The sequence below is a fragment of the Haliotis rufescens genome, unplaced genomic scaffold (genome assembly GCF_023055435.1).
Source record: "Haliotis rufescens isolate VD_foot unplaced genomic scaffold, xgHalRufe1.0.p SCAF_11, whole genome shotgun sequence".
Taxonomy (NCBI): Eukaryota; Metazoa; Mollusca; class Gastropoda; order Lepetellida; family Haliotidae; genus Haliotis; species Haliotis rufescens.
The window spans coordinates 17,836,133-17,943,331 of record NW_025963791.1 but is presented as its reverse complement, the minus strand read 5'-3'; the positions used below and the strand labels follow the sequence as shown (position 1 = coordinate 17,943,331).

Below are 107,199 nucleotides of genomic sequence, written 5' to 3'. Positions count from 1 at the left end.
TGTTGTAGTTTGACTGTTTTATGTCAACATAACGTTTTCACGAGCGCGATGACTGGTTATATTGTTCCATATGTAACAAATATCCGGCAATAGCGATCAGCTGTATCAAAGTTAGTGCTACGGTTGTTGTTATTATTATTATAAATATATATGGTGAATCTGCATTTAAAACAAACACAATATTGGGTTCCTAGTTTCAGGTGCAATTTTCCCAATCATAACATCAAATTCTTAACCGAATCACCGGTAGATTGTGAGCAACGTGTGTACACGTGATTGCTGTTTCCGGTGTCCCGGTATAAACTCTCCCCCGTACATATTCTCCCCCCGGAGATTTTATACCGGTACAGATTCTCCCCCGGATAATCTGTTCTGAAATAGAATCTCCCCCGGGCGGATATATTTCGCGCCCCCATCAGTATAGAGTCTCCCCCCTGATTATTCGGTTTGTTGCAATGTCTTTAAGTACTATATTCTTTAAATAGTTATCTTTAATGTAAGAAGGGTTACTTTAAAAAATATATTATGAAATATGGTCATAATGAATTGATATTTCAACATATTTTATTTGGTAACTGTACCTTCCATCCAAAAATAATAATAAGACATAATCATACCAAACACATTTGAATGAAATGACTTAATGTAACAAATACATGTACGGTTACTGTTGTAACTGAATTCAGAAATCTTATTAATCCTCGCAAACATTCGGTTTTTACACTAACTACGTAAAAACTGTCAACATATCCACGCGCGCCTCGAGGTCAGGCTGTCCGTTATACTCTGATTTAAGATCTAAAATATATTCCTTAATACAGGCTACGATTTAAAAATGGTATCAGTGTATAATATCAGTGGTGAGAATATCATGGTGCAACGCGGCTTCTGTTAAACATACAACATCATAACTATCTAATTCAGCACTGATTAATTCAACTTTGTCTTTAAGACTGCGTACGTTTATATGTATAATCTTTATAAGCAAAGTGACCCAAAATATAGAGAAATGTGTATCATCTTCCCGAAATGATAAGCATGTAGAATAGATTCAAAAACACCTGTATTGAACAACATCAACCGGCATCGTCAAAGCAAAGTGTACATGTAATCGTTACAATGGGGCTGGCGGTGAATATTAATGAAGAACACCTTGTTAAAAAGACACACCGAAGCTGATTTGCAAAACTGATCATGATGACCACAACATATTGCAAAATATCAAAATAGTAAAAATGAGACAAGTATAACCTCATACTGAAGAGAAAACAAGAACAACACAGAGAAGTAAAATAGCACGTCATATAGAAATGAGATAAAGTAATCTGAGAAGGGATTCATACGTTATATACAACTTAAAAAAAATTAAGGAAAGGTGGGACACCCCCCCCCCCCCCCCCCCCCCCCACACACACACACACACACACACACACACACACACAACCCCCCTCCCACACCCGAAAAAAAACAAACCTCAAAATCAAACAAAATAAAAAGAAACAAAACACACACACAACCCTACACACACACACACACACACACAAACACACACACACACACAACTAAATGTGTATTTAGATAAATATATAACCCAGAAAATAAAGGAGAGAAAAAAATATATAAAAACATACATAAACAAATAGACATTAAAACTGTTGAACTGCATGGCAAGTATATATAAAACGACCTGGGGAGGAAATATTCTGGGGGGAGATTTTATTTCGTAGGGAAGGGGAGAGTTTACTTCGAGAGGGGCGGAACTGTACCGGTATAAATTCGCCGGGGAGAGATTTTATTCTGGCGGCGAAGATATTTCGTGACCCCGGCTTAGTTCACGAGACAATACACACGTCGATCTTAATCTCTGCATATAAAACAATGCCTAGTAGAACTGGAAATACAATTTACATGGTAATTATCATGTCTATTAATATTTTATCTCAAACAAAAAAATGTAATGACCAAGTTTGTTATAATTATCACCTGTTCGTTTACCTGATTTTGCTGAAGGGATACGATGGAAAAATATTCTTCTCATAATACGCGATTTTCCCCCAAAAAATACTGAATACCCCAGATGGGGTGGGCATTATACAATAGACATACATATACACCGAGTAAAAGTATTATTTTATTGTTTATTGACCTGTTTAAACGAAGAAATGCTGTGGTGCATATCTAAAATGAAATACAAGATTAATCCATTAAATTCCATTCAGTACTCTAAGTGTACTCTTTAGTTTTGCCAGTACTCCTATATTGAAATAATACGGAGTAGTACTCCTAATGCTGAAAAATTCCCTGGAGCCCTGAGTGGTGTCAAGAATATGTCAGCTGTGTCCGCCAGCTCTTCGCTGTGTCCGCTGTATCGGCTGTAACCGGCATGTCTCGTCTGTCTCCGCAGTGTCCGCCTTGCTCGGATGTGTCCGCCACGTGTCTGCTGTGTCCGCCACGTGTCTGCTGTGTCCGCTGTATCGGCTGTAACCGGCATGTCTCGTCTGTCTCCGCAGTGTCCGCCTTGCTCGGATGTGTCCGCCACGTGTCCGCCACGTGTCTGCTGTGTCCGCTGTATCGGATGTAACCGGCATGTCTCGTCTGTCTCCGCAGTGTCCGCCACGTGTCTGCTGTGTCCGCCACGTGTCTGCTGTGTCCGCCACGTGTCTGTTGTGTCCGCCACGTGTCTGCTGTGTCCGCTGTATCGGCTGTAGCCGGCATGTCTCGTCTGTCTCCGCAGTGTCCGCCTTGCTCGGATGTGTCCGCTACTTGTCTGCTGTGTCCGCCACTTCTGTGTTGTGTGTACCAAACGGTCTGCATCTCTTGTGTATCAGCCAATTCCACGAGCAACTGAGTCCGCCTTCTCTTAGCTGTGTTCACCATGTGTCGGCGGTGTCTGAATTTCGTTAGTGTGTCTGACATCGCTCAGCTCATTCGTCCCACTCGCCCCTTTCCGTAACCTGCAAGAAGACTCGCCCCCCTATCGATGAATGGTATGTGCGAAAATACGACAAACCAATCAAAATGCGCGTATGATTTCAAGTTCTTCGTCAAAGAATCCCTCAGAAATAATTTTTGATTTAACATATGTCTTGCATCTAAAAATATACCCAAGACACAGTTAAATGTGTTCAATCATACTGTATAATTCCGCATGTCGCGATGTGCTTTTAATGCATTTGAAATATATATAATATATGGGGAAATAAATGTGAACCATGATGCAACGAGTTGACAATTGTTTTAGGTATTCCCGTCAGCGCTAAGACGGAACCCGGTCGCAAAAATGGCCATGAGAGGGGCACGAGTCGATTTTCGGCTTGTCCCGGAATAACACGAGTTGGTCATGAATGCGCTCTGCTGTGTCCACCATGTGCTCGCCACTTCCGGATCGCTCATTTGTTTCCACCACCTCATAGTTGTGTCCGCAGTTTCTCTGCTATGCCCGTCGTTCTGATGTATGTCCATCACCTCTCATCTATGGCCGCATTGAGTCATCTTCGTCCCTTATTCAAGGACCCCTAAAGGTCCGGGGTAGAATAGGTCTTCAGCAACCCATGCTTGTCGTAAGAGGCGACCAACAGGATCGGGTGGTCAGGCTCGCTGACTTGGTTGAAGCATGTCATCGATCCCAATTGCGTGGATCGATGCTCATGAGATCAGTCACTGGATTGTCTGGTCCAGACCCGATTATTTACAGACCGCAGTCGTATAGGTGGAATATTGCTGAGTGCGGCGTAAAACAACCAACCAAACCAAACCTTATCCTTGGATATCATCCGAAACGTCCACAGTTATCTGTAGGTATGTGAGCTGTCCTCGGCCGCGTCATACCAAACTACGTTAAAAGATGGTACCTGCATCTCTGCACGCCATATTTGAATAAGTTTTGAACTCCGTTCATCGAAGGACAAGCGAATCATGCTTGCTTCACCTTCCGCCTTCTTGGTACGTTTGTGCACACCACTTACGACCCCTAAATGTGGTTCCTGTCCAATTTCCATATGCTAAAAGTAGGTGGTTATTTCTTTGACAATGAAATAACACTACTCTCAAAGAACATTCTGGAACCTTGACAAGCCGCCGATTTGACATCACGGGGATATGGAACAAGTAATTTATATTCCCGAGGAGGTCTTTGCCGATGAGGCAATGATAATTTACGCTGTGGGTCAATGTCATCCAAGAATCGTGTATTCTAGGTCTATGAGACATGTTGCATGCATGCAGTCAGTAGGATGGGGTGGCAATCACATAGTGACCTCCATATAATCAAGTGAAGTGTGATCAAGAAAAGCATGCATGCCACATTTGTCTGCTATGCCCCCTCCTGCGCAATTTGAATGAATGAATGAAGATGTATGTTTGAACACTAACCCTTTTTGCTCACTTTGACAAAGTCATTGTGAACTACCGCCCTGGGTCTACGTCCGTCGTTCGTTTGTATGCACTGAACTAAAGGCAAACATGTCTTCACCACCATATAATTTTCATAATATTGATTTACATGTCCCTGTTTCCATTAAAGTATTTTAAGTATTGTTCTGTAACTAAATACAGAATAACAGCCGCTGCACACCATTGTCTGTAGGATATAGCTATCTCGTCAACGTCTACTCCATTCAAACCACAGGACACTGGAAATCATTTACGTTTTGTAAGTGCAAAATGGCCGCTATGGTTGTCTGAAGTAGGGTGAGTCAAATCAGTTAACATTGAAGATTTTTCCTCTTCATGTTCACTATACAGTGTACGTGTAAGGTTGTTCATACTTGCAAGATGTCCCGTGCATGTTGCGATGATCATTCTGGCAAATGATTGGGTGGAGTTTGAAGGTCAAGGTCACTGCTTTCAAATGTGGAACCAACTGCTTATTACCACCAATAACTTGTGATGTTTTAGGACATTCACCGAAATACACGAGCTCCTCGACAGGGTCCAGATCTGGAGTATTAAGAATTAAGAACAATCATACAAGCTTTTAATGTTGTCTTTTAATACAGAACCTTATCTTAGGCTCCCACGTTTCAAACGTTCTATTTAAACCAGCCTGGCGCTACACTGACCCAGGCAATGACTGCACAATGGCTGCCTCCACTAGACGAATAAACATGGCGGACACGACATGTATTTACTATAGAAAAACGCTAGAACGGGTGGTAAAGACTTTTTCTTAGCGTTTTAATGAACGCTCTTGAAATGTATAGGTCACGAGAATAACGTCCATTGTTACTTTTAGTTAAGGAAAACATTATTTAAGCTGTTTCGAGACTCGAAAGTGGTCGTCACATCGGTGAAATGTAAACAATGACACACACCCCATTTTCAACAGTGATATGTGCGTTAATAATTCGTGTCAGCTCACTTTTGTCACGAAATCGTATACATAATACATTGAATTAATCGACCACGTTAATGAAATAGCGTTATATCTTTATTTGAGCAAATTTGATGAAGCAAATGTAGCCGATTATGCCCCGTTTTCTTCCAATGTGAAGTGGTGGTTTTGACGGAATTATTGAACGCCCAGTATCCGTAATAATGGTGTTTAATGATAGGGTCTGTCTTTGGTTCTGATATTTGGCCTCTAGATTTTATTCACATGAAAAGCCGTTTATTTAGCATTTGTTTTCTTATTACACAATGAAATTAATTATAAATAGATCAATAATTTTGGAAACGTATTGGATTAATTTCAATCTAGTGTTTCTGAACTATGTGTGTCCTTGTTAAAATGTCGGGTCTGAATGGGATAATAATAAAGAATATGTTCATGATATTTAAATAATTTGGTACAGTGGCATACACATCCATGAGTATTCTATATGATGCAATATATCTACCGGAATCCATGTACTGTCATAAAGAATTGTGCATACGATTTTTATTGAAACATAATTATGATTATAATCATCAAGTTAGATGAAATATCTGGCTTGCCCTCATGTCGCCTACAATAATTCAAATGCTTAATTGCCTCACCCCTATTATATGAATGGGTATTGTCCATCTCTGGCTCAGACTACTGGTGTTTCCTACCACTGAGATGTTAGAAATCATGAGTGACTCTGACAGTTTGTTTATGGATGGTACTTTGTTTGTTTGTCCTAGCTTGTGGCTCCAAGTGTATATTATTCATTGTCTTGTAAATGGTTAAAATGTATCCTGTTGCCTTTTCGTTGCTTCCTAACAAGACCACACAGACATATGTTAGACTATTTAGGTTGTTGAAGGACACCGTAGGAACCAGAACTGGTACTGAACTTTCTCCAGAGGTGTTTCAGACTGATTACGAGTCAGCAGTCATAAGTGCCATTGCAGAGGTTTTTCCTGATAGTTATGTGAGGGGTTGTCTGTTTCACTATTCACAAGCTTTGTGGCGTCAGGTAGTTGAGAGATGTCTTGTACGAGAATACACGAACAATCTAGCAATTCAGTCCCATGTTCGACGTGCCGCAGCCCTGCCACTTCTCCCACTTGACCAGGTACAGAATGCATGGGTTGAGGTGATGGAGCAAGGACCTGATGATCAACAGATTGGTGATTTTAACGACTATGTCACCAGTACATGGGTAGATGACGACGCTAGATTCCCCTGCCATATTTGGAACCAGCACGACAACACCGGTCCCCGATCCAACAACCATCTGGAAGGGTTCCACTGTGGACTGAAAAAGAGAATGCCCCGATCTCACCCTAACATTTATCAGTTCTTGAAGGAGATCAAGAAGATTGAAAAGGCAGACAGACGCTCCAGGAAACAAATTGATCTTGGAGGATCATGCAGACCCCGAGCTCGTGTTGACAGACAAAGGGACGAAAGAATTGAAAGACTAAAGACACAGCTTCTTAGTGGAAGAAAAACTGTAATGCAATTTCTTGATGCCGTTGGATATGTACTAAAGCTAAAGTAATCATGAGTCACTATTATTATTACTGCATAATGTAAATATCAGCAATTAAACAATGTATGAAGCTTCAAGATTGTCTTGTCTGTTTAACCTTCTTTTGGGTCAGTTCATTATTTTAGAGGTAACACAGCACTTGACTTATGTGCAGTCAGCTGTAAATTTGTTTTGATAAGGGTGTAGGTGTATCTACAAATAAACTACTCCCTAAAAGAAGTTAAGTTACGTTATTGTTCAAGCAAAAAAAACACCAGTATGATCATGATGGTAATACATAACAATAAAAGTGTACAGAAATTGTAATATTTGAGGATGAAAGCTGGAGAAACGTGTACTTTCCACTATTTATTTGTGAACTGTTGAATTAAGGTTGACGATTACCCGGTACCAATGAAACATGTCTTGACTATGAGTACCATAGTTTTGGGGGCTTAAATCCAGTATCAATGCATATACTGAGGGCATTAAGAGCATGATATACATGTAGATCTGACACAAGTTATAAATCACATATATGTTATATGATGTCATCATTTATTCAGCCAGTGGATAAAATGATGTATTTGAATCTGTTTGCTTCACACTCATATGCTTTTAACAGTACTGCTTCCATACCTGGATCAACACACAATCAGTGATTTTGCTTTGAATTCAGGAGAATTTGTACTGAACATGTTGACCAATTTTGCATTGTAATTTACATACTAACAAGTTCCAAAACTGATTATGTTAATTTTTAATGTTGCTTTTATTTAAGGCATCATATTCATCAGTTTTGCATGTTTTTAGATTGTTCAAATTGTAATAAAAAAACACGATGGAATTTTCTCAGATGTCTGATTGTTGAAAACCCTTTGGACTTAATTTAGATTGGTCTGTAGATACATGTTAAATTACAATTATTTTTAATTTGCTTGAAAGTTATGGTTATTTGTTACTTGCATGTGTGTTCCTTAGAATGTATTATTTAAATTTTGATAATACATAATATGTATCATCATAACTTGGTGACAACCCCACCTCCCCCACCCCAAATATCATGTTTATGGCAATAGACAGATGGGAACATTATTAAATTTTAACAACTGCTTTGCTTTTTACCAAATATGTCTTTGATAAACTACAGCCCTTGAAAGTGTGTGTTTCACACATAGATTCTTATGGTTTTCTTGAAAAATCAAAATCAGTGGCCACTTTCAGGACAAACTGTGGGTGCCTGGATCTCAAACAAGGCAATGGTATCTAGTAGAATTTCATGACATAGTGATTTTCCATATCAACTAGAAAACCTGCCAATGGGGTAATTTATAAAAAAGTTTTCTACAACCTCATGCTGAAGTGCCTTCAGTTGATTAATTGCAACACCATGACTATTGTTTCATTTTTTATTTTTTTCATCCCATGAAAAAGAGAATACACATGGATGTGTATGCCACTGTACCAAATTAATTCGAAATAATGAACATATTCTTTATTTGAAGGCCATTCAAACACGACATTTTCACAAGCACACACATAGTTAAAAAAACTAGATTGGAATTAATTAATTATTTTTTCAAAAATTATTGGATCAATTTATAATTAATTTCATTGTGTAATAAGAAAACAAAAGCCAAAACAAAAGCCAAATAAATGGCTTTTTATGTGAACAAAATCCAGAGGCCAAATGTCAGAAGCAATGACAGGCCCTATCATTAAATACAATTATTACGGATCAAAAGCGTTTGTTTTTTCTATTTATTATACTGGGCGTTCAATAACTCCGCTAAACCCACACTTTTACAATGGGAGAAAACGGGCCAAACATTTGCGTAATCAGATTTGCTAATATAAAGATGCTATCGGTATTTCCTTGATGTGGTCGTTTAATTCCATATATTATGTATACGATTTCGTGACAAAAGTGAGCTGACACGACTTGTTTACGTACATATCACATATCACAAAGTCTCGAAACAGATTTAATAATGTTTTCCTTCACTAAAAGTAACTATGGACGTTATTCTCGTGACGTATACATTCCAAGATCGTTCATGAAAATGCTAAGAAAAAACATTAACCACCCGTTCTAGCGTTTTTCTATAGTTAATACATGTCGTGTCCGCCATGTTTGTTCGTCTAGTGGAGGCGGCCATTGTGCAGTCATTGCCTGGGTCAGTGTAGCGCCAGCGCAGCATACCCAGGGAACCAGGCTGTATTTAAACTTCTTTAAGGTGTGGTTCTTTTAGACTAGAAATGGAAACGGGAAGATAGTGTAATCCCCCCCAACACACACACTCAAATGAAAGCGTATGTAAAATTTGCTTAAATTTGTTTTAAAACATTTATTTTACAATGTCCAATTTATTATGATATCCGTTTAACTGAATTACAAAATATGTTTAATACTCTAGCATTTGTCAATAACACCCAATATGTTAAAATGAAACTATTACTATAAAAAACTGTTAGTTTAGGAATAGTGGGTAAAATGTGTTATATAAATTTTCTCTCGTAAATGCCCTAGAGTATTTTATATATCTTTCTCCGTAAAACTAAAAAATAATACATAAAATTTGACGACCGCATGGATAATATATTTGTATATACACATTTGTAAGTGTCTCATCAGCCTAATATGGTCCTGCAGAATTTATACCTGTACAAGTTATATTATTCGTGACACTGTAATACACAAGTCAGTGATTCATTCATTTATTCACTCATTCGTTCATTCAGTATATTGCAGATCCACAGACACTCGAGGACATTTTATGTCATAAATGGTTGGTTAACAACATAGACGAGACATTTTACCTGTCAGAATAATGAGGCCACTACGTTTCATAAGAAGGAAGAATACAAAGTATAACAAAATACTTACTTCTTAACGCCCTGGGTAATCCATTAGAAACACCACACGTAACATTTCCACGGGTGTCCTCCCAAAATAACCTCATGCCAATATCACTGCAGTCTAAAACGACAAAGGTAATGGCCAAGCGGACCGCTAATCCCCTGCCCGATCCGTTTATTCCTAAGTGGACTAGTGTGACAACATTAAATGCTAAAACACTGAATGATGAAATAGAAAGATGTTTTTTTATGTACACCTGTTCACGTGCATAACATGACTTAAATACGTGACATGAGTCAGATTCTTTTTATCAACAAATAACAACGCATACATGTTCAGGTCAGGTCAGGTCATTATTTAATCGTTCTAGAATTTATTTTTCAAATGATCATAGATCATAGATTGATGCACTATGGTTAGCAAGTCAACAGAGATTTAGTACAATATCCTACAGTCTCACGGAATGCCAACGGAGTCTTCTAGCTGAAGGAATGGAGTCTCTCCTGGTGGGACCAGTGAAGATCTTCAGCAACCCATGCTTGCCGTAACAGGCGACTAACGGGATCGGGTAGTCAGGCTTGCTGACTTGGTTGATGCATGTCATCGTATCCCAATTGCGTGAATCGATGCGCATGATGTCAATCACTGGATTGTCTTGTCCCATCTTCCCGAGGCAAGAGAGCTAACTGACTATAAAAGTCCACCCTTGCCGAACTAAGCTGGTATTATGGAGTTAGATTTTGGCTGAACGAACATGTCTATGCATAGTCCAATCAAAATCGCGCATGTGAAATCGAAATCCGGTTCGTAAACTGTCATGCAGATTTTGTTCGATTGCAGGATTTGCAAAGCTTGTGCACCGCCAACTCGGTGTCAATACATATTTTCCAAATCTTAATCAAGATGCTCACGTGATTTGATGCACTTCGCGATGTGATTTAAGATCCGTTTTATCACAGTATTGACCTTGATTATCGATCAGATCGTATTGACTGGGCGCCGCCATTTTGTTTGAAACAAATGCAAGTGATACGAGAGGTTTAATCTGATTGGTCCATAGGAAAGACTTAGAAGGGACATAACTCGTAACAGCCAGTGGTGGCACTACGATCGAGCCCAGGAATTCCAGCCTAGTTCGGTAAGGGTTAACTCTCTTGCCTCGGGAAGATGGTCTGGTCCAGGCTCGATTATTTACAGACCGCCGTCATGTAGCTGAAATATTGCTGAGTGCGGTGTTGAACAACAAACAAACAAACAAACGTCGCTTCATATAAGTGCAACAAGCTTGGACTCAAAGTTAAACCCCATTTCACCTCGCCTCACTTCACCTAAAAAGACCCTGTACATTTTCACCTGCACCAAGAAATGTGGTGAATTGTTCTTCTGGTGTTTTGAAACTGAACATTTTATCTACTAAATAATATTTTTTTCAGTTCAACAGTTTAATGCTTGATATTTGAATTTATATCCATTTCTGTAAGTGTGGACCTAATTATGCGACTTTTAGTTTTTAGTTGATCTACTACCCACGTCGGATCAGGTGGAGAATACTCGGATGACTGTTGCTTTTCAAAAGAGGGTGATGGCAGAGTCTATGAGCACATGTTTGTATCTCTCGACAGTACTTGATAATTAATATCATGGAATTCTGATTGTGGGATATGTCGCCCAACACTTTTTATCCATATGTACACTTTTCATACCATAATCCAATGTTTGACAACACTAATAAAATTCGGCACATCCTCACTTAGATGTTAATAAGGCAGGACCATTTAAAATATTGCTTGTATCTGGCCGCTGCCGCCACCACTGCGGGTTCTTTTTCAAACAACATGGTGCTTCGAGAATTCAGGGATATTGTATCATGTATGTCTACTTAACAGCCCTGAGAAATGTCTTTGGCATATTCATCAGTGTTATCAAGGGTGAGGGTCATTTTCATGATCATGGCCAGAAAAAAGTGTACCGCCTTATTCTAGAAGGATATGCTGTAGGTCAGTGCAACTTCATACGTGTCATCCTCAGGGCGGGAATGAGGTGGAAAGGTTGTGACCTACGTATAAGATCAAGGTCACAGTGAAGGTAAATTATGCTTGCCATTTGCACCAAACTCTATCTTCAGCTGATCGACCCACTGCCAGGACAAGTGGTAGACATGCGTGCACGTCGCTATATGAACGCGACGTTAAACCACATTTCACCTCATCTCACCTTCAGCTGATATGTCTTATGCAATGTTGTTGTGAAACTATTTGAATATTTATGAATGAGAATCTAATTTGGTAAAAGGTCACAGTGACCTACTTTCATTAAGGAGCATATGCTATATTTTTCGTTGTTACATTAAATTCCCCCAAGGGAAATACTTCTAACTGAAAATGAAGGTCACATTCGCTTTCAGTGGCATACATTCCAAATTGTGTTATGCCTACATTTACCCAACAGTGTCACTTTAATAGGATATTGTGCATCTTCCCGAGGCAAGTGAGTTAACTGACTATAAAAGTCCACCCTTGCCGAACTAGGCTGGTATTATGGAGTTACATTTTGGCTGGGCTAACGAGTCTATGTATAGTCCAATCAAAATCGCGCACCGAAATCGAAATCCGGTTCGTAAAGTGTCATGCAGATTTCGGTCGACTGCAGGATTTGCACAGCATGTGCACCGCTAACTCGTTGTCAACAGATATTTTCTATATGTTTTCATGCTTTTAATCAAGGTGCTCATGTGATTTGATGCGCTTCGCGATGTTAGACTCGTTTGATCACAATATAGATCTTGAATATCGATCAGATCGTCTTGACTGGGCGCCACCGTTTTGTTTGAATCAAATGCAAGTGATACGAAAGGTTGAATCTGATTGTTCAATAGGAGAAGCATAGAAAGGACATTACTCGTAACAGCCACTGGTGGCGCTACGATCGAACCCAGGAATTCCAGCCTAATTCGGTAAAGGATGGAAACTGGACTTTTAAAGTCAGTTAACTCTCTTGCCTCGGGAAGATGGATATTGTGGTACACATCAGTCTTATTGAAAGATTTTAAGCGACCTTCATCTCTGGTCACGTGAACGGTCTTTTTTAAGGCAACTGCTTCGTGTTCTGAACCAACCCTTGCTTTTGTGTAACATGTTTATTGGAACATGCATCCTAAAATTTCTCAAGTATGTGATTGGTTGTAAATGAGGTTCCAGGTCATTGAGGGACCGGAAGTGATGACCTCTTTATATATGAAGGAAGATAAAGGCATGGATATTCTGTTTTATGTTGTTTTGCATTAGACATGAGTTTTCCCCAACCAGAAGTGATATAATTTAATCAAAAGTGCAACTTGTTTTATTAAAAAGTTATACCGAGGAATTCCGTCCGTCCTTACTTGAACACAACAGCCTAGATCTTTTCAAACTTGGTGAACATGGTCTTTACCAATAGGAGAGGTGCAGTCCGAAGTTTTATTTCAAAATTTGGATTTTCTGAAAAAATGCAGCTAATTTTCATTTTAATACGTAGAATTGTTTTACATAAATATTTATGCGACCTATATTTGAAAAACTACTGCATGAATTCCTTTCAAATTTAGGGAACAGCTTCCATACTGATAGAAGGGGTGTTGTGCAAAGTTTTGTTTCATATGTACATTTTCTTAGAAAATATGAATTTGTACATGTCTTGAACTTAAAATTTTTTTTGTGGACTTTTTCCAACTTTCTTCATTAATAGGAGAGGTGCAGTGCAAAGTTTGGAATTCGGAGAAGATACTGCCTTTGTCTTGTCAAGTGTTCCGCATCCAGTGCATCGCATTTGGTAAACCAACACTAACACCTGGACCCATTCACAAGGTTTTCACGATCTTAAATTACCTGCCCTTGATTTCCTTTAGCCAGTTTGATTGGAGACGCTACTAGGTCTAACGTACCAATCAGAATGCAAGTTACAACCAGCCTCAATGTTGGGTTGGCGATATCAAGTTTGCGAGAAATTCAACTTTGACACGCCAAATAATGCCCGCAGAAATGTTTGTGATGGAAAGGATGTCTTCATGACTATAACACAATTGGCGATGGCTTTGGTTTCTAGGAAATACGAGTTATTTTCCTAACCCGTTTTCTTTTTTCTTATCTCCACGTTTGATTGGTCGGTAAATTGTTAATAAAAATCAAGGGCAGGTAATTAGATATCGTGTGAACCTTGTGAATGGGTCCAAGGGTTAGTGCAGGTTTACCGAAGCGCAAGCCCTGGAGATATTGAGTATGGGGATTTCCGGTTGCATTCTTATAACGTGTATCGTCCCCAAATGGAAGTGTGTATACGATTTTCTGTTTTAAAGTTCTTGCATTAGACCTAAGGTAATAGTGTCACATTTGTATGCCACACGGGTGGTGGATATCATGTTTGGTACCCTCTAGGAATGGCGTTGAGAGGGCTGCTTTTGTTTTGGCAAACTCAATTTTAATTTATCAGGGGAGGTGGGGTAACCCAGAGGTGAGAGCGTCCTGTGGTCACGCCGAAGCCCCGGGTTCGATCCCTGGTATAAATAGGTGAGGTGAGGTGAAACGGGGTTTAACGTCGCGTCCAAGGTTATTGCACTTATATAGCGACGAGCATGCACGTGTATGTGTGTGTGTGTGTGTGTGGGTGCGTGCGTGCGTGCGTGCGTGCGTGCGTGCGTGCGTGCGTGTGTGTGTGTGGCTGCTTGTTCAAGTCCGGACTGATGCCGATTTATAGTGCTAGCTCACTGAGATACCATGCCGCAGTAAAACATGATTACCCCACTCAGACACAGAATACTGACTCCGAGCCGACCAGTCCTTGTTTTAGCTCCTTAATGCCGAGCGTCAGACAGGGTAACAACAAGTACCATCTTTAAACGTCTTTTGGTATGACGCGGCCGGGGATCGGACCTTCCGCTCTTCGGGTGGACGCTCTACCACTAGACCATGGAGGCGGTACAGTGTGTGGAGCCCGTTTCTGGCTTCCCTGCCGTTATGGCGGTAAAATATTGCTACATGCGGCCCTATCACTCTAATTAATCAAGAAATATTAGCCTCCCCTTCAAATATGCCAAAGACCCTTGAGCTTACCTGAATGCCAAATGAGCTTATGCCGTGACCTGTTCTATCTTCTCAAACACCTTTGAACCAATACACGTCACATACTCCTTCACACAATAGATGGTCCCCCCAAGCAGTTCAAATCCGTCATGGCAGCCATCCATAAACTCTATTATTAGCCATTTTTATATGTTTGAAGTATGGTGCACGTGTAGTTAAAAGTGAGGCTCGACATATATATTTTGTAATATTTAAATTTTGACCTTTGCACAGGGACCATACTGTAAGCTAAAATTATGTGTCGCTATTGTGTTTCAAAATGTCATGTAATTTGGTACTTGTGTGGTTTTTGCTTCCTTTATTTGACGTTTGCACTCAAACCAAGCTCCTGAATTCTCTCAAAATGCAAAGTGGAATGGCATTTCAAACTTGTGTATTAAGTAGTGGAGTTCGTCATGTAGGGGACGTGCTGGACAGTTCTCAGCCAAACTATTCTTCCTGGCAATTGTGTTTGGGATATCTGTCTCTTCAAACACAGGAGTCCATCAGTTTAACAACATTTTATTCGCGATTTGACAAATACATAATGACCAGGCGGCATCTTAGAGGCGACAGTCGACCAACGTGCCTAGCGGCTGTCCGAGGGTAAGTACCCAACCAATCCAAAGCCTTGTCCTTCACAGCTCTTATACAATGTCATGGTACAGTGTCCAAGTGTCCATTGTGTAACTTTAATAATAGGCAGCTGACCCGCCGACCAGTCCTTGTTTTAGCTGTTGGCCACGGTAAAGTAGCCAATTATAATTGTCTACACTATGTGTGACGTGTCTATATATATAGACACACACACATACATGGATTGAACATGCCGTGTCGCGTAATTATATTGTGAATTTCGTTACATATGAACTCATATAAAAGCCCATATATTCCCAAAGTGCCTCTGATATTACGATGGTCTGCGTTGATGAGTTGGTTCCTAAAAAAATTCGAGTTCGGTCACAGTCATGCAATGCAGCCATAGCGACATCAAGCTTGTGCACTGATGTACCTTTAAGGAGTTTTCTTCGACTTTTTAGCCTTGCTATTCTAACGTAGGTGCCTAATCAGATTAGGTAGCCTAATGTCGTCCATTAATGGTCTCACCTTTGGGGAGGTAGACCCCCACCAGTAGGATTCCTTTGAAATCCCAGAAACCCGAAGCCATCACATGACCACCTGATAGAACAGACTTTGCCTTCTTCAGAGTGAACACGTCCGATGTTTCCACTGCCTTGACCTGTTGTATGTATGTAGTCGCTGGCTGATAGTGCTGAACCCAAGACCTATCTGTGGTTACAAGTCGGTCAATAAAATGTGCTGGGGCTGCTTCAAAACCACGTGTTCTCTGCATTGTTTGAGAGGCATTACTTAAAAGTTGAGGGATGGCAAAGTAGACAATTTATGGATAGTAAGTTCTTTATTTACTGTAGAGACGACTTTCGATATATATCCTTATACCGTTGTCAAACAAGCTATATTCTCAGGAGAGATGATGGTCCGGAGCAGTTTTTATCAGGAATCAGAAGCCTAGGAACCCTGCGTGCTGAAACCTTTATCGTGCTCAGATTATTCCTCTTAATGTTTTCATCTATCTCATAGGAGAAACCCTGTGTAATGGGGGTGTGGCGTGTGGTGAAAAGGGGATTATCCATGACCATATCATGTATTATGTATTTTATCTATATTTCCTTCTTGGTGGCAGTTGAAGGTCTTCCTGATTTTGGATCATGGATCATCTTTGAGGATGTTTGTCCCCTTCTTGAACTCGGCTGGGCGCTTCGTAACAGTGGCAAAGGAGAAAGCACCATCCCCTAGAGTTGACCATGTCCGCATCGATGGCTGTTCGAGCTTGCCCTTTCTGTTGGAAATACTTGATGACAGGGCGGTGGCCATAGCTGTCCATTTACATCAGTAGAGATTTCCTAGTTACTTTAATTTCTGCTAAAATATGTTCCCAGGTTGTGTATTGGATTCCAATTCAGCCTGTAAGCATGCAAAGTAGTGTACTTAACATATGCAAATTGTTAAGGCACGGACCATTTGATGTTCTAGGGAAGGGGGTGGGATGGTTTTTGGAGATTAGATATCTTTTTCAGGTACAGATGCAAAACTTGATTAAAATTATTTATAAAATTAAAACTAGGAGCCTAAATATTTGTATGATAAAAGAAAAAACACCTTGCAGGAATGTTATTGTGGCAGCGTACTTATTTCTTTCAATCATTTTGTGGGACGATTTCTTTCTTCCGATAGAATTTCCAACTATTGCATCGTATGAACTATTGCAATCTCATTTAACTTGAAGGCAGACGCTTCTACTCGACGAATCGAACGTATACGTAACGTTTGAAGTAGTGTGCAATTTCTTATTCTTTTAGCATCCTACCTGACAATAATCTATTATATGTTGCCTCCGTGAAAATCGGGTTAGAATTGGTTTTCATTAACCGTAAGAGGAGACCACCAGGATCGGATGGTCAGGTTCGCTGACTTGGTTGCGTCGGTCTATGCTTAGGATAGTCTGCTCACTGGATTGTCTGATCCAGATTCTATTATTTACAGACCGCCGACATTTTGCTGGAAGTTTGACGACTGCTGCGTTTAACAACAAACTGTAACTTGTCAGCAAAACTGAACAAATCTAATGAAGTACATCCCGCTCTTCTCGTTTATGTTAACACGAGACGACTGCTGAGGGTCCCACAATACATTCGTGAGGTATTGCGAAAAATGATCAACAAGTGATCTCAAAAAGGTGCAATAAAACATCTAAAACAAAACACAATGTACGGTTAATATTTTATTTTTAAAAATTTTACGTTGAGGGTCACAAATCTCAGATGAAGGAAATGCATTATGATGACACCATCCATGTCGGTGGGTTTGTCATGGCCCATGGTTTGTCATGGTTTGTCATATTCACCTTCTCAACACACAATTTCTCGACGCAAAGCAGGAGGATCGGGGGGTACGGGTGGCCCAGTCGCCTAAGGCGCCGCGATTCGCTGTGCAGAGTTGCGTCCCTTCGGACGCCCAGAAACTTATGATTGTGGGTTCGAATCCCGGTTCGCCCCGATTATGTTTCTAGGTTTGTCAGCACTATACCCGTGCTCGTGGGTTTCACCGATGTGGTAAACGTCTGAGACCTGCATCACTTCGGGCTTTCCTCCCACATTAAGCTGACACGCCGCGATATAACTGTAATACTGTTATAAGCGGCGTTAAGCCCAACTCACTCACACGCAGAAGGATCGACACAACATCCGATTGTAAGACAAATAACACCAAGCATGAAACCCAAGGACAGCGACCATGCGGTCGGCATCCCACTGTGCGACTAATATCCGACAACACCCAGGCAGCATCGTGTATTTAACCCGCATGTCAATTAAGTGGAAAAAAACCCCACAATTCTGTTGCTTCTTTATACGGCTATAATGTTCAACTTCACACGTTCGTCGCATTGCCGATGTGACGGTAATTTTTAACTCACTCACCCACTTCACACGTGAAACAGTGATTACCTCATGGACGAAATTAGCAAAAATATATTATTAAACGCTTTTGTTCCGTGTGTGTCTGAAAACATATTTAACAAGCTAAAGTGTTTGTTTTCACACGCGACATATTGGTCGAAGTGGTAGTATCACCAAAGCCCAATGATAAATTATATTAATCCTCTGTAATATGATGCATTGATTAACGTCAAGAAGAAACACAATTCTGTTACACCGATGTGCTCAAGTCGCGCATATTTGTTTCTTCCTGCCTCTTAGAGGTGTGCATCCGTCCGGGGCCCCTCACAAAGCGATCGTAGGGCTGAGACGATAGTAAGTCCCATCCTTTAGCATACCCTCGGGACACTCCCTAAGATCGCTTTGTAGAACGGGGCCTTAGAAAAGAAACATACAATGCATACGGATGTCATGACGTCAGAAATCTTATTTGACGTCATTACTGGCCCTGTTTTTCGACTTTTACCAATCAGGAGGTCCGATGGCTGTAAAATGAAACAATATGTCATTGAAATGATTCTTTGTAACGTGTGAACCTGTAATGATGAATTTGTTACTTGTGTAACCAGCATTGTGGGGAAGTTTACGAGCTGAAGGTTCGTGTACACCCTCGATCTCGTAATATCTCATACATCTCATCTCATACATGTTTGGACACTGCTAATTCATGTGGACACAATGTTGTCTTCACACAAAACATATGAATGAAATTCGGGAGTTAAAATGCTATCGGGCATGAAAGGAATATGTCTGATAATGTTATCCGCCACACGTATGTAATGCATGTTACATTGAATTCTTACTCTTTACATACGAGGACATACATGTGCTGACCATTTTCGCGAACACCTAGTGTCATCACCGTCATTTCAGTGGTCTATTCATATAATTGTCACAGCTTGTTTGCCCTTTACGTCAAATGGAATCTGTTTCGGCAGATAATCAAGACTGGTTATTCTCTTGCATTGACATTTATGAAACATATAAGGTCGTCAAGGTTATGGGAGGATGTTTCGTTTTGGAGTGAAACAACTCGTACAAAAGCGGTACACACAAAGTACCACCAATAAAATCAGGCTTTCACAGATTTGTCTGTGTTGAATTCTCCAGATTATGGCCAATCAACAACTAGTACTGTTCCCAGTCCGACGACCACGCCCACTTGTGACCCCGGGAGCCATTATGACCGGAGACTGTCCAGATGCGTGACCTGTGAGAAGAACTGCCTGCAGGAGAGGAAGAGAAGAAGGTCTGTCGAGTGTCGGATCTACTGCGCTAAAGGTGACCATGGCTTTGCATAATACCTACATACGCCATTCCATTTAAGGCTGATGTTCAGGTATGACGGTCAACTAGACGAGTAGATGTACTTGAGCCAACCTTGTCATGCATGCTCGGTTCGTTTGTCAGCACCAAATCAGTGCTGGTAGCTTTCACGCTCTCGGATGGAAATTCAGTACCCATGTTTGTCTTGAAGTGATTGGAATATTTCATGTAATCTTTTGTTAAAAGCTCTTCTGTACCTTAATGTAACATGTATAATGTTCAAGTGATTCAACTAAAATTCAGATTTATAACTCATTGTGTTATATTCATAGTCAGGCAGCCTATTGGGAAGCAATAATGCATTTTGATTTGGAGATTTGTATTGCCTTTAAATGTAGGACTGATTTATGAACATAAACTCTGATCTTTGGCCTACTGGTTCTACACACATATGATAGCCCTTCACAGGCAGGTAAGTGCCCGTCATTCCACACTTTAATACTTGCATGATTTATACCCACACACTTGATAGCCCTTCACAGGCAGGCAAGTGCCCGTCATTCCACACTTTAATACTTGCATGATTTATACACTAGTTAAACTGAACGCGAACGTGATAAAAACGTTTATGTTTGTTCTTCAGAATAATAAGGTAACATTATGCCCTTGTCAAGTATTGATTTGTGCAACTTGTAAAACTAGTCAATAAAACTCAGTAGTCCCTGATTTTAGGGGAAGAGTTTTCCACTCAACTGCTTGTTTACAATATTGTTTGTTGGTGATATGTCATGCAATGTCTTGTGTTCTTTGATGGGTGAAGTGGCACAGGGTAAGTAATGTATTTTTAAATCCTTTAAATAAGATTACACTCTTTCCCATCTTGATATTTTCAGCACTTACAGATCGAGTTCAACCAACATCAATGACCAATGGCCGTGTGGTAGTTGTTGCTGTTGCAACAGTCTTCACCATCATCATCATCCTTGCTGCCATTACCGTGTCGTCACTGTATTGTCGGCATCTGCAGCGAGGTCCATGTGGCCACCACCAGCTACCACAGGAACCTCCAGCACCTCACCCTACAGTGACGTATATCCCAAGCCCTATCCATGCTCAGTGTGAAGATTCACCACCCTCCCTCCCTGATCCACCTGACGGTAGGTGTCTATACAACTGTTTTCATTCCTGGACAGTTGGTCATAGCTGCCACTCGGCTCTGCACATAGCCCTACGGTTAGTGTGTGGTTGGGTGCCAGTGTGTCACTGATATCCACATCGTCCCGAGCCAAGGGAGTTAACTGACTGTAAAAGTCCAGTTTCCACCCTTACCTAGGCTGGAATTATGGAGTTATATTTTGGCTGGACTAACGAGTCAGTGCATAGTCAAAACAAAATGGCGTAACGAAATCGGCATCCGGTTCGTAAACAACGTGGATTTCAACATGCAGATTTCGGTCGATTGCAGGAATTTTAGAGCATGTGTACCTTGGCGTCAACAGGTATTTCCCAAATCTTTTTCATGTTTTTAATCTTGGTGCTCTCTTGATTTGATGCACTTCGCGAGGTTATAGTTTATTGATCTTGATCATCGATCAGAGAGTCTTAACTGGGCGCCGCCATTTTGTTTGAAGCAAGTGCAAGTGATATGAGCGGTGGAATCTGCTTGATCAATAGGATGGTCATAGTCAGTTAACTCCCCAAACCCTGATGTGCATCGACGGCATGAGACCTTTGTCAGCAATCGCCTGGCTCCTGACTACGACGTCCGTAGGTAAAACAACAAACATTACTACATTCTCTTGCAAGGAACACCGAGGATGTATTTGTAATTATACCCATAGAGGGTGTTGTATCCATCATTTCAGTAGGTTCCTTTTCTTTGTAACTTCCCTGAATGTGACCGGCTACAGATGAGAGGGGAGTGAGTTTTTGTATTCAGTGCGTCGTGTTCGTAGCCCACGTGGTGTTGGAACTATAGCACGCCCCGAGTCCTCTACGGGTGATGTGTCCTCGAGCTTGAAATCCATATCATCCTTGAGGGGGTCGCTAACGTATGCAAATTGTTCCACACAGTGGGAAAATAATTTTGTCTCAAATTTTACACAAAACAAATTACTTTTACACAGGGTGTGTCCTGTTCAGTGTTCAGGCACCGTTAATATACGACTGATCTGTTTTGTAATAGATTGAAGATTGATATTTGAAGGGGTGGGACATTCATCGAAATATATTGTTTAAGTGTGTGTGATTTTCTTGTGTTTGATCGTGTTAAGAGACCAGTCCTCAGGGTCTCCTGTTCAAGTCTTCACACTGCCTGAGTAAATATAAAGGAAAGAGAGTCACGATGAACAAACATATCCTTGAGAGTCACCGGCTGAAAGTCCACATTATGCAATCGCATTTGTATAGCTACCTTCTTATCAACTTGAAACACAATGCACTTCCTCTTTCAGCGAAGGTGTTGGAGCCGTGCTGTACGTTATTCGTATTACCATATCGTGTATGGTACAGAGTGATAGACAAGTGTAAATGTTTCTGTGAATCCAGGGATATTCAGATTTACTGTAGAGTATGTAAACTAGCAGGCTATGAGGAAGCAATCATGTCTGTGTGTTTGATTTTGGGATTGTTGTTGTCGGTAAAAGTAGGACCGATTCAATAACACTGATCTTTGGCCAACTGAACACGGGGGCTATTAATAATAGAAAACATCAGTGAGTACCCAAACCAGTCACACTTTCACACTTTAAACCCTACTGGATTTGTAGATATATTGGTCTCTTAAGCTAACCCGATAACATATTTGTTTGCTCTTCAGAATAACGTTATGCCCCGTGTCAAGTCCTGATTTATGCATATATCATGCACCTCATTTTCCACACATTTTGTTTACAGGAATGTGGAGGGTCTTTCTAACCTATCTGTCACGGTTCTAAGACAATGTAGGATACACTCTTGTATGTGGGCCGACCCTTTAGTAATGTAGGAGGGATACGTTTGTAGACAAAATAAGTTGCTGTCACTTCAGCAAGACATACATGTACCCTTTCTATCCTCAAACACATTTTAACAAAGAACACAGACTATTTTCTAGAAATTATCTTTGCCTATTTATGTATGAAACGTGAATTTTACAAATTATATATAAAACACACACACACACACACATACACACAAACAGTTTATTAAATTCTATGCAGGAGCAGTATACTGATACAGATATAACGGTATAGATTGTCTCCGCGTGACAAGGAATTGAAAATCGCATAATACTTGTATATGAATTGTTATAAGATTAGAAAGATGACTGACGTAACGAGGACCCGTGAAGATCCGGGTTAGAATATGTCTTCAGCTACCCACGCTTGCCTTAAAAGGCGACTATGCTTGTCGTAAAAGGCGACTAACGGGATCTGGTGGTCAAGCCCGCTGACTTGGCTGATGCATGTCATCGTATCCCAATTACGTGGATGGATGCTCATGACGTCAATCACTGGATAGTCTGGTCAGACCGCCGTCATATAGCTGGAATATTGCAGAGTGCGGCGTTAAACAACAAACAAACAAATAAAACTTATGGTCATCCCGGGAATAATCTGTTGTATCCTTGACACCCATACGCTGGGTGCGTGGGGGTGTGTTCCTGTTTGGGAAGGGGATGTAATGCTACGTATGTGGAGTGAACCATGCATAGACATGTGTGGGTTGTGTGGAGGGAATTTGTTCTCTCCTAGTTGGGATCGCTGCTTTCACGTGTGTTCTGTTGCCAATATGCGAATACATCTTACAACGTATCGCTGCATGTATCGTCATTCCTGTTTAATAGTCACGTGAAAAGGAACTTGAAACATTGTACGACGGGCGAGTAATAACATTTAGTATTACGTCATCGGATCCACCATTATGGTGTAAGATTTGGTTTGTTTGTTTGTTGTTTAACGCCGCACTCAGCAATATTCCAGCTATATGACGGCGGCCTGTAAATAATCGAGCCTGGACCAGACAATCCAGTGATTAATATCATGAGCGTCGATCCACGCAAATGGGATCGATGACATGCATCAACCAAGTCAGTGAGCCTGACGACCCGATCCCGTTAGTCACCTCTTACGACAAGCATACTCGCCTTTTACGGCAAGCATGGGTTGCTGAAGATCTATTCTACCCCGGAATCTTCACGGGTCTCGTGATGTAAGAACGTCAATGTACACATAATGTTAATGGATGCTGAGCTATCCAACCAATCTTGACAGTTGCTTCATGTAGTCTACATATATATGACATATGTCTTCCATGGCATAACTCCAACTTTTCAAATAATTCACCTATTAGTTTAGTATATGCTACTAGTTTATTTGTAAGTAAACTGCAGATTTGTTGTGAGCTGGTGAGCAACCACACAGATTGAGGATGCGATCGTAACTATTCGGTTTCTCTACTGATCTTTATCTATTCTAGGGGTATGGGTGACCCAGTTGTGTAAAGCACAGCAATTTGCTGTTCGGATGTACCAAAGTCCCATGATCGTGGATTCGCATCCCAGATTCTTCCTGATTGTTTCTAGGTTTTTCAGCCCCATATCCGTTCTCGTGGGTTTTGTCAACTTCAACTTCATTACTTCAAGTAAACGCATAGAAATACTGAATGATCATTTCCATTTACAGTTCGTGTTTGCTTCTTTTGGTTCATTTAAACTATTCTTCGTGTTTTGTTGTTGACTTTTTGTTCCCCTGCTCAATATTACGGATATCGTGGGGTGGTTCGTGTGTATCGATACACCTGTGTTGTCTGCCAAATTGAAGCGAGTGATATGGTATTTGACATGGTGCCCGCCCTGCCGCCCTGGCGGTCTGTAAATAATCGAGTCTGGTTGATCCAATCCAATCCAGTGATTGACATCATGAGCATGAAAGCGAGCCTGACCACCCGATACCGTTAGTCGCCTTTTACGACAAGCATAGTCGCTTTATACGGCAAGCATGGGTTGGTTGCTGAAGACCTATTCTACCCCGGATATTCCCGAGTCAAACACCATACGTATCACGTGAAGGCCTAAATTCGTCAAAATTATAGGACAAGGGTCGCTCTGTGGTCTGCGATAAGGCTCTAAAACATGTTTTATAGTGTAGTAAATGAATCGTTGTTTTTGAAATAGTTGCCTGGGTGCTGCACAAAGCTGGAGTTCATGATATCCGGAAGGGCCACCCGAGGACTGGAATCAAAACCATATTCCAGAAAGTGTGTTTAGATCCTAAACATCAACTTAAACCCGCTCCTTGTCCCATAATTTTGACACGTTTTGGATTGTGTTCAACAATTGAACGTGTATCGGGTCTTAATGTGTATACTCCCTCGAAATTCATTGTAGGTAATTTAAACAAGGGGTGCTTTCTATGTATTTCTTAGCGTCGTTGGGGATGGTTAACATGTTTAGATTATTGGGATGTTGTGTTTAGGTGGTGTTTAGGCTGAGAGGCAACGAGCTCATTTCATGTGTTTAGGCCAGATGCGCTCAGAAAGAACACATCAAATGTGTATTCCGTTTAGGATTTAGACACATTCCTAATCATGTTTAGATCTAAACATGCCTTGTCTGTGTTTACATTCTAAACACATTTTTTACAGTGTATGTTGCAGCATGCTAGATGGCAGTTTGACTGTCTTGGTACGTTATGCACCAAAACCGTATTAGAGTACAGGTGCGATAACATTATCTTTAAATGTGATAGCTTTAAAATAATAGACTTTCAGATGAGTAAGTTATATTCTCCTCGGAACAATCTACTTGTTTGCTGTGGATTCGGGTATCATCATTCTGGCGGCTGATCAGATAGTTGCAAGACATGGCATAAATGACTTGTTGACACATAATCTGGGTGGACTAGCAAAATACATGACATGCTTCTTGAATAACTCATAGATTATGTCTGATCAGTTACACCGGTGAACTGCGAAGAGATGTAATAGAATCAGCCTTCGTGACGTATTCATTGGGAAGAGTGAAACGTCCTGGGCCATGTCCATTGTTCCAAGCTGGTGCTTTATGTGAACGGATCTCGTCTATGTTTTAATTGTTATTCTATTTGGGCACAGGTGGCCGTGTCGCCAAAAGCTTTGTATTTCGCGGTGCACATGGACGTCTCTTGGTACCACTTCAGGTTTTTATCTTACATGAAGCTGACACGCCGTGATATCACTGAAGCACTGAGAGCTGCGTTAAACTGAACTCACGCACTCACTCCATTCTATCTGCCTCTTAATCTGGTTTGTCTTGAGCTCATATTTCGAGGTTATCGGCCCGAGTGATCGATGCTCATGATGTCCATCACAGGATTGTCTGGTCCAGACTGAGCTTATCCGAAGGACCAAGGTGAGATTATGCCATACCGTGGCGTCCGTCGTCTGTCCGCCCGTCCGTCGTCCATACATCAACAATTTATTCAAACGACTTCTTCTGAACCACTTATTGGGAATTAATTTTTTTTACTGGAAGCATCCGTAGGTGGTGGGGATTCAAAATTGTACAAATGGTGGGGCGAACCCCCCAAGGGGCTGAGGGGCGGGGCCAAATAGGGTTAATTTGGCTGTACTGCTTTGAACGACTTCTTCTCTGGAAATTAGAGATAGATATCAACGATATTTGTTTGGAAACATCCCTAGGTGGTGGGGATTCAAAATTGTACAAATGGTGGGGCGGACCCCCCAAGGGGCTGAGGGGCAGGGCCAAATAGGGTTACTTTGGCTGTATTGCTTTGAACGACTTCTTCTCTGGAACTTAGAGATAGATAACAACCATATTTGGTTGGAAGCATTCTCCAGTTGTGAGGATTCAAAATTGTACAAATGGAAGGGCTGACTCCCAAAGGGTCTGAGGGGCAGGGCCAAATAGGGGTAATTTGGCTGTATTGCTTTAAACGACTTCCTCTCTGAAACAAAGAGATAGTTATCAACCATATTTGGTTGGAAGCATTCTCCAGTGGTGGGGATTCAAATTGAAGAAATGGAGGGGCTGAACCCTACCCCCACCCCTGGGGACTTAGGGGCGGGGCTTAAAAGAGTTTATAACTTGGACACAGTTAAGATCCCCATCGTATAACCACATGTACAATTGAGAGTATAATGAGAGGAATGCACATATGCTACCGGAACTGGCCCTTCTGTTCATCTGTCCGGCACTCCCAAAGCAGTTAGAACCTTGACCATGACATGCAAACCGATATTATCCCAACCCTATAACAAACAGATACATTGTAAACATTTGTTTGTTATGAAGAGAATAATACCTTTAATATGATTTATCCTGGATCATAACATAGAAACGGTTCAAATCTTCATGCTACATTTGTATCTAGAGAAATAAACGTTGTCAGAATTGCCATCCACCCATTTTAAATGCTGACAGAGTCAAAATTACGAAATAGCTTCAGTATTATATACATGTACAATGCAAATGTATATTTTGTCATGATTGCGTAAATATCCAGGTGAGCGATACAGGCCCAATGGGCCTCTTGTTTACAGACTGCCGTCACATAACTGGAATGTTGCTGAGTGCGGCGTTAAACAACAAACAAACAAACAAACAAACAAAGTTTTGATCTATTCTCACTCCGCGTGTATTCCAGAACAAGACTGATTCCTAAAGAAATGTTACCTTCAAAGATGATTCGTCACGATGGCTTGGTCAAGAAGGCTGTTGACTAGCCCGTCGACATGAAACTCTCAACCTGTCTTAAGTATTGTGTCGGATAGTTGTAGCCGAATGGGTCACTGATTCGCCTGTCAGGCCAACCGCAGTTATGGCTTTAAGCGTTAAGTCAGTGGGCTCGTATTCATGATCAGTATGTGTATTACGGATACCATGGCAGTGTAGTATTAGCTATGGTGTCTTTAGTTGCCGTATACGGTGTCATATTAGGTCTTTAGGCAAATATTTTTCTGCTATCCTAATGTGACACCGCATAAAGCAACTAAAGTCACCATAACGAATTTATTATGTCGAAAAGTTTACACTATTTGGTATCTATATCGCTCATGCCATGTCAAAATGAAAACTTGACACTTACAACCGGTATAAACGACAGGACCACTACATATGTTTCCGATACAAAGCTTTAATGTAAACATAAACGTTAACAAACGAATATATAATGCACTAAATGTGAACGTCTAAACAAGTATTAGCGCTACAATGGATAGGATTATCATAAAAATGCCGCATGTTAACTAAAATCTGCGGGCCACTTTAACTTGATTGCAGTCCTCTTTTCCCTAACGACGGACTGCTATCTATTCTATTGCTATGTGACGTCATTGGCTTCACGTGTCTTGTTTGACGTCGCCCTATATATGTTCTATGACGTTGCTATTTTGGACCTCCGTTGGAAGCTTTTTGTCTCTATAATTTTTATAAATAAAGTCGCGAACGTGGTTTCTTTAAACATTAATGTCTTTTCACATCAAAATTAATGATATTAAACACAAAACAGTGTCGAATAACGAATTTCCGCACCAGAATTTGCACGTTAAATATGTGAGATGGGTGTTGGAAAATTCAAAATGACTGTTACTGACGGTATACGGTCTCATAATAGGTCAGTAACAACCATTTTGGCTTTTTACTGACGGTATACGGGCTCATACGGGGTTGGTAGTTCTGCTCTCTGAGTGGTCATTCTCACTTTGAGGCATAATAAATGGAATTACGAGAGTTGTGTGTTAGTTTGAAGATTTCGATACGGATAATTAATGCCTATCGTCACGTTGTTCGTCTTGTTAATAACCTGATGCCTAAAGTCAAGACACGACATTTTTTCTTCTTCGATCCCCTACCGCTCTCTCTTTCTCTCTGTCTTTCTCTCTCTCAGTCTCCCCCCATTGTAACCCTGCCCCTCCTCACCTCATCTCCCTCACCTTCTCTCTGAAAACGAGACCCGTGAACATCCGGGGTAGAATGGGTCTTCAGCAACAAATACTTGCCGTAAAAGGCAACTTTGCTTGTCGTAAGAGGCGACTAACGGGATTGAGTGGTCAGGCTCGCTGACCTGGTTGATGCATATCATCGTATTCCAATTGCGTGGATCGATGCTCATAATGTAAGACACTGGATTGTCTGGTCTAGGCTCAATTATTTACTGACCGCCGTCATGTAGCTGTAATATTGCTGAGTGCGGCGTTAAACAACAAACAAACAAACGAAAAGGAGCCCCAGTTAGATGGGAGTTTCAGACCTTATGGAACATCTAGACTTGCTTCATAAGGGCTATAACATTACAGTTCGGGCTGGGTGGAATGAAAATAATATGGTTCAAGGACAGACGGACGAAGGTGCCTCACTGAAGTCGCTGTGGTTCGTAAAGTTTTGATGCCCTGTCACTGCTGGTGAGGTTCTGAATAGACAGAGACAATGGATGTCGGGTGTATTCTGTTAAAAGGAGACACCGCGTAAATAATTCACCCATGTAACAAGGAGTATGCACATAAGGGTCATTGACAACAGCTAGAATTACTTAAACTCACAATTCTAAACTGCATGCTACCCAGTCGATTGTTGCTGATACGCTTGTACATTTTGTTACATTGGAAGGAGAGACATGGAGGAGAATATGTCTTCAGCAGCCAATGCTGGCCTTAAATGGCGACTATGCCTGCTGAAATCTTGCTGGGAGCGGCGTTAAACAACAAACAAACAAACAAACAAAAGCAAAGATGCAGTGCAAATGTGATCTTGATATGTGGATGTTTTGCGCAAAATATTATTTTTGTCGTTTTGAACTTTGAAATTGTTTACTTCAACTATTGTGCGACCTACATGTATAACTTGAAATCTGCTTCTGGATTTTGCTCCAATTGGGGGTACAGTTTCTATACCAATATGGTTTCGATAAGTAGATTTTCTGAGAAAATATTGCTTTTTCATGTTTTGAACTTTGAAATATGTTGCTTACTTTTTGTCTTGTTTTTGTAGACCATTCAACACAACTAAATCGTCTCTGGTTTTAGGTTTTAGGTTCCCACTCATGCGCTTACTGCTGCTGATGGTCTTTAGAAATTAACTGTCCACAACCGTTGCTCTCTCGTCTGTACGTCTCCTTTGACTAGGGAGCGCGTCATTTTGTCATTGAAGTTTCTTACGTCACTTTGAAACCGACCATATTTAATTCGTTGGGAGAGGGGATATGATTGTAGACAAAGTCAAAAACTGGTCTTCACGATCAGAAACCGATCTTTGTCGTAAGAGGCAACTGACGGGATATGTTGGTCAGGCTAGCTGACTTGGTTGATGCATATCCCAGTTGCGTAGATCGACGCTCATGATGCCAATTGCTGCACTGTCTAGTCCAGACTCGATTACTTACAGAGCGCCGTCATGGAGCTGGAATATTGCTGAGTGCGGCGTTAAACAAAAACAAAAGACATGCCCTTCCGGTCCTCAAACACATTTTGTCAAAAAGAAATCCAAAATATTTCTGGGACAAATTTACTCACATGATTTCATGATCCCCATAATACTTGTCAAAAATCCCATAAATGTTATGCTCTTTCCATCGATTAACGTTACAATAAGTATACTTTTAGCTTTATCGGAGCAGCCCACATGATAGTGTCAGTTTACACTTAATGTAAATGTAATTAGTTTATAAGTAAAATGCAGATTTGTTGTAAGGTCAGAAAGAGTACTGACGCGTAACAGCTAATGCGCTGTCTCTCATTGATACTTCATGATATACTTTATTACATTTTGGAAACCAAATGCAGCTGCGACACATTGTCACACAGACATCACTTGCTCAGCCTTGACAACAATATGTTGGGTGCGTTGGAGTGTGTCCCTTTATGGGAAGGGCGGGGAATGCTACTGTATAGAGTGAAACATGAGTATACATGTACTTGTGTGGCTTGTGTGGTGTCAATCTGTCGCCATTTGATTATTTGCCAAAACACTTCTAACCACGTATTGTATTATGCATGTATCGACATTCCTGTTAAATAATCACGTGAAAAGAAGCTTGAAAACCAAAGTGTTTACATTGTGAAGCAGGAAGCTGCGTAGATAAGGATCATATCCTTGACAATTGGTGTCATGTTGCATCTACTAGTATATACTGGAAGCCGTGACTATGACTGTGTCTTATTATTAGGGTCTGCTGATTATGGAATTGTTTTGAACATCATAAAGTATTAGTCATACTGTTCAATCATCATAAAGTATAAGTCATACTGTTCAAAACCTGGGATAGTTGATAGGCATTTAGAAGTTGAGGGAAACATGCTTGCCGTAAAAAGGCGACTAGCGGGATCGGGTGGTCAGGCTCGCTGACTTGGTTGCATGTCATCGTATCCCAATTGCGTGGATCGATGCTCATGATATCAATCACTGGTTTGTTTGGGCCTGATTATTTACAGACCGCCGTCATAAAGGTGCAATATTGGTGAGTCCGGCGTTAAACAAAAAACAAACAAACAAAAGCTATATTACTGTTTTTCACCCCTGCAGTCTCTTTCTTCCCTTCCCTCTCTTCGCCCATCACCTTCCTTCTCTCGCTGAAGGGTCTGTGTTGTCGATGTTGTTCGTAAAGTTTAGTCCCCCGTTAGAGGGTATGAGTAGACAGATACAATGGATGTCGGGTGTATTCTGTTGAACGAGACACTGTGTAAATAATTCACTCACTTAACAAGAAATGTGTTCATTTGAATGTGTTACGAGTACTTTGGGTCGGATTGTTACATTCAACCTTTCTCACACGTTACTAGCACGTAGGATATAAATGAATTCACTGGTATATCTGGTATACTGACAACGGCTTACCACTTCTTACCCTCACAATTCAATTCTAAACTGCATGCTACCCTGTGAACTGTAAATGATAGACTTGTACACTACGCGCAGTGTTACACATGTATTGGAAGAAATGTAAAACAGACATCGCTTTTCAAGTTCGACTTTTGCATGAATCGATGAATGTACATTGTGTAATCGATACGACGATACCACTACCTTTCCGCTGTGTTAATACTCGGGGGATACTTATTGACCCCCCACGTTTTAAAAAAACAGGGGGATATATGTTGCAGAGTACAGATTAACGAGGTTTCACGGTAGCAGTATGACTGCGCTATTTTTAAAAAGGACCAAGGTCATATTTCCTCTTCTCGCATCCGGTTATCAATATTTGTTCCATCACATAGAGAGATCGCCCACGGAAGAGGAGGAGAAGTTTCCTGTTGCCTTCCCAGAGCTGCCCTGTAGCGCCCGACCCATCATCCCATCGGCCCGAGGGGGTGACCTGTCCGCCAGCTCATCGCCCGTCACATCGCTACGAGGGGTAAATACAAATCCCACGTAGGCCAACCCTCTTCAAGTCTTCATACATGCTTCAACATCCCCTGCTGAGCCTCAGCTCAAAGAGCTGCATCTTTCACAATGTGACTTCTACAAACTATCTAGGCATGTGTGCAATGAGACATGTTTAAACCATGTTACTATATAAAAGTTAAATATCCTACCCAAAACAAGGTAAAGAAAACCCGACTCATATGACTATAGTTAATCAGGCATGGCTGCCACAGCCTTCCAATATTTGGCGTTCCTTAACTGGTTTTGAGTAGTATATTTGTAAATGTTTCAGTGTAGTATCTTAAATGTTATTTAGTACTGTGACAATATTGTAGACCTACATTCATTTCAGTCTTTTTCAGGGTTCAATTACATTCCTTGCTTTAGTTGAAGTGTATCTACATTGTCACAAAATGTTATCTTATTACAACCACCGAGAAGGGTGCATTTATTCAAAACGTCCGATCAAGTTTTATTACTACTACAGTTAAACACCGTTGTGTCGAACGTTGATGTGTCGAAGTAGGAGCTAGGTCCCTGCGTATTCCTTCTTTATTCATCATTTTCGATTGTATCGAACCTCAGATAACTCGAAGTATTTACGTAGGGGCCTTAAACTTCGATACAACCGTGTTTGACTGTGTGTATACTTTTTTCCGGCACAATATATTAGCCGATATTTCTGGAGGTTATAGGACGTGATGGTTATGTATTAACTGAAGTTCCAACGTTCGAGGGGCGGTCGGGTAGCCTAGTGGTTAAAGCGTTCGGTCGTCACGCCGAAGACCCGGGTTGGATTCCCGACATGGGTACAATGTGTGAAGCCCATTTCTGGTGTCCCCCGCCGTGATATTGCTGGAATATTGCTAAAAGCGGCGTAAAACCATACTCACTCACTCACTCACTCCAACGTTTGATACGGACAGATGTACTTGTAAAATATTATATTTTTTAAACGATCTTCAGTTTGAATAAGATATATTTTTTATGCTAATCGTAACACCAACGAGATGCATATGTTCATGCATAGTTACTTTGTTTTGTGTAACAAAAATCTTAACTTATATGATGCTGATGCAAGTGTAGCATGTCAATTCATCACTGTTATGCAAATGACAGCCATTCATCATTCATACCAAGGAGACGTCAGGACATCCACAAAAGAACCCCACTGCCTGCGTTATTGTGTGTGAGTCTTGCTGGTGTTCACATTCGCCCAACACAAGGACAACTATAGGATATTTACCTGACACAATATACCATGACTCAGAGACTGTCGTCACCATTGATAAGTTGTCAATATTGCGAGATATTTCTCATGTGCATTAATCTGTCGTGAACATGCGATGCTTGACATGGAGAGAAATAGAGATGAGGTGAAATAGAACATATCGTTGTGGATACACCTGATTCCTTCTTTGATGTGTAAGAAGGAATGACATTATTTTGGATAATATTTGTAACACAAATTAAATAAAAGAATTAAATACTTACCATAGATGTACCAATTACATTCATTTTTTTTCAAATTTGCATTCAATTTCTAAGTAAAGTAGCTAGACTGTTTAATTATTCCAATTATCTTGAATTGTCTTTTAGGATGTCTTGTTTCCATGACTAGCTAAACATCTTGTGATACTGAGATATTTAAGACTATTGATTATACAAAACGCCTGAGTCACATATTGTAAGTACTGATCATGAGTTTATTGTCAAAAGTTGACGTTGTATATAGTTCACGAGTTCTGCTATATGTGTGACTTAGCTTCTTCAGTACTGAATAAGAATATTGATCGAATGATATTTGTACACACGTTCTTGTGACGTCGTTATGTTCACGTAAAAATCAAGGGTAAATTAGACGTTATGTATCGAATCTATGAATGCAAGTCAAGAGTTCTATGACTATTTATGCAATAAATTAAATTGATAAATATGTATATTATCTACATGTATTTGTTCTATCCGTTTAATAGTCAAACCTTTAGATGCCATATGTAATGAATCATGTTTCTTTTAAGTTGTCATTATTGGACTCGGACCACTGTTAATCATTTCGTTTCGTTACGTCCTCCAGGATGCGGAAGTACAAACATTACCGGGGTACGTTCAGTTTAGAATGGAGGTAGAGGGGAACCAACCCCTCGTGCAATGGTCTTATCAACCGTGTATGTTTCTTTTACTTCCTGTTAGGTGTAGTATGTCATTTTGGTAGGCTGACCCATCATGTGTGCGTTTTATACAGTTGACCTGTACAACATAAAGAAAATAGGGCAGTATGATCAGTTTGGTCGCTTGATATTAATTTGTACACTAATATTGTATGCAAATGTTTTAGAAATAAAACCTTTAAGAAAATATATGTGTTGTACTTGTTTTGGGTAAGGGGTCACTGAAAATTTGATGTTTAAATTGGGATTCCAGGGCAGAATAGATCCGTGTACCTTCGACTTGTCATAAGAGTCGAGGGGCGGTCGGGTAGCCTAGTGGTTAAAGCGTTCGCTCGTCACGCCGAAGACCCGGGTTCGATTCCCGGGTACAATGTGTGAAGCCCATTTCTGGTGTCCCCCGCCGTGATATTGCTGGAATATTGCTAAAAGCGGCGTAAAACCAAACTCAGTCAGTCAGTCATAAGAGTCGAATAATGAATAAATGGCCATGGTTAAAATGTCTGATGTGGTTGATGGTGTGACTAAGTACCCAGACGTGATGGAGAGTTGTTCATGCAAGCAGCCACGTGACCAGGCTTCAGCATTTACATGCCACATTCATATAATTATTTTATTGCTGACTGCGGCGTAAAACAATATCCGCAAACCTCAATTTTGATTGGTTAGATGATAGTTGATGGACTGAATATATATATATATAGTCGATACGACACTTGTGAGAAAAAACGATCTTTGTAATAAATCCATCATCAAACAAGGCGTCTGGAGGCAATTGTGTATTTTTCATTTATTTTTGTTTTATCCACGTGACAATGAATCGCATAATACGAATGTATATAAAGTTCATGTTTTGCGCTTTCTACCGATTAACGTAACATTCGTTGTAGATTCATCAAATCGACCCTCGTGGTGGAATAATGTCAATGTCCACATAATGTAATTGTATGTTGAGCATGTCAACCAGCCTTGTCACGTGTTTTAATGTGTTCCAGCTGTGCCTTGATTTGTCATGTGTGTCTTGACGTACATGTAGTAAGTCATTATTATCGTAGCATACCTCATCCAACGTTTCAAATAATTCAAGTAATTTCAAGTAGGTGCTACTTGTTTATTTGTAAGTAAAATGCGGATAAGGTAAGAAAGATTGCCAACGTGTAACAGTTCAGCTGCTGTAACGTATGTCACTGATACTATATACAGTAAACTACGGTTATAACGAACACGCTTATAACGAACTGACGGATATAACGAACTTACTTTTAGGTCCCGACTATATGATGTAGTTATGCTGTATATATGCTTATAACGAACTACGGTTATAACGAACTAAAATTAGTGGTCCCTTTGAGTTCGTTATAACCGTACTTTACTGTACTTAAACACATTTCAAAACCAAAGGCATATATGATGTATCGTGTCACTAAAAGGCTTCACAGCAATAAACAGCTCAAAGAAATGAAAAAAGTACGCTTGGTGCTTTAGAGTGTATTCTTGTGTTGGAAGGGCATGCAACGCGACACGTAAAGAGACATGTAGATTTAACACCTGTGTTATCTTCCCGTTTGTAGGTTGGGATAAAGGTATGATTTTTCGTCATGTTGTAGGTCCTGTTAATAACCAAATGCCTAAAATCGAGTAAACAGATACTCTGTATTTTGTTGAACGACTGAGACACCACGTTAGTAATTCACTTACTTAACAAGGAGTGTGGTACTAAGATTCGGAGGGGGCACGGGTGGCTCAGTCGTCTAAGGCGCCGCGATTCGCTGTGCATAGTTGCGTCCCTTGGTCACGCCAGAAACCTATGATTGTGGGATCGAATCCCGGTTCGCCCCGATTATGTTTCTAGGTTTGTCAGCACCATACCCGTGCTCGTGGGTTTCACCGAAGTGGTAAACATCTGAGACCTGCATCACTTCGGGCTTTCCTCCCACATTAAGCTGACACGCCGCGATATAACTGTAATACTGTTAAAAGCGGTGTTAAACCCAACTCACTCACAAAGATTCGGATTATTACATTCATCCTTTCTCACTCGTCAGTTCAACTACAACTGGTATATCAGTCTCTGACAACAGCACGCCACGTACCCTCACTATTGTAAACTACATGCTCTACCCAGTTACCTGTAAATGATATATCATTCATTCATTCATTGTGTAATCAATACTGCATGCATGCAGGTGGTCGGCCTCATAGGCTAAGATACGTGTTTTGAAAAGAGGGCCACGCCCTCTGTTCTGTCGGGGAGGTTGACCTGCAACAACGCAAATTTTCTAATGTAATTTATATTATCATGACATGCTGTGACATTTAAAATCTATTTTGTGTTTTAGATATATTTAATTATAATTATTCATATACCACATTACATATATGGTCACAGTTTGGCAAAATGCCTGCTCGTTGCTGATCAAGCACCAACAAGCTTTGTTGCCTTTCCTATATTCGGTTTAACTAACTTACCTAATGTCTTATTGTGTGTAGCTTGTGTTTAGATGTGTGGGGGGCATGGAGCTGGGGGTTGATAAGGGAGTTAAAAAAATAAGCTTTCTCCGAAATGGTGTGTGCTCAGGTTACCATATATATATTTTTTTTAAATAGCCACTTGACATGCTGGGTTTAACGAAACGGAATGTGTTGCGGCTCCCGGCAAAAATTGCTTGCCTACACCATTCAGAGAAAGTTGAGGCATTGTCAGAAATACATAACGAAAATGAATGCGTCAAAATTAAAGATTTATTCAATAGACTCTCACTTTTTTTTGTATAATGTCATGTTGTTGAAAGTATTTTCATCCAATACGACAGAGATCCTTACGCGTGAAAGATCCCATGTGCTTATACTACATCATACCAATGCATAGTCAGAAACACAGCAGGTTAGTGAATGGATATTAGACGTATGTCATGTGGTTGTGTTGGTTTACGCTATTACAAATTGTTGTTTTTTGTTATCGCATTATCAACAACTGCAAGTTAAAAGAGTACAGCGTTGTTTGCTCCACTCCGATCTGAGGTTACCTTTAACGTACTAATCGGATAAGAAGAATCTTTATAATTCATGGATGTAAGTATCTGAAGAACAGTTATTGTATAACTCAAGATGAAGATCTACAATATAGTATAACAGTGACTATGACGATATTGGATATATATGAAGATTATCTCTTTATCATTCCTCGTGAATCACTCCCTCTCTCTCTCTTATGGCGGTGACGATACTTTGATTGAGTGTGCATTACAGCTGACAGCGACGTAAAAACCCATGTGTTCAATATCACATTTAGCTGGTAAGCAACCTCACAAACGGATAACCCTTTCTTATCTTTACCGTTATGATAAGATAGATCTTGAGCTGTTGTATTCACGTAGATGACATTATGATGGCGTTCATTGTGCACAATAGGCAAAGTCATAGTTACCATTTTTATTTTCAACAAAATCAGTAACTGCGCTATCCCACGCTTGATTGTCTGGTCGGAACCTAAATGTGTTTACATGCCGCCGTCGTACGGCAGGAGTTCTGTTGTACGGCGTCAGACAACAAACAAACACTTGCTTTTTTTGGGCAAATTGTGTGGATGGGGCTAGAAGTGCTTGCCCTTTTCGCGAACATCTGGTGTCATCACTGATTTTCAGTGATCCATTCATACATTGTTCACCTCCATTTTGTCTTTGTCCCAGTTGAGTCTGTTTCGGTAGGTGAGTGAGTGAGTTGGATTTAACACCGCTTTTAACAGTATTCCAGTTATATCACGGCGTGTCAGCTTAATGTGGGAGGACAGCCCGAAGTGATGCAGGTCTCAGACGTTTACCACTTCGGTGAAACCCACGAGCACGGGTATGGTGCTGACAAACCTAGAAACATAATCGGGGCGAACCGGGATTCGAAACCACAATCTTAGGTTTCTGGCGTGCCTGTTTCGGTAGGTGATGGAGACTGATTGTTTTCTGTCGTTGACGTTTTGTTTTTACCTACTTAGCAAAGAGATGCATATTTTCATGTATAGTTACATTATAGCAGTAGTCTAAATATATATCACACTGGTGCAAGGGGGGAAGTTACTTTTTTACTGTTTTGCAATTACAGTCATTCGTCATTCATATCAGTAACGTCAGGATATCCACATTACTCAACTCCCCGTGTTCTTGTATATGTCTGTTTTCTTTACATTCACCCAACACAATCACACCTAGCTGTAGGATATTTGCCTGACAGGTTGTACCATGCCTTCACCACTGAGGAGTAGGTTATATTGCGAAATATTTCTCATATGAATTCAACTGTCGTGTACATGCAATGTCCGTCATGGAGAATAGTACAGAGTTCAGATGAAACGGCATATTTGGACCTAACATTGTGAATACACATGGTTTCTTCTATAATATGTAATAAGGGATTACAATTTTTTCGATAAAAATGAAACAAATTAAAATATATATTGAAATTTAATACTTATCATGAATGTACCAATCACATTCATTTCAACAGTTGCATTCAATTCCTAAGTAAAGTAGCAAGACTTGATTTGGACTAATTATGTGTGTTGAGAATGTATGTATTCCATGACGTATACAAAGTAGGGCGTCTTGTTTCCATGACTAGCTAAACCTCTAAGGATACAGAGATATTTTAGACTATTGATAAGGCAAAATACATTTGTGTTACATATTGTAAGTGCTGAATTTAGTGTCAAAAGTTGACTGTGACAGCTGCTGCTATTTTATTTTTATAAATATTTTACAACCTAGCTTGTTAGGTGTTGTACGTAATTTTAGTAGGTTGGCCCACCATGTGTTTCTGTTTTATGCAATGGACCTGTACTACATAAGGAAAATAGGGCAGTGTTGTCGTTCGATATTAATTTCTCCATTGATATAATTTTCAAATGTTTAAGTAATAAAATATCTTTAAGGAAATTTATGCATTGTATTTTCTTTTGTAAAGGGGGTCCGTGAAACCGTGATGGTTAAAACCCCATTGAGCCGACAAAGGGGGATCAAATGGTTAAAATGTCTGATGTGGCTGATTGTGGGCGGAGGTACTCACACGTGACGTATAGTTGTTCATGCTATCAACCATTTGTGTGTCTTGCCGGGGCTCGATTATTTACATGCCTAATAGATATAGTTGGTATAGCGGCGTAAAACAATATTCACAAACTGCGATTTAATTACATTCATAGGTCAGATGATACTTTATTGACTGAGTATTGATACAATTCAAACGACACATATGTGTACAATCAGGCCTATCGAAAGAAACGATAGTCGTAATAGTCCTTTCATAAAATAAAGATATGAAGACGTGCTTCCTTTGCTGTATCATATTAACATATGATCATATAAACAGTGTCAATCATGAACATATTCATGAACTATCATAGCACAAGGGAAAATTCAAATATATACCAAATGTCCAATTATTTTGTGTATTTTGTATATCCAGACATATCTGATTTTGTTTAGACCGCCTGTACGAAGCTTGTTTATTTATAGGATAAAGGAACCTTAGGGAATAACTGAGAATTGTTTATTTCACACACACAAACTACGTAAGCCAGTCTTGCAGCGCTAGCAATACTCATTCTTTTACCTACTAACTTACTTACTCGACCCGTGAAGATCCGGGGTACACGTAGAATAGGTCTTCAGCAACCCATGATTGCCGTAAAAGGCGACTATGCTTGTCGTAAGAGGCGATTAACGGGATCGGGTGGTCAGTCTCACTGACTTGGTTGAGGCATGTCATCGTACCCCAATTACGTGGGTCGATGCTCATGATATCAATCACTGAATTGTCTGGTCCAGACTTGATTATTTACAGACCGCCGTCATATAGCTGGAATATTGCTGAGTGCGGCGTTAAACAACAAACAAACAAAACTTACTTACTCACTCATATGCACATGAATGGGACAAGCGGTTTGTTCCTTCAATTTGTACTTACATTCTCTCACTCACCCACTCACTCATACTTACATGTACATATTAGTCATGATAAACATCAGCCTAATTTGCATATTTCATTATTTCATTATTTCATGAATACCATATGTCCCGGACAATGGAGCACAGCTGCTGTGTGTGATGTTCGATACACTTATCGTGTAGTCTGGACGTATTTGTGCCGGAAAGGGTTGAAGTATGGTGGACAGAGAATTTCATTGTTATGAGTAACTATTTCATCATGAACATTTCATGTAATGTCCGTGAGTAGTAGTATTTCCTGTGACATTATATATTTCCTCGTGTATACTTTAATCGATTCATCAACGGCGTTGGACAAACGGAAATAAATGGTTAACATTTAAAAAATATAAAATATTAAACATTCCTGTTCCTGTTACATACATACTGTTACTAGCAACGGATATAATCACTGATTTTTAGTGATCCATTCATATCATTTTCACCGCTACTTTGCCCCCCCCCCCCCCCCTGAATTATGTTTCGTTGGATAATGGAGATAATGGTTATTGAAGTTTGAAATATATTTATAAATATTGAACAGAATTCGGAATACACATATACGTCGTCAACTTGGTCTGAGATGATTGTAACTGTCCGGAATACACATATACGTCGTCAACTTGGTCTGAGATCATTGTAACTGTGATATTAAAGTTCTGTATCACCTCGCAACATGCTTATCAACATTCGGTACCAAGACCGTTAACATGTTGAACTGAATCAGTTAGTTTGGAAAACAAGGGGCTTCCCCGACCTGTCGCTGTTGATTCATACCATAGACACTGCGATAGGGTGCACTAGGTACGTCAGGAGTGACGCGTTACGTACATATGCACCAATACCCTTTTAGTATTCTTATAAAACCTCAAATGAAATATAAAGATAGAAAAGTACAGAAATGGCAATTCATTTAGCATATCACTGTGATAATGACGTTTGTTTACTGTAGATAAAATTATTCATCATTTTGGCCCAGATTGAATATGTTAGTCGATATGCATAATCTGTTTACACTACCATGTACATAGTCGAGCGTTAAAATATATCCAATGTAGCACAATCGTTAATGGGTATTTGTTACCCATTAACGATTGTGCTACATTGGATATATTTACTAATATACCAATATGTTGAACATTCAGGAGTTTATTGGGCTTTAAAATAGTCAATACATAGATATTCATACCCGGAGTGAGTGAGTATGGTTTTACGCCCCTTTTAGCAATATTCCAGCAATATCACGGCGGGGGACACCAGAAATGGGCTTCACACATTGTACCCATGTCGGGAATCGAACCCGGGTCTTCGGCGTGACGAGCGAACGCTTTCACCACTAGGCTACCCGACCTCCCCTTATTCATACCTGGAGTCAGATGGCATTATTTCTGATTGTGATATCCCCTCCCCTGTATCCTGTAGCCGATATATCAGCGTATTTTGATAATGTCTTGATACATGTAGATTTGTAATTCCGTCTGATTTCACCGTGTCGAAGTGAAATAGCGAGTGAGAATGGTTTTAGGCCACTTTTAGTAATATTTAGCAATATCAGCATTTGCCACTAACCTCCGAGTCCAATAATGCAACATAATGCAACAACAACATAATGCAACAACATATGCTCATACAATAAGCAATGCACTCAAGGTTAAAGGAACCTTTTTATTTGTTTGTTTGTTGTTTAACGCCGTACTCAGCAATATTCCTGCTATATGACGGCAGTCTGTAAATAATCGAGTCTGGTCCAGACAATCCACTGATTGACATCATGAGCATCGACCCACGGAATTGGAATACGGTGACATGCATCATCAACCAAGTCAGCGAGCCTGACCACCTGATCCTGTTAGTCGCCTCTTACGACAAGCAGAGTCGCTTTCTACGGCAAGCATGGGTTGCTGAAGACCTATTCTACCCCGGATCTTCACGGGTCGAGTAAGTAAGTTAGTAAGTAAAAGAATGAGTATTGCTAGCGCTGCAAGACTGGGTTACGTACTTTGTGTGTGTGACATGAGCAGTTCTCAGTAATTCCCTAATGTTCCTTTATCCTATAAATATACAAGCTTCGTACAGGCGGCTAAACAAAATCAGATATATCTGGATATACAAAATACACAAAATAATTGGACATTTGGTATATATTTGAATTTTCCCTTGTGCTATGATAGTTCATGAATATGTCCATGATTGACACTGTTTATATGATCATATGTTTATATGATACAGCAAAGGAAGCACGAGGGAACAAGTACATGTTTGTAAAACGCTTTAGCGATCTTGATCTGTGTTCGTGCATGGAAGTACAGGTATTATTTGCTTTGCTGGTATCGTGACGCCGTAAAGATAAAATCATGGAACCGTTAAAAATGAAATCATACACTAATAATTATGTTCAATTTATTTGATACATGTATGCAAATTGCAACTATACAGTTTTGATCGTGTGTTGTATGTAATTAGTTCCTAGACACATTATCACTGAACTGATCAAGAGTGAGAGAGGGAGTATGGTTTTACGCCGCTTTTAGCAATATTCCAGCAATATCACGGCGGGGGACTGAACCAGGGTCTTCGGCGTGACAAGCGAACGCTTTAACCACTAGGCTACCCGACCGCCCGAACTGATTAAGGGATCAGTCAGTTCATGAGAGAGTAAAGTTACCAATTACATTTCAAACCTTATGACAAAGGGAACATAATACATTTATGTTTTTTGTGCACTAGATTACAGTCTAAACGAAAAACAGAATTAACCATCTACTTCGTCATACGATATAAATATTTCGCGTTCATTTAACGTCCCGTGAAAGTTGTCAATGCGCAGCCCCGCTACGCTTCATTGAGACATGTAAGGTCTGGTATGTTTGTGTAGAGACAAGTAATGTCATTTCCACTCACCGGATGAAAACAGAGCTTATAGTTGCCTACACAACAGTCATAGCTCAAGGTTGAATAACGTGTATAGATTTGGCGCTTAAATATTGAATGGCCAGTGAGAAACTGTAAAATGGATTTCGTTGTTGAATGAAATATAGTCACTTACTTCTCCATTTTTAGTAAGTAAATATTCAAAGTCACATAGGCAATATTTCAGCATATAGTGACTTTCTCCATTTTGAGAAATATATGCGGTTTTTATTACAGGCACACTTAAGATTATTAGACAAATATATTTAACTAGTATGGGTAATGCTATTTATTCCTAACGACATGACATACCCCACACGAATTACCCATAAAATATAAATCAATAATGTTTTGTTTTCGTGTTTAGAATAGTTAAACTTTACTTTACCAAAGAAATGAATGCTGTGGTGATATGACAGTGTGTGAGATAAATATGCAGATGTGCAAGAGTGTAATCACTGATCTTTAGCTCTGGTCCCAGACCGCCTCCGTGGTCCAGTGGATAGAGCATCTGCCCAAAGAGCGGAAGGTTGATGGTTCGATCCCCTGGCCTCGTTATATCAATTGACTTTACAGATGGTATTTCTTGTTACTCTTGAAAATCAATGATGACGCCAGATGTTCGCGAAAAGGTTTCAGAAATGACAGGACTAAGGCAGGTTGTGTGGCTCTAGTTTCTTTATTCATAGCGTCAATACGCGAGGCACATGGATATGGATTAACTTACAACAAACATTACTTTTATTCCTTGAGTGATACATTATGTATGTTTTTCTCACAACTTTTCTTTCACCCTTGCAATTGCAAGTAACTGTAAAACATTCGCTATAATAACCTTATGTAAAGCATGTTTGTTTATACCGAATATCGATTAGACATTTGTTCACATTTGCAATGTTTCTATGTTAAATTGGCATTGGAAAATAATCGTGAAAGTATTGTCAGATTTCAGGCTAATGGATTATACTAGATACAGCAAACTCCAACATCCAGAAATGTCATTTCGCTATATCCGATGTTTGTTATTCTTCAAAACTGTTTCGACTCACTGGGGATTACAAACGATTTCTATGTGAAATGCTCACTTAACATTAGCGTTGTGGTCTCATAGAGCAATATTCAACACTTGGGACGTTATGGCCGCTGATATTAGTGTGTTTTGACAATTGTAAGATTCTGTCAATCTCGTTTTCATAAACAGTCTGTGAGTTACACACATGAATTTGAATCTTTATATGCCACTGATTTCAGTGATGCATCCGCTCAATTCAAGTTAAAGTTCCTGTCAAGGAAGTATTTGGAGACGTTCACTACTCTGAGTAGTGAACGTCTCCAAATACTTCCTTTGACTCACCACAGTAAAACTAGGATGGTCTGATATTCCTTGTACACACTGTTTTATTTCGAATAGTTCAACTAAGCAAATAGAACAGATAATACCCTCATGTCGAGGAGGGGTGGGGGTAGTGTGCAGCCTGGGATTTTTTTAAAGAAAATATTTTGGCCCAGCCAGTGTTTCAAAGTGTTGAAAGTGACAGCCTACCCAAATAAATGTTGCAAGATGTCTCTTAACACACATACACACACACACAAATGGTGGGTCTCTATCAGCATAATAGCGCGCCATGTACCGTGTTGCTACAGATTAAAATATGCGGGGAACTATACACACAATAATACCGGAATGATAAATACATTTAACCTTATGAAATCAAACTTGGCATATTGCTGAAGTAACCAGGCAGATATTATATTGAATCTTGGGCGTTGTGTCTAAATACCGTTTGTCCCGAATTCAGATAACTCGAACATCGTCGATGATCACCATGGCGTCCTCCAACAATAAATATAAAAAAAAGCAAAATAGTTGAAATTACTCCACGTATATAACGAGAGTATTGAAACCGATGCTCATGATAAGCCAAAAGCCCATTTGTCATCTGTTGTCGGTAGTGGTTACAGATCCGTGTTTACAGTGGTACCTACATGCAATCAAGCAGGCGCGTGATTCATCGATCTCACCGCTCGCTTAGTGGCGCGTTAGGTTCACTTCAGCCGGCGGTCGCGAGCTGATAGGACGTGTATATTACTGCTCCCGCTGAGAGGTGAATCTGTAAGAAGAAACAAACATGTGTTTACACCGTGTTACATGTAGGATTCTAACGTTTATTATAGCATTAGCTGCCACGGTCAGTGTGTTCGGAGACTGTCCACCTGGCAAGTATTTGGACACAGGTACAACTCGATGTGATGATTGTGCGGATATCTGTGAACATGCGGATATACAAGGAACTGGGAAGGACTGTCAACGATTATGTCCAGGTAAGACTCACCACAGTTGTACTTAGATGTGTCACTGAAAAGTATATGTGACTGCCTCCGTGGTCTTGTGGTAGAGCGTCCGCCCGGGGTTTCGATATATATATATATATATATATGTATGTATGTGTGTGTGTGTGTGTGTGTGTGTGTGTGTGTGTGTGTGTGTGTGTACATCACGTCGCTATATTAGTGTAATAATATTTGACGCGACGTTATACCCCATTTCACCTCACCTCTGAGTATGTGTTGCTGCTGAAAAAGAAATACGTGACAGGAACTCTTAATGTTGATTTGGCTTATTTACATTTCAAATTCTTATATATTGATAACCGCCTCCGTGTCGTACTGGATAAAGTGTCTGCCTTGAGAGCGGAAGGTCTGTGGTTCGATTCACGGCCGCGTCATACCAGACGTTAACAGAAGGTACATGTTGTTCTCTTGTCTGGCTCTCGGCATTAATGGGATAAATAACAAGGACTGATCGGTAAAGGGTCAGTAAACTGTGCCTCAGTTGGGGTTTCAATGTTTAACTCGGTGGCTAGAACTATAAAACCGACATTAGAACGAAATAGTATAAGCACACACACACACACACTCTCTCTCTCTCTCTCTCTCTCTCACACACACACACACACACACAAACACGCGCACGCACGTATTTGTGAACGTCTTTATGAAAGTGCAATCAACTTGAAAGCGTCGCTAAACCCTATTTCACTTCACAGCCTTATGTAATGATACATGTTTTTCACTTTTCCACTGAACACCAAAAACAGGCAGTCGTAAATTAAATTCAAACTTAAATGTCACTGTAGCCTGATTTATAAACATGAACATAAAAGTCAAACAAAAAGATCATATATTCCCATCTTTCCGTATTACATGATATCACAAGAACGATTCTATACTCTGTTTATTCATGGGAGAGTCCTATTTCATACAGAATCTTTAAATACTGTTTTGTTTTCACTACACTTCTATGACACCTAACAGGGAGAAACATGAAATCACAAAAGCTCGAATGAATATTAAATATATTGAATAAATGACACAAATACAACCGTAATATAAGTGTCATTTCCAGTTTACATCCAGGTATATGTAGGTCGTTTATCTATACGACAAAGATGTGTATCCTTGCCTACACCTCGAAACAGTACCAGTTTTGTATCAACAAGGCGAAGAAGATTACGTTATGTGTAAACATCATGAACATATAAAATTGGTTCAGGAGTCATCAGCCCCGTAGAAGAATCAAAAGTCAAAAGAATAATATATGATCAATATACATGTATAAACATGCTTTTGGAGGATACACAAAAAGGCTTCATCAGATAACATATCAATAAAAGCAAAACACTAAATCAATAACCCCTTAAACAAGCACAGATTAAAAGGAATTTTCTCTTTCAATTTGTCGTCATGGCAAATGGTATGTGGTGATCTCATTAATTGGTAATTAGAAATTGCAAAATAATGATTTTACTTTTTACATGAAATATAAGTACTGAAACACTTCTGTTTCAGGATATGAGCAGGATTGGCCAACGACCACTGCGGTGCCCGAGTGTTCTTCAGGCCAGTATTATGACAAGGCTATATCACAGAGTGACTACTGCAGTGTCATATGTGATAACCACGCCATTCAGGGGACAACAGCTCAGTGCAAGGAGAAATGCCCCAAATGTGAGTGTCAATTATCACAATCTGTGATATTCACCATCAAAGTGTCATAAACTTAAACCGTGACTTTAACATCTATTCGTAACGTGCCCTTTACATATTTATTGAGGCATATGTAATGTAGATATTTTATCTGTTGATATTGCATTGGGATAGATTGTGTTAACCACACTCACAATGACATTATTTTACCTTCATGAATGAATGACAAATGATATTAAGCAACATCGATTTATCCTTGCAGTATGTGGTGATCAGTTTTTGATTAGCAACAGAATAATCCTCATAAATCATTGGTGATGGTTTATTTCAGACTTTGAGCCGAAAGACATCCAAGGCCAACAACTGTCATCAGAAAACATCGCAGTTATAACTGTATGTTGTCTACTTGGCCTGTGCCTCATCTTGGTCAGTGTGTATGGCCTCATAGTGTGTTTCTGTGAACATCGCCTTCCGTCCAGACTACAGAGGTGTCTCCCCTGCCTTGTAGGTGGCTACAAGAAACCAGTAGAGTGCACTGAGAGTCATACCGACAGCCCTGGATCGTCCTCATTGACCTCCCTTAGTAGTTGTAAGTGTGTGTTAAGTCACGTGATGTAATGACCATGTTCGAATAGGACTGGTTTGCTATATCAGGATATACATACAAAATTGGGCACATTGCCCGTAACAGCCACAGTTGCCATCATCCTTGGCACTTAAGCTCATAGTTGGGTCCTCCAAACTTATTTTATATGTATCGTCCACAGGAATAACTAGAGGGATTAATTAATCATTTATATGTATTGTATGTGTATAATACTCTCTTAACTATATGTGTGTTATGATATCGTTTCTTTTAGACGAAGGACCGACTCCAGGAAGCGTAACAATTCAAATGCCAGCTCCCGAGGTCGGCTTGACAGACCTCCAGTATCAGCGTCAATCATCAGGAGATGCAAGATATGCCTAACTCACCCTGACACTGTGTCCCACACACCCTTACGTCTGTAATGTGATAGCAAAGTCAAAGTCGTCCAGGCCAAGGCCAAACAGATGAAGAATGTAAGAGAAGCTGGATAGCTTTACAAAGATGTTACCTGCCATTCGGCGAAGGAAGTTGATCTCTGTGGAAGGAAGGAGATGTTACTTAATACAGGTCAAACTCAGTCTGCCGACGTGAGCCCACCTGCATGATACATAGCACAAGAAGGATCGTCTATGTGATACACAGTTACTTGCTCATTCTACAGATAGATTTCACTTACAAAAATACCCCTCAGAGAAGGATGATACCTCTGTGACACGTGGACCCAAGAACTGTATTTCCATCAGCTGAACTGTGTTAGTTGTAAATATTCATTACATATCCAAAGTAAATTGAGAAAAGGGCCCAGGCATAATACAGTAAACTACAGTTATAACGAACACGGTTATAACGAACTGACGGATATAACGAACTTACTTTTTTGGTCCCGACTATTTGCTGTAGTTATGTTGTATATATGCTTATAACGAACTACGGTTATAACGAACTAAAATTAGTAGTCCCTTTGAGTTCGTTATAACCGTACTTTACTGTACATAAATTAATATCTGATTTAATTGCCTTAGATAGGCATTTAGGAGTTGGCAGTTTATAAAGTTGAAATTGATGCATCTTGTGTTTCTATTAATTAAATAGAGTCAATTTAAGATCTCAGATATCATACAAAAACTGCAGTCATTTGTTGCATTCATGGCCTATGGAAGGGTTCTATGGTGCTACATCATGTGTCAAGGCAACTGGTGAAGCATTTGGGGAGTGCCATTATTGCCTTTACCTTCTATGGCCCAGTTAATGTTTCCAAGTCGTACAGCATTGTTGGTGAGAACATAAACCTGCCGAGGGCAGTTAAAAGAACATTTAATGTGTGAATCCGATATACTTGAGGAATTACATTGTTATGTATGTTTTTAAGTTAGGTCCTTGTTTGGTGGAATAGTATTGTCCAACCACATGTTGTCTTTGTCATTCTATCAGCACATGTATGTGTAACTTTATGTCATTTGTGTTCATTGTTAGGAGAATGCATGTTTTCATGAGTAAACTATGTATAGTGTTCTTCATGATCGTTATTCATGATATGTCATATTAAGTTTCATTTCGACTTCCCCATAATTCTGAAACAAAACAGTCAACCAAGTGACTACACTGCCTACACATTTTGGTCACTGTCTCTGTAATAACATACACATGTACAATGTGATATACTTGTTTGTAATGTGTTTATGTATTGCCATGTACATTATATTAAATACTTGTAACTTTCCATTCCAGTCACATGTGTGTAAACATTGAACATTTACCTGTAAATAGTGAGTAAGTGAGTGAGTGAGTACTTGTTGTGTTACGTCAATGTCGGCATATTATTCGATATTAAGTTTTGGAGTCTGATATATGTTTCTGTGTATATGATGTACATAAAATAAATTTTATTTACTACCTAGGTTACGTTCTATCTTGGCTATTTAATTAGTACTCATCGGGTCATTCAGGTAATTTTTATCTCTCCACAGTTAGTGAGTAGAGGTGAACAACGTTTTTCATACCATTCCACCCATATGGTGGCGGGAAACATCAAGAATGAGTTTCACACAGCTGAACCGGATCTTTAGTGTGACTAGTGCACGATGTAACAACTAGGCTACCCCACCAACATTATACACAGTATAACATAATGAATCATGACAAAATAATGAATGCATGATTTCTTTTGTGCTAAAGTACAAACGTACACTGTTCTTCTGAAGATGTAGAAAAACACAAATATACTGACAGAGTGTTTCAGTAAATTCCAGTTCCAACCCACAAGACGAGGAGTCTTCTTATTGCTCTCAAGTATGTTAATGTAACATTTATTGAATCAGATATCTTAAGGTTTAGTTGTGATTATTATAAGTTCAATCAGAAATGATTAAATTGAGCTCGTAACATCTGTACATCAGCATATTTCAGTCCTAGAATATTGTGTTTACCTTAAGCAATTGATATAGCCCATACCGTTCCCTCTTTCCAAATCGTGAATAAATGTAAACCTTTGCATAATTATGCAAAAGATCCTGCTTGACTAACAACCACGATGTCATACGATGTTCTTGGGGATTTCCCAGTAGGAGTAGGCGGGCGTGTGGGTGTGGAATGATCCCCACATCTTGCATAAGGACGTTTTCCAGCATATACCAGGTTAGTGTTGTATTTTGAACTCTCTTCTGATCGGTTGCTCCGGATCCTGCATGGGGATAATCAAGGATGGGCCAGATTCTGCCTTTGGTTACCTTTTTGTCCTTGGTGACCCCTGGGACGGCTTGTCAAATGTAACCCTGGAAGGTACTGTGACACTGCTACTGGACACTGCTGAGTCATTTGTTACCATACTGAGATTCAAGGCACTGTACATGAGTGTAGTGAAAAGAGTCCTGGTGAGTTACATTTCACAACGTGATCAACATCGAGACCATAATGAGGTGAGGTAAGGTGAAATGGGGTTAAACGTCGCGTTCAAGATTATTGCACTTTTATAGCGACGTGCATGCACGTGTGTGTGTGTGGCTGTTTGTACTAGTCCGTACTGATGCCGATTTATAGTGCTAGCACACTGAGATACCATGCCGCAGTTTTAACATGAATACCCTACTCAGACACAGTATACTGACTCCGAGCCGACCAGTCCTTGTTTTAGCCCCTTAATGCCGAGCGCCAGACAGAGTAACAACAAGTACCATCTTTTAACGTCTTTTGGTATGACGCGGCCGGGGATCGAACCCCGGACCTTCCGCTCTCCGGGCGGACGCTCTACTAGACCACGGAGGCGGTCACACAATGACGTGTATTGAAGTGTATGTAATGAGTTGGTTTGACTTGAATACCTGTGACAGAGTCGAACAATGTCAGGTGAAATAAGGGTTTCCTTAAAATGATGTCCCATTCAGGTTATATATCACGGAACCTATAAAAACTGTATCGGCTTAAAGAAATAAATCTTTATATGTTTTCTTTATGTGGAATCAGTCATAATTCATTATCATGAACTTTATAATATCGTAAACACTCATTAGTCATATATTTATATAGTGATAGACCTGGAAGGAATCTGTCGGAATCATGAACTAACATCGCCTTTACATAACTATGATAGCAGCGAGCCTGGTAACTGAACTTAATGATGTTTATACATAAATATAGGAATAATAAAAATAAAGGAATCTGTTGGAACCCTGTACGTCGAATCACGAGCAGTGTTTGGAAAATTAAAACTACATCAATCTGGGCATTCGATGCAATGATGGACAAGCAAGGAATCTATTGAGTCTGTTGAAGTAACGGTTAAGGACCGACAATTGTATTATTGAGGGTGGGAGATCCGAACAGTGTACATGCCCGGGAATTACATTTGATCAAATAAATAAATGAAAGCAGAGATTCTTAACATGTTGGCATAAACTATCTCTGTCACACAGTGGTTAAAATATTATGCATATCTCAAGGAAGAAAGAGGAATCTATGAACAGGTCAAAACCAAACATACCTTAAATTGCTTGTCACTCGAGGGTATTTATGTTTAGGTTTACTGGCAATGAACCCTATACCAGTACATGGATAAACATATAAGCGACAAAATCATTTCCGTATTCATAAGGAATCACTGTTAAAAGTCCATTGTACGGTTATGACTATATCACGAGCATGACTCAATATCATCTATATTCACCTGACTCCATACATTTGTGCATCTATTCAGCCGAAAAACAACTTCCTAATGCTACCACCTGAGCCCGAGGAAATGTGTGAATGAATCAATTACAACCCACAACCCCCTAATGCTGCTTCTCAACAAACCTCATTTGTCAATACATCAGGAAAGCGCTCACCTATACATAACTACGTTAGCAGCGAGACTGGTAACTGAAGTAAATGATATACATAAATATGATTGGTTCAGAATGATGTCATATAGGATTAGCCAATCGCGAAAGGCCATTTTAATACGTCATATCGCACTCTATGAATAGCCTATTTCCCACGAATTCATTTTGACGCTTCAACTCAGTGTACAATGTCCTACAACCAGACATGTGCCGGCTAGTACTGTCAGGGCTTCTGTGGTGTATTTGTGCCGGTCTCGCCTATGGCTCGGGGGAGTGTCCCCAAGGAACGTACCGGGATTTCGGCTCTGGACACTGTGACCCGTGTTCTGATATATGCGAGTATATGAAGATAAAGAGAACTGAAGAGGACTGCCGGAAAAACTGTCCCGGTATGTATGTTTATATGTAGTTAATGCTGTGATGAGTTATATCAATACGGTTTAGTCTTAATACTTTGAAATTCCCTGAAGTGTATAACTATCATCGATGTGAACTATATCTTTTTCATAGTTACTTACCATTCAGGCAGTACACATTCTTAACCCTACAATGATATTATTATCGTGTTGCGGTTGACATGTAATAAAGGGTTCAATACAGGCGACCTTATGCATGGATACAATCACTTCTTTACAGATGACTTCCGACTGAACTTCGCTAGTAATTCAGAAAAAGGTATGTGCACTTTTCGTGGCTTTTAAAGTTGACAATTTTTACACTTACCATATAATAGGTGGACAATGTACAGATGTCATATAATGTTTCCTATAGTTATGCATGACCTTGATTGTTGGGTTTATAGGTATATTAATCGGATTTGTACAATATACATCGTTTCTCATCAATGTCAGATGTTCTTAATAAGAATAAAAAGAATATTAAGGTAGTAATATATGATACAAGATGATTGAAATGTTGTCATTTTATTTGGCAAATAGACAATAAAGTTGGCACCAAGAAGACGACAGACAAAGAGGGAAGCATTCTTCCTGCAGTGCTTTCTGTGTTAGCAGCGGTGGTCGTGGTCAGTGTGGTGCTGGCGCTTGTCGTTTATCGTCGTGTTTATGTCAGCCCTAGACACAGACCTATACAACCAGCAAATGAAACCCTGGTAGAGCTCCCTTCCATTCCATGCACTGAAGAATCCGTCAGTGACTTCCATGAAGTTCCTATAGGTAATACTTATGTGCTGTTATTAATCTATTATTTAACTCACACTCATAACATATCATCTTATAACTGTACATGTATGCCGTTTTTATAACACGCAATCATGGCATTGGTATTGTCTATTGTGGTTTTATGTTCTAAAGGTGACACATAATTGATATATATCACTAATTTTTATGTGCACACGTCTGCGTATATTTATAACATACTGGCAACTGCTGCGACACCCTTCTATAAAGGGGCGGTCGGGTAGCCTGGTGGTGAAAGCGTTCGCTCGTCACACCGAAGACCCGGGTTCGAGTCCCGACATAGGTAAAATGTGTGAAGCCTATTTCTGGTGTTCCCCGCCGTGATATTGCTGGAATATTGCTAAAAGCGGCCTAAAACCATACTCACTCACCCTTGTACATACATATCTTGTACCTTGGAATAAACATTAATGACATTCACCATATACAATAATATTGTTTTCAGAAGAACAACCACTACCAACTGAAGAGGAAAATAAGTTTCCCATGGCATTCTCTGATCTCCCCTTCAGTGCCAGACATGCCAGTAACCTGCACGGATCTTACTGAGCCAGCTGGTTTAACTACTGGGGTATTGGCATTATGCCACCTTTGTTTAATTCGGGGCAGAGAAAATCCCATGCCTGTCCCAGGAGCCGACAAATGATCCGGAGTTTTCTTGAGGGGACCTTGGCGTTAAGCGTTAATGTTCAATGCGTGGAGATCAGAAAGATTACACATCTAGAAACAACTATATCCAGTTGTCTTGCTTTACAGAGTTAATGTGGAACATCAAAGGACGAGATATTTTCGATACTAACGCGAGATCATATGCTGTAGAATAGCACACGAATATTGAAACAGGAAGTGTGCTCCCTTCACGCCTCTCTAGAAAGTCTGTAGAATGAGGAAGTGGGTGACCCAAAATGACTTCATGACATGTTCAGCAAGTGTCCTAACGTGTAGTCGGGTGGTCCGGTATGAGCTGACACTACATATTTTACAGAGGCAGATCTAGAGGCAGAGCTCAATTGAATGTATGTATACAAGAGTGTGTCAAATTGAGCAAACCACTCAGGAATATATCACGACACTGCCACTGTTATTTTTGTATATTCATGTTTGAATGTATTTAGATGTCAACATGAACACGTATGGCGAACGAAAGAAGTCTCTTAACCGAATGTGTGTGAAGGATATTAAAATGAAATGTATAATTTGAGTTCACGTTCTTTCTGTGTTCCTTGGGTTGAGTTTTTGTATATGAACATGATTAATAACTGGATAATTCAAAGTAAGAATGATATGTATAGTTACACGTATGATTTGTCTTGTCGTGATAGCTGGATCCTTTTGTTTGCCTCAACAAATTATTCGCCATCTCCTAACCGAATGTTTTACCATTTCTTTCTCCATTTCTTTCTCCATTTTTTTTCACAGACATTATTCCCGAATTGTTTGAGAGGCATTACTTAGAGTGAGTATGGTTTTACGCCGCTTTCAGTAATATTCCAGCAATATCACGGCGGGGGACACCAGAAATGGGCTTCACACATTGTACCCATGTCGGGAATCGAACCCGGATCTTTGGCGTGACGAGCGAACGCTTTAACCACTAGGCTACCCGACCGCCCCTGCATTACTTAGAAGTTGACGGATGACAAAGTAGACACAATTTATGGATAACAACTTCTTTAATATCTTTAATCCTGTACTATGTACCTCATTCAGTCTTGCTTGACAACGATATAAGATCTATACCGAAACGTCGCCTTTACAGTATTAAAGAAGTTGTTATCCATAAATTGTGTCTACGACATTATTCTCGTGATATCATTAGACGCAAATCTGAATTTATCTGCCATACAATCACAACATATAATATCATGCTAGATTAATGTTCCATGAGATCACGATTGCTAGATCAGGAGACACCTGGAGAAACGTACATCACAGCAAGAGATATCTTCACAGGGCGACAGTGAGATAAACATGTATATAGCATCACAACTGTAAATACACCGACGGGATCTCATTGTCTATATTTGTACTATATGCAATGACATTGAACCGGTTTGTTTTCTTTATTTCCTGTTCTCACTTGTTTTGTAATGTCTATTATGATATGACAAAGTTAATAGTTGTTTATTGTTATTTGTATTGCTCTATAACAGTCATAATTATAGATCTGTTACAGACAGTATCGACACAACGCAGTGTAGTAATACGGATCAAAAACCACATTATCAAATATTGACTTTAAAATGCTATACGGCCCTAATTAGAATACAGTGTCGTCTTTAGCCTTTCTGTGAGTGAGTGAGTGAGTGAGTGAGTGAGTGAGTGAGTGAAGAGTCCGGCAATATCAAGGCGAAGAACACCAGAAATAATTTTAATAAAATACACCCACGTGCGGAATCAAACCCGGGCCTTCGGTGTGACGAGATAGACTATTGGACTACTCGACCGTCCCAAAGTAAAAGACATCGTTGTGAATGGGTTCTGTGTTTTTACTCCAAGTGTTATGATGAAGATGACAATGCCAGGACAAACAGCAGTACTATATATGTTAAATGGTTTAGTCAACATTAAATGAATGAACTTAGAGAAATAGTCTCTTGGCATAGGTTGATTGCAGTCTCAAACTGTATGTTGACGTATTATACAATGAGCAGTGGCCAGCTGTAGGATGGTAAGAGTTTAACAATTATGGTACACGTCTTTCATATCATTTCTCAACATAAAATTACGTTTATGTCAGTGTCACGTTTGTCAAAACTTCCATTACTTAAGACAAACATGAGAAACTTTGATTCAGTTTATTTATATGAGTAATGCCAATTTCTAAGCATATTCAACATTGGTAGATGGTGAGTGTTATTCAAATATGAAAATGTTTATTATTTATAATTTTATACAGTATTTATTTTTATTCACAACATTGTTAAGCTCTCTTGGATTTCAACAATAAAAGGTATATCTTTTAATTTGATAATTTGCTTTTTGTTCATATAATCAAAGAAGCAAAACACGACCTTTGATAATATGTATTAATTTATGATGAGTTCAATAATATTAGATTCAATAGTGTTGGAATCAACAAAAACCTTTTAGTAGGTGAGGTGAGGGATGACTTTCAGCTATAATGTGTGAAACTACTAAATTTTAATTATAATCCAAATGAGATTTTAACCATTAAATTTTAAACATTAATCATTCATCTTTCAAATTTCATGCATTTTACAAACGTTAGCACCTGGTCATTTAACTCCCTAAAGGGGTTACGCATAAATAATAAAATATTAGCTTTTGCAATTTTTACAGCCGAAGAGGTAAGGCGATCATAATGCATCAAACAAATGAAAACTACTTAGAGTCATATAATCCGCACAAGGCTTCAACGTTTTGGATCAAAACTCACTTACTCATTCACTCAACTTTCTCAGCTTTGTCGCTTTATTCTTACAATAAACAAATACCGCGCGAATGTTGCTGTATTTTATCACATTGCTATGTGAGACCTACATATTCATCGTGTGTGTCTTCCCTTTGCATCTTGGAGGGTAGGTGCAATAGGCCTGGACCCGTAATGCCCATGTGTATATATGTAGAAATTGACGAACAGTAACAGCTCAGAATGCGTGGTTCCGGGATAACGGAAGCCACAGTACTCGAATTAATCCTGATCGTCCAGGTTGCTGTTTGAAATACATGGAGCAGTCTAGTGGTTTTAAATGAATAAACTACTACACAGAAGTATTTACAACCTTCATTGATACAGGACAACGAGACGATAATTGTCTTTTCTTGGCAAATAACATGTTTATTACATCGAGTGACTTACGAAGTCGATATGTTTATGAGTGGCACAGCTTTGCAGGTCACGAGTTGAGATTATAAACAGTATATTTGACAAGAAAAAACAAATGTTCTATATATATGTTCTTGGATGATTTTCAGGATCTTACTCTGAAAACTCATAGTGTCCTTAGGGTATATTATCATCCCCGCCACGAAGGCTTTATGGGGCTCTATTGTATAGTTAATGTTCACTACTATATGCACAAACCTTTTAATGTGCCTCATGGCAGGGGATAGTGATAACGCTGTTTTCTTGTTTAGTGTAATTTCAGTCTGAAATACAGATCAATTACATATTTGGAGATAAATATAGCATATTATCACAAACGTATAGTAACACCTGTTATCCGTGCCCAACTGTCTTTGTGGGCAGACCCATTCTCTATTTATGTTGCTGAATACGTCAGTTGTGTGGCAGTCACAACAGCAGCGTTTACTTGTGAGTCAGAGATCATGGACTTACATAGATTTAGCATGCCCAAGGGGTAAAGGTTGCCACAAGATAGAGATAAAGTTTTACAAATACTACCAAGGAGATCGTCCTTGACGTATGTCATTATAAAAACAAGACATCCGCTTCAATCCTCCAGGTAGGATGTAGAGATAGGCGTCCACACATAAAGTTGTATTTAATGCCTCACATGACACGTTTGAAGCAATATCCAGTGCCCGTTTTTACATTGTAACACGAGATCTACCCTCATACCGATACCCCTCTCGTAGCTATACCCCTCTCATACCTATACCCCTCTCATACATATACCCCTCTCATACATATACCCCTCTCATACATATACCCCTCTCATACATATACGTATACCCCTCTCATACATATACCACTTGTGTAACGTGGATATAAATTAACCCCGGTATAAACAACTTCAACTCACAAATGGGAAAGTACTGTCACTTGGATGCCCGCATGCATGTAGAAGCCATATTCCTAATGTACATGAACTGCCTGTGTAAATGCAATACTGTTGCTCAGTGTTACAATGTTCGTATAAACCTGCATCTGTGGCTATCGCTTACCGTGTTAAACCAGTGCTATCTAGTATCGTAAGTGAAGAACAGAAGGGCATTTTACCTGGTATATGTGTTCGAGAGGTTACGAGACAAGTGATTTAATGGCTTACGCTTAAACACAACAAATTCCAGTTTTTATGTTTAATATAAATAGATTTTGAAAAGTCTTTTAATTCTATGAATTGGAAATTCATTCAGAACATACTAAAACATTTTGGACGGTCACTTCGAAATTGGATACAATTTCTCTATCATAATTCAGAGTCGTGTGTAGTGGTAAATGGGTTTTCAACATTTTTCTTCACATTAGTAAGGACTGTCGGTAAGGACCTAATTTGCACTGAAGTTTTAACAAAATTATTAAAGAGCAACATCCGGATTGAGCATTTGTTAGCCAGATTTGCTGATGAAACCACACTGACGTTAGACGGGGCTGACATAGATAAAAAAGAGATAACTATTCTTCAGTTAAGGGAGATTTTCTTGTTTCAAATATCATTGAGCAACGTTTTTCAACCATTCATACCGCTGCACAATGTCTTAATTACAAAGCGACAAAACCATATTCCATACCAATAAGAAATCTCTGCTGTGTGTAAGCAGGGTGAGTGAATGCCGTTTAACGCCGCAGTTAACATATTCCAGCCAAACACCGTGGCGTCTTAAAAAAACGAGCGGGTGGTGAATAGCATGAGCAACGTCAATCCCTGACGTAAAGACACTCCCTCAGACATTCGATGTAACCATTCGGCCCTCATTCTAGTTGCATGGGTATCACCACGGGTGTGACCAGCAGAGGTACTGGTATATGGAATATGTAAATATGTACCTCAAGAATAATTATGCCAATATGACAAATGATTTATCCACATATTCTGGAGTCCCAAAAGAATTGCATGATATAGTGATTGAATGTTATATTCTAGTGAAATGAAATATATTTTAGTTGAAATCTTGTACACTATCAGTATGACATTCACCGCTGGTAAGATTATAATCTTTTAAGTTTTTAAATATCCCAGTGATTATCTAGTGTTATCTGTATTCCACAGACCGGGATACCCCTCTCATTTGCAATCAAAGAACTAAAACCACATATTACTATTTTGTCGCTAATACAAAAGCTACTATACTGTCAAAGACAAGTCCTGTAAACAAGTGTGGTAATTTTGGTGACGTGGAAAACTGATGAAGATAGACTTAAATTATGAAGTTAGAAAATATTTCACCACATCTTATGTAAGGCAGAAATTAAAATTAAACTTGAATCTGTTTAAATTCTTGAAGCCATGCTTTTTGTATTAAGACTGCTGGGGCAAAAAATTCAGACATATTGATAAATTGCAAATTTATACCTCCAATAAAAAATAGGTGATGTGCTGCTAAACATAAAGCAACATGGACAAAAAATGTTCACAGTTATTTTGCCTCATTAACTGAGCAACATCCATCTGGTTGATTTATATCAACTATATTAACATGGATTTTAGACAGGCAACATTAGTTTGTATAATATATAACCGTAAGGCCAGAGAATAATTAGTTTCGATCATCTGCCAAAACAGATTCCATTGGTCGTAAAAGGCAGCATAGCGTTAAGAATTATTCGTCACACATACAATCAATAAAACAAATAAAAGATCAATTACTTAGCTATTTAAACAACATGTTTACATGTTTGTTAAATAATTGTAATTCATCTGAAGATGATCATACTGCATATCTTATAACATGACCTTGGCCGTTATAGAAATGTACATGTGGGGCCTGTAACCTCAATCTGTGACATTCATGATGTTCAACTAACTTATACAAATACAATAGAAAATACAATAGAAAAAAACTGTTTCATTTCCCTGTTGCCGTAAATTTCCTGCTACGATTATCAATCTTCTCACCTATGTAGATATAAAACAAAAAGTTACATTACTTCCTATTCTGGAGTACCATTGCAACAAAACAGGGCAAATCACACAACAATACGCGGACACTCCTTTACATATGGCGCGTAAGCATGTCAATACATGTCTGTTAGAACCTCCTGAGCCAACATCTGTCATCAGCCAATCACCGTTTAGATATCATAGGTGACTCACACATTCGTGGCTGCAACTTCGGAACCAGTTCCTCTTGGAATTTGTCATGATGGCGATGACATCCCCGAGTTCCTTTGCTTGTTTCGCACTCATTTTGGTGTTTGTGGAGGGGAGGGGCAGGTGTCCCCCTGGGACATACTGGGACAACGCCGTGGGAAAGTGTGATCAGTGTTCCAGTATCTGTGACTCCATGGAACAACAAGGGACGGTCAAATCATGTCAGAGTAATTGCCCAGGTTTGTGTAAAAAATATTAAGTATATATTTTATAATTTAACTATTCATATGAATTTGTATTCCCTGGCAGGTGAGTGTGGAACAGTTTTTCCAATTCAATTTTCATTCATTTCTCTTGAAGCCACCGGGAGGACCACGTGTTTTCAAGCTGTCAAAACATGGCCTCCTTTTAAACGAGAACTGCCCTGTGCTTTGTCGTGTATGTTAATAGATGGTATTATTATTCAGTTCATTAGTAAACAGGAAGATGGAACTATTTATCCCATTCAAACTGCATTCATTGCGCCAGGAGTATACTAAGAAAGTATAGAAACATTGGCGAGCTTCCAAAAATAGAACTGACAAATTACGATCTCGGCCAACTCGGCCCTTTCCGCTATCCAATAGCGGCGGTCGTTATATCCCGCCCGCTTGTACCCCTGCTTCAATGTAGCATAAGCGCAGTCCACCCAACTATATAGGAAGGTTGATATCGCGCCGGAATGGAGCGTTACACGTCAAGGGAAATAACTCGTGCAACACTGTTTTCTGAAAGATTTTCGAAATGTTTCTTATTTAATACCACTACTATTGAAAGGAAATGCCCAACTTCTCTAGAAAGTATGTTGGTACAGAATATACGTTTGTATTAATGCAATTGCGTTTTAAAAACGAAAAGAATATATTTAATGACTTGTTTCATTCTCTTGATGTACATACATGTTCGTTATTTCAATGTGTTGTCGGTTGTTTTATATTCATCCCATACAACTGGAAATCTATTATTATCGTAATTCATAAATTAGCTAGTTTTATGCTGATACAAATACAAAAGCTACATCCACAAATCTTTATTTGGCATGCTGTTTATGATACTCCAGTAGTCCAAACTTGCCCTAAACCTATACTACTATCACTACTTATCACACGCGTAAATTGGTTTAATCCCTATTTGGGATTCCGGGGAAGAATAGTCCCCCAGTTGAGTATTATTAACAACTGGTTAGCCTTACAGACTCAACTATTGGTGAGAGCCGATTCCGAGGGTAAAACCAAAGTCTTTCGTTATTTCTTCACAAATCTTTGCACAGATATCAATCAATTTGAAAAGGCGATTCCCTTTTATTTTGGAAGGATTCATTTTCCGATTCATGATTCAATATAATTTCTCTCTTGGGTAACTGTAAATATCAATTCTTAATTCATATACTATTTTAGTTATCTTTTGTATTACAGGTTACACGTCTTCCCAAAATGTCCTTCCCAATCCTGAAAAGATTACACTTATCGAGGACAAGGAAACTAACCCATCCAGTGGCGTTGCGATTGGTGTCTCAGCGACTGTTTTCATCATCATCAGTATTGGTATAGCAGTATTTTTACTCCGTCGCTGTAGACGCAGTGGTGGTCCAGTTCATACCACTACTCCACACGCGCCTGAACAAGAGCCATCTCTATCATACGTGGACTCAATCATCATAGCTCAAATTGAGGACAAATCAAAACCATTGATCTCCACCGGACGTACGTATGCGATAAATAATTATGTTCTCTCTTCAAGACTACTACATATTGTATTCTGCCTGCTGTTCAGCATCAGTTTGATTGTGTGTGTGTGTGTGTGTGTGTGTGTGTGTGTGTGAGAGAGAGAGAGAGAGAGAGAGAGAGAGAGAGAGAGAGAGAGAGAGAGTTGCAGATGCTACCAATAGGGCAGGACTTGCTTACCCTGTTGTCATCACTGACTTTCAGTGATCCATTCACATCATTTTCACCGCTGCTTTGCCTTTTACGCCCAATGGCACCTGTTTCGGTGGATAATCGAAACTGGTTATTCTCTGGCATTGACGTTTTATATTTAACTTTTATCACAGTTCAAAAACATTCCCATGTGGTCATATGCATCCTATCACGAACATTTTCGAAGAGTTTTCTGGTTGATTCTGTACAAGAAGGGTTTAATGTACCCTTACATATTACCCCGAGAGGAGAGAGACGTTATGATACCAGTTACTGGTTTATCTGTCCCAGATTGTCAACAGGCTTCTATGGCATGGCTGGAATATTGCTTACAGCGGCGTTAAATGACACACAGACTATCAGTAAAGCAGTTGTAATCTTAAAATACTGTCGTACATTATAACTGATATCTACCCAATTGCCAAAGTGTTTTTAACATATGTTTCATTTGTTTAGACGCATGTGAGGACAGACCTGAGCAAGACCATCCAGTTCACCATCCAGACATTCCAACCCGCGTTACATCCGTCAGTGAAGTGTAGCTGACTAATGTTCTTCCTCGAACTGATTAGGTTGACAAGACCCTTGAGCAAGCCTTGGATGGGTACTGAGTTACATTTTGGCGTGAAAAACCCAAAGTGTGCTGCAGGTGTTCAACTTTTATCACTTTGGTAAAACCCATTGTGTTGACTATTGTGCAGACAAGGATGCCAAGGATCGATTCCTGGGCGAATCGGGACATTTCAAACCAACAACAAAATAGGGCACTGACACGCTTAAGGGGCGCAGGTCTGTACAGTGGATTGCGGCGAGGGGCTGACCGCTTTGACATTAATACAAACCATTTCCATAATCGTGAGACATCTCTGCAAATAAAAGCAGGGTACGCTGTTCGATTCCGACCATATCATTGCAATTTGTTTATGAATCACATCAATTAGTGGTGATACCAGGTGTAACGGTGAACGACGTGTACTGCCCCACCAGTGACACCCTTCATTAACACAAGTGTTCAAGTGTTCAACTGAACAAACACGGGAACATAATGTTATAAGTTAAATCAGGGACCTGCTTTGTCCATGTTGGTCCCTGTCGTAATAACCTGCTCGACTGTACCTCAAACTGTGGACACCAAAGGCCGGAGCTCCTCCTTACAATTTGTGACCCGGACAATTGTGTCATTGCTTCCAACCCCGGTTGTCTAGTCCAAATCGATTTATCACACACCGACTTAGCACAACCGACTGCCAAGTAACATTAACTTTGTATCGATATGCTCCGAGTGTGAATCACTAGCCATTCATTGTGGTATTAATATGATGAAATGTGGTGCCAAAGTAAGATTAGAGTTCTATTGTTTGTTATTTTGTTACATGTTTTTTTGTATATAACATGAATTTGAAATTACATGAATGTACGTCTATTGATGTATATAGAGACATAACATGATCGCTAAGCTGTTTGTATATGTGTGGATGTTCACTTCTCAAAGTATTTTAGTCACTTTGTTATACATGGCTGAGTTGGACACCTTCATCTGCATATCTCAGGATGACAAGGATCTCTCGGCGACACACTGTCAGTGCTCTCATCGTGTGTTTTGTGACCGAGAAATAAATATTCGTGTTCTTCTTGATGACATCATTACAGTGAATAAGTCGATAAAACTTTCGTCACATCAGCCACATGGCCTCACTTATCGTGACTGGTATTAGCTCAGGGCATCACCTTCGATTTCTAATGTCAAAATGCTCAGTTTTGACTTGTTGTTATGATATAAATATGTTATATATACAGGTTCCTTGAAAATAAAATTCATTAAATTCAAGTCAGTTTATGTTATATTGCAAATATAATTAAGTTTAATATGAAAGTGGATGAACTGTAGTTAGATAAAGAATAGTCATGTGAAACTTCCATATACACTTATGATAGCCTCCGTCACGTGTCAGTCTCACTTGAGATATCTGCGCGGCATGACGTGGCTCTTACAGTGTTGATAACCGTTGCCAGTAGATATACCAGTTACTGCCCTTCACTCCTACTTTGACCCAGTGACTGAAAGATGTCCCCAAGGTTGTGTATATGTGAGGACATGGCAGTCACGGAGGCACACGAAGTATGTCGACTTTTCTACCAATATACGCCCATGCCAAGTTTATGAAAGGATGTATATTACGATTTCTGTAAAATAAGTTGAATGATGCACAAGAAGCAATGGATTAGCTTTATAAATGTCTTGTGAATGACATCTCCTGTAAAATGATGCACATGTATTTGATTGAATATGAGTATATACCATAGGTTATATATACCATGCAACCATAGCCTTACAACTGATATTTTCCGATACAAATAATAAGTATCCCAGAGTCCGATTGCAAACAACATGGCGGTCAAACTGTATGACGTCACATTACAGTGTATATCATGAATATTCATGAAGGTATTGCATATTGAGTTAAAACTAGTTTCTGCAGCTGGTTCAACTAAACTTGGCAACATGACGGTATGGAGTACGTTGCTTGTCTGAATGAACTATCAAAAGCTTGAACGTTAACCTATTTCCAGCCAAGTTCAAAATAGAACAATTTAAGCTGCATTGTGTATGTTAGCAGGTGCATTTCTAAAAAATGTTAAAGTTCTTAAAGTATATCTTAGACATACCTTGAAATATATACAACATGACCAGTGTTACACAGAGCTCGAGCTCACAAGGAGGATTGATGTTCGAAACATAGACAATCTTCCTAGTAACCAACAACCTTGTACAGTCAACGCTTTATACTTAAGCTGCCACGTACGCATATATGCATACATGCATTTTGTTTACATTTCGTGCAGTAACAAGGAGTCACAACTAAAATGTCATAAAAACTGCATGACATAGCTATAGTGTACTTACGAGGATGGACACTGATCCGGCGGTGGACAGTCTGCGTTGTATAAGTATCCGCCCCTAACGCCATTTTGTTAGCTGAAAGTAGGCCAGTCTACCCGGGACATAGTGTGCGCTGTCAGATAATATGCCCGGGACCAGTGTACCAAATACAGCTATGGCCGACTGTACTTTGCCCTGTTCCAAGGCTGCACCGAATGTTAAGTCCATGGATGAATGGTATTTCTCTTCTTGTAATAGGCAGGTCTAGATAAGCCGACAGTGTATCTCAGGACGACAGTCTTTTATGGGGACAACTTGTTCTTATTTTATATAATATCATGTGGGAATTATGATTTAAACGAATAATCATTTTCTTAGTGACTTGTGAAACTCTATAGTGAGAGGTGAGTCAATCGACGCAGTAATTCAGTATCGCTACGCTGGGAAGCTATACGCTTACAGCAAATGTGATTGCATCTGTTGTATGGGGGACGGTCGGGTAGCCTAGTGGTTAAAGCGTTCGTTCGTCACGCCGAAGACCCGGGTTCGATTCCCGACATGGGTACAATGTGTGAAGCCCATTTCTGGTGTCCCCCGCCGTGATACTGCTGGAGTATTGCTAAAAGCAGAGTAAAACCATACTCACTGACTGACTGTTGTATGTATAGCTCAGCAATACAAACATCATATATTCCCTGATTTTGAGGTTTTAAGGACCAAATGGTAAAATAATCCCAAGTTGATGCGCCTTTAAGGCATCTGTGAGTTGAAGTATCTGCTTGTTGCTACCCTGCCTGGCTAAGGACTAGTACAAGCAGCCACACATACACACGTGTATGCACGTCGCAATATAGGTGCAATAATCTTAGACGCGAGGTTAAATTCCATTTCGCCTCACCTCACCTTTATTGGAGCCTTTGGTAAAGAACTTGACTCGGTTGATAACACCCATTGAGAACGCATAAATCTGATTCTGACATTTGTGCTACAGGTACTTAGCTAGATTGTCGTTCATTAAAGAACACTGTTGTGGCTTCCTTGAAGCAGATGCCCAAATGCCCAGATGGGCGTAAAAGACAATATAGCGGTGAAAATATATGAATGAATCTGAAAATTAGTGATGACACCAGGGGTTCGCGAAAAGGGTAAGCATGTCCTGCCTCACTGGCAGTATCTGCCACTCACGCACACGCACAATTAAACTGATGCTTAAGAGCAGGCAGGATACAATATGTTGTAGTAAAATCAGTGATGACACCAAGTGTTCGCGAAAAGGGTAAGCATGTCCTGCCTTACCGGCAGTATCTGCCACTCACGCACGCACAATCAAACTGATGCTGAACAGCAGGCAGGATACAATATGTAGTAGTAAAATTAGTGATGACACCAGGTGTTCGCGAAAAGGGTAAGCATGTCCAGCCTTACCGGCAGTATCTGCCACTCACGCACGCACAATCAAACTGATGCTGAACAGCAGGCAGGATACAATATGTAGTAGTAAAATTAGTGATGACACCAGGTGTTCGCGAAAAGGGTAAGCATGTCCTGCCTTACCGGCAGTATCTGCCACTCACGCGCACGCACAATTAAACTGATGCTTAAGAGCAGGCAGGATACAATATGTTGTAGTAAAATCAGTGATGACACCAGGTGTTCGCGGAAAGGGAATGCATGTCCTGCCCCATCGGTATCGTTTTTGAAACACAGTTAAAATTGAGAGGGGGTTTACTTAGCCGACAATTTACTTGATTTATGTTGATTAAACAATCCCTTTACCTCATACATATGCAAACTGACACTATATACTTTATAAAAAACCTGTTTCCTTTCGTCTCAGTTGCCTAAACAAATACAAACGTAGTTTAATGTAAGAAATCCATTAATAATTTGAGCGTCATATACACATTTACATGTCTGACTGAAACTTTTCCTTACCAAGACTTTTGTGGCCGACAGTTTTCTTTTTCCCCATTTAGTTCGTATTGTCTTTTCATAAACATCAAAGATCTTCCCTAACAAATAAAAATTATGATATTATGACACCAGCTATATCCATTATTTCCTAATGAATAAAATACACTTAGCTGGACAACTTCTTCCCTTTATGCCTGTATGTAATTCTTATCTTATCCTTTAGAATCAGGAAGTATCAGTCAACCAGCTAAGACAAATCTCCCTTCCTTTATAGAGTCCTTACCTCGTTGCCCGTTACAACAAGGAAGTACCAGGATCGCTGCCACATGTGTCTCCCTGTCCCCAATTTTATGATTATCGATACTCTATACATGTATACCTCTTACATTGGGAAAGTAGCAACATTTTTTTTATTTGTTTCCATATGAATACAACGCATTTACAACAGTATTCAAAATATATATTTCAATATTTAACAAGTTGATATTTGCTGAGTTAACACCATCCACATATTCAGAATAGCTTGTTGAGGAACAGAGCATCAACACACTTAGAATATTCAATATTCACAATGTGAGTAACTATGAACCCACCGATGATGCCAAGGTACCGCATACATTCAACAGTTATATTCACATATATATTGTGTTGCACAACATATCACAGGGTAGCTGCAGGGTATCTTGTGGAAACCAGTTACCTACAGTAAACATTACGATGGGCTATTGTTTCGCTTCTGTCTCGAATGAGTATCATATTCTCTTTGGACAACAAGTAGTGATTCAAGACTGTCCTCAGAGTTGTAATTCAAACTTACCATCTAAGGTCATAATGATTATAGTTTCTTCATTGTTTAATGAACACATAAAAAAAAAATAAGTTGAAGAAATATCTCAATTTTCCATCAACTACATTTTAAAAAAGCGGCAAAACCCTTTCCATATTCGATAGGCATATCTGCTAAAAGTCGATTGTATGATTCCTACTACATCATAAGCATGTGTTTATGAATCACTTTCAAATAGTGATGATACCAGGTGTTCGCGAAAAGGTGAGCGTATCCCGCTCCACTGGTGTCATCCGTCAGAAACACATGCAAAGGCACGTCAATTGTTCACCTTAAAAAACACGGGGGAAATTGGAAATGTCCTCCACATGTCTGCCATAAAACGTTTTAAAAGCAACCGTGATTAGTAACAGTGTGATGTCAGTTTTCACACGTGTTTTGATGAACATTTGTCAGCTCTCACCGCCTCTGTGTCGAAGGTGTGTGTGCATCCTTTGTAACGTCAGTGTGGTGGGTCAAATTTTGAATTCTGAACTTCATACAATACTGAATATATCGGACAAATCAAATGTCCTAATGTCCTCTTATTCATTCACCCCTGGAAAACTATGTAAGTGTGTATTAAAGAAAGCTCCTTCCTATGATTGTACAATTCAAAATGTCAACGCCACAGATTTATCAGTCTTTTTCCTACCCAACCGTACTTCCTTTCAATTCGCATTAATAGCTGTTGTCCAGGTGGGATCTTGGGTCACCATGACACCTCGCCATGGTGTTGCATCTCCAGGGTGTGTTTCGGCAATGACATGAATTTAAATTATTATCACTTCGCATTTTTTAATGCAATAACTTATAATAATCTCGAAACAATTTTATTAATAAATAAACTTTATTATTCTCATTATTCTCTGGCGTCCACGTTTTACTATAAATGTTAATATAATGGCAGTTGTTTAGAACTATGTAGCACTTACTGTCTATGTTTCCATTCTATTCTCATGTGCTTGGATAATTAATGACAATGCGAGTGTTAGGCTTTTTGTATAGTGTCTGGAAACAATGCACTATTGTAAATAAATTAATTACTTTTTACTCTTTTATGATCAACAAACTCGATAATGTGGGTGATTATATGACACCACTCATACTCTTGCCACCCCAGTTTAATATTATAGTCAATTAAATATTTTATTACACTATAAATGTCTCCCCTTTTCAATTTTCTAATGCTAATGTTTAACAATAAGCTAGCCTTGCCTATTTTTATTATCTATACAGGTCAGGTTTTGATTATATTTAATTGTGATGCAGTCACGGACTAATGACATCTGGTCATGTGTTTATTTCATAAGACATGTCATTCCCCCACACGTCTGTAAAAATGAGAAGGCGGATGTGTTATTGATATATTATTTTATATTGACAGATTTTGACTTTGGGTATATTACAAACTGAAAGATGAATTCCTTCTTTCGTATGGTTGCTCGAGGGTCACTGCCATTATACCTATTCTCATAATGATTATAACATATTTAAAAGAAGGGTAAATGAGCCTACACATGTACCTATAGAATAATGGACGCCATGTGTACTTATATACACATGAACAAGAACAATGTTGTTATATTCAATGTTTTATTTGTTCCTATATTCTTATTTAAAACAGTCACAGAGGCCACCTTACTGGGAAACCTGTTAGGATATTCTCATTTGCAATAAAACGCTTAGTTGAAAATGCAACGGAAGCTGTGTTTGTAATATAAAAGAAAGCATGAAATATTAACTTGCCTTCTATTTCTTTCTTTTTTAAATTCTATGTTACCAGCATTTGGCACAATGATTGTCCCTATTTTAATGTATGGCTCGGAAATTTGTGATATTGAAAAAGACATACCTTATTGAAAGAGTACATTCAACATTTCTGAAAATCGCAGTTAATTAGCCTTCATTAGTCAACACCAATGTCATGCTCTTTGGTGCATTTGAAGGAGAACCACTGCATATTAAAATGTGTTTATGAAGTATCATATCAACAAATAAGGCTATCCAAAATTACCAAACACTTTATTGAAGTTATTCAATTTCCTTAGACCCCATAATGCTGATTCTCCCATGTCATTTTGCAAAGTATATCTTCTTGATCCAAGAGAGCATTCTTGTAAGTATTGTACGTTTTGTATGAATTGAATGATTCATGATTAATGTATTACGAGACTGCCTTCAGACGAGCATGTGAGAATAAAATATCAAAGAAGGTGAACAGAGTGAAAATAGTGATGGAAACTGATGTTTACTATGTCTGGCCAGGGTGATTGCGTAACACCGAAACCCCGTCAACAAGGATCGTTATTCATGCTGTGACAAAACGTAGATTGTATCAATGGCCCGAACGTTGTGGAGTTCTTTCTTTAGTACAAGGTGATTAACAGCACACCCCATTCTGATAAGGAGAGTTAATTCCGTCTTTTTTTCAAAAATAAGAAATGTCGTTGACAATTTTTCTGCAACTATTAATGCAACGTGGAATTGAATCCCCAGCTACTTAAGCCTGATGTAGAAATCAAAAGAATGAAACAAAATCTTGTTGTTGAAGGTATAGATAACAGATTAAAATATAATTATTTGTATTGAATATTTTGAAGACTACTTTTAGTAGTCTTTATTTGACCATATTTATTCCATCAATAATACCCATGCTCACGTCTCAACTTCCGCTCAGATACAAATATCACCAATAGCCGCTTTTTGCCATGTTTCAACACGTGATTACAATCTCTATCATTATTCACAATCTGACGGCCGGAATGAATCAATGTGTTCTGATGCATTTACTTAACAACTTTTCTGTCACATTTGCGTAAAACCTAGATAAAGGAAGTACATTAAATACTGAACTTCAATCAGTATTCACATCCGGGTTGTATTTTAGGGTTATTTATGTCACGTTTCTTTTAAGCCTCATTTATAAAATACTATATATGAAACTATACCCGGTGTATCAGAGTGAATGATTGAGGCATTGTTTTCAGCTATTCTTTTCGAAGTGTTAATTTGTAATGAAACATGTAACCTGTTAGTTTCCTCTTCTGGCAATAACGAGTTCTAATTTTGCCTTTTGTTCATGGTGTCTGAGAATGCCACTAAATTTCAATGCAGTACATATCCCCTCACAGATTGTCTTGTATAATCTGAATAAATTACGAATAAGATTCATTGTGACATGTGTCATTTCTAGAGGATCATTTACTATCTTCATCTGTAAGTCTTAAGTGAGGTGCATATCCACCAAATGAACAGCTGAAGTTTAGTGACATCACTTCGGCTGTTGTGTTTTAATTAATTGCCTGTATAGCGTTTTAACATTATTCCCTTTAAGCAATTGTCTCTTTTTTATTCCTAATTGTCTTAATATCCTTGACTCATGTGTTGTTCAACTATGGTCTACAGGAATAATGATGATGCATATCTGACCAAATCAGGTATCATGCATGACATGGGTCATGTTTAAATGGCTGGAATCACATGGACGTGGATATTTCAAAGATATCTTGAAACATTAACAAGTTGGGTTGATGTTTAGTTCACACGAAACAGAGGTCTAACGTTCCCCGGATGTGATAATTCCCCACGGTAGATGGTGATGTTACACAATGTTATACAAATGTAACTTTACAAGTTTCAATGGGAAGTACGCTCGGCAAATCTGCAGTCATCTCACAGTACAATGTACATTTAAGTTGTTCAAATGCAACTTTGGTTATCTACTAAACTAAACCTGTTTTATGTCTGTCTGTCTTACAGAGTAAAAGACACTGTTCAGTTTGACACATTGCACTAATCACACACTTTAGACTAAGGATAAACTCCAGGTTGTGGGGCATAGCGTCTGTATTTAAGAATTTGATAGAGGATGGTATCTGTGAACGTGAATATGACAGGCTGTCCTGGGTTGTACGCTAATGTTGAGTCTACTGGACTGTAACATAAGGTTGTTCAATATTGTTGTGTATCTCATTAAATGAACTCAATGTGCCAATTCTAGGGTGGGGATTTGCTTCACTCAACTGTGGTTCGTATTCCCTTCCTACTATATCAACGTTTCTAATTTACAGATTCACATAGGCCTTGCGTTGAAAATCATCCACGGAAAAATGCAACAACCATGACTTTCCTTATACTTTCAGTGGATAGGAAACTCTGAACATATTGTTGAGGGTAAAAAGCAGTTTTTGTCTGTTCCTGAAATTTAGATTATTTTCAATGAAATTCACACATCGTACCCGTAAGAGTACTGATCAGTGCTTTAGCCTCCAAGATACACATGGCAGGTCTTGTGTCTGTTAATAGACAGATCCTTATATATGCTCCAGTTATAGCTCATAACGTAATCAAAGGTTATTTCTACATTAAAGTTTGTTGACGCTGAGTAACACCTACAGATTTACAAGTTTTAGTCATTAAGCTTATAGATTCAGTCTTGGGTAATAATGAAGACAAAATCATGTAGGGAAAAACATATTCAGGTTGCATATGCACATATACCCTTTACAACACTTTTGGTTTATATTTGAGAAAGAAAATATAGAAACTGTGTTGAGTGAATGTAAAACTTTTCATAGCCACAAAGAATTCCAAAAATCTTCCTTTGTGTCTCTGGAGGTTGATGGGAAGCGAAATCTAATCTCTGATCTATCTATTTAAATGGGCTAGCTAAGCAATGCCAAAGACCCCACGAACCACGACAACATACGGGAAAGACAAGAGCTGCTATGTTGAGGACCTTGAGATATACTCTTAAAATAAAACAAATCTTTATGTACTAATGAAAATGAAAATGAAACAACTAACCACGAAACAGTTTAGATACTTTTGATGATAACGTATTTTTATTGAGTAGCCAACTTGACCACTCAGTACAGGTGTATCTGTTTGCTTCATTAGTTAATATATTAAATAAACATACATTTTACAATGTAAATATGTTACAATTTTCGGAGAAGACTACCTGAGCTGGCTTTGTGGTTATGGAAACGCTTTTATTACATTTTATTTTGTCATACCCAAGCCAAGACATTCCATTATATGCTCTAATTGTTAGATACTGTTGTTCTATTTAATGTTGCATTCCGCCCTGATTTACCGGGTAAATTACTCACATTAAATGGTTCATTTTATACTTCATCCTCAGTCTTGCAGTGTGGTGTCGATATTGGACTAATGGAACAACTTCATTATAATATGAAGCTTATATCAATTATTATTTGTGTTGCACTTCATACATGGGCATAGGCTATTATCAGCGATCATATCATGACAAAAAGGAGATTCCCTATGCACACAGACACTAAATATTTCAACCCAATATCGTTCCAGGTGTGTATGAACAGTAGAAAAGCCTTAATGATACAGTGTTTCTGGTGCATGGACGTTGCCTTACATAAAAATGCTGAATGTAAATAGATTGAACATGTTTAACTGGGTGTAACGGGTGCAACATTGTTACCACTTCGATACACAGAGCATATTTCATCCTTGGTAAAACTACAAACATATAAAATGAAAATGGCAGTGTTTTTGTTTGAACTATTGACCTTCAAATAGTTTCATGTTAAGATTTCATGACAATAAAGAACGCATAACAATCATCATAATCAACATTCAAACAGTTGGAGTGTTTCGAGCAAATCCACACGGTTTTAACTATATTGTCAGCAATTCTTGGACCGGCATAGTAGGGATATGGATCAGAAAAAAACATTTTGAGGGATAACACGATATGTTTACTGTGTTTATGTGCATGTTTAACTGCAGTATGTTATCCTAGTTGGCTGGCACCATAAAACAGGACACACACACACACACACACACACACACACACACACTAACACACACACTAACACACACACACTAACACACACACTAACACACACTAACACTAACACACTAACACACACACTAACACACACACTAACACTCACACACACTAACACTCACAAACACTAACACTCACACACACACTAACATACTAACATACTAACACTAACACACACTAACACCAACACACACACTAACACACACACACACTAACACTAACACACACACTAACACACACACACACTAACACACACACTAACACTAACACACACACTAACACTCACACACACACACACACTAACATACTAACACTAACACACACATACTAACACACACACTAACACACTAACACACACACTAACACTAACACACACACTAACACTCACACACACTAACACTCACACACACTAACACTAACACACACACTCACACACACTAACACTAACACACTAACACACACACTAACACTCACACACACTAACACTAACACACACACTAACACACACTAACACTAACACACACACTAACACTCACACACACTAACACTAACACTAACACACACTAACACTAACACACACACTAACACACACACACACTAACACACACACTAACACAAACACACACACTAACACTCACACACACTAACACTCACACACACTAACACTCACACACACACACACACACTAACATACTAACACTAACACACACACACTAACACATACACTAACACACACACACTAACACTCACACACACTAACACTCACATACACACACACACTAACATACTAACACTAACACACACACACACTAACACACACACTAACACACACACACACTAACACTAACACACACACACTAACACACACACACACTAACACACACACTAACACTCACACACACACTAACACTCACACACACACACACTAACATACTAACACTAACACACACATACTAACACACACACTAACACACTAACACTAACACACACACTAACACTCACACACACTAACACTCACACACACTAACACTAACACACACACTAACACACACACTAACACTAACACACACACTAACACTCACACACACTAACACACTAACACACACACTAACACTAACACACACACTAACACTCACACACACTAACACTAACACACACTAACACACACTAACACTAACACACACACTAACACTAACACACACACTAACACTCACACACACTAACACTCACACACACTAACACTAACATACTAACACTAACACACACACTAACACACACACACTAACACACTAACACACACACCAACACTAACACACACACTAACACTCACACACACTAACACTCACACACACTCACACACACTAACACACTAACATACTAACACTAACACACACATACTAACACACACACACAACACACACACACTAACACTAACACACTAACACACAAACACACTGACACACACACACACACACACACACTAACATACTAACACTAACACACACATACTAACACACACAAACACAACACATACACACACATTCATACACGTCGCTGTGTGAGTGAATAATGTTCACATTAATCTGACCTCCCCATGTGATCTAGAAATTGTCATACATATGAACATTGAGAGCGAAGACACTCTCATTACCAGCTTAATCGTGCAAGTTTAGACTTGGCACATTTAGGACCCGCCTTCTATTAGAATGACCCAATCAGCAGTAACCCAATCAGTATCAACGTGGTTCATTCACAACTAAAATGTTCCTGCACTGACACAGTGTTGAGGGGTATGTCCCGTCGTGCAAGGATGAAATTATTATCTTGGTTTGTATTTCTGTGGGCTTTAAGCGTATCCGATGGAAGAAAATCATGTTCACCTGGAAGCTATTGGGACTTTGGACTGGACAAGTGTGATCTATGTTCATCTATATGTGACTTCAAGGAACAACAAGGAACTGTCAAAGCGTGTCAGGAAAGTTGCCCTGGTATGTAGCATTACCTTCAGTCAACATTTGCAACGGTATTAAATTCATTGATGTTAATTAAATACAGGTACCTCAATGAAGGTTTCGTAACATGACAATCAAAGGTGAAGTTGTGTATGAACTCCACGTGCTTGCTGTCAAAACATGGCGGACTAGGCATGCGCTGTAGCTTCTCGTAGAAATTAATGTTTCAATGAATGGAGTAGATATATTTTCATGAGGATATTACACGGAAAAGCACATTTTAACCACCATTATTACTCGACTAATAATTAACTTTATTAAAAACCGACCCTTAAAGATTACCTTCGGTCAACAGCAGAGGAAATGCGAGAAAATCTATTTGAGTCATAGCCAATGAGTCAAAGGGAAATAACTCGAGAAGGACTACTGCCACAATAGCGAATGGAAACCAACATTGTGGTTTCGGATGCTAATTAGCCTGTCTGTGCAATACATAACAGCATTTCTATACAACGCATGTTTAACCGTTATAAGGTCTTTTCATTTATGTTAAATCACTTCCTTTTTTACTTCTTATCGAATCACAAAATATTCGCCTGTGAATCTGTGTCGCTCCAAACATCACGAAGAAGATAAAATTAAAAAATATCCTTACATGTTTCAAAGAACGAACCTAAATCACCTCTCAGCTGAATTTAATGAGCACGGTCATCGAATCATGTAGTATGTCTGAACTGTAGAGGGAATAGAAAATATTCTCTGTGATAGACATTTATAATCTATTGTAACATATTTCATTTTAGATTACAAATCGATGTCACCAGTTAAACCCAGTAATCGACAACCCATTGATGGCGACTATACAAACGTGATTGTGACGCTGTGCGTGTGTGTCACTGTTGGGGCAGTCTGCAGTATAGGTCTAGCCGGGTTTCTCCTTCGGCGGCGTCGTCAGCGAAACATCGATGCACCATCTGATGAGCCAACTCAACAACAGTCTCCCTCACCTCACTCATCAGTAGCATACGTGGCTTTACCTGTTCATTCTCAGTGTGACGACACTGCAACATCTAGCTTGTCTGCTGGTACTCCATTAAGTATGACCTTTGACATGATAATTATAAGATCCCAACATTCTTAATATTCAATAATATAATCTAGATGTTTATCATTAATGGTCAAGTTGAATCATGTTGATATTTTGTCCGGCTTTAGCTTAATCATATGGACGTCAGATTCAGTTATGTACAGCATTGGTTAAACACGCATCTCTACTTCAGTGTTTTGTATCTCTTGAATTTTCTGTAGGTTGCAGGTGATTCGGTCTATAACAAGCCAACCAAGTTTTATATGTTTAAATACAAAATTAATTGTTTTTTTCTTTAGGTGTGTCTGCAGACAGACGGGAAGAGGTACAGGAGAATTTAATGGGATACCCCGACCTTCCAGACCTCATGTTACCAATGGGTGACGACAGCTCCCTTAGTTTACATGACCTTTGAGCAGGATGGGATAAATTTTAATTCGTAACAATATCTGCGTCACAATGTCAGTGAACACCATTGTCTTATTCATAACAGAGGATGATGACGAAACAGATTCAACATTCCAATATTTTTTATGTTGACATAACATGCTTTTTCCACCATGTAGCAAAACATTTCTGGTTAATGTATTTTGTAGGAACAGAAATGTATTTTGGGAAAAAAAACTACGGAAACAACTATGATAGATCACAGAGTGTTATATAAGTGAGCATGTAAATTAGTAAAGACATGTGTCAACAGAGGGAGAAATTTATTGTATGTTTTGTTAACCGTTTACCTTTTTAACATCAAGTGTGTGTTTAATGACGTTTGAACGTATGTGTAAAGTGTGCAGCATCATGATGAAAGGTTTGGACGTGTGTATGGCAGCTGACGTTACTTAAGATCTGGATGAAATCTCTTTATGTACCTGTTTCTATTTGAATAATGTCTCTTGTTATGAAGATGTGTATATTATATTAATGTTTAGTTCCAGTTCCATGTTTAGTTGATTTTCGTTCACTGAAGGTATTTTAGACACATCCTAATTGTTTATTTGTGTATTGATTGCGTTTGGTGTCAAAATATAAGTCTCAAATAACTAATGATGGTGCTTACTTATTCTGCAGCTGTTACAGATAGTGGTAAACAAATACTGCCAGAGGATTTTATATTGATACCAGTGTAACTACATACTATCTATTCAACACCTTGTTAAAACTTTTTTTTGTACCGTTAATCTGTTTTCTCGATCGCCCTTTTCCCCAGAAACTTGTCTAGTGTTGTTGATTGTACCTACTGTTACTGCATGAGCACTGGATCACAAACAAATACACTTCCCATGGCAAAATGTTATTACTGAGGAAGGGCAATATGAATGATACATTTAAAATTCTGTGCAATGTTGATATAACAAAGTTCATTAGTCAAACTGCATTTTATCAATTTTATTATTGTACTGTTTACTAGGTGTAGTTATTATTTATGAAATGTTCAAATCGTTACAATTTTCATTATCATATGTACATTTAATCACTCGTTCCATAAAAAAATATAAGATGAAAAGTCATGCTATTTTGTTATTTTTGCTTTGTACATACAGTTGCCTAGCCGGTGACTTTGATGAAGAATGTTCTGTAATGCCCCGTGAATGTCAATTAGACAATATGAGACAGATAGTTCAAGAGGAAGTTGAGAGAAATGACATCATTTATATCTTCCACTACCTTTACGTCGGTGTACGGTGTACATAGGTATTCTCGTTTACATTACGTCAGAATTGGGTCATATGTGAACCATAATCTCATTTGAGATTATATTTCACTCTGACAAGACGATAAGCGAGATCCGTGCTTTCAATTCTTGAAAGTCTACATCTTGATGATGGGTCTTGGAAGTGGTTGTTTTGTTATTGTATTATTCATTAGTGTTGGAGCATATGGTATTTGTGGTATTGGCTCCTATTTTGACCCAGTAATTAATAGATGTGATTTGTGTAGTGATATATGTGATAACGTCGATTTAACGGATACCTATGAGGACTGCCAACGTTATTGTCCAGGTAGGTAAATGCTAATTTAAAATTGTTATGAAGATATTCAACAAAATGCACGTCTCAAGTAATATTCTAGAACGTTGAGAATGTTAAAAATAGATTTTATAATGACGTCGATCCATGCATATGCATGAACTATTGAATTGGGCGTTTCAGGCCAGATTCACTGATTTCGTGACATGTGATTTATATGGTATATCAGCCAATGCAATAACCGAAAAGAAAAGACTTGAAAGAGATATTCATTATCTAACTGACTAAAATGACTTGTTGGTGATTTGTCCAAAGGTCATTGTGAACGCATGCCATTTGCGAAGGTGCTTTGTATAGGAAAGGGTATCCAGGAAACAATATGATATTGAGAACTGTATCTTAGTTATATAAATCGCACGCAGGGACATAATGCTGTCGTGAACGATGTTTCTTGTGTAGAATTAACATACTTCCTTGTAGCCATTAAACTCATTGAGTTGCACATATGCAACACCCCATCCACGTATTCATAGATGCATTTTGTCCTAATTTGATGCTGCAACAGTTTACACCGAATTTACATGACGGCTGTGGTATAATATGTACTTACGTAAACAGTGATCTTCAAATGCGCACTTGTGCAGATGGGTATACACTCCGCCTAACGCCATTTTGTAAGCTAAAAGTAGGCCAGCCAGATGGAGCGCGGGTTATAGTGCATGCAATCGTTAAATAATAATATCCGGGGCTTTCGGAGCTGGCAGGTGTTCACGTTAGCAATTGTGATGCATGAATTTCATATGGAGGGGATAGTTAAACATAATATCATATTCTTTATTTAATTTTGATTAGTGTTCTGGAGAATATATTATTATACATATTTATATTTCATATTTGGAATTGGTGGGGTTGAGGTGAGGTGAACTTGGGTTTAACGCCGCGTCCAAGATTATTGCACTTATTTTGCGACGTGCATGTACGTGTGTGTGTTTGTGTGGCAGCTTGTACAAGGCCGGACTGATGCCGATTTATAGTGCTAGCTCACTGAGATACAATGCCGCAGTTTAACATGAATACCCCACTCAGACACAGTATACTGACTCCGAGCCGACGAGTCCTTGTCTTAGCCCCTTAATGCCGAGCCCAAGACAACAACAAGTACCATCTTTTAACGTCTTGTGGTATGACGCGGCCGGGGGTCGAACCCCGGACCTTCTGCTCTACCACTAGACCACGGAGGCGGTCTGGAATGGTTGAGTACAGCCTCAGTACGCTATATATACCGTGGTCAAAATTGCAGATGATCACGTATATATGATATTGTAAAGGATCAGTGGTGAAGACCGATTTCCTACGTATTAGTATTGACAAGTTGAGACGGGTTGGGGTGATTAGGTATTGATTAAGGCGTTACTTGTCACGTGGCACGCCACAGACCCGCGTTCGATTCCAAATATATGTAAAAAGAGAAGCCTATTCTTGGTTCCCGGCCGTGATGTTAGTGGAATATGTGGCGCCAATCAATTTGTCTTTCAATGAACACCAACGACTTACACAACATATATATGTTGTTCTCCGTTTAGATTATGGTAAAGCGAAAGGGTGTTCAGATGAGCAATACTACGACCCGGTCGTGGGGAGATGTGACTCGTGTGAGGAACTCTGCTATGGAGACAATATTCAAGACACAACAGAGGAATGTAAAGACAAGTGCCCCAACTGTAAGTCATCTAATTAAAGATAATGGTCAAAGCATCACACCTAAGATCGTTGCGATCTTCCGAAACATAAAGCACCCACACCATACTCACGGACCTTTATATGTAAGGGCCATGACACCATTATTTCATCATGTAAAGATGCATCGTGCATAATAATCTCACTGATACACCTGAATATCAACTTCACGGAAGCCTTCAAACCCATGTTGCAGATAGCACTGGTGGACTTGGTCTTGGTTCAGGAAGGTCGAGGGTACTAATGATAGCATTAGCAGTGCCACTTTCCCTCGTAGTCGTCGCGGTTGTCATTATGGGGCTACTTTGGGGGCTACACCGTCTGCCTTCAGGCTTACAAAGGTGCTTCCGGTATCCAGGAAAGGGCTACACCAAACCACAACAATGCAGTGATGGAAGCGATACTTCAGGATCCAACTTCTCTTCGACAAGTATGTTTCTATGCTTCCAAAGTAAGGATCATTAGCCAAGATCCATCTCTTTGGAAACAGGGGTTGTTTTGTGGACCGGGAATATACTTAACTGATAGTCGCCTTGTCTCTCACACAAATTCCAGGGCATGTATTTAATGAAACAATCAGCCTCATTCCATTCTCCGCTCAAGGTGATGGCAGACCCCCAGAGCATATATATTGTTTTGATAAACAACAGCCTCCACCCCTGCCATTATTATCACATTCTCAGCTTAGTAGCCCCATCGCCATTTGAAGCTCTAGGTGTTGATACAGACCAAGAGCACATATTTTAAAAAATACTCCCCACCTCCACCTCTGTCATTATCCTCAGATTATCAGCCCTTGCAGCCAAAACGCATCCCCTTTCCAGCTCTGGGCCTAAGCGACTTTAGAGTTCCTTAATTCTAAAGGGTTCCCTTATAAAATTAATGTGTTTCACCTTATGCACAACTTTATTTCCGTGACTATCTGTTCGTCTAATGTTCTTCCTGTGACCATGGAAAGTGATGATTGGTGAAAGAGGGTTTAGAAATAACATATCCTGTGTTTGATTGGTTAATATAAGCCTGAACATCACCTTCGTCATTAATGTCGTTCTCTTCAATGTTCGAATAGTGTCAAATTGACATTCCCACAATTTAAGAAGGAAGGGACACAGAAGGAAATGACATTGTAGAACACTGTTTTATCCTCTTATCGTTTTTCAGGTGACGTTCATCCACAAGTAGATAATGTAATTGGAGTTGACATTAAAGAACAAGAGGGGTTTCCTGATTTACATGCACAGGGTCGTCACAGCTCGATGGATGTTAGCATCCTCTAGCCCACCCAGTGAATCATGTCACACACTAGGCCTCTGACATACCAAGGTGACGATCTGCACACCAGCACCGTGAAACAGGTTCGCCTTGCCCCGTAATACCAGGTTGGGGTTGGGGCGTGTTGAAATTGAAATACGTGTGCACTGAGAAGCAGTGTTCCCCTGGATCGGACTGATGACCAGATTTAAAGCAACAGATTGGTTCACACTGCAGGCACAATACTGAAGGCAAGACATACACATCGGCATCAAGAAATGAGCTTTTCCTGTCTTTCCAGGCTTATATATGTGATACTTCTTCTTAACATAACAGGGCATCACATATGAGGCAGATGCTTCAAGCATGCTGTAGCTGTTATGTCTGGATTGAACAAAAGATAGATTTAAATGTCATATGACTACCAAGCAATATCTGTTGGAAGTTTAACTATATGGCTATTATCTCTTAACAAGCAAGTGACGCGCTTAAGCTTGTACTTACTCAAGAAAGTAATAAAGTAACACTTGCTTTATAAAGATTCGAGCACCTGTGAACCCTTTCTTCATTCATAATACAGCTTGCAAACTACCACCTAAAGATGAACTACAATGTGTTCTTCTTCTTGCGAGGGTGAACATAGGATATGTCCAACTGAGGTCTCTTTGAGTCCATTATACGGAACTGAGTAAACCTTATGTAAGAATGTTTTTGAGAATTCGATCCAAGCTACAACTGTATGTGCGTCAATAAAGAATTTGTCATAGGACTTGTGACGCCAACCTTGAAAGTTAAGAAAGGGTTTCCAAACGCAATTTAATACTTATCTGAAATGTGTTCGACAAGTTTGTGTTGTTGCAGGTGTGACGGGTGCCACCGGTGGAGCAGGATAGTTTTACGCTCGCCTTTTCGCGAACATCTCGTATCATTACAATTTGATAGAGATTCATGAATACATGCTCATGATATAGTCGGAATCGTACTATCGACTCTGCTTTATGCAGAGATTTCTATTAAATATGGAAAGGGTTATGACGCTTTATTTATTTGATTGATGGCACATATTGACGTGGTTGACATATACCCAATGAAGATGTATTAAAAATGTACAAATTTGTAAAATGTTGTGTGTGTGAAATAAAATATTTTGTTCTGATCTAATCTCTGTACATTGTGTGTGTTTTCTGCTATGATACTTGTGTTGTATTAGAATCGTGTAGACGTGATGTACACGCATTTAACTGGAAATAGGAAAATGGGGCTTAAGTGACTTGCCTTTGCATGTGTTTGTGCCGGGTGCCACCGATGGGCAGGATACGCTCACCTTTTCGCGAATACGTGGTGTCATCACACCAGCGAACACTGCGTGTTGGAGTTTCGTGGGCATATGCTTATGATATAGTCGGAATCGTACAATCGACTCCCCTCCTGGCTTATATTCATATTTTTATGGAAATGAGTGAGTGAGTGAGTATGGTTTTACGCCGCTTTTAGCAATATTCCAGCAATATCACGGCGGTGGACACTAGAAATGGGCTTCACACATTGTACCCATGTCGGGAATCGAACCGGGGTCTTCGGCGTGACGAGCGAACGCTTTAACCACTAGGCTACCCGACCGCCCCTTATGGAAATGATTTCGCTTGCATCAAAAGTTGTGAAATGTTGACACGATAGGTATGAGCTGCTGGAAAATTATTCGACATTTACCCGGCAATAGTCTGGACTAGCACACGCACACACCGACACACACGCGCGCGCACGCACGCACGCACGCACGCACACACACACACTAACACACTAACACACTAACACACACACACACACACACACTACAACACATACACACATACACACTACAACACATACACACTCACACAACACAAACACACAACACACACACACTCGCTGTATAATTTTCACCACACCTCAGCCGGCATGTATCCTTAAACTTGTAGAGTGAGTGAGTGAGTGTGGTATTACGCCGCCTTCAGCAATATTTCGGCAATATTACGGCGGGGGACACCAGAATTAAACCTGTTGAAGACTGTTTCAATACAGTGTATTAGCATTACATGATCAATTTATTTATGTATGACTATCAATTTCATAACTAGATAATACAAAGGAGTATCACAAGTTCTCTCATAAGAAAATGTAAGAAAGACAAATGATTACGTGAGATCTGAAAATAAACTTTTAAGATAAAACCCCAAATTAGCATAGTCAGTCCTCTTTGGCTATACAATGTGGAGTGATTGTTAACATGTGTATAAAAAAAAATTATGTTGCAATGTTGCTCGCCCCAACATGAAAATGATATGACCAAAATATATAGTTTCAATTTGAAGGTGAATCCCCAAATCCTTCATAAGTCAGTACTCACTGGCCAATGAGGCGGAGTGATTGCCGATTTCATGTTTTGGATGATATAATACTGTAAGTCCATAGAATATCTGTATACACCTCCAACACTGCCAAAATGAATATACTATCAATAAATACCGAAACACCGATTTATGTTTTGCACAACTTCCCCCTGTAAGGAGTCGACGAGGCGTATCGAGACATTTAACATTCATAAAAAAGAGGGCACATTTTCATCATGTTGATTGTTCAAGAATGCTGATTTTCTCCAGTGTATGGAAGTAATGTTTTTTAATGCATGCACGTCACGAGCAAGTTTTATTACCAAAGTTGTCTAGCTGACAGTCACGATTTCTGTCATCAGAGAAGGTTACAGGACAACTATTAACGTAAGATCTAAAAATAGACTACAAGGCGCCTGGCAGAAAAATGACCTGCCTAAACATGATTATAAGAGCGAAATTTGAAATTGCTATTCGGCCAAAACGTTCGGATCGATTGTTAAGTACATGTGTTGTGTTAAGTGTATAAAATTGAATTATCAACTGCAATGTAAGTAGAACATTCATTAAGAAATTCCAGAGATCCAAATCAACCCCCTCCCCATCTCTGAGCTCACGGCACACCAACCCAACCCCTTCCCCTGTCTGACCTACTTCTCAAACAAAACGATTGGTGCATGCTTGTACATTAAACAGTATGTGGGTTTGTCTCTTTCACATAATGACTCAATCGCGTACACTGTCAGCTGCAACAATTGGCTATTTCATCTCACACCATAAGCAGTCAAAGGTTATCAAAAGTCTCCCCTTCTTAACATTTGGAAAGTGGAATTTCCGAATCGACGCTAGTCTATTTGGCTGTGATCCAGAGTTATGTCCTGAATCTCACAAATAGTGATGTCGGCGTTTCGAGTTGAACACGAATTAATTATTTGGACATAAAATGGTATGGACTTGAAATGGAAGGGGTGCACAAATGGCGGAATGTATTGTACGATATCAATTAACCATTCTTATCCTTTTTGTTAAATGAATAACTTGCAGAAGGACGTCTATGCATTCCATTCAGAGATTTGATCACTGTTGACTCACACTCAGCCAACTATGATTGAAGATCATGGTTATCAGGTCATCCTTAAAGGTTGGTGGACCTAAAGTAGCACATGGCCTAAATACGTTCTGATTGAATGTCTTTTGTTTTGGAATCTTTCTCCATGCGGCAGCATCGAAACATCTTTATTAATCGGGTGAAACATATTTTGCAAAACACTTAATTGAGCAAACATTGTATAGTGCCCTGTGTTTTTTACAGAAGGTCTACACTGAAACATACATTTAAAATGAGATAGGCAAACGTTATCTCAAGCCACGGTATAGAACTGACATATATACTGACAAGTGTATCATGGAGTTACGATTTCTTAGCGCATCGCACATTATTAGCATACAGATAAGTGTTTGACTGAAGAGCCTTTTTGTACTGTTGGTAACACGATTTCAATGTGGATAATTTCATAACATGTATCTTGATCTTTTATTGATCATGTCATCCGTGCTTGATTAAAGCAATGTGTATAACTAGATATTACAAATGTGTGTGACATTTCTGTTATTAAAAAATGGAAGGAAGACAACGATTACGTCAGATCTGAAAATAACATTTAAGGTGAAACCCCAAACTACCATAGTCAGAGCTCATTGGCCAAAAGAATGTGAGGTGATTTCTTATTTCGTGGTTTGGATAATGCTCTGTCCCTCGTCGTATATATGATATGTCCAAATGACCAAAATGAATAAACAACCAAATGAATACCGATGACCGGGTTTCCGGAATCTTGAGGATTCACAGTTCACGAACTGGATAGCTATTGGATTGATGTTAATACTACTGTATGGTGTCAACCTTGTCAAGAGACAGAACAGCATCTATATGTATACAAAGAGTGAGTGAGTATGGTTTTACGCCGCTTTTAGCAATATTCCAGCAATATCACGGCGGGGGACACCAGAAATGGGTTTCACACATTGTACTCATGTCGGGAATGGAATCCGGGTCTTCGGCGTGACGAGCGAACGCTTTAACCACTAGGCTACCCGACCGCCCCTGTATACAAAGAGACTACGTTCCTGATGTAACAGAGCAGAAGGGTAGCTGTTTTTCAAGTTTACTAAACCCTAAATTATACAAAACACATTGGTCAAGATATTCTAGATCCCCAGATCTGTCAGTTTGACGTGACCGTCAAATGCAATATCATTCAATCATCTGAAAAATAGCATGTTGAAGTTCTGATTCATTACTGAATTCTATACAGTTAGAGTGAGTGAGTGAGCTGGATTTTAAGCCGCTTTTAACAGTCTTCCAGTTATATCACGGCATGTCATCTTAATTGATGCAGGTCACAGACAAAACCATAAGCAGATAAAGTCAACGGAATATAGGACGACAAAACAACTTTTTGATGCATACAATCGCAAGCACGTGTCAACAGTAAGAATATAGATTTTCGTTATAGTGTCGAAGCAAGGTCATGGTCATTTACATTGTTACAACCAAAACTGTTGAAGAGCTCTAACAATCTAGATTGGTATAGAACAAATATATCTAGACTTTAATTTGCTCAAGAAAAATATAACTTGCGAAACAGGTTGTATTAGAAGCACACCTGTATTATTTGCTTATTTGTTAAAACGTGTGGATTGATTGATTATTTCACGTTATTGTGTTACAAATATAACATAATATGTTTCTGCAATAATATGCTGTGTTATATCAGTATCATCCCGGGGCTGTTGTCTGATGTAGCACATGTTATGTTCCCGTGTTTTTCAGGTTAATAATTGACTTGACTTTGCATGTGTTTATGACGGCTGCCGCCGGTTGGCAGGGTACGCTCACTATTTCGCGAACACCCAGTGTCATCACTATTTAATAGTGATTCATAAACATGATACAGTCGGAATCGTACAATCGACTCTCCTTTTGGTAGAGATTTCTGATGAAAATGGAAAGGTTGTGTCAGTTCTGTTTATGTGATTGTCGAGCATTACATTCCGACCCTGCATTTGTTAGCTGCATCACACACAAAAGACATAAATGTCACCATCGTCACTTTCATTGTCATCATTCTACCCTAACGCCCATTGCTGTACATAATTGCCCACATGCCAGCACGCATAACAGTTCACATGAATATATAATTGAAATAAGTACACTGTTACATGCAGAGATTACAATTGGCTAAAACTCCTCTCGCCACACGTATCTATAGTCACCCCATCGCCTTATAAAAGAACCGGAATTCCCACTTGGCTGAGTTCCAATTCAGCCGTGAACCCTTCAATATATTTCTGTCGATTACGGGCTCGTAACATTATGATCCTCACTAAACTGTGATGCCTTATGCTCTGGCTACATTGTTCTCGAAATGATACTTTAAAGCGAAGTGCTAGACATATATTTTGCATCATTTACAGAATCTATCATTTGCAGTCATTGTAAATCTTAAGTGTACAACATTCAGATAACTACATTTATCTTGTCGCATTGTATTTGTTCGAAAGTGTTGTCGAGTAAAATGACGATTTAGCCCCAAACTAAACACAGAAACAGCGACGACATATATTATACCGGATGCCACTAACACGTTGAATGCCCCGTGAATATAACTGCAATTACACTATTAAGATGACGTCACGCTATTGATGCTGCAGTTGATTCTAGATCTGAGCCAGGAATTCACTGGCCATTCTGAACGTTCATCAAGTAAAACTAGCGCTTTACTGTCTGGATAGACAAGTTTCTGGATGAACGAACCACTAGCAGGCCGCAATATCACCGTGTTTATATATACTATGGATGTCCCCAGCGGTATATATAACAAATCCCTCTTCTGTATCAGGCGTCCCTTGGGCACGCTGGAGACCTATGTGTCATCACCATACCCGTGCTCGTGGGTTTCACCTAAGTGGTAAACGTCTGAGACCTGCATTACTTCGGGCTTTCCTCCCACATAAAGCTGACACGCCGTGATATAACTGGAATACTGTTAAAAGGGGCGTTAAACCCAACTCACTCACTCTGTATCAGGCAAATAAAGTTTTTTCCGAAGAAAATATCTATAAATAAGTAATTAGAAGAAATAAACCAGTACCTTCGTAAAAGTAACTTTCGTTAGTGGCACAGACATTCGTCGCCAAATAGTGAACGATCTACTCTAGATTGACGGACACTCAGGAAACACATTCTCCCGGCTAGCTATGTCTTGAATAAATTATCCTAACAGTTATACAACAGTTCTAAACAGTTGTCATGCAAGTCAAGTATTAAGTAGACGACCCGTGAAGATCAGGGGTAGAATAGGTCTTCAGCAACCCATGCTTGCCGTAAAAGGCGACTATGCTTGTCGTAAGAGGCGACTAACGGGATCGGGTGGTCAGGCTCGCTGACATGGTTGGTGCATGTCATCGATCCCAATATTAATCACTGGATTGTTTTATCCAGACTCGATTATTTACAGGCTGCCGTCATATAGCTTGCATCCAAACCAACCAACCAATTAAATAGACGTTCCTGTGCAGTGGTGATTCAAATGTGGCATATGATACTGTTGAAGGGACCAGAAACAAGGCGCTGTGGCTTTCTCGCTCCCTGTTTGTTTGGACCCGAGGGATTACTCTTGAATAAGCACAGGGTTTTAATGTTTGATCTGACTAATCAAGTCATGTACTTGACTGCTCACAATTATTGCGATACCAGCGACGTGGAAACGCGGCTGTTGTACCGTGGCCAGGTATATATTGATCCTGCTACCGTTGTGACAGTCTATCAACGCCCACTAAGCCGTTGTAATTGTGGCTAATCGTCTAGACATAACGTTTTATTATCATATCGTGAATAATACATATTTACATGATCAGAGGACTTTTTTTGTGCGCGACTGCACATATAATGTAACTAACCTTGAAATATATACATGTGTATTACATTAATGAGACACATAGTATTAGTATTGTATTATTAAACTACACTGTTTGGTAAAGTGTATCAGATAAGTTAATGAATACAAAACATGCCCATATTCATATACCACGCATTGTTGAACAGAAACAAATTTGTTAACACTGGTTAAAATATACGATGTTACAAATCTGTGCTATAGGCCAGTGACTTTCAAGAGCTTGAATTAAGATTTTTTGAATAACTAACATGTATTATCTGATCTGGGAAGATAAGAGTTCGATTGAGTGAGAACTTGTATGCGAACGGCACATTTTTAGCCTTGTGTATAAACTGTTGTGACGGTTACCAGCAACAGTTCGAGCGTCGCCTAGAGGTTTGGGCTGACGCAATGAACAATAAAGAAACGACCTGTAACGGGTGTCACGGTTGTACAATCCTTAATACTGTTTGGTTTTTTTTAAGTCGAACGTTTTAAAATACACGAGCCCATTTCTGTTCTCCGCCGTGATATTGCTGGAATATTTCTGAAAGCAGCGTAATACTCACTCACTAAAGTATACGACACAAATTAAATAACCATATATCACCTCACCTCTTTCTCGAACATTCTTGGGAGACACAGTTTATAAACTTAACATTACTACACAGAACACTGAAAACGTATGATGGAAGTTCGATACCTAACAAAGTACGTTTGTGATTGTTTTATTCGAGTATTCGGACAAGTCATCTTGTCACACGTGATGTAACTGGGTTAATTCACTGGGGATAATTAATGAAATTGATTAAGGATTATATTCTGTCAGGATACATAATAAATATACATATGACACATATATGTCTCCCGGACAACGCGGAGTAACCTGACGTCACTAGTCTATACCTAGCTGGGTGTAAAGTCTGTCAGATTAACGTTGAGTCGGCATATGAACAGAAACATTTAAAGCTTTCCCTTGAAATTGGACAAGTCGCCACGTTCAGTATCCACTCCATCAATGTTAGGCCACAAATATGTACACACAGAATATAGCGTATCAGCTCACTTTGAAAATTGTATCGAGGGTCATATATTTAGTTTGATAATGGTTGAAAGTAATCATTCTGTTTAAGGTAAGGTCGTGCTAAAGATTGTGAGTGAGTGAGTGAGTGAGTTTGGTTTTACGCCGCTTTTAGCAATATTCCAGCAATATCACGGCGGGGGACACCAGAAATGGGCTTCACACATTGTACCCATAAAGATTGTGAAGTGAAATCTTGGGGAAATAGGCAATTTGTCGAAATTTATCAAACACATGTCTCCATGACGTGTATAAATGTTTGCCCGGACGAAGGTTACATACACATCAATATAACATACTCCCCAGGGAGATGAGAATAAAACCAATGGCACATTGATCCGTTGACCTGGGTAATAATGGTAATAACGATTTGAGCATGTTATATAGCGCATTATAAATATCCATTTATATTAATTATTATCAAAATACAAAGTAACGAGTTATAAGAATAGTCTAATTATAGAATTGTCATTCGCACGACTTTTTAGCCTTTTCTGTAGAAACAAACATTATACATGTAATAAGTTGTCCGTTAATCTCGTGGGAGGATGTCAATACGCCTACGCTTCAATAGACATCATCGATGCCATGACTAACCGAGGGAAGTGGATCTACTGAATTGGAATACCATTCTGTCACATGTAATGCATAATGCGAAAGAGCAAATGAAGCATATAGGAACGGTGTATAACGTCGATTACATCAAAGCAATTCAAGATTTATTTGCATTCAGTTAACATGAGTGTGGCATGTTGAATTTAATCAGAGCCATTCTGTAAATTGTCAATATGTAAATTAATAAATACAACTGACAATCCAACAAAGACGTTCCATATTCCAACAATTATAAATGATTACGTGTACCTTGTGTGTTGCTCTTGCCCATAACTATTACAGTGCATATATTTCATTATACTTTTTATATTTTTCACAAATTAAACTTAAACTAGGAAATTATAAAATTCGAAAGTCGATAGACCAGTATTTCTCGTTCTTATCGCCACTGGTCGACCATGACGGCTGCTCCTTGGCAAGCTCATTCACGCGAAGAGTAAATTAAGTAATCATAGATAAAGTCGGCGCGTACGTCCGCACCGGCCCTTGTTCTCTTGATAAATGGTTTTTTACCAGCTGGCGCAGGTTTTGCGCAGTACATGCTCTATTAAAATGTTAGGACTACTCAATTTAACTGTTAAGAAATGTTATTTGGCATTACCATTATTACTCTAGTAAATATTGCATCTATTGTATAATGTTACCGTACATACTCCAATATTAAATACATTGCCTTTATCATTATGCCTTTATAAGATGGACACTGTGTTAGCATATTTGTATCATAATTATCATTGTAGGTCACTATTATATATTAATTGATGTAACTTGAATGATATGACACACTTGCTTGAATAAACCCTAAGGACCTCAAAGCTCTCTTCACTCTTGTTTCAAGGCTAGCTCCCAACAGCTAATTCCCCAAATCGAGGCCTGACAGTTATTTGAATCACCCCTCAAAGCTGTCTTATAAATATAAAACGTTTAAAGTGGTGGTGAAGTATTTATATAATGTTCACGTGTTTTGTCAGTTGAACAACTGACTTGTCGTTGCATGTGTTTGGGACAGGTGTCACCTTTGGGTCAGGATACGCCCAACTTTCGCGAACACCTGGTACCCTGACTGTTTGGTACTTATTCATAAGCACATGCTTCTGATACAGTTGAAATCGTACAATGGATTCTGCTCTTAGCAGAGATTTCTCATGATTATGGAAAGGTTTTGTCCTTTTATAAGTTATGTGTATCAATCATCTATTGTCAATATGACAACTGCGGTTGGTATCTCTCCCGGAATCCCCGGGGATGTAACCATGTAGGGACCCGAACCCGATACCTGGGCGTGACGAGCTAACACTTTAATCACTAGGCTATTGCATCGCCGACATATTCTCGTAGATTCAAGGGTTATGAATTTGGAAACTCTCATCTGTGGCTACCCGAGTCTTATCGATAGGTGCCCCTTTGTTCAGTGGCTTGTTGAGCGCCAGGAACTACCTTAATTGAAACCTGTTCCGAGCAAGTGTGGCCTACTTAACGTCCTGTATGTGCGTAGACGTGTGACATCACACAATGTCAGACAACGCCCATGTGTTGAGAAGAACGTTGGGAGAATTACGGTTGGGAAGACGAAAATATTTTACTTCCTGGTCTCGTTGATTTTTCCACTCGTCATGATGCAGCATATTTTCACTGCTACTTTTAGAAGGATTTGTATCAAAGTGATCGCTGAAGGATAGTAACATAACAGTCAACAAAGAAATTGTTTCTGAACAAGATAAGCCTATATTTGTATCAACTAAATATCAAACATTGTAACAGCTCACACACGGAGTTTGAGACATGACGTTACAATACGTCAACGCCAGTAAGCATAATACGTCAATAAGCACATTCGAGTATCTGCCGAATCCAGATTCCATTGGGCGTGAAGGGCAATATAGTGTTGGAAATTATATAAATGAAAACTGAAAGAACGATGCCGTAAACGACTGGCCCAGCCTTACACCCTTTTTAATCTAACTGTGAATAGGTACTGTAACAATTTGAACACAGAACTAGTGTCAGTATTTGGGTCATAACGATATAATTTCACATCAGATAATTTACCGTTATTTCACGTGAAAGTTATTTACTGATGCATGTTTCTTTTTTTCTATATCTCTTTAAAATGAAAAGACATAGCGAGTTATTTACATCGAACATACATGTACAACACATTCTTGATAACTGTCATTCCCTGCACATTTGAATAAAAAAGTCTGTCTAGACATTTAGTATAATAAATCATAGTGTCACATCCTATTTCCCTCAATCAGCTCCCAGAACGAACTACCTTGGTTTCAGACAGTTAGATAATGCAAGCTGAAAACGTGAATCGGCTTTATGAATTTGAATTCTTAACTTTGCTGGTATCAAATAATACCCCATGCCCAAAGTCATAATTATAATTTAATATTTATACATTTACTTATCATTAAGTACACATGTGTTTTGATTTGATGCAGATGCAGTGACTATTTGAGACATAACAGTTAGGGCAGTGGTGGAACCTGCTGCATGAATCAAAGGCCATGATATGGTCTGAAGCCCACCGTGAATTTGTGTGAAGACCGCCGTAATATGGCGTGAAGACCGCTCTGATGTGGTGCGAAGAGCGCCATGATATTGTTTCAAGCCCACCGTGAATTTGTGTGAAGCCCACCATGATGTAGAGTGAAGCTCACTGTGATATTGTTTGAAGTCCACCGTGATATTGTGTGAAGCCCACCGTGATATTGTGTGAAGCCCACCATGATGTAGAGTGAAGCTCACCGTGATATGGTGTGAAGACCGCCGTGATATAGTGTGAAGACCGCCGTGATGTAGAGTTAAGCCCACCGTGATATGGTGTGAAGACCGCCGTGATATTGTGTGAAGACCGCCGTGATATAGTGTGAAGACCGCCATGATGTAGAGTAAAGCTTACCGTGACATGGTGTGAAGACCGCCGTGATATTGTGTGAAGACCGCCGTGATATAGTGTGAAGACCGCCGTGATGTAGAGTAAAGCTCACCGTGATATGGTGTGAAGACAACCGTGATAAACATTGATATCAAGCAACACGTAGGTAGGTTCAATGTGGCGGAAGATAGGGATAGTTTCGTAACCGTTCATGTTTAGAAATTACATTTGACGATTTTGAAACATTGGCACACACAAATTATACGAGAAATGGGCATCCTAAACTGTCGTGTATTTGATAATATGTCGAGTAATGATTTCAGCGGACGATGTCATATAGCCTAACTAAGGTTGGCAAGTCGAAATTAGGATGGAGATAAGGTTACAGAGCGAAACGGGCGTAACTTCACTCTAAGGTTAACCATAGCTTAGGTTGTTTTGTGGAACGGGAATCTAGTATATTGCTGAAGATCGTGTAAAAGACATATTCACTCACTCAATTACAATTATTTTAGCATTGTTAAATTGGCGCTAATATGTACTCTTTACCTATCGGCCAGTCAATTTTTTTATAAAAGCAACTAAGAAATGTATTATAAACACCAATTACAGATGCCGCTCGGTGCATAATGTGCGTTGCTAAGGAGAAGTCACGTTTCCTTCCAACGCTCCTGCCTGGGCACACCCAAAGAATGACTCGCCCACGCCAATGTCCACGGCAGAAACAGTGTGTAGCGAAGATGGTGTCATGATGATGATTTACCTTTAACATGCCTGCACGGAATTGTTGGAGTGGTATGTCTCTAATTTATCTAATAAATGCTCTTATTAACCATGCCATCTAAAACATGCAAATGAAGCATATGTTAAAAGACGAACATCGTGTTTGATACACTTTCATCTGTACTATACACGTTAAGAACTTATTATAAACTTACATTGAGCATGACTCAATATGGTAACATGTCTGTTCCTAGAATATTTTAACACTTCGTTTATAAGGTAACGCCCACACAATTTACATATACTACACGTGGCAACGCACTGCCTGAAATCATGACGTCCGGATTTGGTAAAACACCATGAAAGGAAATTGTGATGTTAGTCATGCCAGGTGTAAAAAATGCATAGGTATGGCTAAAGTAATCGAAACAGTCGGATATGTCGAACTACAAGAGTAACTCTTTATCGTTATGAAAATAAGATGCGTCAAAGATTCATTTACAATCGCTCATGTTCATATACTAAAAGAAACGAACATATCTCAAAGCAGTTTTCTTACAGTTCTGAAGCCTTGCCACACACGAGTTGTTTTAAGTGCAAAATATGCAAGACTTCAAATGGAAAAGGTCTCATTGTCATTCAGATATTGATATCAATTTCTAAATAGTTTATTTCTTAGGTTGTGCAGATGTGTAATCGTGATTACTATGCACTAAATTTGACGATTTTCTATTATTATTAGGTCAGACGTTGATGATCAATTGTGAATCATAATAATCATGATAATAAGTCCATTTATTATGCGCTAGATTCAATTCATCGAGTTACTGTTCATGGCGTTACATACGTTGAAGCAGGTTATGCTACGGCAAATAAAAAGTCGTGGCTGGGGGCAGGGGGTGTTGAATTTAGACTGAATAAGTACATCTTGTAAAGGTAGGTCTTTACATGTGCCTTGAATGATGGGAGTGATATCGATGATGAGAGCTCAAGTTCACTTTGTAGTGTTTTGTAATACTTTTTTTTATAGATACCAGTGTGATAGATGTATTATTAGCTTGCGTTGCCTTCTAGTATGAACATGATAAGGATGGCAACACTGATGAAGGTTAAATTATCAATACCAATATACCAAGAATCGTCGTTAAACATCTTAAAGTAAGGGCATCGACCCATGCAGACCAACGCACTCCCTCGGACAAAGATTGCCACGATTACCACCCTCACCAGAAGAGCAAATAACATCTTCTGAATATCTGAATCTCTCCCACACGATTTGGACACCCTTAGACATATATCCACAACATACCATCATGGAAACCCAGCTACATTCGTCAACAGAACCTTGAACTCCGCACTGTAGGAACATCTATTGGCGATAAGAGTCCAACATTACGCCAGCAACGCCAGCAACGCCACCTTGAACCTTGAGAAGACCACCCAGCCCGCAGGAAAACCTTTATGTTCAACCAACAGCCTAACCCCACACAAAAGACACTGTCTACAAGATCTAATGCTGCTGTAAAGAAACTTTGGAGAAACATCCAGACCCATCTTCATCCGCAACGAAGAACACCACATATCAACCGACAAACAAGTTGGCCATTTTAGACCACATTCAGCAACACTCAATCCAACAGATCCAGTAAACCAACCTCAAAAACAATATTATCATGATCAGAAAACTATCAAAAGTCATCCACATCGCAAGATTCAAGCCGACCATCAACAGAGGCCAGGCTTAATTCATTCCATCAGCCGACTATCACCCCATCAACTTTAAAACACAGCTGTGACATCACTATATTGTCTAAACTTCCATTATATTTGTTGGTCCACTATTGGTTGTCAACAATTCATGCCAATATTAGTATTAATGTACACTTCGACTTGACGGAACTATATTTTGGTTTGACAATCAAGTAAATCATTTCAAAATGTGTCGTTGACTGCTGGGCTCGAAACACGCATCGTCTTATTTGAGGTCGCACGATAGTCAACCTCGGCCACGTCGGAACATGAAAGAATTGTGTGAAATTAAATTTTGTATATTTTAAAGATAAAAGTTATTTGTAGGATAAAATAATACGTATAATAATGTGTTACATTATGCTACCTATAACAGAGTTGTCAAAGTAAGAATATAACCCCTTTAATGAAAAAGGGACAGGAGAAACAGGAAGCAAAGTGTTCGTGAAGGTGTAAGCGTATCCTGCCCCAATGGGGAATTGCATCGGACATAATTTGTGTCATAGATGCGTCACATTTGGAACGGAGTCCATTACATAAATAACAGAAAATCACAAGGTACTAGTATAACAACTACCTATTGTAATCTATGCATCAGACATATCAAAGTTTGCATTCCCTATGCGGTGTGTATAGATTTCATCACTAAGAAAACACTTGTTAAAATCGAAAGACTTAAAATATAGAAGATATTAGTTACCTTTGCAAATATAAACTCGTGATATATAAATACTACAACTTGTGTATCAACTTATACCACCCCGTCTACTTTGAAAACAGAAAACAGCCGTATGGACTTCCGACTGTATGAACCAGGAAGTCCCTTACATCCTTACGCAGTAAATATTATCTCAATTACGTGCATGTTGTGAGAGTATCCACGAGACAAACACAACTCCAACCAAATACTGTCCTTATGAGTCATGGCATGACAGAGCGTTTAATGCGGACGTGCATATGTTCATGTACAGCTCAGCTCGTAATATCACCCTTCGGTTAAGACCAGTTGCAAACGACACCGACAATTATAGCTGTAGAATTGCTGATTAAAAATGTAATCATTTACACATATATGCATGAACTTGAGCTGTTCATGTTTAAAACTGCCCTTTGCCATGAACATTAAGTAGTATTTTATCTTTAACAACATTGCCTAACTTGTAATACCGAAACTAAGAAGTGGTTATTGATTAATATGACATGGAAGAGCTCTTGGCAAATCTGTTCAGAACAGCCATTGGAAATATTCTTGGATACATCATAAATCAAAAGTGTTTTACATTTTATGTTTTGAGAAATGATTACTTTTGCCCATTATGGGTTAATAGAGGTTATCACGCGAGTGTGTTTGGGGATGGTAAATATCCTGCATTAGGAATAAACATTGTATTTAGCGAGCCTTGGCGATTTATTACGTCACAGGGTAAGTGATGTGTCAGTCGGACAGTGACAGAAGCCAATATGGTTCCAACTAAAATCTGTTTCTTATACAGTGGCGAAGCAACATATACGCAAAACAACAATTGTTTTTAATTGCCTTTCGCGGCAATCCATCGGTCTGTCCGCTAGAGTAACTGCCCTTTGTCAAAGGGAAGCTACTCCAAACCTAGTCTACGAGACGTCACGGCCACAGTCAGACGTTATTGACAGTCGGTCTGTCCTGTCATAACGTTAAGCAGTGTAGTCAGATGTACACACAGCGACAAAACGAAACAAGGTAACAATTCAAACATATTTCGGCCAAATCCAACTATTTTAATTTGTGGAGAAGGTTTCAAGCCGCAGAGGTCTACAAGCACAGATATGGCTACTGATCCCGCTTGGCTAGGCCTCGTGTCCTCGCAAAATTGTTTCTCCAAAGTTGCAAAAACTTATGAAATGCCTTCGCTACGTCACAGTTAGACACTGATTTTCAGTATATTAGACTGTTCTTTTGATAATGATAGCAATTATCTCTGTAGTTTATCCAGATTCCCGATGGTTATTCTGACTCGATCGCCGAATGACAAGGGCGACGCCATGTTTGTTTATAAACAGTGAAAGTAGTCCCTACTTGACCCTTGATATTTGCATCTCTATCCGCATAAGACCCCAACGGATATCGTTTTTATCCGTTGGCTTTATCCTGCCGAGAAACCTACCCATTATATGATAAATCTTGTTATGTATAACAAAATAAATAATTTTACTTCTATGGAAATAGTCATGGTACATTTTGGAACTCAATTCAAGGGCTGCGAATTCAGGAAGTTGACTTTTCAGGAAGACGACAAATACAAGAATGTTGCCCCTCCCATACAGGAAGGGCATTCTTTAGTTGTCAGGGTACTGAAAGTACAGTCAAATTCAGGTCAGGGTGACCAGGAAGCATGACACAATAGGTTATAAAGTACATATATTTTATGTCCCCGTGACAAAGCATAATTCATATTAACAATGTCTACATGTTCGTAATTTAATTAAGTCTATATATATATATATATATACTTAATTAAATTAAATTAATTAGATTGAAGCCGATATATATATATATATATATATATATATATATATATATATCAGTCAAAATACAATCGTCACACCTTGCTGCAGTCCAATGTTTTTTGTTTGTTTTATCCTTAAACTCAAGTAATGTAAACATGTTGTTTTCCTCCGATTTCTTTTTCAAAGCATACTTACAGTAAACTAAGGTTATAACGAACTCAAAGGGACCACCAATTTTAGTTCGTTATAACCGTAGTTCGTTATAAGCATACATGTATATATATATATATATATATATATATATATATATATATATATATATATATATATATATATATACAGCATGTATACAGCAAATGGTCGGGACTAAAAAATAAGTTCGTTATATCCGTCAGTTCGTTATAAGCGTGTTCGTTATAACCGTAGTTTACTGTATGTAAAGAATGATATTGCCTCTCCTGGGCATGCCTTGTTTATCACTACACACGGGATGTTGATTGAAGCGGTTTTTAAGAAAAGCTTAGTCATCAAAACGTTGATAGGATATTTTCGATATTTTTACTTGGACATATGTGAGAGATACACACCGTCAGTTCCAAAAGAACAATTCATGACATCATTTAATACGCATATTCTAATGTTAAAAGAGAGTTGATGCTCTGTACACATACATGGGCATACATTTCTGTAATTTGTCTATCCGTCACCCTTCCCCGAACGATAAAAATTAACTTGGAATTAACTTAAAATGATATCAGTTATGCATAAAGTGAAGGGGAAAATACAGTAAACAGGTTTTATGAATCTTATTGCAAACACAATATAAACACACACGCACACGCACACGCACACGCACACGCACACGTACACACACACACACACACACACATGGATACACACATGTGATTATTATTTAGTGTTGTTTTGCGACACATTCAATATTGAAGCTATATCATGACGGCCTGTTTATAATCGAGCCTGGATCAAATGTCGCTGGGCCATTCAGCCACATCACCGAGTTTGACCACCAGATCCCTCCTTGTTGTGTTATTTGTCATGGACTTTCTATTCAGGAAAGAATACAGATGTACAGTAAATCCGGTAAATCCTTCGAGATATGGAGACTGTAGTTAATCCTCATGTGTTCTAACACGTCAGTCGTTTTTTAAAAAGTAACAGCATCCTCGAATACGGGACATTTGAGACAAGTCTTTTTTTCTAAGAATATAAAGCTTGAGATACATGCAATTGTATTGGCAGTCTCTGACGAATGCATCATTGCAAAACAAGTAAACAGACCATTTCCAAATTCGATAAATTTCATAAAGTCTATAAATGGAGGTACGTCCAATGTGGTATTGTGGTATACGAGAAATAATTGTGTTAATTCTAAAATATGAATACAGTATTCTTACATGCAGGCCGCTGTGTCCTAAAACTATTCTATTATGCTTTCTACGTATTAGGTTTTCGTTCGTATTTTAAAGCATTCCTAATTCAACTTTTATTCATTTAGGATCCATTGTAGGCCCGCCTTATGTGAACTCAGTATCATGTTGTGCATAATTATGAAGATTCTGGACGTAGGTATCGAAGTATTGAACGCCCTAGAATATTGACACTCTGGTGATACCTCCTGAAATCGAACACTTTTATCACGATATATGCTTAAGACGATGTAACGTCATGAAACCTAAAGCTGAAGTAAGTGGGCCGATGGTCTGATATCAAGATGACGAGGTTTCACCGAAACTGAATATGTGACGGCCAACACTCATGTGTGACCTTTTTAATTGTGAATCTCTGGCGATGTGAATCGATGCTCAAATTCCAACTTTGAAGAGTTTGTCCGACACTTTGAAAGAAGCCGATATATAGCTGCGATATAACGGAATTATACTAAGAAATTCTAACCTGCCTTCATAGACTACACGCGTTACAAGGCGCACATTCTCACACTGCATTGTACACCGCTTGAACAGTATACGATAATACCGATTGGACATGTGAGCGAGCCAGATTTGCAGCATATTGTTGCATATCGTATGTGGGTCAAGGTCAGTGAGGTGTACTCAGCTCAGTCAAGGCAAGACAACAACACCCTCAAAATATGAACAATTACTATTTGCATAGAGAGAGATAAATGCATTTTAACCCTGATACGGTCCAGATATCTGCTGCAAAACTATTACAGCCTCCGAATATTTTGATCAAATAAAAATGTATACTGCCTACCTGTGCAGACTCTATGTAATCCGTCAACATACTCTGCACACACTACGTAATGGTCACATAATGACGAGATTTTCAATTTGACATAAATTAATGCAATTCAAATAAAGTTCCCCGCTGCCTTAACACATAAATGAATATAACCAATGCTTATTTTTAAAATGTTGATACATTGTAGAAATAAGTCAAATGTGTTGTTTGTTGTCAGGTTTGAAAATTGCAGACAATTTCCGGTCCGTAGTTTCGCTTTATTATTCAACAAGGCTACCTTAGATATTCACAAAAAAATGCATCGATTTGTGATAATATAAAGCGTCAACGCCAGAGAACATCCAATCTCGATCATCAGACTTCACCATGCACAAAAGCCAGAATAGTGGTTAAAATTATAAGTCACGCCCTATGTGACACACTGCCATGGCAACGTGACCTTAATAAGGGAAGTAACTCAATATCTCCTTAACAACTACTTTCAAGCTAAAATATTATACAGAATCATATTTATGTTTCTGTATTTGAAAATAAAATTACTTAACCTTAATTTTTCGCAGTATGATTTAATTGTCGTATGCGTGTATTGCGCTTGAGAAGAAAAATTGCATATGATATATGTTATGATATATTTATTAAATCTATTTCTACATTTCGTTGCTTGGTTGAGAAATAACTGCAGCATGGCATTGTGTTGCGTTGTTTTCACAATGACGGTCATCCTCGGGCTGGGTGAGAGGGTTCCCTTCGCCAGTCAGATGATCTGAGGAGCAGACAAAGGATTAAGTATCAATTTAATGCCTATTGTATCAGTTAGTGTTTGATTCTAAGTAATGTGTTTCCGTGTGTCTTGTTTTGCTTGTTTACTGGATGAGGTTAGTCTGACATTCAATATAGTTAAGGGTTAACAAGCTTTATGACCTGTACTATTAAATGTATGGTGATTGGACATGCGATATATACACTACACCTCCCTGCGGATGCATTAGTGTGTATTAATAATTACATAGTGTACATTGATTTCATGAATGTTCAGTAATAGTGCAAGGTTGTTAATCTGTGTATTAAATTGATGTGCATCCCCACCTGGTTTAGCCTGCTGAGGCTGCCAGAAACACATCTTCCTCCTTGTTAGATGAATTATCAAAACACAAAAGCCAGCTGCAGCAGTTACTACTACAATGCATGCCAGTACAATCACAGGTGCGGGCGTGTAGGTGACGACCACTGCAACACAGGAACAGGTACCGTTATTCCAACTGATATACGTATTGTTGTTATTCACAATAGTTACATCTATTACACATGTACATCTGTGACACAGAGTCTTTGCTTAAAGCGTTAATGATGACAGGCATATGTGTCTCTGACATTTATGGTGTACTTCTGTACCCAGTACATAGACAAATCATATATGCTCTTCTATCCAGCATATTATGAATATACATTTAAGTCGTTTTTCACGACAAGGTAGAATACCATTTGCCAGTGATAAAGCATGGAGATTCATCTTGGTGGATTCATCTTGACCATATGTTGTTGTTTGGGTAATACCAGGCCATTCTGTTAAAAAAACAACACAAGCATACTTTATCATTTATATAAACACATACGTTTCAGTTTGTAAATGAATTATCCGTCATCAATACCTGTGCATAATTATTAAGAAACAAAGGCCCAGTGTTATAATAAATATATAAATTTACACATCTGCACACTTTTCCAGGATATAAAGCAGATAACAAATGAATATCTTCAAGTTTTAAATTATACTTACCCGGACATAAACGTCGACAGACTTCTCCTTCTGCATTGACACAGACAGAATCGCAGGAGTCACATCGGTTTACATTTTCATCATAATATTGTTGAGGCGGACACATACTTTCTCTTTGCAGACCTCGGCTTCCTCTGCTACCATAACCTATAGAAGAGAAAGAAATGTAAATATCCTACATGTATATATATATTGTTAGAGTACATGTCTAACGTGGTTTGAAATGTCTTTTACCTGTTCCTATAGACGAGATGCCGTAAGAAGTCATATAACAAAAAAATTAATACCATGTATATACCTTGTGTACGCTCACCTTTTCGCGAGCAACTGGTATCACTTTTTGATAGTGATTCATAAACACATGCTCATGATATTGTCGGACTCGTATTGATGTTTTTGGCAGAAGTTTCTTATGAATATAGAAAGGGTTTTGTCGTTTTTATTCATTATGTATCAATCTAAGTACAGATAGTCCTATCCACTCATTATGATGTATACTCATGAAGACGCTTTAGTTCTTGATATCGCATGATTATGGTAATTAATGCATTTCAAATACAAAACACTTTTATTTTCAACAGGGTGTAGCATAAAAACTACCCATGATCTTGATCTTCTCCCAATCGAAACAAATCTGTATCAACACTTTACACAAACATGTTCGCAGAGAATAAATTTACACCCAATCTTGCTTTTTCACTGGCTGATATTATTAACATAGCATCACATTGGTCGATATTTTTGGATGGTTTCTGGCATATGACGATATACAAACTATTTCACTGTTACTGAAATGAATAAGGTACATGTAAATTGCACCAATAAGACCATGGTGTTTTGTAATCACCCACTGATTTTGGTTGGCTTTGATATTGGGCCAATCCCGTCCCAAAGTGTCATGTAACTTTCGTGCATTAACATGTAAATCTAACATTGCAATGAAATAACTGCTTATATCCGGATACCAGCTTGTACATATTCCTGTCTGTTTGGTCGGATAGTCTTTGCTGGTTATTGTCTTCACAGCAAAAAAAGTGTAGGTTTCCGGCATCCGGGGGGGGGGGGGGGGGGGGGGGGGGGGGGGTGCATTTTGTTCACTTAAGTGTGAAACACATGAAAAAATTATCTGGAAATTACCAAGAAATTTGAAGGTTGCTGAAGGTATCTGGATGCCGGAAACCTACACTTTTTATTGCTGTGCTTGCATTGATAATTATATTCTACACCCGGATTTTGAAAATATTTCAGTCGATGCACACATAGAAGCGAAAGGGACGAAAATATTTATTTCTTTTCACATTTCCTGTTTTACAGAAATATGTGATGAATTGCATATATTACAATATTGACTTTACCTGGACACTTTGTTCTGCATTCCACTGTGGTTTTTTGTGCCTCAGAATATTCACATATGTCACTACAGGGATCGCAGTTGTTGGTGACGCTGTCATAATACATCCCTTCTTTACACACGGGCCTACCGCTGACTTGATATAATAACACACTCGTCACAAGGATTCGAAATAGACAATTCATATCAAGTCTAACCGATACCCTCTGAACAATGGTTTCGGTTGACTCGGACATGACTTTGAAACGATATATTCGGAACTCCCTGTGTTTCCAGTGTCCGTTCACTCCTGGTCCGTTTCAGACGGGTGTCCGGCTGCTTCCTGTGTCTGGCAATGAGGACGAACATTCTGGAGCGATCCACCCAAGACGCCATGTTTTAAACTGCTGTTAACAATGGACTGTGAATCACGAAACCTTTCGTGACGTCAATGGATTTTCCCATGTTGCTCTTTTTTAGATGACCCGTTTTTTCAGGTCCAAACTGGTGAACGTGTAATGCGGTAAAAACTACCAAATTAAATGAATGCATAAACGAGTTTAATAACGGTCATTGATGAGATTTAATTGAGATAAGGTCATGAAGACTTTAGTTAACAAATGATTGCATTTTTTATAAGCTGTACCTATGTATAACCGACACAACGCATGAATGAGCCTCTATAAATTTGTATCACTTATACCTAAACAAAGCGTGGAACACACATACATATATATGTATGTGTTTTCCACGCTTTGTTTAGGTATAAGTGATACAAACTTATATATATATATATATATATATATATATATATATATATATATATATATATATATATATATACACACACATATATATATATATATATATATATTTAGGTATAAGTGATACAAAGTTTTATATATATATCTATACACACACACACATGTATATATATATATATAAATTTAGGTATAAGTGATAAAAAGTTTTATATATATAAATACACACACACACACACACACACACACACACACACATATATATATATATATATATATATATATATATATATATATATATATATATAAAATGATAAACACTCACACAACAATTACGCCTTCCTGAGTTTATCAACACTGGCCATATTGAACAGAAAATAACCATTCTTTTTCGATTTTAAGCAGCTATATATAGTTGAATGAAATCAACAAATAACTGTACGATATAATGAATGCATTTTTTAATTTTAATTCCATTCCATTAGCCTTAATTATACGTGGATTTACGACGTTTCCTAAAATCTTAAACACATCTTAGAAAATGTGTATTCCCTTGAAACTTTGATTCCCTAATAATGTGAGAAATGTTTTAATATGTAATTAGCTGGTGCATGTGACAAAAAAATGTTCAAATCTGTGCTGTTTCCGTTTCAATGTTTATGTCCATAATAAATATATTTTAAACTTGTTCAGGCGTGCACTTTTATTCACTCACTTATGTATATTCCTTACTGTCTAATTATTTCAAACTAAAAACTAAATTCATAATGTATTATGGCAAAGCACATAATGGTTACAAAGGCATTATTGGTACAAAATGACACTTATAATAGTTCAATAACAAACCACTTCCCATCAAATTTAACATCGGTTTGTAGACTACAGTCACCATTCAATTCTATACTACAGAATTCAGGGATACGTATGGATCCAACTTTGGTTTTGTAGTTGCTGAATAGACAAGGATCAATTAAATTGATGAAATAAAACCCTAACATAATAACATTCAACTAATACCAAGTATTGATATATTCATTCACCTACAGCTATCTTTATCAAGCAACAGCTGATGAGATGCTGCCCAAAATAGCCGATTCGAGGTTTCTTGTGCACATATTGTGAAATTCAATGCAGATTCACAGGGACGCTATTCAGGGTAACCGACGGTTCCACGTCCTCATCCAGCCCTCTCCGATGGCTTGCGTGTTTTTCAATTCTTTCACAGAACAGTAGGATGACCAAGGCCGCCAGGGACACTAGGATGATGACCACTGCCAGTGTGATGACCACCCCCTCTGGTATCAGGTTCTCATCTAGAACAGCGAGACAAAAAAGAATGATTCAAAAGGTTCGTTGAATGTACATGCATGTATATCAGTGAAGATATACTCAAAGCATGATGATTCCTCATTGGAATTAGTAACCCTGTACTGAAGAAATATTCTGTCACATTATAACACTCACCATCGATCGGTGCAATAACTGCTGCCTCAGTTGCACTGGTGGTTGTAGCCGTGTCAATGTAAGCCTCCGGAACAGAGTTATCTGAAGACACTATCATAAACAGACTGCCATGAACATATATTTCACAGGAAGTGGCATTTACAATGGCCTTTTACTGAAACAATTTCCATACATGTTGCATACCAAATACAATAAATTATGTCTTTGGAATTAATTTACTTAATAAGAGCGACTATGAAAAGGAAGAGCAAGAGGAAAGCTTATAGCATCATTTGTTTGGTTCACATTGACCATGATAAGGGTTATCAACTTTTGAGATTCCTATAAGAACTCCTATAAGACGCTTCCATGAACACGGTGAGTTTGTATATCTTAAGTACCTATACATGTATGTACATGCTATGCTTAGGTTTCATGCTTTCCAGCTGCAAACATCATATATATAAACAAAGTGAATGTTTGTTATTTTGTTACATTTCTATTTGGGGATTTAATGAGTGGATTGACAGCACCTGGACAAAGGTTGGTGCAAAGTTCGACAGTTCCCCTAACTTCGGCTTGATGGCACAGCTCAGCACAAGACTGACACTTTCCAGATTTTCCATCCATATAGAAGTCCCTCGGACAGGTCGCCATTTCTCCTGTAAAATCCCGACTGCCCTCGTTTCCGACTGACTGGCCACGCACAAACCAAATGATTCCGTGTCATGACCCTGCATTCATCAATACGTCATATAATCGATGGATATGTTTTAGTCGTGTAGTGATGGTCGAAATGCATTGATTACGTACCGTGTTTTACTCAAACTTTGAAAACGTCAACGCCAGACTTGATTATCCACCAATACAGATTCCATCGGGCATAAAATATATACTCACAGAAAAACAAATGAAATGATGAGATCGTGGTGTTCAGGGGCACGTAAATATGAACATTTATAGCTACGAAACCATTTCTATATTCATAAGAAATCTCCGCTAAAAGCAGAGTCGATTGGACGATTCCGAGAATATCATGTGCCTTTGTTTTTTAATCACAATCAAATAGCAATGATACCATGATGATAGTTCTGAAGTGTTGTTCAGGTTTTACTGGTGTGTATAGGGTTTTTTAAAAGCATTATATTATCCAATGAACCATTAATACTGATTATTGTAATTTTGTCTGATGTCCGTTTGTTGTTTGACGCCATCAACAGTCCGTCTATATCATGGCAGCAGGTAAATAATCGACTCTGCGTCAGCCACATCAGTAAACACACACACACACACACACACACACACACACACACACACACACACACACGCACACACACACGCACACACACACGCACACACACA

General features: G+C 39.0%; 6 protein-coding genes and 1 long non-coding RNA gene across 9 annotated transcripts; 4 read left to right on the top strand and 3 right to left on the bottom strand.

Annotated features, from left to right (window-relative positions):
• Nucleotides 1-44,515: 44,515 nt before the first annotated feature.
• LOC124152018 lies at nt 44,516-79,205 on the bottom strand. Of its 2 annotated transcripts, none has more exons than XR_006863446.2 (2): nt 79,081-79,205; nt 44,516-45,116 (listed from the first exon to the last, which is right to left on the bottom strand). It is a non-coding gene; the product is annotated as an uncharacterized LOC124152018 (long non-coding RNA). The 2 variants fall into 2 exon arrangements; XR_006863445.2 differs by lacking the exon at nt 79,081-79,205 and adding an exon at nt 64,916-65,376.
• On the top strand, nt 45,110-49,407 carry LOC124152014. The gene is made up of 4 exons (XM_046524729.2): nt 45,110-45,327; nt 46,855-47,013; nt 47,324-47,581; nt 47,853-49,407. Exons 1-4 carry the CDS (start codon nt 45,135-45,137, stop codon nt 47,960-47,962), a joined length of 720 nt encoding a protein of 239 aa, XP_046380685.2. The 5' UTR covers nt 45,110-45,134; the 3' UTR covers nt 47,963-49,407.
• On the top strand, nt 51,555-54,297 carry LOC124152016. Its single transcript, XM_046524732.2, has 4 exons — nt 51,555-52,286; nt 52,534-52,572; nt 52,836-53,072; nt 53,542-54,297. The coding sequence occupies exons 1-4, from the start codon at nt 52,103-52,105 to the stop codon at nt 53,643-53,645; spliced, it is 564 nt and encodes a 187-aa protein (XP_046380688.2). The 5' UTR covers nt 51,555-52,102; the 3' UTR covers nt 53,646-54,297.
• Nucleotides 59,552-63,838, top strand: LOC124152017. Its single transcript, XM_046524733.2, has 3 exons — nt 59,552-60,294; nt 61,510-61,797; nt 62,467-63,838. Exons 1-3 carry the CDS (start codon nt 60,105-60,107, stop codon nt 62,550-62,552), a joined length of 564 nt encoding a protein of 187 aa, XP_046380689.2. The 5' UTR covers nt 59,552-60,104; the 3' UTR covers nt 62,553-63,838.
• LOC124152015 lies at nt 74,994-82,614 on the top strand. Of its 2 annotated transcripts, none has more exons than XM_046524731.2 (6): nt 74,994-75,452; nt 76,220-76,501; nt 76,803-78,503; nt 80,054-80,191; nt 80,404-80,637; nt 81,369-82,614. In XM_046524731.2, exons 3-6 carry the CDS (start codon nt 78,323-78,325, stop codon nt 81,482-81,484), a joined length of 669 nt encoding a protein of 222 aa, XP_046380687.1. In that variant the 5' UTR covers nt 74,994-75,452; nt 76,220-76,501; nt 76,803-78,322; the 3' UTR covers nt 81,485-82,614. The 2 variants fall into 2 exon arrangements, with proteins under 2 accessions (XP_046380687.1, XP_046380686.1); XM_046524730.2 differs by having other exon boundaries at nt 76,220-76,513.
• Nucleotides 82,615-101,143: 18,529 nt separating this feature from the next.
• On the bottom strand, nt 101,144-104,114 carry LOC124152019. Its single transcript, XM_046524734.2, has 5 exons — nt 103,659-104,114; nt 102,304-102,450; nt 102,006-102,089; nt 101,613-101,753; nt 101,144-101,289 (listed from the first exon to the last, which is right to left on the bottom strand). Exons 1-5 carry the CDS (start codon nt 103,888-103,890, stop codon nt 101,174-101,176), a joined length of 720 nt encoding a protein of 239 aa, XP_046380690.2. The 5' UTR covers nt 103,891-104,114; the 3' UTR covers nt 101,144-101,173.
• Nucleotides 104,115-105,519: 1,405 nt separating this feature from the next.
• LOC124151989 lies at nt 105,520-106,626 on the bottom strand. The gene is made up of 3 exons (XM_046524699.2): nt 106,371-106,626; nt 105,859-105,948; nt 105,520-105,707 (listed from the first exon to the last, which is right to left on the bottom strand). The coding sequence occupies exons 1-3, from the start codon at nt 106,492-106,494 to the stop codon at nt 105,520-105,522; spliced, it is 402 nt and encodes a 133-aa protein (XP_046380655.2). The 5' UTR covers nt 106,495-106,626.
• Between the last annotated feature and the right edge of the window lie 573 nt (nt 106,627-107,199).

Excerpts from the sequence above, each read along its gene's own strand:
- LOC124152016 (XM_046524732.2), top strand. The coding sequence starts at position 52,103 with ATGTGCCGGCTAGTACTGTCAGGGCTTCTGTGGTGTATTTGTGCCGGT. Across the intron at positions 52,573-52,835 it reads CGCTAGTAATTCAGAAAAAG|ACAATAAAGTTGGCACCAAG; the intron begins GTATGTGCACTT and ends TTTGGCAAATAG. Across the intron at positions 53,073-53,541 it reads CTTCCATGAAGTTCCTATAG|AAGAACAACCACTACCAACT; the intron begins GTAATACTTATG and ends TATTGTTTTCAG.
- LOC124152017 (XM_046524733.2), top strand. The coding sequence starts at position 60,105 with ATGATGGCGATGACATCCCCGAGTTCCTTTGCTTGTTTCGCACTCATT. Across the intron at positions 60,295-61,509 it reads ATGTCAGAGTAATTGCCCAG|GTTACACGTCTTCCCAAAAT; the intron begins GTTTGTGTAAAA and ends TTTGTATTACAG. Across the intron at positions 61,798-62,466 it reads ACCATTGATCTCCACCGGAC|ACGCATGTGAGGACAGACCT; the intron begins GTACGTATGCGA and ends TCATTTGTTTAG.
- LOC124152019 (XM_046524734.2), bottom strand. The coding sequence starts at position 103,890 with ATGTCCGAGTCAACCGAAACCATTGTTCAGAGGGTATCGGTTAGACTT. Across the intron at positions 102,090-102,303 it reads CTGTCGACGTTTATGTCCGG|AATGGCCTGGTATTACCCAA; the intron begins GTAAGTATAATT and ends TTTTTTTAACAG. Across the intron at positions 101,290-101,612 it reads GCCTCAGCAGGCTAAACCAG|ATCATCTGACTGGCGAAGGG; the intron begins GTGGGGATGCAC and ends TCTGCTCCTCAG.
- LOC124152014 (XM_046524729.2), top strand. The coding sequence starts at position 45,135 with ATGTGTTTACACCGTGTTACATGTAGGATTCTAACGTTTATTATAGCA. Across the intron at positions 45,328-46,854 it reads CTGTCAACGATTATGTCCAG|GATATGAGCAGGATTGGCCA; the intron begins GTAAGACTCACC and ends CTTCTGTTTCAG. Across the intron at positions 47,582-47,852 it reads ATTGACCTCCCTTAGTAGTT|ACGAAGGACCGACTCCAGGA; the intron begins GTAAGTGTGTGT and ends CGTTTCTTTTAG.
- LOC124152015 (XM_046524731.2), top strand. The coding sequence starts at position 78,323 with ATGATGGGTCTTGGAAGTGGTTGTTTTGTTATTGTATTATTCATTAGT. Across the intron at positions 78,504-80,053 it reads CTGCCAACGTTATTGTCCAG|ATTATGGTAAAGCGAAAGGG; the intron begins GTAGGTAAATGC and ends TTCTCCGTTTAG. Across the intron at positions 80,192-80,403 it reads TAAAGACAAGTGCCCCAACT|ATAGCACTGGTGGACTTGGT; the intron begins GTAAGTCATCTA and ends CCCATGTTGCAG.
- LOC124151989 (XM_046524699.2), bottom strand. The coding sequence starts at position 106,494 with ATGGCGACCTGTCCGAGGGACTTCTATATGGATGGAAAATCTGGAAAG. Across the intron at positions 105,949-106,370 it reads TTGCACCAACCTTTGTCCAG|TGTCTTCAGATAACTCTGTT; the intron begins GTGCTGTCAATC and ends TGTTTATGATAG. Across the intron at positions 105,708-105,858 it reads AGTTATTGCACCGATCGATG|ATGAGAACCTGATACCAGAG; the intron begins GTGAGTGTTATA and ends TCGCTGTTCTAG.